Source organism: Oncorhynchus keta, chromosome 34 (assembly GCF_023373465.1).
Source record: "Oncorhynchus keta strain PuntledgeMale-10-30-2019 chromosome 34, Oket_V2, whole genome shotgun sequence".
Classification (NCBI taxonomy): domain Eukaryota; kingdom Metazoa; phylum Chordata; class Actinopteri; order Salmoniformes; family Salmonidae; genus Oncorhynchus; species Oncorhynchus keta.
The window spans coordinates 74146130-74290308 of NC_068454.1; the positions used below are offsets into that span (position 1 = coordinate 74146130).

General features: G+C 43.1%; 5 protein-coding genes and 1 pseudogene across 17 annotated transcripts; 1 reads left to right on the forward strand and 5 right to left on the reverse strand.

Annotated features, from left to right (window-relative positions):
- Positions 1-16211: 16211 nt before the first annotated feature.
- On the reverse strand, positions 16212-20471 carry LOC118367866 (gastrula zinc finger protein XlCGF57.1-like). Of its 3 annotated transcripts, XM_035751570.2 has the most exons (4): positions 20175-20471; positions 19039-19398; positions 18891-18960; positions 16212-18495 (listed from the first exon to the last, which is right to left on the reverse strand). In XM_035751570.2, the coding sequence occupies exons 2-4, from the start codon at positions 19342-19344 to the stop codon at positions 17072-17074; spliced, it is 1800 nt and encodes a 599-aa protein (XP_035607463.2). In that variant the 5' UTR covers positions 19345-19398; positions 20175-20471; the 3' UTR covers positions 16212-17071. The 3 variants fall into 3 exon arrangements, with proteins under 3 accessions (XP_035607463.2, XP_035607462.2, XP_035607460.2); XM_035751569.2 differs by having other exon boundaries at positions 18891-19398; positions 20296-20467; XM_035751567.2 differs by having other exon boundaries at positions 18891-19398; positions 20175-20464.
- A 2636-nt stretch (positions 20472-23107) lies between these two features.
- Positions 23108-38670, reverse strand: LOC118367865 (zinc finger MYM-type protein 1-like). Of its 2 annotated transcripts, none has more exons than XM_035751565.2 (3): positions 38386-38670; positions 23816-26478; positions 23108-23674 (listed from the first exon to the last, which is right to left on the reverse strand). In XM_035751565.2, the coding sequence occupies exons 2-3, from the start codon at positions 26390-26392 to the stop codon at positions 23672-23674; spliced, it is 2580 nt and encodes an 859-aa protein (XP_035607458.1). In that variant the 5' UTR covers positions 26393-26478; positions 38386-38670; the 3' UTR covers positions 23108-23671. The 2 variants fall into 2 exon arrangements, with proteins under 2 accessions (XP_035607458.1, XP_035607459.1); XM_035751566.1 differs by lacking the exon at positions 38386-38670 and adding an exon at positions 38165-38320.
- A 527-nt stretch (positions 38671-39197) lies between these two features.
- Positions 39198-46313, reverse strand: LOC118367867 (gastrula zinc finger protein XlCGF57.1-like). Of its 6 annotated transcripts, none has more exons than XM_035751576.2 (4): positions 46196-46313; positions 41276-41655; positions 41093-41168; positions 39198-40886 (listed from the first exon to the last, which is right to left on the reverse strand). In XM_035751576.2, exons 2-4 carry the CDS (start codon positions 41621-41623, stop codon positions 39502-39504), a joined length of 1809 nt encoding a protein of 602 aa, XP_035607469.1. In that variant the 5' UTR covers positions 41624-41655; positions 46196-46313; the 3' UTR covers positions 39198-39501. The 6 variants fall into 6 exon arrangements, with proteins under 6 accessions (XP_035607469.1, XP_035607464.1, XP_035607467.1 ...); XM_035751571.2 differs by lacking the exon at positions 46196-46313 and adding an exon at positions 43334-43576; XM_035751574.2 differs by lacking the exon at positions 46196-46313 and adding an exon at positions 43256-43367.
- A 2147-nt stretch (positions 46314-48460) lies between these two features.
- On the reverse strand, positions 48461-60981 carry LOC118367868 (zinc finger protein 850-like). Its single transcript, XM_052492664.1, has 7 exons — positions 60612-60981; positions 60146-60452; positions 59958-60042; positions 57491-58920; positions 50431-50751; positions 50248-50323; positions 48461-49989 (listed from the first exon to the last, which is right to left on the reverse strand). Exons 2-7 carry the CDS (start codon positions 60437-60439, stop codon positions 48605-48607), a joined length of 3591 nt encoding a protein of 1196 aa, XP_052348624.1. The 5' UTR covers positions 60440-60452; positions 60612-60981; the 3' UTR covers positions 48461-48604.
- A 1509-nt stretch (positions 60982-62490) lies between these two features.
- On the forward strand, positions 62491-64907 carry LOC118367667 (zinc finger protein 709-like; annotated as a pseudogene).
- Positions 64908-66764: 1857 nt separating this feature from the next.
- Positions 66765-107225, reverse strand: LOC118367668 (multiple epidermal growth factor-like domains protein 8). 5 transcript variants are annotated; one of them, XM_052494751.1, is made up of 44 exons: positions 106309-107225; positions 104007-104102; positions 96509-96695; positions 96157-96320; positions 95681-95890; positions 95132-95312; positions 94614-94702; positions 93432-93645; positions 90534-90717; positions 90121-90266; positions 89836-89946; positions 89534-89697; positions 89050-89151; positions 88756-88903; positions 87943-88106; positions 86723-86926; positions 86395-86598; positions 85990-86235; positions 85757-85875; positions 85496-85627; positions 85132-85329; positions 84654-84893; positions 84304-84488; positions 81922-82135; positions 81411-81654; positions 81161-81293; positions 80782-81032; positions 80506-80616; positions 79112-79230; positions 78706-78943; positions 78357-78528; positions 77916-78079; positions 77553-77688; positions 77226-77457; positions 76924-77050; positions 76631-76847; positions 76291-76505; positions 75949-76144; positions 75518-75686; positions 74186-74378; positions 73808-73978; positions 73331-73461; positions 69629-69761; positions 66765-69436 (listed from the first exon to the last, which is right to left on the reverse strand). In XM_052494751.1, the coding sequence occupies exons 1-44, from the start codon at positions 106507-106509 to the stop codon at positions 67940-67942; spliced, it is 8952 nt and encodes a 2983-aa protein (XP_052350711.1). In that variant the 5' UTR covers positions 106510-107225; the 3' UTR covers positions 66765-67939. The 5 variants fall into 5 exon arrangements, with proteins under 5 accessions (XP_052350711.1, XP_052350712.1, XP_052350714.1 ...); XM_052494752.1 differs by having other exon boundaries at positions 89546-89697; positions 106309-107223; XM_052494754.1 differs by lacking the exon at positions 106309-107225 and having other exon boundaries at positions 96509-96757.
- Between the last annotated feature and the right edge of the window lie 36954 nt (positions 107226-144179).

Sequence of the window (144179 nt, forward strand, 5' to 3'; positions counted from 1 at the left end):
CCACTCCCCGGCCTTGGGTTTGGTTCGTCACCGCCACGGACAAACAACGTTTCCCGGGGAAAGCCCTTGATCGTTTCATCAAACAGTGTGCGCCGTCGACTTCTCTCTCATTCTAACATGGAGGAGGGGGCACCGCCATCAAGCAAATGATCTATAAACAGCGCAGGCCAATAGTCAAATTGGTAATGAGATACTTTATTTAAACCTCAGAAGCATGCGCTGAAAACTAAAATAAACAAAATAAGTGGGAGAGGATTTTGCATATGGCTATTGTTGATTTATGGATGGATGTATGGAAAGTTTCTTCTCTCCCTCTGAAGACAGACGTGATAAGGGAAGGGGGGTAGGCTATAATGTCTCAGCAGCTAACAATGATCTTAATGGGAGTCTACGTTTGTCATCATTGTATCATTAATAAAGGCACGCCAATTTAACGACACTTCAACCAAAGAGAATGGGGAGAGCTAATACGGAGGCGTATACATCAATCGTTTTGCATATATTTAGTCGGAAGGGTACAGAAAATGATACGCACAGACGAGTAAACTCAATCGGATGAAGATAAAAACGGTGTCACTGGCTCTTATTGCAAAGCAATATACAACACAAGACACTCTCACAAGCACTCAAACTCAAACAGAGAGAAGGATAAGGAGAGAGAAGGGGGAGAGAGAGTGAGAGACCCACACAGTGGCACCTCTCACCCCCAACCCTCCATCCTTCCTCTATCTCTCGCTCTCTCTCTCCTCTCTTTCCCTGTAAAAAAACGGCAAGCAGCCGCGACTCGCAGGGCCGCACATAGCTGATCAATATTCGATTTAGTTGCTAATTTAGGGCCTTTCTATACCTGTCATCCCGTGATGTATGAGTCCTAACCCGAGGTCGCCGCGGAAAAGAAGAAGGAAAAATAAGAAGAAGAAAAAATCAAACACCAGTCAACTTTTCACTTAACAATAGAGCGACTTGAATATTATTTATGGGCGAAAGGCTCACTTTATGGGTGAATTGCTCCTATAGCTGGCGGAATGATGAAGCGCCTTGTAAGTACATGCCACACAGGCATTGACACAGGCGTAAACAGACACACAGGGGACAAAACATGTAAACATGTGAAAACATGCTGTTTTGTATAACGCGTGCAAAGAAAGGAAGCATTGGCATCAGCACACATCAATTGAGTATCGATACACGGGATAACCTACTACCTATGAGGTCACAGCTTGTGTTTTTTTTTATGTAAAGGGGATTTAGCTAGTACAACATCAGTGATGACATTTGGCCATTGTAAGTAAGTACATTATAACGTAATATAACATATGGATTGAAAACAATCCTTATGGACTTTTACTGTTAGAGAGTTACATCCAGAGATAGATGATGTGCTTTCCTGAGAAGACACACACACACACACACACACACACACACACACACACACACACACACACACACACACACACACACACACACACACACACACACACACACACACACACACATCACAATCCTTGCTTTATTTTTTATCAGTTAATGTCTTACCGATCGATCACTGTTCTAAGGATGTTATCAATAATTTCAAAGCTTGATTAACTTCAACGTTTCCACAACAATTCTCTACGTTTATACTCTCTCGAATTTTTAATTAACGCTTGCTTAATTAGTTCGAGATCGTTTAGGAGTAAGACGCTTTATTTTAGGGGGAGGGGTGAAAATGAACACAGAAATCTCGGCTGATAAATTGATATATTATCAGGAAATGTTGCAGGAATTTCTTGGCGGAACGAATCATAAACAGACATCCATCAAAATAAGGCAGCTGGAGATAAAATATTATTCTTTAGCAATATTATTTTATTATTTCATGCCTTTACAACCGTTTAAATGTTTTAGACTGGAATAATGAGGATACAGTCATAATGTAGTTTTAGTACCGCCTCTTCACAAATGCCAATTAAATTGCCTATTGCTAAATATTCTATCAAAAGGGCACAATAAACAAAGACAGACCAACAGGACACTATTTATCTCCCGAAGCCAAACAAATAATTTCAAACATCAGTAGGTATGTTATTGGGCAAGTATAGAGCACCTTTGATATGAAAGTACTGACTTTGTCTGTGGTGCAGTAGAGTCCCATTCCTCCCGCTCATTGGATCTGTAAAGATAATCAAACATGATGCATCGACAATTTTAGATACAATTGCCACTTCCGTTGTTTTAGGGTCAGTGGAATGAGTCAAAGGTCACAGGGGTCAAGGTCTGGGTGATGTGCTGAAGGTAACCTATATTCCAGACAAAGAGGAAAGCTCTAACTCTGTATTAGTTTGGCATCAGACCTAAGACCTAATGGTGAATAAATTAATGCATGTTCTAATGCAATGCTAGTTCATAGAAGGCATTTCATTAGTATAATCACTTGAAGGATCAATGAGCTGGCATTAGCAACACTACTGTTGGCCAACCATCTCCTAAGAGATCTGTGGTGACTTTGTCACCTGCAGAATACCTCGTGTTAACATTTCAGAACCATGGACAGCTATTATAGCTGTGTTCAGTTTCCATCCTTCAGCACTACAGGGCAATGGACTGGGACCATCAGCCATATTAGAATTTTTTCCCTTTAGAATTGTAAATAGTCGGCACCACCTAAGGGCTCTCTGAGACTTCTGGACAGACCAATGGATAAATAACACACTATGATTAAACATGAGGTGAATAAAGTATACTAATTTATGTCAGTTGTTGTAGGTCCCTTATTAGAAGCCTAGGAAGCATTGACCGTGAGTCACTGGCTTTAGACTGCGATTTCAAATTATTCACACACATTCAATCATACAACACAAATGTGATTCTCTTTTACAGTATAGAAACAAACCATGATAGTGGATGGAGAATGGATCAACTTGACCTGTTTATAGCTCCCTCAGCTCAGTCCTATAGGATCCAGTTGTTTGGTGGAAGTGTGAGTGTGATTTCCCCAGACCCTGCTCTCCAGAGACGCCCCGCTCCCCTGCCATCTCTCTGAGCCCGGCTGGTTAAATGGACAGGTCATTCATTCCCTGCTGCCTTTCAATCTCCCCTCCCTAGATGGGCCCTCACTGCCTTAAAGGCCACATTTCCCTGCCCATTATCTACAAGTCACAGGGAATATCTCAGAGCACTGCAGAATGATAACCCAATCAACACCATTGTAATCATCATAACCCAATCAACACAGTCGGAATCATCATAACCCAATCAGCATCTCTATACCAACACCAGTGAGCTACAGATGTAGGATCTTAATTTGAGACAGTTTGCTACTGCAGGAAAATAATCCTGCACCAACAGGAAATGTGAATTATTATGTGGATTAGAATTAATGGACATTTGACATATTTTTCATGAGGGGAAATCAAGTCTGAAATTTCTAAGTGAAATTTACTAACTTCAGAAGCCTTTTTGAACCTCAAATAAATTACAAGTTTTAAATGTCCTGCAACAGGGTGATCAAATTAAGATCCTACATCTGTAGAGGCATCATCTAAGTGAGTCAAATGAAATGGGTGCCACCTCCAAGAGCCTACATGACAGGCCATAGAGCTGTGTGCTGGGAATGAGAGATGATCAGAGTGTGCATTAAGACTTGTCTGTGTTGATGACGGTGGTCCTGATTGGGCCGGTTAACAGTGTTATTAATAATCCTATGATCTATGAGCTTGTCTGATGTCAGTCAGCCATTAGAGACTTGCCTCTATGTTCTCCACACCTCGTTTCCTTTACGTCGGTGTCGGCAACGGCCAAGAGGCCCGTTCACATAATTGTGCGTTAATAGGCAAAGAGTGGTGGGGGTGAGGAGAGGGGGAGGAGGGGGAGAGAGGGAAAGAAGGGTTTAAAAGGCAGGGTCATTATTTACAGGGATGATTAGGTGCCTTGACTGACCCATGCCATGCAGCTCACTCACCGGAGTGAAATGATGGACAGATAGACGGACCAGAGATAAAGAGATAGAGAGAGAGCGGGAGGAATTAGAGACTTAGTAAAAGAACACGCTTGTGAAACAGGGAGACTGCAGACAGATAGGGAGGCCAAAAGAGAACAGAAGAAAATATGAAGAGAGTAGACAGAAACAAAAAGAGTGAGAGGAAAATAGAACAAGGTAGGGGTGCTCTGACAGGATGTCTAGTGGGCAGAGCAGTAGCCTACAGGGTAGGGGTGCTATGTCTAGGAGGATGTCTAGGAGGCAGAGCGGTAGCCTACAGACAGAGTCAAGTGAAGAGGACATTTTAAAAGGCCTAATCGGAGCGGAATGAGCCATGAGAGGAGGGAGGAACTAACGAACACTGACTAGCAGGTCTCCCCTGACCTCTCTCTAACTCCCTCTCTCCCACCTCTACCCCCCCCCCCCCTTCATTTCCTCACTTCCTTCCTCCCCGTCCGTCCTCCACTCTTTCCCTTCCATCTACAAACAAAGTTGCCCAGTGTTGACTGGACTCTGGAGGCTTCAACAGGACGGCGGGGGAGAGGGAAAGAAGGGGAGAGAGAGAAAGAGAATGAGAGAAAGAGGGGGAGGAGATTGAAGCAATTCTAATTTAAATAAACCCTTCGGCAGACTGAAACTGGCAGCAAGCTTCCCCTCCACGCGCCAGTGAAAGAAAGAGGAAAAGGGAAAAGAGGGAGGGCAAAAGGAAAGGAGAGATAGATAGATGGATATAGAGATGTCTCCATGTTGGTTTGGTTATCCGCATGGGAGAGCTAGGGGCGGGGGACGGGGGTCGAAGGGAATAGGCTAAAGTGGTAAAAGATAGGAAGGTATATAGAGGGGAAAGAGACGGGACAGGTAGAAATAATGGGTCCCAAAGAGAAAGGAAAACAGAGAAGATACAGGAAGTAAAGAGGTAGGGGGAAGAGAAGAGGAGAGAGCTGGGAAAAGTTAGGCATTAAGGAGAGAACTCACTGTGTGTGCATGTGTGCGTGAGAGAGCTGGGAAAAGTTAGGCGTTAAGGAGAGAACTCACTGTGTGTGCGTGAGAGAGAGAGATTGGGAAATAAGGGACAACGGCATGAGGTCATCCATTGGGAGACCTCAAATCCTGCTCCCTGTTTCAACCACACACACATTCAAACAGGGTCTCTCAGTGGTGGGCAGATCAGTCTAATTTAATCAAAAGTGGGCTTAAGTTTTTTGGCTTGTTCCCAGGACATAATGCTAGTCAGTCAGATTGTCTCCCCCTGCCCCAGCACAGCAGTGGCCCTACCTCTCTATCTCTCACTGGGCCACATATCAACCACCTGGAAGGATGGTTCAGTACAGCAACTAGGCTGAACTATCATTAAAGTCTCACTTTTGAATGCCTGAGAGTAAGGACTGTTGGACAGTGATATCCTAAGGATTTATTTGTTCATGAAAAGTTTGTGGTTCGGAAAAAAACAGTCTGTTCAGTCATAAACAGTAATAAAAGAAAAACAGATGGAAAGAAGGCAAATGCCTTTCAGCCTCACAGACATACAGTATATATTAAAACTATTCATGTAGTCTGTAGAAACCCAGAACTAAAGCATCCTGTTACCCTGTATTACATGAAGTATAGACTATCACCGAGCTCCATAAGAGGCACCAATTGAAGAAACAGGTCCTACGACATGCATGTAGACAAAAATGACAAGATACGATTACACAGTCCCGGAATAAAGGAGCATGTGCACATAGCGAGACACGCGAGTCTGTTAGTGTATATGCAAGGTATGTGGAGAGAGAGATCACCCCCCCCCCTTTCTTCAAACACACACACACCGAGAACTGGCTTTGGCTTCGGCGGCGCTGGAGTGGAGCGGAGACGAGGGGAGAACCATAAATCTTCATATAGCGGCTGTTTTGATTAATGCAGCCGAGTCGAGCTAGGGGGCTGGACCTATCCCATTACGGCCTAATGGAAGATGGAGCGGCGCTGTCTCCACCACTAGGCCCCTGTCATTTGTTCCACTTTGCAGTCCATTTGGCCGAGAGACTACAAGCCACTCCATCAAAAATATTTTCAGAGTTAATTTCCGCCCGCTTAATTCGCCTTGATTCGGATTGCGTATCGAATGGCAGGATCGATTTTCGCCTCGCGTCTAAATTAAATAAAAGAGGGGGGTATACTTTAAGTCTGCGTTTTCTTGCTTTTCTCTTTTCCATTTCATTCTTCCACCCATTTTTCCAACCATCCTTTACTGTTAGTTCCCCTCATTCCCCCCCCATGCATCTCATTTCCCACCTCTCTCTTAGATTTTGATATGTTTGGGGAGGAGGAGGAGAAGGAGGGAGAGTGGGCACAGATTCTTGGGTGTAGTTACAGATGAAGGCAGACCTATTGAAAGACAAGTAGTTTAGGTTGATAGATTTATGGATTTGTCATAAATTATAAACGGACACAAATAAAGACACTCGTTTTGGGTAGCCTATGGGGTTAGTAGCATGATCCCACACTGAGAGTCGCATCATGAAATGGGTTGATCTTCGGTTAAATGTAGGCAGGTAGCTTATTATTAATAATACATAATAGCATAATGCAAAAAAGAAAAATACAAACAGATACAATTTTAGGCAAATGATAGGCGAATAGTAGCCTAACCAAGACAAAAACAATGTGGGAAATGTGTAAAGAGAATGGATGGAACAGGATGGTGGGGTATATTAGGGGCATCGGCGTATTGAAGAGGCGAAAATAATAGGGGGAAAAGTACAAAAAAATAAATGAAAAAAGGTAAAGAGCGCAGTGACAAATTGGTCGAGTGTGTCGCGAATTCCCTTTCAGATTTAAAGCTGCGTGTAGCCTATCGTCATATCTTTCCAGAGTAATTTATTTTCTCATTTCTCCTTCAGTCTCTCTCCCTCAGTCTCTCTCTCAGCCCCCACACAGGCTCCAGTCACGTGCGATTGAGGAGGGGGAAAAGTCAATACAAGTCTCCAGCGACTACTGTTTCCCCCCCATCGGCCTCGAGCGTATCTAGCACTCTCTCCCCGGCTTCGCCTTTTATTTGTTTATTCGTAAAAGTTTATCTTTGTTTCTCCTTGTTTCCTTCCCGTCCTCTTTCTCTCTTCTGTCTCTCAACCTTTCCCTTTCCATCACATTGCTTCATTTATTCTCCTCAGCAGTCAACATTTAGATATTGATTTGATTCTTCCTCCTTCAACTGTTCACACTGAAATGAATGATTAGCCTAAATCCCTCTCTGAGTCCAGAGGGGAAGTTCTTTCGAAATATGAACACAGGCATAGACATACATGGGGGTCACAGTTGATAAGGCCTCTGCTTAGCCCACCCTGAGGGGGTAAGACATGTCCGGATAGGAGGACTGATGACCAATGTCTCTACTAGTGATATGACCAGCGCACTCAACCCATCCCCATATCTGTGTCTCTATTTCAGACCCCACATCTGTTATTGTATGATCTTTAAGAAAAACTGCCTGAGCACAGAATAATGAAATCAAAACACAACACACACAGTCAACAACCCTCTGGTAAGAAACACACCGTGTCAATATTAATCATACTGACAGAAAGTCGAAATATGGCATCTGCCACACGCCATCTTCCCTCTCTCCTGTATTTCTTTGTGGAGGAAGGAGAGATGGAGGGAAAGGCAGAGAGGGGGAGGTTTGGGGTGAGAGAGGAACGGGAAGGTGCTTTCAATGGAGGAGTTGGAGGGTCAGGGGAGAAGAGGGGAATTTGAAAGTGAAGGTATATGAGGTATAGGCCTAATGATGTATACATGGTCTAGTTGCCTTGGTAATGTTTAATGTGCTAGTTTGAGTTACAGTGGGGAGAACAAGTATTTGATACACTGCTGATTTTGCAGACTTTCCTACTTACAAAGCATGTAGAGGTCTGTAATTTTTATCATAGGTACACTTCAACTGTGAGAGACGGAATCTAAAACAAAAATCCAGTTTATCACATTGTATGATTTTTAAGTAATTAATTTGCATTTTATTGCATGACATAAGTATTTGATCACCTACCAACCAGTAAGAATTCCGGCTCTCACAGACCTGTTAGTTTTTCTTTAAGAAGCCCTCCTGTTCTCCACTCATTACCTGTATTAACTGCACCTGTTTGAACTCATTACTTGTATAAAAGACACCTGTCCACACACTCAATCAAACAGACTCCAACCTCTCCACAATGGCCAGGACCAGAGAGGTGTGTAAGGACATCAGGGATAAAATTGTAGACCTGCACAAGGCTGAGAAGGCAACAACTGTTGATGCAATTATTAGAAAATGGAAGAAGTTCAAGATGACGGTCAATCACCCCTGGTCTGGGGCTCCATGCAAGATCTCACCTCGTGGGGCATCAATGATCATGAGGAAGGTAAGGGATCAGCCCAGAACTACATGGCAGGACCTGGTCAATGACCTGAAGAGAGCTGGGACCACAGTCTCAAAGAAAACCATTAGTAACCCACTACGCCGTCATGAATTAAAATCCTGCAGCACACGCAAGGTCCCCCTGCTCAAGCCAGCGCATGTCCAGGCCCGTCTGAAGTTTGCCAATGACCATCTGGATGATCCAGAGGAGGAATGGGAGAAGGTCATGTGGTCTGATGAGACAAAAATTGAGCTTTTTGGTCTAAACTCCACTCGCCGTGTTTGGAGGAAGAAGAACCCCAAGAACACCATCCCAACCGTGAAGCATGGAGGTGGAAACATCCTTATTTGGGGATGCGTTTCTGCAAAGGGGACAGGACAACTGCATCATATTAAGGGGAGGATGGATGGGGCCATGTATCGCGAGATCTTGGCCAACAACCTCCTTCCCTCAGTAAGAGAATTGAAGATGGGTCGTGGCTGGGTCTTCCAGCATGACAACGACCCGAAACACAAAGCCAGGGCAACTAAGGAGTGGCTCCGTAAGAAGCATCTCAAGGTGCTGGAGTGGCCTAGCCAGTCTCCAGACCTGAACCCAATAGAAAATCTTTGGAGGGAGCTGAAAGTCCGTATTGCCCAGCGACAGCCCCGAAACCTGAAGGATCTGGAGAAGGTTTGTATGGAGGAGTGGGTCAAAATCCCTGCTGCAGTGTGTGCAAACCTGGTCAAGAACTACAGAAAACGTATGATCTCTGTAATTGCAAACAAAGGTTTCTGTACCAAATATTAAGTTCTGCTTTTCTGATGTATCAAACACTTATGTCATGCAATAAAGTGCTAATTAATGACTTAAAAATCATACAATGTGATTTTCTGGATTTTTTAAAACCTGCAAAATCGGCAGTGTATCAAATACTTGTTCTCCCCACTGTAATTCAGTAGGAAAGGCCTCAACATAATGCTAATGGCATCCAAACTAGGGTTAATAGGTGTAAAAAGCATAGAAGGAAAATAACCACAACGCAGTAAATACATGTTTTGTATGGTTGATGTGGAAATCCCTTACAAGACACTTCCCTTTAAGAAATGAAGTGATTGAAGGCCAAGGTCTGAGGTTCAACAAGTCTCTAAAATTGAGATCCGAAGCCTGTCTGTCTTCAGAGTTAGAATGACATCAGGATCTACACATTGTCAGGAATTACACTTGTCAGAGCTCAAACAATATAGAACACATTCTCTGTCCCTCTACATTTCATCAGTCTTCCTGTTTCCCATGCTGCCCCAAATACATCCACTATCCTCTATTTATCCCTCAACCCTCTCGCCCTCTCCCATCTGCCTCTTCCAACTTCCCCTCTCCCTTTCTCCCTTCTTCTTTGGCTATACGGTGGTCACTTCTGTTGCCGCTCCTCCTTGCTCCTTTCCTCTACCCTCCTTTCTGCCCCTCTCTGTCCCCCTCCTCCCTCTCCCCTGTGATGAATGAGTCTGTCTGCTGGGTGCAGTTCATATTTACTGAGCAGGGGAGCGCACACTGTCAGTCTCTCTCAACATCCACATTTCTATCCCTCCCTACACAGACAGAGGGAGCAAAAGGTTACATGGGGATGGAAGAGGAGGGAGGCCACGGTCAGAGAGCCCGACAGCAGCGGCCGCGACAGATGCTAGCTGGATGGTACAGCTGGACAAGCCCATAATCAAGCAAAGAGAAAGTGGTTAGCAGTTCCTGTTAGCGATAGCCCTGGAAGTCCTCACTACATACAATACATGTCCTGACTAGGAAAACCTCTGGAACCATATAGGCTATATAACTAAGGCCCTGAGTTTTTCTAGGTCAGATCTTCAAAACACAGGCCCTATCTATAGGCCTACATGCCAGTGTGTGAAACAAATAATTGGCAGAAATGGTCTAGGACAGAGGTTGTTGTACTTTTTCAGCCTGCCCAGCAAACCAAAACTGTTTCTGTGAAAGTTCCCAGAACATTCGTTAGGTCGTGGCAAATGTTCTTATAACATAAAAACGGTCCAGTCGTGCTGATGACTATAGAATGTTTGTATAAAACATTCACCTGATGTTGCAAAAAATATTCCTAAAACACATTTAATCTGTTCTTTAAAAGGTTCCCAGAATGTTTCATTAGGTCTATAGAAACAGTCTGGTGAGAACATTATGGTGATATCACAAAATATATGTTCTCAAAATACAAAAACTGTCCAGTTGTGTGGTTGATTCTACCAGTTGTGTGGTTGATTCTACCAGTTGTGTGGTTGATTCTACCAGTTGTGTGGTTGATTCTACCAGTTGTGTGGTTGATTCTACCAGTTGTATGGTTGATTCTACCAGTTGTGTGGTTGATTCTACCAGTTGTGTGGTTGATTCTACCAGTTGTATGGTTGATTCTACCACTTGTGTGGATGATTCTACCACTTGTGTGGGTGATTCTACCAGTTGTGTGTTTGAATCTTTTATGGTGCAAAAAACATTCACCTGATGTTACCAGAATATTCCCAGAACACATTACATCTGTTCTTTAAAAGTTCCCATAATAATGTTTTGGGTAATAAAAAATAAAAAAAAACATTTTGTTATCATCTTAACATTAGATAAAACCATAACTTGAACTTCATGGGAATGTTCTGGGACCTAAATGAGAAATTCAGTGTTTTCCATGGGCCCAAGCTCATAATAACATGCCCCTTAAAAAGTGGGGCCTTTTTTGCAATTTTATAACAATTTTCAGCAATTCTACTAATTTTGCCATGGGATGGAGTGAAATCTTCTCAGTTTTAAAGGTAGACTCAGAGATATGACGTAGATGCAGAAAGTAAACAGCATTGTGGTCTGTGTGCCCTCGATGCCCAGATGGTATTCAGCCTTGATTACTTCAACTTTAGATAAACTGGCTAGATTAATTTACCATGTAAAAATTGTTCGATGACATGACTAATTGAGTGACTGTCAGTGATTGACATAACAAGACGAAAATTGCTGAGGCACAACCAAATTTCAAAATGAAACCTTGTGTACTATTCTAACTCTCAACCCAGAGGGAGTTCCTAATAAATGTAAAAATATATAGGCTATATATATATATATTTTACTCTGACATGTCGCGATCCACCATTAACATATCAGTGGTCCACTTTGGGTCGCGACCCCACTTACATACCCACGTTGTTCACCAGCCTCCTCATAGCACTCTTTACCAAACAATTGAGTTGTTTTTTTCCTTCTTCTTTTGTGTAAACCAATAGTTTTAGGCGTCTTTGGACTTGTGAGAGAGTGAAGCGAAATAACTATTACCAGCTGCAGCCTATACCAAAGCCCCCCCAAAATACCCAGTTTCATCTACGCCTACACACCAGCGCGTCTCTCCAGAGTCTAACGGGATGTTTTGACCCGTATTCTGACCCCTTCATGAATGAGAGGAGTGGATGCGGACCTGGTGGAGCCCAAAGGGACGGGCCGAGAGCGGCTCCAAAAGCCCCCATAGAGCCACCCTCTCTTCCCACACACTGACCTCCAGGGCCAATGAGAGCCAAAACCACAGTACCACGACGACACCGGTGACACCGAAGCACCAACACGTACAATGTGTTCCTCTGCCAAATTGACAAAAATATAGACAGTAAATACGAGGAAAATTGGATACCTCAAATTACATCACCGAAAGAAAATCCCCCCCAACTGGACTTTTATAGGATCCAATATGAGGTAATTCAATTTTCAGACTGCAACCTAAAAGACTACCAACTGTCTGTCAGGGGGACAGATTGAAAATGCTTTTGCCGTTTGTCTTTGGGATGTCGAAGGCTAAATAAATGTTTGGTTTCATGTTTCGATTTGTTGATGATTTGCAGTAGTATCCGCAATACTACCATCTATATTGTACTGATGAAATATAATGTCATTGCAGAGTCAGACATTCATAGAGTATACTGGAGCACCATAAATACAATGTATTTGAGGCTGGAGAAAGATAATGGATGGAAAATAAGAGCCATAGAGAGAAAACATATATTATTGAAGGGAGGGAAGAGATGCATCATGCCATAATTATGTGAATATTATAGAAAATAGGACAGAATGTAGGAGAGAGAGGTTTGTCATTGGACACAATGACTGGTTCCAAAATAGGAAACACAAAAGCATTGGCTGTGTTGTCTCTCTCTACAGGTTCTAAAAGTAGTTTTAGACGGGAGAAAACTGTGCTAAATAAAAGGGGTGTATTCCACTTGTGGCATGTAACACTGATCAACATTATAGATACAAGAATACATGTAACACTGATCAACACTATAGATACAAGAATACATGTAACACTGATCAACACTATAGATACAAGAATGCATGTAACACTGATCAACATTATAGATACAAGAATACATGTAACACTGATCAACACTATAGATACAAGAATGCATGTAACACTGATCAACATTATAGATACAAGAATACATGTAACACTGATCAACATTATAGATACAAGAATACATGTAACACTGATCAACACTATAGATACAAGAATGCATGTAACACTGATCAACATTATAGATACAAGAATACATGTAACACTGATCAACACTATAGATACAAGAATACATGTAACACTGATCAACACTATAGATACAAGAATACATGTAACACTGATCAACATTATAGATACAAGAATACATGTAACACTGATCAACACTATAGATACAAGAATACATGTAACACTGATCAACACTATAGATACAAGAATACATGTAACACTGATCAACACTATAGATACAAGAATACATGTAACACTGATCAACTTTATATATACAAGAATACATGTAACACTGATCAACACTATAGATACAAGAATGCATGTAACACTGATCAACATTATAGACACAAGAATACATGTAACACTGATCAACATTATAGATACAAGAATACATGTAACACTGATCAACATTATAGATACAAGAATGCATGTAACACTGCTCAACACTATAGATACAAGAATACATGTAACACTGATCAACACTATAGATACAAGAATACATGTAACACTGATCAACATTATAGATACAAGAATACATGTAACACTGATCAACATTATAGATACAAGAATGCATGTAACACTGATCAACATTATAGACACAAGAATAAATGTAACACTGATCAACATTATAGATACAAGAATACATGTAACACTGATCAACATTATAGATACAAGAATACATGTAACACTGATCAACACTATAGATACAAGAATACATGTAACACTGATCAACACTATAGATACAAGAATACATGTAACACTGATAAACTTTATAGATACAATAATACATGTAACACTGATCAACTTTATAGATACAAGAATACATGTAACACTGATCAACATTATAGATACAAGAATACATGTAACGCTGATCAACATTATAGATACAAGAATACATGTAACACTGATCAACACTATAGATACAAGAATACATGTAACACTGATCAACACTATAGATACAAGAATACATGTAACACTGATCAACACTATAGATACAAGAATACATGTAACACTGATCAACACTATAGATACAAGAATACATGTAACACTGATCAACACTATAGATACAAGAATACATGTAACACTGATCAACTTTATAGATACAAGAATACATGTAACACTGATCAACACTATAGATACAAGAATACATGTAACACTGATCAACACTATAGATACAAGAATACATGTAACACTGATCAACATTATAGATACAAGAATACATGTAACACTGATCAACACTATAGATACAAGAATACACAACACTGCTCAACACTATAGATACAAGAATACATGTAACACTGATCAACATTATAGATACAAGAATACATGTAACACTGATCAACATTATAGACACAAGAATACATGTAACACTGATCAACCTTATAGATCAAATAATACATTATCAAATGGAATAGAGACCTTCTGATTCGGACATTCTGTGCTTATCTGAAACAATGTGCTAAGTCTGTTTACTGCCGTCTCTAGCTTGTGCCATTTAACAGCACTCAAGCTCTTCCTCCTGCCTGCCCCTAACTCAGAGGAGGAGAGATTCCCTCCTGTATTCCCTGGCTGAAGCATCCATCGACAGCTAGCGGTTTCCCCCTGCTGCCCCGAGAAAGGAACTGCTTGTCAATTAGGACCCTTCAGTGACAATTCACGGGTGAACTCATCTGCATTAAGGCAGTTCTGGATTTCAAACTATGACACATCCGGCCATTACAGTACTAACCATAACAGAGACACACACTCACTCAACATATCTTCACACTAACACCTTTATCTGTGAAGCAGGATGCATTCTCTGCTGCCGCCCTGTGTGTGTACTCTGTTTTATTCCCCCACCACAACTCCTGATCATATTTGTCCATCTTCCTGCCAAACCAATGGAACATTCTAAATATGTCTGCTGCACAATCCATCTCAATTTTCTAAATCTATTAACTTTCTTTGTGTGGCCTGCCTCCCCTAACGCCCGATCTTTAAAAACCGTGGTTGTTCAACAATTATGATAACTGCAACAGGGGAATTAGAAGATCCAGCCCATTTATCTCCCGGCTCCTCCTCTGCACAGACATGACGAGGCTAAATGAAAAATGGACACGGTGTAAAACATATTGATTCCAGCTTTAAACAAAGGTACACTCAATATTATTTAGCTCTAAATACATCTATGCCCGAGTGGTAGTTAAAGCTATGTCCTCTTAATTACAGACGTAAAAATAATAGAGCAATTCCCTTTGAATTGACACAGACAAGCTTGTTTGGGACCCTAGTCCAAGTGATGCATATTCAGGCTGTAAATTAATATGCGAGTAAGGTTCCCAGGTGATGACTGTCTGGCTTACTTTAGGATACTATTAGGGACAAACGTGTTTGTGGTCCTCAATGACCTGAGGAGTGGATTTAACACAAGTTCAAACGATGCAAGTGATTTCAAGAATGCACAGCAGCAAATAGCTTAGTGCCTTTGAACGGGGTATGGTAGTAGGTGCCAGGCGCACCGGTTTGTGTCAACAACTACAACGCTGCTGGGATTTTCTCACTCAACAGTTTCCTGTATGTATCAATAATGGTCCACCACCCAAAGGACATCAAGCCTACAACTGTGGGAAGCATTGGAATCAACATGGCCAGCATCCCTGTGGAACGCTTTCGACACCTTGTAGAGTCCATGCCCTGAGGAGAAGCTGTTCTGAGGGCAAAAGGGGGTGCAACTCAATATTAGTGTATATCAGCAGAAAGGAAGAGGCGAAGCAAGAGGGTTCACTCTCACAAAAATCTGTCCAAAATAAGCCAATGCATTTCTATGGGCTTAAGCTACCGTCCCGTGGGCTACCTTCCCGCCTTTGGGAAACTACTCCGGGCTGAGACATGAGCATCTCATCATCATATACAGATCTTTCACTTAAATCTATGGTTGTCTAGCAATGACCAACAACCAATTTGACAGAGCTGAGGCAAATGTTGCACAATCACAGGTGTGGAAAGCTCTTTGAGACTTACCCAGAAAGACTCACAGTTGCAATACTGACTTAGGGGTGTGAATACTTATGTAAATGAGATATTCCTGTATTTAATTTTCAATACGTTTGCAAAAAGTTCTAAAATCATATTTCACTTTGTCACTACGGGGTATTGTGTGTACATGAGTGAGATTTTTAAAATATTTTTTAAATCAATGTTGAATTCAGGCCTTAACACAAAATGTGGAATAAGTCAAGGGGTATGAATACTTTCTGAAGGCACTGTACGTGCTATATTAATTCCTAGCATCTATTAGGCTTACATTGTACAGAAATGGTAAGCTTCAAAACAAAACACATCTACATAATAAAATAATATATCAATATACCATTTTTTGAAATAATTTATTGCATTGTGCACGGTTTGGTTAAACAGCCTTAACATTGTTCATATGTATTAGTCAATGTAATGACTTAGTAGATATCAAGTCATTGACACATTCTTATAATAACAGTTGCCTAATCATTTAGAATAAATACAATGTAATTAATCAGTTATAACACTATTTATCAGACAGCAAGATAACACTACTATTTATCACACACACCAAGACAACACTATCAGTTAAAGTAGGTTATAGGTTCAGTACATAGGCTGTATAAAGAGTATTTGTTTCATGTATGTACTGCAGAGACCCAATCTGCTCACCTTCATAAGAAAAAAAATGTCATCATACATTCAGTAAAATAGTGTCAAAACTTTAGATATAGTACAAAACAGAGATAATTCACTCAAAATAGTAACTGACGTCTACCTTACTTTATTGCGCTATAATCACATCTTGACGTTTTGATGAATCATCTACACCTAACGCCATGGTAATTGGGAAAGTATATACATTTGTATTTTGTCGTGAACTATCCTTTAAATGTCCAGAAAACAAATCTGAAACTGCATGCAAACTAAACTCTGCCCAACATCTAGCTGTATCTAGTGGAGTGTCAATGTCTGGAGCTCTTGGACCTTTGAATTGATGCTTCCTACAGCTTGTTTGTCCGCTGTAATAGTCAGCCAAATACCCCCCTCCCCCACCACCTCAGTGTTCTGGTGAAATATGGCTGCCCCCCCCAGGTAAGGGCGACACATTGGGAATAGTGGAAAGGGTGAGTTACCCCCATAAAGCAATGAGTTTGAGAAATGCACGACAGTGCATATATATATATATAGGCAAATCATTATCATCAATCAGCGACACTGAGCCAGGTGAACAGAGAGGTGGTGGGTGCGAGCGAAGGTCCGGAGGCAGCGGGGGCAGGAGTATGGTCTCTCCCCAGTGTGGGTCCTCATGTGAGTTTTAAGGTGGCCGACCAAGCGGAAACTCTTGTCACACTGCTGGCAGGGAAAGGGACGTGAGCCATTGTGGATCCTCATGTGTTTGCCCAGATCCCCTGAAGAGGTATAACAGCCGTGGCAGACAGAACATTCATAGGGCTTCTCTCCAGTGTGGGTGCGTATGTGTTTTGTGAGATCTCCAGACTGAGCAAAGCTCTTGCTGCACTCCGAACAGACATATGGTCTCTCACCTGTGTGAGTGCGCTGGTGGTTCTTCAGATGTTCCAGTCGAATGAACTGCTTGCTGCACACTGTGCAGTGGTAAGGCCTCTCGCCGGTGTGTGAGCGCATGTGTGTCTTCAACGCCCCAATGTCTATCACCTTCAGGCCACACTCCCCACACTGGTGGCCTTTCTCATTGTTGTGGATCTTTAGGTGAAGCCTCAGGTTTCTCTTGATAGAGAAGTCTTTACCACACTCTGTGCAGTGAAAGGGTTTCTCCCCTGTGTGAGAGCGTAGGTGAATGGTCAGACTAGACTTGTATCCAAACTGCCGGTCACAGTGGGAGCAGGAGTACTGCTTTTTGCCAGAATGAGTGGTCATGTGACTCCTGAGACCCTTCATACGGGCAAAATCCTTCCCGCATTCCTGGCATTTGAATGCCTTGACTCCAGAGTGTATCAGCAGGTGTTTGCGTAAACTGCCGCTCTCAGAAAATCTTTTGCCACACTCCTTGCAGGCATAAGGCTTCTCTCCGGTGTGAATGCGCATGTGAATGTTCAGGCTCTGTGGACTACAGAGGATCTTGCCACACTCTGAGCAATGGAAGCCGACATCCAGACAAACCACAGGCTTAATGTCCTGAGGTTCAGTGCCCTCTGGTTCGTGACACTGGTGAGGTCCCAGTCCCCAACAATTCTTGAAGCTCTTCCCACAATCGGCACAACTGAGGTGTCCATTGGTGCTGACAACAGCCATTTTGTGTGAAAGCTCACAGTGGTTTTGCAGACTGCCCAGGTACCTGAATCTGCGGGCACACTGTGGGCAGGTGTAGAGTTTCACCGAAACCCTGTGGGGACGGGCAGGTTTCCGGGGAGTGGCAGAAGGGTGGATCTGGAGGGTGTGGATGCTAAGCAGCCGTGGGGTTTGGAACATGAGGCTACAGTGGAGGCAGCTGTGTGTTGGGACCGTCTCTGTTCCACTGCTCTTTGAAAAACTGTTTCTCAACATGGCCAGATACTCTTTCTGGTGGTTCCACTTGATGTGCTTCTCCAGGAAGGAATGGTCGGTGAAGGAGATGGTGCAGTATGTGCAAGGAAAGAACTGAGGAGAAGAGACTGAGGGAGAGTGGTAGAAGCAAGGAAAAAGACAAAGGGAGAATACTAGATGGTTATAACAAGAGTATTTTTGACCTGACTCTTTTTATTGTTATTATTGCTATTGACTGATGCACTGCATAGTTGAGGGCGCTAGCGCATTTCACTGCACCTTTTATACCTGCTGTAAACTGTGTATGTGACGAATAAAATGTGATTTGATTTACAGAAGAGAGACATGAAAACTAAAATAAAGAATATAATTTAAAAAGTAAACGAGAGTAGTCCTATATTTTCATGATGAATCTTAAATTCAAACTCGATATCAAATAGCCATTTAGCCTAGTCAGTCAATATCAAATATTCAAGCAAATTTTAAGATTGCACAGACTTTAAAGATGGGTGTGTATGCATACCTCTGTTGCAGTCTGTATCCCTCCTGTCTTCGGTGTCCTCATCTGTGTTTTCTTCACCCACATTCTCCTCCTTCATGAAACACACTTGAGTTTCTCTCTTAACCACCACCTTATGTATTTCAGTATCAGAATCATACTCCGCTTTTACCTCTACTGTTCCTTGGCTAATGTAAACGGAATCTGTTTCAGTCTTGGTTATGACGGTTCCAGAATCCTTGTGGAGTGCTCTAGAATCGAAGCAATGACTCTGTACTTCAAAGTCTGCTGGTTCCTCTTTAATTTGGATGGAGTTGGAAGTTACCCCTTTAGTGTTGGGAGAGGGAGCTTGGCTAATGTCTGGTTCTTCTATTTTGCAGTTAACATCATCTGACTGTGTTTCACACTCCGTTTTGATGGGGTCTCGATGGTGGTTAGACCTGATTTTGTGTTGTTTTTTCGCAGATTTGTTCTTCATCTTGTTGACTAGTGTGTCTCTGCTAAGGTCAACACCTTCCCATTACCTTACATTCTGTGGAGAAAAGACCAGGTTTGATTGAACATCACCCGTATTATTATTATTTGCCTACCTCCTCATGCCTTTTGCACACAATGTATATAGACTCTCTTTTTTTTCCTACTGTGTTATTGACTTGTTAATCGTTTACTCCATGTGTAACTCTGTGTTGTTGTCTGTTCACACTGCTATACTTTATCTTGGCCAGGTCGCAGTTTCAAATGAGAACTTGTTCTCAACTAGCCTACCTGGTTAAATAAAGGTGAAATAAAATAAAATTACAGAGAGCTACCAGGTATCATAATAACCCATCCAACATGTAAAAAGTAAGAAACCCAAATTCTGCATTAGCTATGCTGAAGTCTGGTTTAGTAACACTCTCAATAGCCTACTACTTCATAGCCCTTCATTGGGGAGGCAGGGTAGCCTAGTGGTTAGAACGTTGGACTAGTAACCGGAAGGTTGCAAGTTTAAACCCCCGAGCTGACAAGGTACAAAGCTGTCGTTCTGCCCCTGAACAGAGTTAACCCACTGTTCCTAGGCCGTCATTGAAAATAATAATTTGTTCTTAACTGACTTGCCTGGTTAAATAAAAAATTACACCGCATTATCATCATTACCACGGTCAAATGGATAGCATGCAGTGTAACTTTTGGCTACAACCGAACTAGCTATATTTTTACGCCGTAGTTGGGTAACCTTTATACGCTTGCATAGTTGTAGCAAGATAGCCTAGCGTGTCTTTTAGCTAACGTTACCAGGAAATGCTACTTTGTAAGATTGTCACCCACCAAATGTAGCTATCTTGATTATGAAGACAACCACGAGAGTAAAAAGTTGTGTTTCTCGTATAAATGCTCACGGGAAAAAAAAGCAAGCTAGCAAAGTTTTGAAAATAGCTTTGCTAGCTACCTTATTTCTGATTGTTGTCATCTGAAACAGAGACGGAAGAGGAAGCGAGACATCCCACTCCCTAATTATTCTGGTTCATCTACAGTCAATGAACCAAGCAGACCAGACCAAACTGCTAATGCATTGGAGAGCCACCACGTTAAGCAGACCGGAACTGAACATTTTTATTTCAATGATCACCGGCCTGAGTGGGACATCTTTATTTATCCACCATCTTTGACCGGAAAGACGCTGCATTTCCTGGATTGTTAATGTCACGAAACCTGACCAATCAGGCAAAGGTCCCTGGGTCATGTGCAAAGATGAAGCGACTGATTCATTCTCGCCAAAAAGTATCTGCCATAGAGAACGATAGAGACCTCTAGTGGCCAACAGGCTGAATTAGCATGGCCAGCACAATTGAGGGATTCCACCATTTTAATGTAGACAACTGGGTGGGATTTACAACTTCATTGGCTGATCACTCCTGGAGACCCTGTTGCAGTCATGTCCAACCAGGCCATCAGGAGGGATCAGCCAATTGTGAAGAAGAAAATTGACCACCTCAAAATGGAGATTACCGCAATGTCGCTGCCCATGCTGTCACAGACACTATAATCACAGATAGAGCAATGAGACAGATATTTTACTGGATGTAAACGTGAAGCATCCGGTTGGCGTTTCTACGCACTACAAAATATGGTGAAGAGATGAAGACCAGTGGCCAGCAGTAGGAGAAGATGGAGCGAGATGGATATTGTCCAACATTCTGCAAATGTTCTAATCAATGAAACATTTTATCTCCATACAGTTTTCTGTTTCCAAAACTAGAATCTGTAACAGTGGACTGCATTTTGTAGACTTGACCCTATGCCAAAGTTTTACAAAAATTGTGTTGTTTAGGAGTGCAAGGGCAAATTGAGTTATTACACACGCACACTTCACAAGGTAGGCGTTCCCTAATGGAAATATGCCAATAAATGCTAGAACGTGCCAATAGGATCTTACTAGCTCGCGCTTAGCTCTGCCCACCTCCTTGCTTGTTCTGCCCACTATGATGAATTTGCTCCCATTGGAAACGACAGGCTCTGGTCTATCTTGGGTTAGTTATAAAAAAACATTTGCTGTAATAGCACATATACAAAGATGAGTCTTCTATCTATCTCTATGTTATCAGCACAGAAATGAAACAGTTAAAAGTACACTACATGACCAAATGTATGTGGACATCTGCTCATCAAACATCTCATTCCAAAATCATGGGCATTAATATGGAGTTGGTTCCCCTTTTGCTGCTATAAGAGCAACATCTAGTGGAATGCCTTCCCACTCTTCTGGTGCCTTCCCACTCCCTAGATGTTGAAACATTGCTGCAGGGACTTGCTTCCATTCAGCCACAAGAGCATTAGTGAGGTCGGCACTGATGTTGGGCGATTAGGCCTGGCTCGCAGTTGGCGTTCCAATTCATCCCAAAGGTCTTCAATGGGGTTGAGGTCAGGACTCTGTGCAGGCAAGTCACGTTCTTCCACACCGATCTCAACAAATAACTTTTGTTTGGACCTTGCTTTGTGCACAGGGGCATTTTCATGCTAAAAAAGGAAAGGGCCTTCCCCAAACTGTTGCCACGAAGTTGGAAGCACACAATCGTCTAGAATGTCATTGTATGCAGTAGCATTAAGCTTTCCCTTCACTGGAACTAGAGGGCCTAGCACAAACAATGAAAAACAGCCCTAGGCCATTATTCCTCCTCCACCAAACCTTAAAGTTGGCACCATGCATTCGGGCAGGTAGCGTTCTCTTGGCATCCACCAAAACCAGATTCGTTGATCGGACTGCCAGCGTGATTCATCACTCCAGTGAACGCATATCCACTGCTTCAGAGTCCAATGGCGGCAAGCTTTACACCACTCCAGGCTGTTAGGCTATGGAAACCCATTTCATGAAGCTCCCGACAGTTATTGTGCCGAGGTTGCTTCCAGAGGCAGTTTGTAACTCAGTAATGAGTGTTGCAACAGAGGATAGGCGATTTTTACACACTACGTGCTTCAGCACTCATGTTCTGTGAGCTTGTGTGGCCTATCACTTTGCGGTTGCTCCTAGACATTTCCACTTCACAATAACAGCACTTAGTTGACTGGGGCAACTCTAGCAGGACAGAAATTTGACAAACTGACTTGTTGGAAAGGTGACATTCTATGATGGTGCCACATTGAAAGTCACTGAGCTCTTCAGTTTGGGCCATTGTACTACCAATGTTTCTCTATTAAGATTGCATGGCTGTGTGCTCGATATTTATACACCTGTCAGCAACGGGTGTGGCTGAAATAGTCAAATCCACTAATTTGAAGGGGTGACCACATACTTTTGGTGTATCTTTTAGTATCAGTTGCACCCTTCTCATTTTATAGCTTTATCAAAGCAGTACTTACTGTAATAGTGTTGTCAAAGATTAAATGTGTCCATTGAATTAGCAAGATGACGGTTATTGTAACCAATATCTAAACTACAGCGGAGGCTGGTGGGAGGAGCTATTGGAGGACGTGCTCATTGTAATGGCTGGACTGGAGAAAATAGCATAGGAACCCTAATCTAATTGGTAGAGACCATCACTGTCAAGATGTGGGAATGACAATGTGGCCTTCATGCTTGGCCCAATCATCTTCAATAGAATGAATGTGTTTGATTATTAGCAACTGAGACATGGTGCAATATCAAAACCAGTGCAGGCCATTGATGGCATATGGATTGACACAAATCAGTTATGACAGGCTGTTTAAGTGATTACTGTATAATTGATTTTAAAGTCATGTCTAATGTGCAATTACCAAACGTGTCCTCTTTCACATACTTTATTCACAGCAATCATTGTCACTTTTGTCATCCCCTGGCAGTAAGTCAGGCATATACAACCATCATCTGTGCATCACTTTTCCCTTGTTAATCAACTACAAAAATGTTATAACTGCCTTAATTTTGCTGGACTCCAGGAAGAGTAGCTAATGGGGATCCATAATAACTATAAAATACAACACAACACAAAATCAAGAACCATGCTCAACTCAACAGTTCAAATAAGTATTTGGGTGCAGGGTCCAAAAGGCATATAAACTAGAAAAGGAAAATAGGCATTCAGCAAAATAGTTTACGTTTGAATGTTCTTTAGTAGCAGCAGCAGCAGTCAGTTTGTTTGATATCTTTCGATGACATTGACAGCTTTAGTCAACGCAGACTGCAGTGCATGAGAAGGGTTGAGGTCTCCAGAGGAAGAATGAGAGGATGTGGACATGTGCACATGCTTACAAACAGGAGCTATACGCTGCTTTTAATACATTACTGGCATCACGGGATCTTTTACTCCATCTCAGTAGTTCAGGGAGTTTCCACCATCCGGTCTCAATCACTGTTGGAAGCAAACCAATTCAAAACACAGTTGGGCCAAAAAAAAAAAAAACTATTTACAGAAATATACAATCTATTACACATATGGATGCAATAAAAAAAAGAGCACAATTTAAAAAAAAAAAGTTTAAATTAATGTTACCTTGAATATAAAGTCCATTCTTCTCATAGTCTGGTTGGCAAACTGGTCAATGACCCTCTCATACCAGTGAGGATTCTTCTGCAATGATTTAAGAATTCTCCTTTCTATGGATAGGATTGCCAGGTTCTTGAGTCGCTCTTGTCCCATAGTGTTCTTTGTGTAGCTTTTCAGCCTCTTCAGACGAGAGAATCTGCTCTCCACGCCCGCTGACGTTGCCCCTATAGTTGCAACTAGGCACATGAGCCGGTACACCTCAGGCATCACTTCATTCAATCCACACCCCTTGAAATGCAAGATTCTGTCACACAGTTTCCGACTGTTCCCTTGAAGCTCCTCACCACAGTAGAACACTTGCAGCTCATTTTTCAGTTTTTCCATGTTAAAAAAACATCCATAGCTCTGGGACAGGCTTTCCATTGCATTTGCAGGGAATTCACTCCGGAATGACTCAAATTTCTCATCATCTAACAACTCCATGTATCTCCTGCTGTCCAGGCTTTGGAACCTCTGTGCTATTTGTGTCTTGATGTTGTCATGGATTGAATCATACAGAGATTTGTACGTCTGCAGTACATCCTGAGTGCCCTGCCTCCGCTTCCTTCTGTGCATCAACTCTGGATCATCTGTCATGTTCGAAGCCTTCTGATATATAGCACTAAATTCTTCTTCAGATTTGTGCTCCTCTATCTTGAGTAAAAGATTCTCAATCCTCCTCTTACAAAATTCTACATCCATGGCATTCTGTTGCACACTGTCAAAAACCACATCGGTGCAAGCAAATATATATTCAAAGGTGAGAAGTAAAAAAATAAAATGAAAATCTTCCAGCTGTGTCTTGAACCCATTTGCATCGAAAATCGTGTCATCATCCATGTTAGGATGCTCTGTGATACTTGTGAATGTGTCCAACAGATGCTCAAAGTTTTTTGCCACCGTGTTAACGGCTCTGGACGTGAAATTCCAATGTGTTGGTGTGTTTTTTGGCAAACTTGCACAAGCGGCCTTTTCTAGCAGCATTCTATTGGTGGACTTACAAAAAAAAGTTGCGAAGCCACCCAGTGTGGCAAAGAAAACCTTGGTCTTGGGCATAGACTTCACGCTCTGGCTTAATACGGAGTTGAGGGGATGTGCATAGCAATGCACAAAGGTGGCGCTCGGAGCTACAGCTCTTACTTTTGCTTGCAGACCATTTAAATCAGAAGCCATTACAGCAGCGCCATCATATGTTTGAGCGACTAGTTTCTCCACAAAGTTAAACTCTGACATCTCCGAATTCACTAGATCAAACACAGACTGTGCATCTCGCCCAGCTGACACATCAAAGTAGCCCAAGAAACGCTCCTGGACACATCCCCGATCATCCACATATCTGACAATGACAGACAACTGCGAATGGTCTGTAGTTTCATCCATTTGCCATGAGAAAAATGGAGCAGCGTCAACCTCGCTTTTAATCTCACTTCTAATTGATGATGCGATAGCAGTTATCAAGTCATTCTGAATAGTTCTTGACATTCCAGTGAACACAGTTGAAGATTCCATATGCTGAGCAAGTAAAGCATCATACCGCGCGATTACCTCTGCCAATTCCCTGAAGTTGCCTTTGTTAGCGGAACTTTCCGTCTCATCGTGCCCCCTAAAAGCCAACTCTTGCATGCCTAAGAATGCAATGCTATCAATGAGGCGTTTGAGAACATCCCTGTTTCTTCTGACCTTTTCGTTGTGTTGCGCAGCTTGAATACGCAGGCCTTCATTGAGTGAGTGATTGGTACAATGACTCGGCTGTCCCAAAAGCTTGAGTTTCGCGTAGGAGTTGAGATGCTCCCGGCTTTCGTCATGCCGTTTAGCTGAACGGTCAATGTTCTTCAGGTCACTGAACCCCCCTTTAGCCCAAGGCTCAAACGTTCCAAAGAGCAGACAAGGCCAGCAATACAAGCGGCTTGATGAAAGACTACCTGTTAGCCATTGATACTTTTTATACCAGTTGGTATTGAACGCCCTCCTCACTTTGTCATCCTTCCTTATGTACTTGATTTCAGGCAGAGGTCGACCCTCTGTTTTAATTCGCACCTTTTCTGTGGACTCCAAAGAATGAAACGGGGTCTTCAACAAAAAATCCACAATGTTGTCAGAATTCGCAACCTGGCAGATGTGGACAAGTAGCTGCTGTGGTGTGTGGAACATGCAACTGCAGTGGGGGCAGCTGTGTGAGGGGGCGTACACTTTAGTTTCCGTCTTAACCCCTCTGATTTCAGAATCATGCTCAGTCTTAATTTCTGTCGTTCCCTGGCTAATGTAAACAGAATCTGTTTCAGTCTTGGTTTTGATGGTTCCAGAATCCTGGTGGAGTGCTCTAGAATCCAAGTGGCAATTTGATCTAATTCCGTTATGTTCCTCACTTGTTTCATGCACGTCAAAGTCTGTTTCCTCCTCTTTGATTTGGATGATGTTGAAAGTAAACCCATTACTGCTGAGAGAGTGGGCTTGGCCAATGTCTGAATCTTCTCTACTGGAGTCAACATCATCTGACTGTGTTTCACAATCCGTTTTGATGTGGTCACGATGACTTCTAGTCATCTTGGTTTTATTGAGTTGCTTTTTCCCAGGTTTGATCTTAATCTTGTCGATTGGTTATTGTCTACACCTTCCTCTTCATTTGCATTCTGTGGAAAAAAAGACTTGATTTGAATAAACATCACCCTTGCAGAGACACCAGGTTAGGAATCAGCATGACAATCATCTTATCCAACACCACAAAGTAAAACAAACAGGCTGGTACATACTAAGGAGAGCATTTGGTTACAACATGCATTTTTACATAGCTAATCCATGGGTGAATAAATAGCTAGCAACGTTACTCTTTAGTCGATGGACCTTACATGTTGTTTAAAGGGTGAATTGGCTCTGGAATTCAAAAAACAGTCAAATACTCATAAATGTGAATTGATTCTTAAATTGCAGTACGGTTCTAGAAACATAAATCCCTCTACTTTCATCTCACATCAAAATAATTTCACAAATGCAAAATATACACTTACTGTAAGCTAATTAGCACAGGCTGTCTTTCATAAACAAGCGCTGTAACATGGAAATAAGGCCGTGTGGGGAACCCTAACCCTATAAAAAGGTGTGTATCAATTTAATCTGTTTTTAAAAAATTATTTCTCGCCAATATGAAAGATAAGGTCCTTATGCTTCCAAAACCGTACCGCAAGTGATGCGTGTCAAAATGTTCAGGCCGAGCGTCACTGCTCTTAACAAAAACTACACAAGACACTTTAGTCAAATGACTATTTTTGTGTAATGCAGAGTCATATAAAGTGCATTCAGAAGGTACTCACACTCCTTTACCTATGCCACATTTTGTTGTGTTACAGACTACATTTTTTATTGATTGAATTGAGATTGTGTCAATCTACACACACTACCCCATAATGTCAAAGTGGATTTTGTTTTGTAGATTTAAATTATTAATTTAAAAAAAGCTGAAATGTCTTGAGTCAATAAATATTCAACCCCTTTTGTTATTGCAAGCCTAAATAAGTTTAAGAGTGAAAATATGCTTAACAAATCACATAAGTTGCATGGACTCATTCCGTGTTCAATAATAGTAGTTAACATGATTTTTGAATAACTACTCCATCTCTGTACCCCACACATACAGTTGCCTGTAAGGTCCCTCAATCGAGTAATGAATTTCAAGCATAGATTCAACCACAACGACCAGCAAGGTTTTCCAATGCCTCGCAAAGAAGGGCACCAATTGGTAGGCGTAAAAAAAATATTTAAAAAAAAGCAGATGCTGAATATCCCTTTGAGCATGGTGAAGTTATTAATTAGGCTTTGGAAGGTGTATCAATACAAAGATTCAGGCGTCCTTTCAAACTCAGTTGCCAGAGAGGAAGGAAGCTGCTCAGGGATTTCACCATGAGGCCAATGACTTTAAAACAGCTGCTGAGTTTAATGGATGGATCAACAACATTGTGGTTACTCCACAATACTAACCTAAATGACAGAGTGAAAGGAATGAAGCCTGTACAGATTAAAAATATTCCAAAACATGCACCCTGTTTGCAAGTAATACTTAAGTAATACTGCAAAAAATATGACAAAGAAATATACTTTTTGTCCTGAATAGAAAGCATTATAAACTCAGCAAAAAAAGGAACATCCTTTTTTCAGGACCCTGTCTTTCAAAGATAATTCGTAAAAATCCAAATAAATTCACAGATCTTCATTGTAAAGGTTTCAAACACTGATTCCCATGCTTTTTCAATTAACCATAAACAATTAATGAACATGCACCTGTGGAACGGTCGTTAAGACACTAACAGCTTACAGACGGTAGGCAATTAAGGTCACAGTTATGAAATCTTAGGACACTAAAGAGGCCTTTCTACTGACTCTGATAAACACCAAAGAAAAGATGCCCAGGGTCCCTGCTCATCTGCGTGAACGTGCCTTAGGCATTCTGCAAGGAGGCATGAGGACTGCAGATGTTGCCAGGGCAATAAATTGCCATGTCCGTACTGTGAGACGCCTAAGACAGCGCAACAGGGAGACAGGACGGGCAGCTGAACGTCCTCGCAGTGGCAGACCACGTATAACAACACCTGCACAGGATTCGTACATCCGAACATCACACCTGGGGGACAGATACAGGATGGCAACAACAACTGCCCGAGTTACACCATGAACACACAATCCCTCCATCAGTGCTCAGATTGTCCACAATAGCCTGAGATGGACTGAGGGCTTGTAGGCCTGTTGTAAGGCAGGTCCTCACCAGACCTGTCCTCACCAGACATCACCGGCAACAATGTTGCCGATGGGCACAAACCCACCGTCACTGGACCAGACAGGACTGGAAAAATGTGCTCTTCACTGACGAGTCACGGTTTTGTCTCACCAGGGGTGATGGTCGGATTTGCATTTATCGTCAAAGGAATGAGCGTTACGCTGAGGCCTGTACTCTGGAGCGGGATCGATTTGGAGGTGGAGGGTCCGTCATGGTGTGTCACAACATGAGCTTGTTGTCATTGCAGGCAATCTCAATGCTGTGCGTTACAGGGAAGAAATCCTCCTCCCTCATGTGGTACCCTTCCCGCAGGCTCATCCTAATTTGACCCTCCAGCATGACAATGCCACCAGCCACACTGCTCGTTCTGTGCGTGATTTCCTGCAAGACATGAATGTCAGCGTTCTGCCATGGCCAGCGAAGAGCCCAGATCTCAATCCCATTGAGCACTTCTGGGACCTATTGGATTGGAGAGTGAGGCCTAGGGCCATTCCCCCCAGAAATGTCAGGGAACTTGCAGGTGCCTTGGTGGAAGAGTGGGGTAACATCTCACAGCAAGAACTGGCAAATTTGGTGCAGTCCATGAGGAGATGCACTGCAGTACTTAATGCAGTTGGTGTCCACACCAGATACTAACTTACTTTTGATTTTGACCCGCCACTTTGTTCAGGGACACATTATTCAATTTCTGTTAGTCACATGTCTGTGGCACATGTTCAGTTTATGTCTCAGTTGTTGAAACTTATGTTCATACAAATATTTACACATGTTAAGTTCGCTGAAATAAACACAGTTGACAGTGAGAGGACGTTTTTTTTCTCCTGAGTTTATGTTTGGGACATATCCAACGTCGCTGAGTACCACTCCTCATATTTTCAAGCATGGTGGTGGCTGCTCATGTTATGGGCATGCTTGTCATCTGCAAGGAGTAGGGAGTTTTTGGGGGATTATAAACATAATACAGCTATAAGCACAGGCAAAATCCTAGAGGAGAACCTGGTTCAGACTGCTTTCTAACAGACATTAGGAGCCAAATGTATCTTTCAGCGGGACAATAACCTAAAACACAAGGCCTAATCTACACTAGAGTTTCCTACCAAAACGACATTGAATGTTCCAGAGTGGCCTAGTTAGTTTTGAAAATCTATGGCAAGTCTTGAAAATGGCTGTCTAACAATGATAACCAATCAACATGACAGAGTTTGAAAACCTTTAAGAATAATGGCAAAATATTGTACAATCCAGGTATGCAAAGCTCTCAGAGACTTACAAAAATGACTCTGTAATCACAGCCAAAGGTGCTTCTACAAACTATTTACTCAGGGAAGTGAATATTTATGTAAATTATATTTCTGGTGTTAATTTTCAATACATTTACAAACATTTCGAAAAACACTTTCACTTTGTCATTCTAAGGTATTGTGTGTAGATGGGTGAGGGAAAAAAATGATTTAATCCATTTTGAATTCAGGCTGTACCACAATAAATGTGGAATAAGTTAAGGGGTATGAATACTTTCTGAAGGCACTCTTTGTGTGCGTGTGTGTGTATATATATATATATATATATATATATATATATATATATAGCTTAGATGGAATGGAACTGAACTGAGAGTCATGGTCAAGGGCAAGCAAGATACAGTTGAAGTCGGAAGTTTACATACACTTAGGTTGGAGTCATTAAATCTTGTTTTTCAACCACTCCACAAATTTCTTGTGGTAAACTATAGATTTGGCAAGTCGTTAAGGACATCTACTTTGTGCATGACACAAGTAATTTTTCAAACAATTGTTTACAGACAGATCATTTCACTTATAATTCACTGTATCACAATTCCAGTGGGTCAGAAGTTTACATACACTGAGTTGACTGTGCCTTTAAACAACTTGGAAAATTCCAGAAAATTATGTAATGGCTTTAGAAGCTCCTGAAAGGTTCATTGACATCATTTCAGTATTTCATTTGATGTATTTCAAGGCCTACCATCAAACTCAGTGCCTCTTTGCTTGACATCATGGGAAAATCAAAAGAAATCAGCCAAGACCTCAGAAAAAAATGGTGGACCTCCACAAGTCTGGTTCATCCTTGGGAGCAATTTCCAAACGCCTGAAGGCACTACGTTCATCTGAACAAACAATAGTACGCAAGTATAAACACCATGGGACCACGCAGTCGTTATACCGCTCAGGAAGGAGACGCGTTCTGTCAAAAACTGTAATATCCTATGTTTGTAAATAACAGCTGGTGCACAAAATCTAAGGAAGTATCTAGATTTTTCTCACCTGAAGTAGAGTATATTGTGATAAATTGCAGGCCACACTAGTTGCCTAGAGAGTTTTCAGCTCTACTCTTCATGGCTGTTTATTTACCACCACAGACGGATGCTGGCACTAAGAACGCACTCAGTCAGCTGTATAAGGAAATAAGCAAACAGGAAACTGCTCACCCAGAGGTGGTGCTCCTGGTGGCTGGGGACTTTAATGCAGGGAAACAAATCAGTTCTACCAAATTTCTATCATCATGTTAAAAGGTGCACCCAGAGGGGAAAGAATTCTAGCTCACCTGTACGCCACACACAGAGACGCGTACAAAGCTCTCCCTCGCCCTCCATTTGGTAAATCCGACCACAACTCTATCCTCCTAATTCCTGCTTACAAGCAGAAATTAAAGCAGGAAGCACCAGTGACTTGGTCTATTAAAAAATTGTCAGACGAAGCAGATGCTAAACTACAGGACTGTTTTGCTATCACAGAATGGAATATGTTCCGGGATTCTTCCAATGGCATTGAGGAGTACACCACATCAGTCACTGGCTTTATCAATAAGTCAATCGAGAACGTCGTCCCCACAGTGACTGTACGTATAGTGAAGGAAAAAAGTATTTGATCCCCTGCTGACTTTGTACGTTTGCCCACTGACAAAGAAATTATCAGTCTATAATTTTAATTGTAGGTTTATTTGAACAGTGAGAGACAGAATAACAAAACAATCCAGAAAAACACGTCAAAAATGTTAAAAACTGATTTGCATTTTAATGGAGGGAAATAAGTAGTGGGGCAAAAAAGTATTTAGTCAGTCACCAATTGTGCAAGTTCTCCCACTTAAAAATATGAGGCCTGTAATTTTCATCATAGGTACACTTCAACTATGACAGACAAAATAAGAAAAGCAAATCCAGAAAATCACATTGTAGGATTTTTTATGAATTTATTTGCAAATTATGGTGGAAAATAAGTATTTGGTCAATAACAAAAGTTTCTTAATACTTTGTTATATACTCTTTGTTGGCAATGACAGAGATCAAATGTTTTCTGTAAGTCTTCAGGGTTTTCACACACTGTTGCTGGTATTTTGGCCCATTCCTCCATGCAGATCTCCTCTAGAGCAGTGATGTTTTGGGGCTGTTGCTGGGCAACACGGACTTTCAACTCCCTCCAAAGATTTTCTATGGGGTTGAGATCTGGAGACTGGCTAGGCCACTCCAGGACCTTGAAATGCTTCTTACGAAGCCACTCCTTCGTTGCCCGGGCGGTGCGTTTGGGATCGTTGTCATGCTGAAAGACCCAGCCACGTTTCATCTTCAATGCCCTTGCTGATGGAAGGAGGTTTCACTCAAAATCTCACTACATAGCCCCATTCATTCTTTCCTTTACACGGATCAGTCGTCCTGGTCCCTTTTCAAAAAAACAGCCCCAAAGCATGGTTTCCACCCCCATGCTTCACAGTAGGTATGGTGTTCTTTGAATTCAACTCAGAATTCTTTGTCCTCCAAACACGACAAGCTGAGTTTTTACCAAAAGGTTCTATTTTGGTTTCATCTGACCATATTACATTCTCCCAATCTTCTTCTGGATCATCCAAATGCTCTCTAGCAAACATCAGACGGGCCTGGACATGTACTGGCTTAAGCAGGGGGACACGTCTGGCACTGCAGGATTTGAGTCCCTGGCGGCGTAGTGTGTTACTGATGGTAGGCTTTGTTTCTTTGGTCCCAGCTCTCTGCAGGTCATTCACTAGGTCCCCCCGTGTGGTTCTGGGATTTTTTCTCACCGTTCTTGTGATCATTTTGACCCCACGGGGTGAGATCTTGCGTGGAGCCCCAGGCCGAGGGAGATTATCAGTGGTCTTGTATGTCTTCCATTTCCTAATAATTGCTCCCACAGTTGATTTCTTCAAACCAAGCTGCTTACCTATTGCAGATTCAGTCTTCCCAGCCTGGTGCAGGTCTACAATTTTGTTTCTGGTGTCTTTTGACAGCTCTTTGGTCTTGGCCATAGTGGAGTTTGGAGAGTGACTGTTTGAGGTTGTGGACAGGTGTCTTTTATACTGATAACAAGTTCAAACAGGTGCCATTAATACAGGTAACGAGTGGAGGACAGAGGAGCCTCTTAAAGAAGAAGTTACAGGTCTGTGAGAGCCAGAAATCTTGCTTGTTTGTAGATGACCAAATACTTATTTTCCACCATAATTTGCAAATAAATTCATTAAAATCATACAATGTGATTTTCTGGATTTTTTCTCATTTTGTCTGTCATAGTTGAAGTGTACCTATGATGACAATTACAGGCCTCTCATATTTTTAAGTGGGAGAACTTGCACAATTGGTGGCTGACTAAATACTTTTTGCCCCACTGTATTTGACCCCTCTGCAGAACCTGACTTAGTACTTGGAGGCAAAACCCTTGTTGGCAATCACAGAAGTCAGACGTTTCTTTTAGTTGGCCACCAGGTTTGCACACATCTCAGGAGGGATCTTCTCCAAGTCATTAAGGTTTCGAGGCTGACGTTTGGCAACTCGAACCTTCAGCTCCCTCCACAGATTTTCTACGGGATTAAGGTCTGGAGACTGGCTAGGCCACACTAGGACCTTAATGTGCTTCTTCTTGAGCCACTCCTTTGTTGCCTTGGCCATGTGTTTTGGGTCATTGTCATGCTGGAATACCCATCCACGACCCATTTTCAATGCTCTGGCTGAGGGAAGGAGGTTCTCACCCAAGATTTGACGGTACATGGCCCCGTCCATCATCCCTTTGATGCGGTGAAGTTGTCCTGTTCCTTTAGCAGAAAAACACCCCCAAATCATAATGTTTCCACCTCAATGTTTGACGGTGGGGATGGTGTTCTTGGGCACATAGGCAGCATTCCACCTCCTCCAAACACAGAGAGTTGAGGCCAAAGAGCTCCATTTTGGTCTCATCTGACCACAACACTTTCACCCAGTTGTCTTCTGAATCATTCAGATGTTCATTGGCAAACTTCAGACGGGCATGTATATGTGCTTTCTTGAGCAGGGTGACCTTGGGGGCTTTGCAGGATATCAGTCCTTCACGGCGTAGTGTGTAACCAATTGTTTTCTTGGTGACTATGGTCACAGCTGCCTTGAGATCATTGACAAGATCCTCCCGTGTAGTTCTGGGCTGATTCCTTACCGTTCTCATGATCATTGCAACTCCACGGGGTGAGATCTTGCATATGGAGCCCCAGGCCGAGGGAGATTGACAGTTCTTTTGTGTTTCTTCCATTTGCGAACAATCGCACCAACTGTTCTCACCTTCTCACCAAGCTGCTTGGTGATGGTCTTGTAGCCCATTCCAGACTTGTGTAGGTCTACAATCTTGTCCCTGACATCATTGGAGAGCGCTTTGGTCTTGACCATGGTGGAGAATTTGGAATCTGATTGATTGCTTCTGTGGACAGGTGTCAGTGGGCAAACGTACAAAATCAGCAGGGGATCAAATACTTTCGCCCCCCTCACTGTACATACCCCAACCAGAAGCAATGGATAACAGGCAACATTCGCACTGAGCTAAAGGGTAGAGCTGCCGCTTTCAAGGTGCGGGACTTTAACCTGGAAGCTTACAAGAAATCCTACTATGCCCTGCGACAAACCATCAAACAGGCAAATCATCAATACAGGGCTAAGATTGAATCGTACTACACCGGCTCCAACGCTCATCTTGTGTGGCAGGGCTTGCAAACTATTACATACTACAAAAGGGAAGTACAGACGCGAGCTAACCAGTGACACGAGCCTACCAGACGAGCTAAATCACTTCTTGTTTCAAGGCAAGCAACACTGAGGCATGCATGAGAGCATCAGCTGTTCCTGACAACTGTGTGACCACGCTCTCCGGAGCCGACGTGAGTAAGACCTTTAAACAGGTCAACATACACAAGGCTGCGGGGCCAGACGGATTACCAGGACGTGTGCTCCGTGCATGTGTTGACCAACTGGCAGGTGTCTTCACTTACATTTTCAACATGTCCCTGATTGGGTCTGTAATACCAACATGTTTCAAGCAGACCACCATAGTCCATGTGCCCAAGAACACAAAGGCAACCTGCCTAAATGACTACAAACCCGTAGCACTCACATCCGTAGCCATGGAGTGCTTTGAAAGGTTGGTAATGGCTCACACCAACACCATTATCCCAGAAACCCTAGACCCACTCCAATTTGCATACCGCCCAAACAGATCCACAGATGATGCTCTCTATTGCACTCCACACTGCCCTTTCCCACCAGGACAAAAGGAACACTTATGTGAGAATGCTATTCATTGACTACAGCTCAGCATTCAACACCATAGTACCCTCAAAGCTCATCACTAAACTAAGGATCTCGGGACTAAACACCTCCCTCTGCAACTGGATCCTGGACTTCCTGACGGGCCACCCCCAGGTGGTGAGGGTAGGTAGCAACACATCTGCCATGCTGATCCTCAAAACTGGAGCTCCCCAGGGGTGCGTGCTCAGTCCCCTCCTGTACTCCCTGTTCACCCACGATTGCGTGGCCAGGCATGACTCCAACACCATCATTAAGTTTGCAGATGACACAACAGTAGTAGGCCTGATCACAGACAACGACGAGACAGCCTATAGGGAGGTCAGAGACCTGGCCGGTGGTGCCAGAATAACAACCTATCCCTCAACGTAACCAAGACTAAGGAGATGATTGTGGACTACAGGAAGAGGAGGACCGAGCATGCCCCCATTCTCATCGACGGGGCTGTAGTGGAGCAGGTTGAGAGCTTCAAGTTCCTTGGTGTCCACATCAACAACAAACAAGAATGGTCCAAACACACCAAGACAGTCGTGAAGGGGGCACGACAATGTCTATTCCCCCTCGGGAAACTACAAATATTTGGCATGGGTCCTGAGATCCTCAAAAGGTTCTACAGCTGCAACATCGAGAGTTGATTCACTGCCTGGTACGGCAAATGCTCGGTCTCTGACAGCAAGGCACTACAGAGGGTAGTGCGTACGGCCCAGTACATCACTGGGGCTAAGCTGCCTGCCATCTAGGACCTCTACACCAGGGGGTGTCAGAGGAAGGCCCTAGAAATTGTCAAACACCCCAGACACCCCAGTCATATACAGTCTGTTCTCTCTACTACTACATGGCAAGCTGTACTGGAGTACCAAGTCTAGGACAAAAGGAATTCTCAAACGTTTTTACCCCCAAGCCTTAAGACTCCTGAACAGTTAATCAAATGGCTACCCGGACTACTTGCATTGTGTGCCCCCCAACCTCTCTTTTACACTGCTGCTACTCTCTGTTTATCATATATGCATAGTCACTTTAACTATACATTCATGTACATACTACCTCAATTGGGCTGACCAACCACTGCTCCCGCACATTGGCTAACTGGGCTATCTGCATTGTGTCCCGCCACCCACCCCTCTTTTACGCTACTGCTACTCTCTGTTCATCATATATGCATAGTCACTTTAACCATATCTATATGTATATACTATCTCAATCAGCCTGACTAACCAGTGTCTGTATATAGCCTCGCTACTGTATATAGCCTGTCTTTTTACTGTTGTTTTATTTCTTTACTTACCCATTGTTCACCTAATACCTTTTTTTGCACTGTTGGTTAGAGCCGCCTGTAAGTAAGCATTTCACTGTAAGGTCTAACACCTGTTGTATTCAGTGCACATGACAAATAAACTTTGATTTGAAGATGCTGGAGGAAACAGGTACAAAAGTATCTATATCCACAGTAAAATGAGTCCAATATCGACATAACCTGAAAGGCTGCTCAGCAAGGAAGGAGCCAATGCTCCAAAACCGCCATAAAAAAAGCCAGACTACGGATTGCAACTGCACATGGGGACAAAGATTACACTGGAGAAATGTCCTCTGGTCTGATGTAACAAAAATAGAACTGTTTGGCAATAATGGGGGTGCTTTGCTGCAGTAGGAACTAGTGCACTTCACAAAAGAGATGGCATCATGAGGGAGGAAAATTGTGTGGATATATTGAAGCAACATCTCAAGAGATCAGTCAGGAAGTTAAAGCTTGGTCGCAAATGGGTCTTCCAAATGGACAAGCATACTTCCAAAGTTGTGGCAAAATGGCTTAAGGACAACAAAGTCAAGGTATTGGAGTGGCCATCACAAAGCCCTGACCTCAATCCTATTGAAAATCTGTGGGCAGAACTGAAAAAGCGTGTGCGAGCAAGGAGACCTACAAACCTGACTCGGTTACACCAGCTCTGTCAGGAGGAATGGGACAAAATTCACCCAACTTATTGTGGGAAGCTTGTGGAAGGCTACCCGAAAAGTTTGACCAAAGTTAAACAATGTAAAGGCAATGCTACCAAATACTAACTGAGTGTATATAAACTTCTGACCCACTGGGAATGTGATGAAAGAAAAGAAAGCTGAAAGAAATAATTTGCTCTACTATTATTCTGACATTTCACATTCTTAAAATAAAGTGGTGATCATAACTGACCTATGACAGGGATTTTTACTAGGATTAAATGTCAGGAATTGTGAAAAACTGAGTTTAAATGTATTTGGCTTACAAGGTGTATGTAAACTTCTGACTTCAACTGTAGATACTACAGAGTAAACAAAATACTAGGCTGGTGGAAACACAATTCTGCCTTAGTAAACAGACTTATGGTTTTGTTTTCGACATACCTTAATTGCACAACATTATCATCACAGTACAAGTCATAATACCCATAAAACCTAGCAGTCAAACAAGGAAATGGTTCCAATTGTTTTTCCACCATACATTTTTCCCCATTGGGGATTTTAGAAAATTCATATATAGGCTTTGTTTCATGTAGTTTAACCCTGGCGTGACGTTTTGATAACAATGTGAATCTCTCTTGGACAAGGTGACTTTTACCAATATATTTACCCCCTCCAAAATTAAATGTGTAGTCTTGCATATCTACTTGGACTAATTAGCCATTTTTGGATCTGATAGTAAATAGAGCTGAATATATTGATAAAGGTCACATTGTCCAAAAGAGATTTACATAGTTATCAAAACGTCATGCCAGGGTAAGCTTCCACGAAACACAGCCCTTATTTGAAGTGTTTATTCAATTCCCTATGGGAAAAAATGTATGGTGGAAAAACGATTTGAACCATTTCCCAGTTTGACCGCTAGGTTCTATTGGTGTGAGGACACATTGACATACTACTATCAAAGACAGTAGCACCGAGTTTCTGTACCGTCGCAAATCATAGGTTTAACATGCAGAGGAGAGCATTTGAAAACATCATACATTTTTACCATATAATTGGGAGGTTAGTTAAGTTAGCTAGGTTGCATATCTTTCTGGGTCAGACATGGACTCTCTTCGCCTGGCTAACGTTAGCTAGCAAGATTAGCTCGATTGTAGACCATGTAAGCGACTTTACTACTCTTGACGACTAAATATCACCCACCAAATACTGATTGTAAAGATATTAACCATGAGAGGAACAAGTTTGTTTCTCGTAAAAAATACTCACGAATAGAAAATAAAGTTTCGCTACTCCGGAAGAATTATGCGTTTCCTTACAGAGGAAGAGGCGAAGCGAGAGGCTTTACTCTCATTCAAATCTATCCGCGAGATGTTTTGTTGTATGGAGTTCTATGAGTGTCGAATTCCGTGATGATTTTTTTAATCAAATATAAGTTTCGTAATGTTTAGGTTGTTACAAATGTACGGATATAAGTGGTTGCACGTGGCATTGCGGCAGCTCGGAGAAAAACGGCTTTGTACTGCCTGTTGTGCCCAAGTTTATCTGCCCCGATTGGCTAGAATGGTCCCGCCTGTCTTCCTTCATTGAGGGGGGACATGTATTTCCATTGCTTGAGCGGTCACTTGACTATCTTGTCAACATAATAGACAAGCTTAGCTTTTCTGCAGTTAAAACGTAATCGGTACCTGACCAATCAAACAATGGCCCCTCGATTATATGCAAAAACAAATAGAGGCTGTTGATTGGTGTGTATTCTTAAATAAATATTAATTTTCGCCAAAAGTATCAGTTTTGTATCAGCAATTTTTTGTCGCTATGCCAGCTCTGGACTCTAATCTTATTAATCAAGGACGAATTGTGGTCATTGTAATAGCAAGAAGATAGTTATTGTAAGGTTAAAGCACCTGTTGTAAAGAAGATGGAGCATACCCTTTCATTTACTGTCCTGATTCTCCATAGGCAGACAGGTTGACTCACACACTAACAACGTTGCCCTAGGTCTGGGATTTCAGAAACAAATAGACTAAATTGGTGAATCAATCCTCTTCAAAAGCTTTCAAATTGTAATATGAAATGTACAACTTACTGTAATATCAAAACCAGCCAGTGCAGGCCAATGATGGTTTACCAATAGAAAACTGGGAGACTGAAATGTATGTGATATGACTCTCTTATTTCAGCTCAAAGAAAACATACAAAAAACACCAGAACCACACAACAGGCATGGCATCTTTCACAGATTATAGCGGCCTTTATTGACATTACCATTTATTGTTATTAACACAACAAAGTCGGGCACAAAACCATCTTCTGTACATCACTGTTCTTTATGAAATAACTACAACAGTAAAAGAGTTGACTGTATATAAATAATCTAATCATTCAGCAACATCTAGGCAGGTGACCAGATAGGTGGTGGGTGCGAGCAAAAGTACGATGGCAGCGGGGGCAGGAGTATGGTCTCTCACCAGTGTGGGTCCTCATGTGAGTTTTAAGGTGACCGACCATGCGGAAGCTTTTGTTACACTCCTGGCAGTGATATGGCCGTGAGTTATTGTGGATCCTCATGTGTTTGCCCAGATCCCCTGAAGAGGTATAGCAGCCTTGGCAGACAGAACATTCATACGGCTTCTCTCCAGTGTGGGTGCGTATGTGTTTTGTGAGATCTCCAGACTGAGTGAAGCTTTTGCTGCACTCAGTACAGGTGTATGGTTTCTCACCTGTGTGAGTGCGCTGGTGGTTCTTCAGGTGTGCGTGTCGGAAAAATGTCTTGTCACACACTGTGCAATGGAAAGGCCTCTCCCCAGTGTGTGTGCGCTGGTGGGTTTTCAACGCTGCACTGTTTATGAACTTCAGCCCACAAACCCCACAATGGTAGTTCCTTTCATTGTTGTGGATCTTCAGATGTGTCTTCAGATAACCGTTGTCCGCAAAGTCTTTACCACACACAGTACATTTGAAAGGTCTCTCCCCTGAGTGTGTGCGCAGGTGAAGCTTCAAAGAATAACTGTATGCAAACCGCCTATCACATTTGGGGCAGGATAAAGGCTTCTCGCCAGAGTGAACGGTCATGTGAACTCGGAGGTGCCACATCCGGGCAAAATCCTTTCCGCAGTCTTGGCATTTGAATGGCTTGACCCCTGAGTGTATCATCATGTGTTTGCAATGACTGCTGGCTTCTGAGAAGCTCTTGCCACACTCCTTGCAGACGTAGGGCTTCTCGCCGGTGTGTGTGCGCATGTGAATGCGCAGATTCTGAGGACTAGAGCAGCTTTTGCCACACTCTGAGCATGGCATGCCAATGTTCAGACAGACAGGGCCATCCTCAGGCTTAGTGTCCTCAGGTTTGTGACACTGGTGAGGCCCCAGTCCCCAGCAATTCCTGAAGCTCTTTCCACAGTCAGCACAACTGAGGTATCCATCGATGAAAGTAACAGCCATTTTGTGCCAAACCTTGCAGTGAGTATGCAGTCTGGCTATGTACTGGAAGCTGCGTTCACAATAGGGGCAGGGGTGGAGTTTCCTTAGCGGGGCAGAGGGGTGGGCCTGACAGATGTGGACGTGTAGCTGTCGTGGGGTATGGAACATGCAGCTACAGTGGGGACAGCTGTGTGTTGGGGCATACACAGTTTTACTTGTTGAGACATAACTTTTGAACAAAGCCAGGTACTGCTTCTGGTGTTTGGTCTTTATGTGGTTCTCCAGGAAGTAACAGTCAGTGAAGGAGATGGTGCAGTGTGGACAAGGAAAAAATTGAGGAGAAGAGCCTGAGGGAGAGGGACAGAGCAGTGGAAAGAAGGTAGAAAGAGAAAGATGAGAGGGAACAGAACATAGTTATGATTTCCTACATTTCCTCATTCAACAAAAAAATGCTTGAGTAAATGAATGTTCAAATGATGTTCAAGTAATCCCATCATCCATTTCAAATGCAGCGTTGAGGATGGACTGGATGTATGAACTATGCCCTACCTACCTCCATCTGTCTCGTCTGGGTTTTCCTCCTTCACCAAACACACTTTAGTGTCTCGCAGAAGAGTCTTAACCACCACCTTATGGATTAGAAAGACGAAGAAACCACAGTATGCATGAAGCAAAAGTCTAAATACTAGTGTCTAGTTACTGTCACATGTTGGGAAAGACCACTAACTCTTCTTACATTAGACAATCTTGTTAGCGTCACCACAGGATTCCATGATATCTTGCTACATCCGGTCATTGGATTGGATGTATTTTGATGTTTGATGTGCTTCTTCTGGAAGGAAGGAACAGAACGGTTTGGGTCCTCTCCCATTCCCTGCTGCTCAAAGTCTGTTGGTTCCTCTTTGATTTGGATGGAGCTGATACAAACCCCTTTAGTAATGTAGGGTGATTGGCTAATGTCTGGTTCTTCTCTATTGCAGTCAACATCATCTGACTGTGTTCCACACTCTGTTTTGATGGGGTCTGGATGGTGTTTAGTCCGCTTGGTTTTATTGTGTTGCTTTTCCCCAGGTGTGCTCTTCATCTTGTTGACTAGAGTGCTTCTTCGTTTGAATTCTGTGGGGAAAAGAGCAGGTTTTATTGAACATCACCCTTAGAGCTATACCAAGCAGTGATCATATTAATAAACCATGCAACATTATAAGCCACAGGAAGGCCAAAAAGATAATCAAGGACAAGAACCACCCGAGCCACTGCCTTTTCACCCCGCTATCATCCAGAAGGCGAGGTCAGTACAGGTGTATCAAAGCTGGGATCGAGACTGAAAAACAGCTTCCATCTCAAGGCCATCAGACTGTTAAACAGCCATCACTAGCACAGAGAGGCTGCTGCCTATATACAGACTTGAAATCATTGGCCACTTTAATAAATGGAACACTAGTCACTTTAATAATGCCACTTTAACAATGTTTACATATCTTGCATTACTCATCTCACATCTATTGCATCTTAGCCTATGCCTTTCTGACATTGCTCATCCATATTTGTATACATTCTTATTCCATTCCTTTAGTTAGATGTGTGGGTATTAGGCTTTTGTTTTGTAATTGTTAGATATTAGTTGTTAGATTTCGCTACACTAGCAATAACATATGCTAACCATGTGTATATGACCAATCCAATTTGATTTGACCAATCATCGGGTAATTGAAGAAACCACAGGTCTGCATGAACAATAAATGTAACTGCATACGTTTCTAACAGTCAACCTACCAGTAATAATTGGCCTATAGACGGGTTGGTTGTTTAGCAACAAAACCGACGCGCACACAACTAGGGCAAAACAAACCGGGGTGTCTTAAATTGTTGATAAAATGTAAACTATATTTCGTCTCCAATGTCTATTGAATACATAAATACATTTGCTGCAAAATGAGAACCTGTCTCTCAAATACATCGTTACAGTTGTTGGTTAGCTAGCTAGCGGAATTGAGCCATTATAGCATAGATGACGTGGCAACAGTTAAAACACCTCAAAAAACGACATTCTATCAAGAAACGAATAAAACGATATGAAACTATTCCCCACACGGCAGCTTCTAGTCATTGTTAGCTAGTTGGACATCCAGAATCAAAACAAGGAGTTCTGCCCCATTGAAGCATCGTTTTCGTGACGTTGTCAGCTAACCCTTCAATTTGACATTAGCATTCATGTTGCTCCCAACCCGCTCAAGACATAAGCATAGCTCGTTATAGGATTATATTACAGGCAGCAAACTCTACTTACTGTTGCAACCAACTAGCTAGCTATTGTTTTGAGCTGCTAGTAGCCTAGTCTTTGTAAATGAGCACAACATAGCAAAGGCCAATTACTTTGTATCTTGAAATTCTCAATGATAGAATGGCACACAGCTTCGCTCCCTTTGCCAACGTCATAAAACGCTGCACTTTCTGGTCTATGTCCGCAACGTTCCACCACAGATAGAACAAGGTCGTCACTAGTTACAACAGCCACAAAGTCATAAACCCGCCTTTTTGTACATTCTACCTCATTTAGCAGACACTAATATACCGTAGTGAATGCATACATTTTTGTACCGTTCCCCCGTGGGAATCGAATGCACAACAAGCGCCATGCTCTACCAACTGAGCCACACGGAACCTATTTCTACAATTTCTCAAAAATGTGGGTTTAAACCTTAACCACACTGCTAACCTTATGTCGAAACCAATTTTGATTGTGTGGCTTTGGTAACTAGTGGAAACCATTTGAACAAGGTACCAGATGTTTTACCGGATGTATAAATCTGAAGCATCCGGTAGGAATTCCCACTTCACAACGTATATGATGAGAAGAAGCCCAGTGGTCTAGCCTGGCCACTGAAGTATAATAAGAATGAGCCTGATGACTTGCACCAAATTCTTCCGCTGCTCTGTCGTTCGCTACATACTTTAGTCCGAGACTCCCATAATTGAGGGTGTTTGTTGTGAAGAGGGGCACGAGTATCAAAGACAACAACATATTTTCAAACCACCGCTTTACCCAGGGAGAAAGCCTGCCACCTCTCATTGAAACATAGACAGCGTTAAAATCACTAGATTGCGATAGCGCTGACGTCATCCACCTATTCATATGGAAAACTCCCAATGGCGAATTTGAAGATGTAGTGAGATGGATTTTGGAACATTATGCTAATGTTCTCATTGACGAAACGTTTGATCTCAATACAGTTTTCTGTTCCCAAAACTAAAATCTGTTACGAACAGAGTGGACACATTTTAGTTGATTTGACCCTTTCCCAAAGTAAAAAAAATAAAAAAGTTGTTTAGAAGGAGTGGAAGGGCGAATTGGGTTGCTGGAGTGTTTATAGACATGTTCAATCTCTCCCTATCGTAGCCTGCTGTCCCCACTTGCTTCAATATGTTCACCATTGTTCCTGCACCCAAGAAAGCAAAGGTAACTGAACTAAATGACTATCACCCGTAGAACTCACTTCTGTCATCATGAAGTGCTTTGAGAGGCTAGTTAAGGATCATATCACCTCTACCTTACCTGACATCCTAGACCGACTTCAATTTGCTTACTGCCCCAATAGAGCCACAGAGGATGCAATTGCCATCGCACTGAATACTGCCCTATCCCATTTGGACAAGATGAATACCTACGGCAGAATGCTGTTCATTGTCTATAGCTCAGCCTTCAACACAATGGTACCGTCCAAGCTCATCATTAACGCTTGGGGCCCTGGGTCTGAACACCGCCCTGTGCAAATGGGATGTGGAACTTCCTGACAGGCCAGGTGGTGAATGTAGGAAACAACACCTCCACTTCGCTGATTACCAACACAGGGGTCCCACAAGGGTGCGTGCTCAGCCCTCTCCTGTACTCCCTGTTCACCTATGACTGCGTGGCTACGCACGCCTCCAACTCAATCATCAAGTTTGCATACGACACAAACGTAGTAGGCCTGATTACCAACAATGACGAGACAGCCTACAGGGAGGAGGCGAGGGTCCTGGTGGAGTGGTTCCAGGAAAATAACCTCTCCCTCAAAGGAGAGGAAACAGCAGAGGGAGTGTAACAGTATAACTTTAGACCGTCCCCTCGCCCATACCCGGGAGCCTCTGCACACATTAACAACAGTCACCCACGAAGCATCGTTACCCATCGCTCCACAAAAGCCGCGGCCCTTGCAGAGCAAGGGGAACCACTACTTCAAGGTCTCAGAGCAAGTGACATCACCGATTGAAACGCTATTTAGTGCTCACCACCACTAACCGTTTCACTCACCCCCCTTTTGACCTCCTCCTTTTCCGCAGCAACCAGTGATCCGGTGTACCAAAGCTAGGGCAGAGAGGCTGAAAAACAGCTTCTATCTCAAGGCCATCAGACTGTTAAAAAGCCATCACTAGCCAGCTACCACCCGGCTACTCAACCCTGCACCTTCGAGGCTGCAGCCCTATATACATAGATATGGAATCACTGGCCACTTTAATAATAGAACACTAATTTAAATCAAATTTTATTAGTCGCATGCGCCGAATATAACATGTGTAGGTAGACTTGTAGACCTTACCGTGAAATGCTTACTAGTCACTTTAATAATGTTTACTCATCTCATCTGTTTACTCATGTACATACTGTATTCTATTCTACTATATTTTGTATTTTTGCCACTCCAACATTGCTTGTGTTAAATATTTATATATTTTTTAATTCCATTCTTTTACTTTTAGATTTGTGTATTGTTGTGAATTGTTAGATGTTACTGCACTGTTGGAGCTAGGAACACAAGTATTTCGCAACTATAACATCTGTTAAATATATGTTTGTATGCACACCCGCACAGAGTAGGCGGTCCCTAACGGAAAAAATGCAAATACTTGCTAGAACGGCCAATAGGATCTCACTAGCTTGTGCTTGGCTATGCTCACGTCCTTGCTTGTTCTGCCCACTATGACTTATTTGTTCCCATTGGAAATGACAGGCTGTGGTCTATCTTGGGTTAGTTATAAAAATCTTCGATATTGCTAAAGATCCATGCTATCCAGGTTCATTGGGACATCCCAACTCTGACTTTACCCCATTGAAGTTGAAATGTAAAATGGTTAATTAAGGAAAGGGTTAGGTAAGGGTTATGGTTAAGGTTAAGGTAGGGGAAGGGTAGGGTAGGGGTTAAGGTTACAGTTAGCGTTAGGGCAGGGACGTCCCAAGGATCATAAGTAGAACTACCCATTTCTGAATGGGGCAGAATCAAGGGGCCACGGAGATGCACCGTTTCGACTGCTCCTAGAGATTTGCTTCGGTACTACAGTTTAACTGACGCTCGGCCCAGAAATAACATTTCGAAACATGACCACATCGAGAAGTCAGATTTGAAAATTCCTAATAAGACACTTTAGTCATAGCCTTTGTGCACAAAACATACATTTAATTATTCAAATAATTGTTGTTGAGGCCGATTATTTTATAATCACCCACAGACGAAATATTAAAATTGTATATTCATCCAATGTCTGCCATGTTTAGGGATGACGTACGATGTCGTCACTGCTCCCTGTGCACACTGAACGCTAATGCGCTATGTGATGTTGGTTCATATAAACCAAATATAGACGGTCCATGAATCAGCGTATGGGAATGTGAGTAGATTACCTTGAAAACATCAGGCGGAAATCTTGGACACCGTCTCCAGTTATCATTATACCCAAAGATTATAGACAATTATAGACAAGATATACATATCTCTTCGCCCGAACGATGGGAGTCGATGTCCACAAATCAGCACAGCGGGCTGTCTAGCTCCCGCCTATACTTTCTTTTGAATGGTGAATGCATCTCATAATTGTAATCCTTTTTGAATATTCGACGAGGGTTGTTTACGTCAACCACCCGTATTTAACTGAGAGATGCTACGCTACAAGCCTCATAACAAGAATATGCATAGCCATCTTTTTACTAGGATGTAAGGTTTCCTACTTATATCAGTACACTTTTAAACACTTCAGCATTACACGACTTCTATTCGATCAAATAAATATCACGTAGCAAATAAGCCATTCATTTTTATGTTGATCAATTTCAACACTCTCATTGACCTCCATACAAAAACTCAGTTTTACGAGGGTATGTTTGGCGGGGTGAGTGAAGGAGACTTTGTTGCGAAATAGGAAGCCGATTCTAGATTTAATTTTGGATTGGAGATGTTTAATGTGAGTCTGGAAGGAGAGTTTACAGTCTAGCCAGACACCTAGGTATTTGTAGTTGTCCACATATTCTAAGTCAGAACCGTCCAGAGTAGTGATGCTAGTCGGGCGGGCGGGTGTGGGCAGCGAACGGTTGCAAAGCATGCATTTGGTTTTACTAGCATTTAAGAGCAGTTGGAGGCCATGGAAGGATTGTTCTATGACATTGCAGCTCGTTTGGAGGTTAGTTAACAGTGTCCAAAGAAGGGCCAGATACATACAGAATGGTGTCATCTGCGTAGAGGTGGATCAGGGAATCACCCGCAGCAAGACCGACATCGTGGATAAATACAGAGAAAAGAGTCGCCCCGAGAATTTAACCCTGTGGTACCCCATAGAGACTGCCGGAGGTCCAGACAACAGGCCCTCCAATTTGACACGCTGAACTCTGTCTGAGAAGTAGTTGGTGAACCAGGCGAGGCAGTCATACGGTGATTGACAGAGGTGAAAGCCTTGGCCAGGTCGATGAAGACGGCTGCACAGTACTGTCGTTTATCGATGGCGCGTTATGATATCGTTTAGTTCCTTGAGCATGGCTGAGGTGCATCTGTGACCAGCTCGAAAACCGGATTGCACAGCAGAGAAGGTGGAATTCAAAATGGTCAGTGATCTGTTTATTAACTTGGCTTTCGAAAACTTTAGAAAGGCAGGGCAGGATGGATACAGGTCTATAACAGTTTGGGTCCAGGGTGTCACCCCCTTTGAAGAGGGGGATGACTGCGGCAGCTTTCCAATCTTTAGGGATCTCGGGAGATACGAAAGAGAGCTTGAACTGACTGGTAATAGGGGTTGCAACAATGGCGGTGGATACTTTTAGAAAGGGAGGGTCCAGATTGTCTAGCCCAGCTGATTTGTACGGGTCCAGGATTTGCAGCTCTTTCAGAACATCTGCTATCTGGATTTGGGTGAAGGAGAAGCTGGGAAGGCTTGGGAAAGTAACTGGGGGGGGCTGTTGGGTTAGCCAGGAGGAAAGTGTAGCCAACCGTAGAGAAATGCTTATTGAAATTCTCGATTATCGTGGATTCATCGGTGGTGACAGTGTTACCTAGTCTCTGTGCAATGGGCAGCTGGGAGGAGGGGCTCTTATCTCCATGGACTTTAGTGTCCCAAAACTTTTTGGAGTTTGAGCTACAGGATGCAAATTTCCTTGATCACCTTTTTCAAAAGGAGGCAAGGAGAGGATGGAAGAGTTAGCTAACCAATTGAGAATGCCCCTATGTCCTCATTTGACTATCAAAATGTGGGAATGATAGTGTAGCCTACAAACCAATTTATGCTTGATCTGCATATGTGGTCAGAGGCTTTGTATGGCGGGTGTGAGCCTCCGGAGGCATGCAGAGGCCAAATCAAGCTCCGTACCACATCGCTGTGCTCCTCTCACATTTTGTAACAATGTGGAGGGCTCTTTATAGCTCAGCATTGACATGATTGGTTGACAGTAGGTGGGGGTAGAAGGTCCTGTATAAACACAAACCTACTTACTTAAAAAGTTTGTTTCCTCTGACTACTGTGGCGGCTGCATCTCAGTAAATGCTATACTGCAATCTATAGTACATGCTATACTGCACTGGCTGCAACCCATACTGGGAGACTGAAATGTATGTTGTATGACTCTCTTATTGGCTACGCACACCTCCAACTCAATCAAGTTGGCATACACAAAAACACCAGAAACTACAGAACAGAATAGCCTTTATTGTCATTAACATTTATTAGCATTACCAGGTCAGTCGGGCACAAAATCATCTTCTGTACCCCACTGTTCCCTTATTAAATAACTACAATAAGAGTAAAAAAGTTGATTTATATATTTCATCATTCAGCGACATCTAGGCAGGTGACCGGAGAGGTGGTGGGTGCGAGAAAAGGTGCGATGGCAGCGGGGGCAGGAGTATGGTCTCTCCCCAGTGTGGGTCCTCATGTGAATTTTAAGGTGGTTGGCCAAGCGGAATCTCTTGTCACACTCTTGGCAGGGATATGGCCGTGAGTTATTGTGGATCCTCATGTGTCTGGTCAGATCAGCAGAACAGATAAACCGTCGGTGGCATTCAGAACATTCAAATGGCCTCTCCCCAGTGTGGATGCGCTTGTGTTTAGCCAGATCTCCAGACTGAGTGAAGCTTTTACCGCACTCGGTACAGGTGTATGGTTTCTCACCTGTGTGAGTGCGCTGGTGGTTCTTCAGGTGTTCATGTCGAAAAAATGTCTTGTCACACACTGTGCAATGGAAAGGCCTCTCCCCAGTGTGTGTGCGCTGGTGGGTTTTCAATGCTGCACTGTTTATGAACTTCAGCCCACAAACCCCACAATGGTAGTTCTTTTCATTGTTGTGGATCTTCAGATGCAACTTCAGATAATTTCTGTAAGCAAAGTCTTTACCACAAACAGTACATTTGAAAGGTCTCTCCCCTGAGTGTGTGCGCAGGTGAAGATTCAGACAGTCCTTGTATGCAAACCGCTTGTCACATTTGGAGCAGGAGAAAGACTTCTCGCCAGAGTGAATAGTCATGTGAACTCGGAGTCGCCCCATCCGGGCAAAACCCTTTCCACAATCCTGGCATTTGAATGGCTTGACCCCCGAGTGTATCATCATGTGTTTGCGGTAACTGCTGTCTTCTGAGAAGCTCTTGCCACACTCCTTACAGACGTAGGGCTTCTCGCCGGTGTGTGTGCGCATGTGAATGCGCAGATTCCGAGGACTAGAGCAGCTTTTGCCACACTCTGAGCATGGCATGCCAATGTTCATATAGACAGGGCCATCCTCAGGCTTAGTGTCCCCAGGTTTGTGACACTGGTGAGGCCCCAGTCCCCAGGAATTCTTGAAGCTCTTTCCACAGTCAGCGCAACTGAGGTACCCATTGATGAAAGCGACAGCCATTTTATGCCAAACCTTACAGTGAGTATGCAGTCTGGCTATGTACTGGAAGCTCCGGGCACAATAAGGGCAGGGGTGGAGTTTCCTTAGCGGGGCGGAGGGGTGGGCCTGACGGGTGTGGACGTGTAGCTGCCGTGGGGTATGGAACATGCAGCTACAGTGGGGACAGCTGTGTGTGGGGGCGTACACGGTTTTACTCTTTGAGACGTGGCTTTTCAGCATGGCCAGGTACTGCTTCGGGTGTTTGGTCTTGATGTGATTCTCCAGGAAGTAACAGTCAGTGAAGGAGACGGTGCAGTGTGGACAAGGAAAGAACTGAGAAGTAGAGACTGAGGGAGAGGGACAGAGCAGTGGAAGGATGGTAGAATGAGTGAGAACAGAGCGATGGGAGGAGAGAGGAAACAGAACATAGTTGTGATTTCCTACATTTCCTCATTCAACAATAACATGCTTGAGTAAATATCTTTGCTGAAAATTCATTTCAAAGTTTGGTAAATTAATGTTCAAATGATGTTCAAGTAATCCCATCATCCATTTCAAATGCAGCGTTGAGGATGGACTGGATGTATGAACTATGCCCTACCTACCTCCATCTGTCTCGTCTGGGTTTTCCTCCTTCACCAAACACACTTTAGTGTCTCGCAGAAGAGTCTTAACCACCACCTTATGGATTAGAAAGACGAAGAAACCACAGTATGCATGAAGCAAAAGTCTAAATACTAGTGTCTAGTTACTGTCACATGTTGGGAAAGACCACTAACTCTTCTTACATTAGACAATCTTGTTAGCGTCACCACAGGATTCCATGATATCTTGCTACATCCGGTCATTGGATTGGATGTATTTTGATGTTTGATGTGCTTCTTCTGGAAGGAAGGACCAGAACGGTTTGGTTCCTCTCCCATTCCCTGCTGCTCAAAGTCTGTTGGTTCCTCTTTGATTAGGATGGAGCTGTTACAAACACCTTTAGTAATGTAGGGTGATTGGCTAATGTCTATTTCTTCTCTATTGCAGTCAACATCATCTGACTGTGTCCCACACTCTGTTTTGATGGGGTCTTGATGGTGTTTAGACATCTTAGTTTTGTTGTTTTACCCAGGTTTGCTCTTCATCATGCTGGAGTGCTTCTTCATTTGAATTCTGTGGGGAACAGACCAAGTTTTATTGAGCATCATCCCTTAGACAGCAATATCAGGCAGGGATCATACTAATATATCGAACCAGGGTCTGTAGTAACGCCTATAGCTCTGAGATGCAGTACCTTAGTTTAGGGATCTCAAATGGTGCAGCAGTCTAACTAGCTAATGTCTTGAGCTGCTAGTATTAGTATTTTATTAGGATCCCCATTAGCTACTGCTAAAGCAGCAGCTACTCCTACATAACATTAATAGATAGGTACAGAACAACATACATTTTAAATTAGAATACACACTTTTATACAATTATGCCTTGGCATTCCATGCATAATGTAGTCATTACAACGGCAATACTGCGGCAATTAATGTCCCATATAGTGCCATCCTTTGCTCTACCGTTAAAAAAAAGCCGATTAATGCATGATCCGAAAATGTGGTCAGAGGCTCTATATGGATGGTTTAAAGCAGGGGTGTCAAAGTCAAATGGACGGAGGGCCAAATAAAAAATTTAGCTACAAGCCGAGGGCCGGACTGTTCGAATGTTCATTGAAAAATGTTTAAATGACGCATATAGTCTAGTGAACCTAATTGAACCTACTGAAAACCTAACAAATATATTCCAATATGATCAGATAAATAAAGCAATATTTTCTTATGGCTCTGTCAGTAATCTTTAATTTTCAACAGACACAAAAGACAAATTTCCTTTATATAAAAATCCCCATAACATGAACATTAAATGAAAGAAACCGGTATTCAAGGCACCATCAGTAGCCTATATTTTCTATTTTAGCAAAAGTGGGCTAAATTTACTTCAAAGAAAAAAACAATAATAGCAATTTTCTATCATCCACTCAACTGAAATATTTTTTAAATATAATTGGATTGAAATACAATAAAATAAAGTGCAAAAATCTATTAATCAAAAACAACACTTTGTTTAAGGAGAAGTAACATGCAGTGAAAACAAATATTAAACTTTAACTTTTAAACTTGAACTGAGTAAAAACTCTAAATATGTGATTGCACAGTAATGTTCACTTGTTTGAGGTTGAGGGTGATACTTGGTGGTGTCCCATCTTTTCCACAAGTTCATCAATGTTCGGGGTAAGGCTCTGAGCTGAGGAAATCCTCAGAATTGAGTGGAGGTGTTCAGCAGTAAGTCGACTTCTGTGTGATGTTTTGTTCAAGTTCATCAAAGAAAACAGTTGTTCACACAGGTATGTGCTGCCAAACATAGACAACGTTTGAGCAGCCTGGATGCGCAGCTGGGGCATTGTGTCGGGGAGGAAACGGGCGAACTCCGCAGCACCCACTGCCGCATATTTTGCCCTCAGTGCATCATTGCATTGGAGGTCAATCAACTCCATTTGGAGGTTTGGTGGTGAGCTTTCCACGTCAACAGCAAATGGGTTACCGAGCAGTTCCAACCTGCTTTTTGTGCTTCAAAGTCAGCAAATCGGCGTCGAAAGTCAGCGGCAAGCATACCTATTTTATCAGCCAACTGTGCGCTCGGGAACGCACTGGTAGAGAGCTTCTCTTTCATGGTCTGGCAGCTGGGAAAGTGGCTCAAATTTTCTTTCCGCATCTCGTCTCCCACAGAGTCAGTTTGGTTTTAAATGCCTTCACTGTACTGTACATATCAGAGATGACACGATCCCGACCCTGCAGCTGCAAGTTCATTGCATTCAGATGACTCGTAATGTCACACAGAAAAGCCATTTCACACAGAAACATTTCGTCTCGGAGTTGTGTTGTGTCTTTCCCTTTGCTGTCCAAGAACAGACAAATCTCCTCACGAAGCTCGAAACATCTTTGAAGCACCTTTCCCTGGCTTAGCCATCGCACCTCTGTGTGATAAGGCAAATCACCATGCTCCGTTTCTAACTCCGTCAGAAATGCCTTGAACTGGCGGTGATTCAAACCTTTGGCTCTGATAAAGTTAACTGTGCGCGTGATGATGCTCATTACATGCTCCATTTTCAAGGCTTCCTGGTGTATGATACAATGATAAGCTGTCAGCTCACCTGTCGCGTTTTCCTCTTGCATCTTTTCCCGTATCTTCGCCACCAGTCCGCTCCTGTGTCCACACATCGCAGGTGCTCCGTCGGTTGTCAAACCCACGAGTTTTTCCCAAGGCAGCTCCATCTCATTTACACATCTTGACACCTCTTCATACAAATCATGCCCCGTAGTTGTGCCATGCATAGGACGTAAAGCCAAAAACTCCTCTGTCACGCTTAGGCTGGAGTCCACTCCGCGGATGAAAATTGACAACTGGGCAATGTCAGAAATGTCGGTGCTCTCATCCACAGCCAAGGAATATGCAATGAAATCTTTTCCCTTTTTCACAAGCTGCTCTTTTAGATTGATGGACAACTGGTCTACTCTCTCGGCAATGGTGTTTCTGCTCAGACTCACATTTAAAAAGAGTTGCCTTTTTTCTGGGCAAACTTCGTCACAAACTTTAATCATGCAGTTTTTGATGAAATCCCCCTCCGTAAATGGCCGGGCTGATTTAGCGATCTCTTCTGCCAAAATAAAACTGGCCTTGACAGCAGCCTGGCCTTGTGATTTGGCTTTTTGAACAGAGCCTGTCGAGATTTGAGGCCTCGTTTTAATTCCTCTGCCTTTTGTAGCCTTTGTTCCATGTCCATATTCTTGTTTTTGTCCGCGTGTTTCGTTTCATAATGTCGTCTCAGATTATACTCTTTCAGTACCGCCACACTTTCTCCACACAGAAGACACACAGGTTTTCCAGCTACCTCCGTGAACAAATACTCCGACTCCCACCTTGTTTGAAACCCCGGTTCTCAGTGTCCACCTTCCGTTTTGCCATTTTTGATGGGTATCTGAAAGTTAATTTTACTGTGATGCTGACAACTGCTGTGCCAATAAATATTGAAATGAAGCAGCCTACTGCTCGGTGCGTCACCGTTGCATTGTGGGAAATGTAGTATTGGTGCGTGTAAAAGATCTGCGGGCTGCCGGCTTGCTGCGGTCTGCGGGCCGGTTCTAATAATAAATCAAGATCATCCCAGGGGCCGTAAAAAACCTTCTCGCGGGCCGGATGTGGCCCGCGGGCCTTGACTCTGACATATGTGGTTTAAAGCAATCCCGGAGCCTCTGGTGGCATGCAGAGGCCAAATTGAGCTCCATACAGCACCGCCGTGCGCCTTCCAAATGTTGTAACAATGTGGAGGGCTCCATATAACTCCTTCGCATTGACATGGTTGGGTGACGGTAGGTGGGGATGGGAGGTCCTGTATAAACACAAACTCATTCCTTGACAACAGATCTGCGCTGCTCCGCAAAGCGCAATAAGTATACATGCCCTGACTTCTGCAGAGGCGTATCGTCGTAAATGCTGAACGGCCAAAGCAAACATCAGATTGACCACGTAACGCCTTTAAACAGGTCCTGATATGCTAATCTAGCAGCATCCTCATGATATAATAATCTCACAGTAGAAGTGGTTTTGTAAACACCAGAGAATCTCAGAACATCAGGGGTGTAATCATGTCCAACCACGAGTTTCTATTGGACAAATTCAGATAAGTTCCTCCCCGTTTCGTTCCTTTTGCTTCCGTTAAAGAAACGTTTTGCAACAGCATCAGAGTAATAAATAGCCCCTGGAACCGTCCTGTCCTTGATTCTTCCGTTTACATCTATTCTATGTCATCCATAGATGCTACTGAATGCAAGTGCAACCAGATAGGAAGAGGCAAAGCGAGAGCGTGTCTCTGCCCAAAATCTCTCCACGTTAAGCAGATCATTATTTATGTGAGGAGTTTTTGTATGGGGTCGGGGCAATGAGTGTCGAATATAGTCAAGATAAAAAGGAAATTATATTTTTATACGTGTGGCTTATTTGATATAAGTTCGGTAATGCTTAGGTTGTTACGAGTATACTGATATAAGTGTGATGCACTGACATCCAGGCAGGTTTAAGAAAAAACACTTTATACAAGAGTTGTCCCTGTTGAAATTCGAGACTGTTTTACAGGCGGCGGACGTCAACACCCCTCATAGAATATTCAAAAACGAGACGTATCCACCTATCTAAAGAAAGGAATATGGGGGAGCCCGCCGTTATGCTCTGTAGACAACGAATCCCCATTGTTAGGGTAGAGACAAGCATCTCGTATATCCAGTATCTTTGGTGCAACACACGAACACGAAAATGAATAATCATATGGAGTTTCACCTTAGTAGTTAACGAGTAGTCTCGTTTTTGTTGATGAGAATAATACAGCAAAGGCTAACGTATTATTGTATATCTCGTAAATGCTCAATGATAGAAGGGCCAACACAGCCTCGCCTACCTTCGTCGACGCCATAAAAACGCTGCACATCCTAGTTTATGTCCTTAAAGTGCCTACTACACGTGGCCTTGACCAATCAGGTAATGGCTCCTCGACATGCAACGATTTGGAGGCGGTTCATTGGTGTGGATTCTTAAAGAAATATTCCTCAAAATAAATTATATCGGAAATGTGTTATGTTTATGATAATAAAAAGTTATTTTATTGCAATAATAACAGGCCTCTTCTGTCAAAATGTGGGAACGATACTGTACCACCAACTAAATGTTGCTTTGCCTGGAGTACCCTTGAAGTATACCATAATGTACATTTTACCAGTAGGCCTATAGTCTCATGAGTCTTCTCAAGTACCCCCAGGGGTCCTAGGCTTGTAACCTTATTTGGGAACCAATACTGTACAGGATAAGGGAATATCAACACCACTACAAGCCAATGATGGTTCTTAGCTTATGGACTGGTCCAAATCAGTTAATGACAGGATGGGTGGTTCTCTGTTCAAGTGGTAACCCTGTTAACCCAATTTAACTGAATTGACATTACTCTGGGAGTGATGTGGATTTACGTTAAAGGTAGACTCAACGATATGACATGCACAAAGTAAACAACATAGCAGGTCAATTTCCACAAGAACTAAGTGCATTGAAGTGCGAGGCTAAATCTCTCTGCGGTTTTGGTCCTGGTGCTATCACGCTGTAATAGTATGAAGTGACCCATGCACATAGCGTAGATCAGAGGAGGCTGGTGGGAGGAGCTATTGGAGGCCAGAATCATTGTAATGGCTGGAATGGAACAGTATAAAACAAAAACATGGAAACCACATTTGACTCTGTTCCATTCCAGACATTCCAACGAGCCTATCCTCCTATAGCTCCTCCCACCAGCCTCCACTGGCACAGATACCACGTGAGAGCAGTCTTGCATCTCCCTCATCGCATTATCTGTGGTGCTGCTCGTGGCAACTTCATTTTACGGAGTCTACCTTTAAGCACAAAACAGATGTGGCAGTTTGTGAAATATGGCATCTTTATTGTCAGTCATCACCAGGAGTCGACATACAAATCTCGTGTATATCATTTAAAAAGCGAAGAAATTAAGAAAAGAATACAGAAAAAGTACAAAACATAGTTCATTAAGCAATGTAACTATAACCTAATGACGATCCGTTATAACATTAGAATTTCACAGTGGCAGAGTCATCTCCAAGTGATACCTATTTTTATTTATTTGTTATTTTACCTTTATTTAACTAGGCAAGTCAGTTAAGAACAAATTCTTATTTTCAATGACGGCCTAGGAACAGTGGGTTAACTGCCTGTTCAGGGGCAGAATGACAGATTTGTACCTTGTCAGCTCGGGGGTTTGAACTTGCAACCTTCCGATACTCTAACCACTAGGCTACCCTGCCGCCCGTATGAATACAATGCGTTTCATTATATATGGTGTTAAATAAAAAAGGCAAATCATGATCATTTACAACATTAGGCAGGTGTTTCTAGAGATTTGGTTTGTGAGTGAAGCTGGAGAAGCAAGGGGGAAGGGGTATGATCTCTCCCCCATGTGTCATCTAAAGTGTTTCAGTTCATAGAAGCTTTTCCCACATTCTTGGCAGAAGTATGGCTTCATAAGTTTAGGACTGCAATATTACAACCAGTGCAGGCCAATGATGGCTAATGGACTGAAACAAATCATGTGTTCCAACTGTTCAAGTGGTCTTTATGTAATTACATTTCATTTTTCTTTTTTTAACTAGGCAAGTCAGTTAAGAACAAGTTTTTTATTTACACTGATGGCCTACACCGGCCTATCCCAGACGACGCTGGGCCAATTGTGCACTGCCCTATGGGACTCCCGATCACAGCCGGTTGTGATACAGCCTGGATTCGAACCAGGTGTCTATAGTGACACCTCCAGCACTGAGATGCAGTGCCTTAGACCGCTGCGCCACTCGGGAGCCCCATGAATCTAATGTCATGTTTATAACAATACTAGGGGTGTGTCCTTTACATAAATGCTCCTCTTCTTCCAAATCAAGGTATACACCACAAACACAAAGGAAAATAAACATCCCATCATCTTTTCGAAACATCATCACCTACTAATTACGAGGACAATCAGTCAAACAATCTTCTGTACATCACTGTCCCTTCAGTACATATTTAAAAAAATATCAAATACAGGTTAAAAACAGACAAAAACGTAACTAACAATCTAATGTATATGAACATATTGGAGTATTGCTAAAGACATTGTGGAATCATAGGTCGATTCTGTGATATGGAGTTACCATACACAGTAGGGGTACAGTTCGCATCTGTTGTCCAGCATCGATCACTGAAGGGAACGACCCCCCCATTCATAGGTTTAACTCATTTAAGTTGAGGACATCTAGACAGGTGATTGGAAAGGTTGCTCTTGCGAGCAAAACAAAAAAAGCAGTGGGGGCAGGAATACGGTTTCCCATTGTGGATTTTCATGTGGACTTTTACATGACTCTGTTCATAAAAGCTCTTCCCACACTCTTGGCAGGAGAATGGCTTTACATCACGGTGAGTGTGGGTCCTCATGTGCAGGGTCAGAGAACCTGAACAGATAAAACGGCTGTGGCATTCAGAACATTCAAATGGCCTCTCCCCAGTGTGGTGGCGCTTGTGTTTAGCCAGATCTCCAGACTGAGTGAAGCTTTTACCGCACTCGGTACAGGTGTATGGTTTCTCACCTGTGTGAGTGAGATGATGGTTCTTCAGGTGTGAGAGTCTAAAAAACTTCTTGTCGCACACTGTGCAGTGGTAGGGCCTCTCCCCGGTGTGTGAGCGCATGTGTAACTTCAACAACCCAAGCCTTATGAACTTCCGCCCACAAACCCCACAATGGTAGTTTTTCTGGTTGTTGTGGATATTCAGGTGTGTTTTCAGATAACATTTGTCAGCAAAGTCTTTACCACACACAGTACATTTGAAAGGTCTCTCCCCTGAGTGTGTGCGCAGGTGAAGCTCCAGACTACCCCTGTATGCATACCGCTTGTCGCAATGGGAGCAGGAGAACTTTCTCTCACCAGAGTGAACAGTCATGTGATTCCTGAGAAGATTTGCCTGGGCGAAAGCCTTCCCACAATCCTGGCATTTGAATTCTTTGAACCCCTTGTGTATCAGCAGGTGTTTGCCTAAACTGCTACTATTCGAGAATCTTTTGCCGCACTCCTTGCATTCATAAGGCTTCTCTCCAGTGTGGATGCGCATGTGAGTGTTCAGGCTTGTAGGAGTAGTGAGGATCTTGCCACACTCGGAGCAATGGAAGCCGACTTCCAGACATATCACAGGCTTGGTGTCCTTAGGTTTAGTGCCCTCTGGTTCGTGACACCGGTGAGGCCCCAGTCCCCAACAATTCTCAAAGCTCTTCCCACACTCCGCGCAACTGAGGTGTCCATCGATGCGAACAACGGCCATTTTGTGCAAATTCTTGCAGTGCTTCAGCAGGGTGCCCAGGTAAGGGAATCTGCGGGCACACTGCGGGCAGGGGTGGAGTTTCCCCGGAACCCTGCGGGGAGGGGCAGGTTTCTGGGGACGGGCAGAGGGGTGGGCCTGGCGGGTATGAATGTCTAGCTGTCGTGGTGTATGGAACATGCAGCTACAGTGGGGACAGCTGTGTGTTGGGCCATACACTCTTTTACTCTTTGAGACTTGGCTTTTCAACATGGCCAGGTACTGCTTCTGGTGTTTGTTCTTGATGTGATTCTCTAGGAAGTAACAGTCAGTAAAGGAGATGGTGCAGTGTGGACAAGGAAAGAACTGAGGAGAAGAGACTGAGGGAGTACAGAGATGGGTGGAAGGAAGGAAGGTAAAGAAGAAGGGGTAAGACGGGATAAGACGAGAGAAAGGGGACAGAAATGTTATTTTCTGAAATCCTTGCTGACATTTAATTCACCCACTTAATCCTGTGAGACCCAAGGATTTTTGCAACACTTGTTTTCTACATAATCACTACATAGAGACTAGAACACAACAAATGCTTCATCCAGATACATCTGGGTAGTGCTGAGCGATTAACTGAAATGTTGGTTATTTAATTAAAAAAAAAAAACTAAATTACCGACGTCGGTTCAATTATTAAAATTAAATTTATTTTTATGCGAGCTCAATGCACAGTTTCTCTAGAGATTAATCAGATCAGATCAAACTCTGCAATGTAGTATGGAGTTGTAGTTTCCAAATAGTTTTGCAAAGAAAACATAGTAATTCACTACAATGACCATAATCAATTGCGTGCCTACTTGTCCGGTCCGTTTCTTTTACGCCTGCTATGTAAAAGAGACATTCGAATGCACGATCGAGAGCAGTTGCTTCGAGAGGTATCTTTACCTGAAAATACATGATCTAAGTGATTGATAGTTGGTAATCATTCAGTCATAAAAGTATGCCTCATTGAACTACTAAAACAGTGATTTTGTCAGAAAACAAGACAGCAGCTCTATAGAGATGAAATGACTTGGAATGTAATAATAAAGTCATAAGTGTAATACACAAATATTTTAAGTAAAGTAATGGGAATAAACTATGGTTAATAAGTGATAAGCAGTAATGGGCATCAAATTAACTTCATTAATTGTTATATTCCATGTGACAGCATTCAACCCACATAATGCATGGTGCATTTAAGGTTTTAAAAACTGATCCAAACTGAAAACCATGAACCTCTTATTATTTTAATTGAAACCGAACAAACCTCAAAAAGCACTAATCACTCAGCACTATATCTGGGTCACAGGAGATTAACTATGTAGTATTTGAGGGTTAAACTGCAGTATTGGGAGTAGACTGATGTATGAACACTATATCCTACCTCCCTTGTCTTCATCCCTCCTGGCATCTGTCTCCTCCTTCACCAAACACACTTTAGTATCTCTCCGAAGAGTCTTAACCACCACCTTATGAATTATATTGATGAGAAAACAGCACGCATTAACCAACAATCTATATACTCGACTAGTTATTAACTGTCACATGTTTGGAAAGACTAACTCTTCTGACCTTAGACAATCTTGTTAACAGCACTAGAGGACTCCATGATATCTGACTACCAATGGTCGTTTGGTTGGATGTAGTTTGTTGTTGCTTGACATGCTTCTTCAGCAAGGAAAGTTTGGAACGGTCACCGTCCCCAATTTCCTTCTGCTCAAAGTTTCTTGGTTCCCGTTTTACTTGTATGGAGTTCAAAGTAACCCCATTCGTTTTGGAATGTGTAGTCCTCTTGGTTATGTTAACTTTCTCCAGGTTTGTTCTCCATCTAGTTGATTTGAGTACCTCAGCCTGGTTAACATCCATCTTTCTTTGAATTCTGTGGGCAAAAGACCAAGCTGACTTAACTCGAGAGCTAGACCAGGCCATCACACATCCAACACAAAAAATGTAACATTAGGCTACATTATCAAATGTTCGGAACTAGCTAACAGGACTACTTATAAACAAACCAACAGCGGCGATCTATTGACATTACCATAATGTTGCGGGTTGCTACCATGTCAGAACGTGCATTTTATGCCACTAGCCTCTTTGCTAATGATGTAGCAAGTTAGCTACTAGTCTGCACCGTAGACCTGTGTCTGCACTAAATTGACTTGTGCTAGCGCTAGGTAGCTAGCTAATAATGATCTTTGTTGATGAGAACAGAGCGAGCTAAAATAGCAAACCACCACCTGCAATTCAACGCTATAAACTGGCAAGCAAGAACGCTAACGTTAGACAACTTTTAACCCGTCTCACCCAACAATTACCAAATTCACCAGGAACAGTTTTTATTTCTCGTTAATCTTCACGGATAAAACAGCATGGATTTCGTACTGGCCGAGATTAAAACCAGAAAACAATTTACTTTAGCCGGGACAACTGGCCAATCAGGTAATAGCCAAAGATTAAGAGGCTGTTGATTGGGTGTGTATCCTTAAAGGAATATTCCCGTGGAATCATGTACATAATAAATGGTAGTCAAAACGTAGGAATGATACTACCATAGATATACAATATAGATAGATATAGAGTTTATATACATACTCACTGGACAGTTATCTCCATCTATTCATTCAAAGACTCAATCATGGACACCTTACTGACAGTTGTGGCTGATTCGCGTGATGTATTACCTTCTTTTTATATATATATATATATTGTATTTCACCTTTATTTAACCAGGTAGGCCAGTTGAGAACAAGTTCTCATTTACAACTGTGACCTGGCCAAGATAAAGCAAAGCAGGGTGACACAAACAACACAGAGTTACACATTGGTTGAACAAAGAGACAGTCAATAACACAATAGAAAAATCTATATACAGTGTGTTCTTTCCCTTTGTGCTATTGTCTGTGCCCAATAATATTTATATCATGTTTTGTGCTGCTACCATGCTATGTTGTTGTCTTAGGCCTCTCATTATGTGGTGTTGTCTCTCTTGTCCCGATATGTGTTTTGTCCTATATTTTAATCCCAGCCCCCATCCCAGCAGGAGGCCTTTTGGTAGGCCATCATTATAAATAGACGAGCTCGCTATTTACAAACAAACCACCAGCAATATCAGTGATCTATTCCCAACATGATCATAATGTTGCGGGTTGCTACCATGTCAGAAAGCGCCTTTTATGGCACTGGCCTCTTTGTTAATGCTGTAACAAACTAGCTACTAGTCTGCACCGTAGACCCATGTCTGCACTATATTGCTCCCGAGTGGTGCAGCGGTCTAATGCACTGCATCTCAGTGCTAGATGTGTCACTACAGACATCCTGGTTTGAATCCAGGCTGTATCACAACCGGCCGTGATTGGGAGTTTCATACGGCTGCGCACAATTGGCACAGCGTGGTCTGGGTTTGGCTTGTGTAGGCCTTCATTGTAAATAATAATTTGTTCTTAACTTGCCAAGTTAAATAAAAAAAACGCAATATATACAGTGCATTCGTAAACTATTCAGGCCGGTTTCCACATTTTATGTTTACAGTCCTATTCTAAAATGTATTGAATCGTTTTTCCCCCTCAATCTACGTAGACACAATACCCCATAATGACAAAGCGTAAACAGGTTTTTAGACGTTTTTGTAAATGTATTACAAATAAAAAACTGAAATATCACATTTACACTAGTATTAGTATTCAGACCCTTTGCTACGAGACTCAAAATTGAGCTTAGGTGCATTGATCGTCCTTGAGATGTTTCTGCAACTTAATTGGAGTTCACCTGTGGCAAACTCAACTGATTGAACATGATTTGGAAAGGTCAGTACAGGTGCGTCAAAGCTGGGACTGAAAGACTGAAAAATAGCTTATACCTTCAGGCCATCAGACTGTTAAACAGCCATCACTAACACAGAGACGCTGCTGCCTACAAACAGACTTGAAATCATTGGCCAATCGAACAAATGGATCACTAGTCACTAAAATAATGCCACTTTAATAATGTTTACATATCTGTCACTAATCATCCCAGATGTATATACTGTATTTTATACTATCTATTGCATCTCGTCTATGCCGGTCGGTCATGGCCCATCCATATATTTATATGTACATATTCTTATTCCATCCCTTTACTTAGATGTGTGTGTATTAGGTAGTTGTTGTGGAATTGTTAGATCACTTGTTAAATATTTTTGCACTGTCGGAACTAGAAGCACAAGCATTTCGTGCCACTTTATTGCTTACATAGCATGTGTCTGTGACCAATAAAACGTAATTTAATGTATATAAGGTCCCACAGTTGACAGTGCATGTCAGAGCAAAAACCAAGTCATGATGTTAAAGGAATTGTCCGTAGAGCTCTAAGACAGGATTTGGTCAAGGCACAGATCTGGGGAATGGTACCAAAAAAAATGTCTGCAGCAACCCTAAGCACGCAGCCAAGCTAACGCAGGAGTGACTTCAGAAAATGTCCTTGAGTGACCCAGCAGAAGCCTGGACTTGAACCCGATCGAACATCTCTGGAGACCTAAAAATAGCTATGCAATGATGCTTCCCAACCAACCTGACACAGTTTGAGAGGATCTGCAGAGAAGAATGGGAGAAACTCCCCCGATACAGGTGTACCAAGCTTGTAGCATCATACCCAAGAAGACTCAAGGCTGTAATCGCTGCCAAAGGTGCTTCAACAAAGTACTGAGTAAAGGGTCTGAATACTAACGTAAATATAATTTCATATTTTCAACTCTAAAAACCTTTTTTTGCTTTGTCGTTAAGGGGTATTGTGTTTAAATTGAGGAAAAATAATTTAATCCATTTTAGAATAAGGCTGTAACATAACAATGTGGAAAAAGTGAAGGAGTCTGAATACTTTCCCGAATGCACAGTATATACACACACAAACATACAGAGAGAGAAATAATACTATATGCTTGTCAGCCATGTTCAAATGTTTGGTAATGGAATAAATCACAACCAGTGCAGGGTTCCCGAGTGGCACAGCATCTCAGTGCTACAGGCGCCACTACAGACCCTGGTTCGATCCCGGGCTGTATCACAACCAGCCGTGAGCAGGAATCCCATAGGGTGGCGCACAATTGGCCAGCGTCGTCCGGATGAGGCCGTCAATGTAAATAAAAACTTGTTCTGAACTGACGTCCCTAGTTAAATAAAGGTTTAATAAACAAAGAAAACGGCCAATGACGGCGTATGGACTGAAACAAATCATGTGGTCTCTAACTAATTAACTTAGATAAATATGTTTATAACAATACTAGGTAAGTAGGATTAGTGTTTTCTAATGTTCCTAGTATTGTGACAAGATCATTAAGATTGTTAATGCATACTTGTAGTTTCTGTATCTTTATAATCCATAAGGTGGTGGTTAAGACACTTCTGAGAGACATTAAAGTGTGTTTGGTGAAAGAGGAGACGAATGTCAGGAGGGATGAAGACAACCATGGAGGCAGGACATACTGTTTAACATACTCGTCTACTCCCAACAGTAGTGTAAATGGGTGATGGTTACTGGAACATTCATATTAATATCGGCAAGGACTATTGATTGAGGAAATTACATTTATCATTATGATCTCCCCTTTTCCCTCCTCTTATCATACCAATCTCTTCTATCCCTCACTCTCAGGTAATTCTCCTCAGTTCTTTCCTTGTCCACACTGCACCATCTGCTTTACTGACTGTTACTTCCTGGAGAACCACATCAAGAACAAACACCAGAAGCAGCACCTGGCCATGTTGAAAAGCCAAGTCTCAAAGAGTAAAAGAGTGTACGGCCCCACACACAGCTGTCCCCACTGTAGCTACATGTTCCATACACCACGACAGCTAGACATTCATACCCGCCAGGCCCACCCCTCTGCCCGTCCCCAGAAACCTGCCACTCCCCGGAGAACTGGCCGTCCCCACAGGGTTCAGGAGAAATTCCACACCTGCCCACAGTGTTCCCGCAGATTCAAGTACCTGGGCAGCCTGCTGAAGCACTACAAGAGTTTGCACATGTCCATTGTTCGCACCGATGGACACCAGTTGCGCGGACTGTGAGAAGAGCTTTGAGAATTTCTGGAGCCTGGGGCCTCACCGGTGTCATGAACCAGAGGGTTCTAGACCTAAGGACACTAAACAGGTTAATCTGTCTGGAAGTCAGCTTCCAATGCTTAGATTGTGGCAAGATCCTCACTACTCTTACAAGCCTGAACACTCACATGCGCATCCACACTGGTGAGAAACCTTATGTCTGCAAGGAGTGCGGCAAACGCTTCTCAGATACCAGCGCTTGCCGTTATCACTTGTTAATACACAATGGGGTCAAGCCATTCAAATGCCAGGACTGAGGGAAGGATTTCAAACAGAAGTCGCTCCTCAGGAAGCACATGACTGTTCACTCTTGTGAGAGGAAGTATTTCTGCTTCTAATGCCACAGGCAGTTTTCCTGAAGTCTGAATCTTCACCTGTGCACACACTCAGGGGAGAGACCTTTCATATGTACTGTCTGTGGTAAAGACTTTGCTGACAAATGTTATCTGAAGACGCATCTGAAGATCCACAACAACCAGAAAACTACCATTGTGGGGTTTGTGGGCAGAAGTTCATGAGGATTGGGGTGCTGAACATACACCTGCGCTCACACACCGGTTGCACAGTGTGTGACAAGCAATTTGCCGGACTCGACCTCCTGAAGAACCACCAGCGCACTCACACAGGTGAGAAACCATACACCTGTACCGAGTGCGGTAAAAGCTTCACTCAGTCTGGGGATCTGGCTTAACAAGCGCCACCACACTGGGGAGAGGCCATTTGAATGTTCTGAATGCCACAAACGCTTTATCTGCTCTGCTTCTCTGACCCTGCACATGAGGATCCACACTCACCGAAAATCCACAATGGGAAACGTTATTCCTGTCCCCTCTGCTTTATCAGCTTTGCTCGCAAGTCCAACCTCTCCAAATACCTGCTTAGATGTCATAAACCTAAATGATAATGATCTATGTTTTTAACATAACACATTTTATGAAGCTGTTACTCTTATGAATTAATAGGAGTGGAGTCCGATCTCTTGTCAGGGATGGATGTGTGACCACAAATGCTAACGAAAAAGTAATGCACTATATATGAAAAATAGTGCACTATATAGGGAAAGGTAGTGCACTATATAGGGAATCATTTGGGACGTGGACCGGTGTTACCTGTGAGACGTAGTCGTGGTTATGGTATGGACAGGCATAAACTACAGACAACGAACAGAATTGCATTTTATCAATGGCAATTTGAATGCATAAGGATACCGTGACGAAATCCTGAGGCCCATTGTCGTGCCATTCATCCACCACCTTCACCTCATGTTTCCGAACAGCCCCACGACGTAAGGATTGGTACACAATTCCTTGAAGCTGAAAATGTCCCAGTTCTTCCATAGCCTGCATATGCACTACATATGTCACCAATTGAGCATGTTTGGAATGCTCTGGATCGTTGTGCACGACAGGTTGTTCCAGTTCCCGCCAAGATCCAGCAACTTCGCACAGACATTGAAGACGAGTGGGACAACATTCCACAATCAACAGCCTGATCACCTCTATATGATGTCACACTGCATGATGCAAATGGTGGTCACACCAAATACAGACTGGTTTTCTGATCTACGCCCTTACCTTTTTCTTTTGTATGTATATGTGAACAGACAATTCTGTATTCCCAGTCATGTGAAATTTATAGATTAGGGCCCAAATAATTTATTTCAAATGACTGATTTCCTAGCAGAGCTGGTTAGGCGGTTTTCAGGTTATACAGAGCGTTGGCGATTGTAACTGTGCTGCTGGAAACAATTTAATTAAATGTTTTTGCCGATGTTTACCGACACCGGCCATATTCAACGGGTGTTGAGCGTTCGTTGAGCGTTCGTAAATGCATCAGTTATTCTGTGCTCTGGCACACACACCGCTCGCCTCGCAAAATATATGTACACATACATGTTATTCAATCATTGCACCCGATAGCCAGAGCAAATTTACGACCGCCTATAGTCTTGTTGATAGATCGAATTCCCGATCTGAACAAGGCACTGTTCCTCGGCAGTCATTGCAAATACGAATTTGTTCTTAACTGACTAGTTAAATAATAAAAGAGAATATAACTAGTCTCTCAACTGTCACCTCCCTTCCACTAAAAATAAAACATGCACAAGAGGTGTGTCATCTTTCTTGCACTTTTAATATTGGCACCTACTCCTCACCAGGGCAGTGTTCCCTTAAAAAAAAAACAAGAGCAAATTAAAAATGTTTTTAAAAAAAAGTGTTGAACACGTAAACAAATACAAGACAAGCACCATGTAACCAGTCTAATAATGCTTGTGACCGGACTCAAGCGTAGCTGAAGATAGTGTTACAATTTGCCTTAATTAGGTGCAATGCTACTAAAACAAGAAAGCTGTTATTAATTACAACAACCAAGTTAAATCCTTCATTTGAAACAAAATCCATTTAAACAGATATGAAATGGTGTCAAAAGTGTTGCTTTGCTTAATATGTTCTCCATAAGCCTCACAATAGGAAACAATACACAACAGGATTGTTAGTTGTAGGCCTGGGAGTTCAAAGGCAGAAGAACCGGAGGCAGATGAGCAGAGAAACAAATACAACAACCGATAAAGAACTATGTAACAGGTCCTGTGAATGAACATGCACAAATATATACTTAGGGTTATGAGTTAATATCAGACATGTAGCTTAAAAGCCTGCCATATATTAAGTTACAATTAATTTTACTCATCATTACTACCATGATATAAACAACATTGACAACAAGCATCACTTTTGAATTTTTCCTATCATGTCAATTCAATGTTGCACATCCTAGTAGACTGTGCCTTCTGTCTCTTGTTTTTAATGGTAATGGTTTTTAATGGTGTTTGATTGTCACCTTTTGGGGTATAAAGCACATGTTGGTTCCAACGCCAGTAGTTGTCATCCCTACTTTTATTGGTCATTCCAAAAAACGACAGTGCAGCAAAAGTCTCTTGTTGTCGACTGCACTCATACCTCGATAGCGGACGCAGTCAGGATGCAACTGAATGGTTGAGCTGATATAACTGTGCAGTTGTAGTGCATTTTAGAGATAGCTGGCTTGGTCACGTGAAGCGTTTGAAATATAGCGATAAATAACGGAATAAAAGACAATCAATATTGAAACAGTGTAAATACAGGTATGATCCTATCAACTTCAACAGACTCTTATATAATTTTCTCCCGTATGGCCTTTTTCACGTTACTCCCCATCTCTCTTCTAACCTCTTAACATGTTACTACCACCCCACCACATACCCCTCTCTCTCTTACCCACTTTCTTTTTTCCTTTCTCCCCCTCTTCTCTACATAGCCATGGTGGTGAGGTGCTGATGCCCTAGCAGGCCTTTGCGCCCCCCTCCCACCCCGGGGTGTCCCCCTCCATTGCCGTGACCACAGTACTCCTGGAGATTCTGCCGTAGTGTGACCAGTGCGGACCCTAGGCAGGCGCGGTTAGGGGCCAGGATGCCCCCCGGCAGCTGGATGAGGACGGTGGCCACCCCGGCCATGCCGTCGTCCGTGGGCTCCAGGGTGATGGGCCCCACCTTGAAGGTGGAGTAGGAGAAGCCCATGAGCTGGGACAAGAAGGGGTCGGAGCGGCAGAAGTGCTGGTAGCCACTGTGGGAGGACGGGTGGTGGTGGTGCGAGGCCGTGGTGTTGGCGGTGGTGGGGACATAGTGGTGGGTGTTGAGGTAATGCAGGGGCAGGTGTTGCCCACTGTTGCCCCCTCCACCCAGGGTAAGGTGGTGGTGGACGGTGGGGCCGGAGCCTGGCTCGTGTTTGTAGGAGATGGCTCCAGCTCGCCCCCTCTGGCCAACTACAATGCCCCCCAGCTTGCCTGTACGTGCATGGGCCAGGGACACGGCATTGCCCCCCACCCCTCCGCCCCCTGTGGAGGGCAGGTAGATGAGCTGGGGCTCCTCTGGCTCCAAATAGACAGTGAGCTTGGCAAAGGGCCTGGACGCCATCTTGGTCATTTCCTGGATATGACGCCTCTGCTCTCGGCGGAAGTCCATGAACTGCTTGATCTTCCAGAGGAGGACGCAGACAGAGAGGAAGAGGAAGAAGCAGGAGAAGAAAACAGAGAAGAAGACGAACAGGTCGATGTGAGCCTGGTCTTGGCGGAGGAAGAGCAGGCCCTGGGACTCGCCCCGTCTCTCCTCGGCACCTACCCCGCGCAGGGCGATGTAGAAGCGGCTGGACTTCAGGGAGTGGACCTCATGGGGGAAGGTGATGACCACACGGTCACGGACACCTCGAACAATCAGTACCGTCTGGGGCTTCCACACCGTGATGTAGGATATGAGCCCCTCCGTCTTGGCCTCCCGTACCTCCCTGTCCGCCCCCTGGGGCTTGGCGTGGAGCTGCAGGGGGGTGTTGGGGAGCATGGGCCCAGCCAGGCTGGATGAGGAGTTGGCATAGACCTTCAAAGGTGATGGAGGCGTCTCCTTATCCCCCCCGCCCGCCCCACCTCGGGCCGCCGACTCATCCTCGATCTTGATGGCGTGGATGCCTGTGTGGCGGTCCACTTCTACGATGAAGGTGTCGTGGGAGTTGGACACGTACACCTCCACCTCCCCGAAGGTCACGTCGATGGTGACCCGGATGTCAACGTTGGTGAACTTTGGCTGGGCAGCGAAGAAGACGGTGCGTCCCTTGGGCAGATTGCGGATGGTGGGGTCGTGGAAGCAATTTGTCTGAGAGGTGGGGTCGAAGCAGCACTCATTGTCCACGTTGAACTGGCGGTAGCACTGGCGCCCGTTTACCGGTGTGCCGTTGAAGGAGTCTTTGCACTTGGCGCACTGCGTGGAGGATTCCAGAGAGGGAGAAGAAACAAGAAATACAAGTGCATGTAAGTACTGTGCTTATTGTCTGTATATGGATGTGATCTTTACAACCAGGAAAATCAAGGTATCCTTATTCAGAACTCCCCCTGCTGTATCAGTATACCTGCTTGTAAACTGTGTCTAGTGCCTGCACCATCCTATCCATACCTGTGTTCTGTAGCAGTCCTTCCTGTCGCTCTGCGGGCTGCTGAGGCAGGAAGAGGTCTCTGTGTTGTTCTGACATGGGCAGCCTGTGCCGTCATGTTCATTACACGTGTCCGCATGGCCATTACACTGACACCTGCAGGTGGGAGGAACAAAGGGCATTTCAGTTTTCTGTGGGATTCAGCCCTCCAAAGTGCTTTTTACAGAATCACACCTTCATCAAGAACACTCTTCTGAAGTGCACAGTTTGGAAATGGGCAGCGGAAGGAAAATGGCGGCGGAAGAAATGGCAGCAGTTTTACGGGCGCCCAACCAATTGTGCAATTAAGTGTTTCTTTGTGTAACTTATTTTGTACATAATGTTTCTGCCACAGTATCTTACGGCAAAAAAATAGCTTCTGGATATTAGGACAGCGATCACTCACATTGGATTAGACAAAGACAGGACATACTCCGAACACCTGACAAGGCCAACATCCCAGTTATTGGCAAGAGGAAGAGACGCAGGTACAGAGGACACAGAGCGGGGTGCCTCGTAAGGATCCGCAGAAAGCGAGTGGGAAAGCTGCCGTTAACATCAATATTACTCGCCAACGTGCAATCATTGGACAAAAAATTATACGAGGTACGATCACGAATATCCTACCAACAGGCAAGATAGAACAGCAGGGGGGTCTGTGCATATTTGTGAACAACAGCTGGTGCACAAAATCTATGGAAGTCTTTAGATTTTGCTCCACTGAAGTAGAGTATCTTATGATAAATTGCAGACCACAATATTTGCCAAGAGAGTTTTCAGCTCTACTTTTCATGGCTGTTTTATTTACCACCACAGACAGATGCTGGCACTAAGACCGCACTCAATGAGCTGTATAAGGAAATAAGCAAACAGGAAACCGCTCACCCAGAGGCGGCGCTCCTAGTGGCCAGCGACTTTAATGCAGGGAAACTTAAATCAGTTCCACCTAATTTCTATCAACATGTTAAATGTGCAACCAGAGAAAAAAAAATCTAGATCACCTGTACTCCACACACAGAGAAGCGTACAAAGCTCTCCATCGCCCTCCATTTGGTAAATCCGACCACAACTCTATCCTCCTGATTCCTGCTTACAAGCAAAAATTAAAGCAGGAAGCACCACTGACTCGGTCTATAAAAAAGTGGTCAGATGAAGCAGATGCTAAACTACAGGACTGTTTTGCTCTCACAGACTGGAACATGTTCCGGAATTCTTCCAATGGCATTGAGGAGTACACCACAGTCACTGGCTTTATCAATAAGTGCATCGAGGACGTCGTCTCCACAGTGACTGTACGTACATACCCCAACCAGAAGCCATGGATAACAGGCAACATTCGCACTGAGCTAAAGGGTAGAGCTGCCGCTTTCAAGGAGCGGGACTCTAACCCAGAAGCTTATAAGAAATCCTGCTATGTCCTCCGACGAACCATCAAACAGGCAAAGTGTCAATACAGGGCTAAGATTGAATCGTACTCCACCGGCTCTGACGCTTGTCTTGTGTGGCAGGGCTGGCAAACTATGACAGACTACAAAGGGAAGCACAGCCACGAGCTGCCCAGTGACACGAGCCTACCAGATGAGCTAAATCACTTCTATGTTTGCATTGAGGCAAGCAACACTGAGGCATGCATGACAGCATCAGCTGTTCCGGACGAATGTGTGATCACGCTCTCCGTAGATGACGTGAGTAAGACCTTTAAACAGGTCAACATACACAAGTCTGCGGGGCCAGACGGATTACCAGGACGTGTGCTCCGGGCATGTGTTGACCAACTGGCAGGTGTCTTCACTGACATTTTCAACATGTCCCTGATTGAGTCTGTAATAACAACATGTTTCATGCAGACCACCATAGTCCTTGTGCCGAAGAGCACTAAGGTAACATGCCTAAATGACTAGAGACCCGTAGCACTCAAGTCCATAGCATGAAGTGCTTTGAAAGGCTGGAAATGGCTCACATCAACACCTTTATCCCAGAAACCCTAGACCCACTCCGATTTCCATACTGCCCAAACAGATGATGCAATCTTTATTTCACTCTACACTGCCTTTTCCAACCTGGACAAAAGGAACAACTATGTGGGAATGCTATTCATTGACTATAGCTCAGCATTCAACACCATAGTGCCCTCAAAGCTCATCACTAAGCTAAGGATCCTGGGACTAAATACCTCCCTCTGCAACTGGATCCTGGACTTCCTGACAGGCCGCCCCCAGGTGGTGAGGGTAGGTAGCAACACATCTGCCATGCTGATCCTCAACACTGGAGCCCCCCAGGGGTGCGTGCTCAGTCCCCTCCTGTACTCCCTGTTCACCCACGACTGTGTGGCCAGGCACGACTCCAACACCATCATTACGTTTGCAGACAACACAACAGCGGTAGGCCTGATCACCGACAAGAGACAGCCTATGAGATCCCTATGAGACAGCCTATAGGGAGGTCAGAGACCTGGCCGGGTGGTGCCAGAATAACAACCTATCCTTCCATGTAACCAAGACTAAGGAGATGATTGTGGACTACAGGAAAAGGAAGACCGAAAAAATACTTATTTTCCACCATAATTTGCTAATTTAATTCATTAAAAATCCTACAATGTGATTTTCTGGATTTTTTTCTTCTCATTTTGTCTGTCATAGTTGAAGTGTACCTATGACGAAAATTACAGGCCTCTCTCATCTTTTTAAGTGGGAGAACTTGCACAATTGGTGGCTGACTAAATACTTTTTTGCCCCACTGTACATACTACCTCAATCAGCCCGACTAACCGGTGCCTGTATATAGACTTGCTGCTATTATAGCTTTGCTACTGTTATTTTTCACTGTTGTTTTTATTTCTTCACTTATCGATTGTCCACCTGACACCTTTTTTTACTTAGAAATTGCATTGTTGTTTAGAGCCTGTAAGTAAGCATTTCACTGTAATACCTGTTGTATTCGGTGCATGTGACAAATAAACAGATTTGATTCGGATGGGTGTGAACACCAAAATATGGCTCCATGTCCCTTTCATCCATTAAGCAGGGGTGTAAAGTACTGAAGTACTACTTAAGTATTTTTTTGTGGTATCTGTATTTTTCTTTACTATTTATATTTTTGACAACTTTTACATTCCTAAAGAAAACTTTTACACCTTACATTTTCCCCGACACTCAAAAGTACTCATTACATTTTGAATGCTTAGCAGTACACAAAAATTGTCAAATTTCACACACTAAACAGAGAACAACTCTGGTCATCCCTACTGCCTCTGATCAGCCAGACTCACTAAACAGAGAACATCTCTGGTCATCCCTACTGCCTCTGATTGGACAGACTCACTAAACACAAATGCTTTTTAAAATGATGTCAGTGTTGGAGTGTGAACCTGGCTATCCGTAAATCAAAGAAAAAAATAAAATTGTGCCACCTGGTTTGCTTAATATAAGAAATGTTAACTTATTCATACTTTTGATAATCAAGTATATTTTAGCAACTACATTTACTGTTGATACTTAAGTATATTTAAAACCAAATACTTTTACTCAAGCAGTATTTTACTGGGCGACTTTCACTTTTACTTGAGTCATTTTCTATTAAGATATCTATACTTTTACTCAAGTATGAGATTTTAGTACTTTTTCCACCACTAATTGCAAGTGAATTAGATGTGGCTAGAGGTTAATTTGAAAGGAATCACTACTCACTTGTCACAGTTCCCCTGCAATAGGAAGTAGCCGCTGAGGCAGCTCTCACACTTGTCCCCCACGCTGTTGTTCTGGCAGCTCACACAAACCGCTGAGTCCTCTGTAGGACCCTCCGACACCCACTGAACAATCTGATAAAGGAGAGGGAGTTCAACAAGAAAATTGCAGTTAAATGACATCCAAGGTGGTATACCCGTTCCTAAACAGTGAGTTTCTAGCTTGCACATAAATCTCTTTAATTACTTGTTATTTTTATTTCTTATCCGTATTTTTTTTAAACTGCATTGTTTGTTAGGGGCTCGTAAGTAAGCATTTCACTGTAAGGTCCAGACCTGTTTTATTCGGCACATGTGACTAATAAAATTTGATATGACCACAAAAGATGTTGTTGATCAGATCCAAAGTAATCCATTAATAAACTCAAAGCAAGTTGGAAAGAACATATAAATGAAGTAAAACAGACAGTGAGTCACTTACTCTGTCTGGGTCCAGAGGGTGGTCTTGGGGGTGGTCTAACGCCCTCTTGTGTTCGTCCCGGGACAGACACACTGCGCTGTTACCCCTGCAGAACTCCCGACAGGGGCGGCACGTCCCCCCGCCCACCGCCAACCCCACATACAGGGGCTTACACTTCTCACAGTGATCACCCTGGAACAGGAGAGAGAGAGCCACAAACATCCGTATATGATACACTGAATGAACTGAGAATCTGACCTGTGATCAGCACCAGTGTGTCACTAGTGTTTTGGCACTCAAGATACACACTGGGCTGTGACATGCATAATCTTACAGTTGATGTGCTGAAATACTGGGTGTGTGTGTATATATGTGCGTGTGTGTGTCTACCCCACTCACCATAGTGTTGTTTTTACACTCCAGACACTTGTCAGGCTCAGACACTCCTTTACAGTTGCTGTGTTTGTTACAACGACACTGAGACGAGCAGTTGTCCCCCACAAAGCCAAAGTGACACTGACACACTCCCGGGGACACACAGGTCCCGTTGACACAGCCCTGAGCACAGACCGGCTCACACTGGCCTGACACACTGCAGAGAGAGAGTATAGAGAAAGAGGAGAAACTTAAACAGATACTATGTATGTATGTATGTATGTATGTATGTATGTATGTATGTATGTATGTATGTATGTATGTATGTGTGTATGTGTGTGTGTGTACTGAATTTGTAGTTCTGTTTGTTTCCAAGTTTTAATGTCACATGCACAAGTACAGTGAAATGCCTTTCTTGCAAACTCAAAACCCAACAATGCAATAATCAATGTATTACTAGAAAAAAATCACGAGAAATAAGAAATATGAAATACACAAAGTAAGCAATAAGGATACTATATACAATAAATATTTAGAAAGTCTGTTCCAATACCATATTTACATGTGCAGGGATACTGGAGTGATGGAGGTAGATATGTATAGGGATAAGGTGACTGACTAGGCAAAAGGATATAAGATAAACAGAGTAGCAGCAGCTTGAATGTGAGTGAGTGGGAGGGTGTGTAGAGTCAGTATAAATGTATGTGCATTTTATGTGTGAGTTAGCAGATGATGGTGTGTGTGTGTGTGTGTTGGAGTGACAGTGTGAGTGTGTAGGGCCCTGTGAGTGTGCTTCGAGACGGTGCAAATATTGAAATAGAAGGTCAATAAAGACACAAGACAAACTCCGTCTGTGTAGCTATTCTGTTAGCTAATTATCAGGCTTATTGTTTGGGGATAGAAGCTGTTTAAGAGCCTGTTGGTGTCAGACTTGATGCATCGGTACCACTTGCTGTGCGGAAGCAGAGAGAATAGTCTATGGTTGGAGTCCAACAATTTTTCGTGCCTTCCTTCCACACCTCCTGATAAAGATGTCCTGGATGGCAGGGAGCTCAGTCCCAGTGATGTACTGGGCTGTCCGCACAACCCCTTGTAGCGCCATACGATCGAGGTCGGTGCTATTGCCATACCAAGCAGTGATGCAGCCAGTCAAGATGCTCTCAATGATACAGCTGTAGAACCTTCTCAGGATACTATGTATGTATACCAACTGAATATGTAGCTTGGTTTGCAGGACAGGTGGAGTGATAGTACTGATGATTGTGATGATGATGAGGTTGTGTGTGTATAGCTGTGGAGGTATCCAAGTGCTGCTACTTCTGCCGTTAATGATGATTGTGATGTGTGGCTTCCTACCGGCTGAGAACGTAGCCCTGCTTGCAGGTGCAGTGGTATCCCTGGGTCAGGTCATGGCAGTCCTGGGTGACGTTACAGTGGTGGTGGCCGTTGGCACACTCATCCTCCTCTGGGCAGTGGAGGAAGGACCAGCTGCGGTTTCCCTGAGGACACACTCCCTCACTCACACCTGACACACACACGGGGGAAAGTGAGGAGAAGAGGTAACTTGAAATAGTTGGTTATCGGGAGTAGAGAATATAACACTAAATGTCGGACAATAAAGTTGTATTCTATAAAGCTCATATTTTATTCTCTCTCACTGTGTACACACACACACACACACACACACACACACACACACACACACACACACACACACACGATGAGGATCTATTATTCTATCCTATAAAAGGATATTCTCAAGATCTACTTCATTCTGTTCCCCTCACCGTCGAGGCCTCCCTGCTGGCAGAGTCCAGCCCCGTTGCCCCCCTGGGCAGCACACCAGCCACACTGGGGCCAGGCGATGCATTGAGAGCACTGGGTGAGCTGAGCGCACTGGGGGGAGCAAGAGTCCCCAACAGACAGCAGACGACCACACTGACCCGCCTCACAGCGCAGAGGCACGAAGGACGGACTCACACACTGGAGGAGAGGGGGAAGGGAAGAGAGGGCAGAAATATAGTCTTGTTAATTTTTTTAAGCTACAATGCAGAAATATATTCTTTGCAAAACATTGACACAGATATGGCCCTACCCCGCCACCCACACACAGTCTGTCTCCGTCTTACCTGCTGCAGTGCCATGCTCCACACACAGTGCTGCCAGCCCCCGTCTGAGCCCCGGGAGCCCAGGCAGAGGTTGCAGGTGCTGAGGTGGTGGCAGGGGGGCGGGCAGGGCAGAGGAGGGGAGGACTCCACCTGCATGGGGGACACATTGAGCAGGGCGTAGCTGAAGCACGTCCAGTCGTAGGTGGGGTTCACACTCAGGATGCGCCTGGTCTCGCCTGGGGGAACCGCAACACAACTTGTAAGAGAGTAGTTCTCAGTTATTCCAGCCACAACTTAGTCTAGTGGTCTACCCATAGACTCCTGTCCCTAGCATTAGAAGGTGAATGGAGGTGTCTCTCACCGGTGCGTTTGAACTGGCGTGTCCACATGCACTTCCCTGAGGCGGTGCACTTGGGGCAGTCGGAGGCCTCACAGCTGGTTTCAGTACAGTTGCTGGACAGGAAGATCTCTCTCTGGTTGATCCTGCAGTCGTGTTCTGAGGTGCAGCTGACTGTACTGCTGATGCATGCTCCCTCTGGACAGTTGGTGCACCACTTACACTGCAGAGCAGACTGGGACTGACAGAGAGGGGAGGTTAGTGTGTGTGTGTACTGTCTGAGCTGATGTTTGTGTGCATTTGCGTGTGTGTATTACCTGTGAGGGGCTAGAGAAGGTCCTGGGGTGGCGTGCCAGACACTCGCTGCAGGTCTTCAGTCTGCGACACTGGTCTGGTAGACGAGGGGTGGGGGAGCAGGGAGACTGACCAATGGAACAGCCCAGTCTGAGAGAGACAGACAAAACACCATAAAGAGGGAGAGATGGGATAGTTTGTCACTCATTCTGAGATAGGGAAAGAATAAACATGATTACACAAAGTGACAACACCAAGAAACACCTCCAAAATAAAAGACAGTCACAACTTGGAAACAACATAATTCCCATAACCATAGCTTTACCTCTCAGCAGTATCAGAGGCGGCGCAGGTACCCCTGCACCAGACACAGCTGCCTGTGGTGGTGTTGCAGGCCTCGGGCGTGGGCAGCAAGGCACAGGGGTCAGAGGGAAGGGTCAGGGTGAGAAGACGCCCCAGGGTGACCCCGTTGAACCCCCCAGAGAGGAACAGCCGCCCACCCCAGCCCACCATGGCCAGAGACACTGAACGGTTAACCGGCTCGCCCACCGCCGAGTCTGAACGAGAGGAAGGATAATCTCCACATCATCATCAAACTGAGCATATACGCAGTGTTTTGGCTAGCCACATGTAGTGTCAGTCACACAGTTACCTGGCTGTATCCAGGTGTTACAGTTGATCTGGTACAGAGACACTGTGTTGCTGTAGTCCTCCACTCCTGTCCTCCCTCCCACGATCACCATGGTGTCTTTTATCAGGGCTGCAGCGTGGAAGAAACGGGACAGGGGCTGGGGAGAGAGAGGGAGAAAGTGAGAGAGGGAGAAAGAGAAAGAGGGAGAAAGTGAGAGAGGGAGAAAGAAAAAAGAATGTGTTAATATAAGAAAAATGGTTAAGATATAATGACGATGTCATCAATTAAGACCAGCCTGGGAACATGTAAAAGCTGTTTAAATACCGGTTAGTTAGTTGTGAAAGAAGCATGTTCTCGTGGTAAAGCTGCCGTGGTAGTACCTACCTTATTCCCCTGTGAGGGGACCAGTAGGGACCAGGTGAGGTTGGCATAATAGAGACTGTAGAGCTCTCCTGAGGGCTCCACTGTCTCCACGTGGAAGCGGTAGCCTCCGAACACGTACACGGCGTCTGTCTGCTTGTGGTACACAGCCGAGTGGCCATACAGACCTGAAGAGAGGACAGGACACACAGGAGTCAGTCAAGAGACAACACGGGAGGGTTAAGGGTTAATCAACAGACTGGTCAATTATGCAACATCATAAGGGACAGCAGTTTACAGTTCATGGTGTCAGAAATAACTCTTTGCTCCAACCATAATGGATGCACCTCAATCTTTATATTCTATGCCTACTTAGTGGGAGAGGTTCCACAAAAGCTGAGTAGGGACTTTCCAGATTGGCAGGTACTAAGTGAGTTAATGAGTGCAGGTGGAGGTCCTTCTGACCTGTAGGAGGTGTGCCGGTGTGGGGGGCGACGGTCCAGTTGCCAGAGAGGATGTTGAACTCCAGCAGGTGATGGTTGAAGCCGTTCTCTGGAGAGTAACCTCCGATGAGCAGCATAGAGGAGTCCCGACGCACCGTTAGAGTATGACCTGCCACCGGTGGCAGCACTGAGCTCTGTGGGGAAAGAGGACACAGACTAATTGGTTACATAGAAGTCTATAGTAAATTGAATCGTGCGGTGTAGGCTGACAGTTAACTACCAATATTTTATGTTTAGTGTTTTTTTGTTCCTATATTTTCCCAAGTAAGGCAAGATGGTGGATAACTAAAACTAAACAAACCAACTATGACCTTGTGCTGTCTCCACACCAGACTGCTGAGGTTGAGGCTCCACGTGTCCATGGCGACGCCCTTCTGCGTGACACCGCCCACCACCAGCATGAGGTTGTGAGTGGCTCCCTGGGCGTCAGAGAGAGGCTCATGACTGGCCAGGAGGGCAGAGGCGTGGTGGTAGCGGGGGCTGGGGGTGGAGCCTTCCTCCACTGAACTGGTCAGCATCTGAGTCCAGCGCCGCTCCAACACAGAGTACCTGAACCCACCAATCAACACAGAGAGGGAAGAAAGAGAGAGAAACTAACTGATATGAGTTACTTGTCATTTCAAACAATTACAACAACAAAAAAATTGCTGTTTCATAAAAGGCATCTTTAAATGAACGATAATAAAAACACAGCCATTAAAAAGTCATCCCCCCCACCTGTAGACGTTTCCCAGGATGCCCTCTGAGAGAGAGAGGCCTCCATACATCCAGAGGTTCCCCTGGGGCCCAGACACTAGAGAATGGCCCATCCGGTGGAGAAACCTGTGGGCCTGGTTCTGTGGAGGGAGGGGGAAGTTTAACCTCTTGAGTGTAGGGGGCAGTATTTTGATGTTTGGATGAAAAACATACACAAATGAAACTGCCTATTTCTCAGGCCCAGAATCTAGAATATGCAAATAATTGTCAGATTAGGATAGAAAACACTCTAAAGTTTCCAAAACTGTCAAAATATTGTCTGTGAGTATAACAGAACTGATATTGCAGACGAAAACCTGAGGAAACTCCACCTAGGAAGTGCTGTTTTTCCTGAAACCTCTAATATAGTAATAGTAATAGTAATATATGCCATTTATCAGACGCTTTTATCCAAAGCGACTTACAGTCATGTGTGCATACATTCTACGTATGGGTGGTCCCGGGGATCGAACCCACTACCCTGGCGTTACAAGCGCCATGCTCTACCAACTGAGCTACAGGGACCACACTGAGCTACAGGGACCTCTCTGATCCATTGCATGCCTTCCCTCCATTTAAATGGAAGTCAGCCAGATTCATTTTCCTATGGCTTCCACATGGTGTGAACAGTCTTTAGACATAGTTTCAGGCTTTTATTCAGAAAAATTAGCGAAAAAGATCACATCGCGTCATTGGATGGCTGTGTGCCAGCAGAGTTTTGCATGCGTGAGCAGCTTGGAGCAGACATTTTCTCTCTCACTCCTATAGAAAAAGCTACGGTCCGGTTGAAATATGATCGATTATTTATTGTAAAAACAACCTGAGGATTGATTATAAAAAACGTTTGACATGTTTCTACGAACTTTACGGATACTATTTGGAATTTGTCTGCCCCGTCGTGACCGCTCGAGCCTGTGGATTTCTGAACGTAACACGCCAACCAAATGGAGGTATTTCGGATTTTAAAATAATCTTTATGGAACAAAAATAACATTTGTGTAACTGGAAGTCAAAGGTAAGCGATTCATTTTATTGCTTTTCTGACTTTCGTGACCAATCTACTTTGGTGCTAGCTGTTTGTAATGTTTTGTCTGCTGAGAGAGATGTCCTAACATAAAAGCTTGGATAGCTTTCGCCGAAAAGCTTTTTTGAAATCTGACACGCCAGGTGGATTAACAACAAGCTAAGCTGTGTTTTGCTATATTGCACTTGTGATTTCATGAAAATTTCATATTTTTTAGTAATTTAATTTGACGCCATGCAATTCAGAGGATGTTGGAAATGATCCCGCTAAAAGGATGGGTGCGCCAAGAAGTTAACACTGTGACACTCTGTGGTGGGAGTGTTTTTATATATATGTGTGTCCTGGTTCTTACCGCTGTGAGCTGTGTGTCCAGTAGGGTTTCCCAAACTAGGCTGCTGGAGTCCAGAGGGGTGGAGCAGTCAGAGCCGCCCCAACCGTCTGCACATACACACACTCCCAGAGACTAAAACGTACACATAGAGAGAGAGGGTTAACATTAGAGACACACAAGAGACTGCAATATATAGGAACAGGATAAACAAAGAGGAAAACATCAAAACACCAACAAAACAACAATGAGCATTCAAACTGTCTTGCAGTAACAGTGCTAGTGTTTAGTCCCTCTCACCAAGTTACAAGAGCCTCGGCCCTCTGCTAGCCCACAGCCCTCGGGACAGAGGGGCCTGTCGCAGTACGGTCCCCCATACCCCTGAGTACACTGGCACAGCCCCTCGCTGCACTGTGCCCCTCCCTGGCATACGGGTGACCCATCCTCCCCCGCCTCAGAAACCTGGCGACAACGCCGCACCCAGAAGGAGGCGTTGAAACCCTGAGGGCGGTCGGACGAGACGTTGGCCTCAAAGTACACAGAAATCACACCTGGGAGAGATAAACAGAGGGATCAGAGAGGGAATCTTTCAATACTACTCATGATATTTACAGTCAGAAAATAAGTAGGAGAAAAACTTTATTTTAAAACTTTTTTAAAAACGACTAGAAGTTTTAACCTGAAGTGGCCTCCACTGTAATTGGCTGAGTCCGGGTCGTCCCACAGAACGCGCCAATCAGGTTGTGGTCCGAGTGCACCACCCCGTTGCTCAAGAAACGAGGCAGGCCATCAAACACGTAAACGTAGGAGCTCTGTGTGTGAGAGACAGAAAACACATCTCAGGCCATGGGAATGCTGGTGGCTCTGTTCACTACAGCACAATAAACATCAGTCTGTGTTGTAGGAGTTAGTGTGTACTTAGTACTCACAGTGCACTGTGTGTAGGAGTCTGGGTGCAGGGTGAGAGCCACAGGAGGGCACAGCTTGCCCGGCACACAGGGGACCAGGTTCTCAGAGACAGACAGGACCCACAGACAGTGGGAGAGTCCCCCCTTCCCCCCGACGCCCCCTCGCCACCCCAGGGAGGACGAGATGGGGAGTTCAGAGAGGGGTGACTGGTGGGACAGGATCACAGAGCGCCCCTGACACTGACGGAAACAGGTGCCATTATTCCTGAGGAAGAGAGAGTTGTATAAGTGATATGCATTAAGTGAGAGAAATTCAAACATTCAAATGTATAGTGAAGCAGGTTCTTAATTACAGAGCACATAGCAACTAGTTGCTGATGCACAGTACACATACTGTTCTATAAAACAGATCAATTACAGAATGCCTATTATTTTCCCCTTGTAATGCTGCAAAACTAATTTCCTCAAAACTAATTTCCTCACTGGGGATAATAAATCCATCCATCCAGAGTCCATTGTCTGTCCCCCTCACCTGGGGTCTCCGTAATATCCAGGCAAGCAGGATTCACAGTGTGGTCCCTGGGTGTGGTGTGTGCAGTAGCATTGGCCTGTCTGATTGTGGCAGAAGCCCAGGAGGGGGCCTCCATGGCCGTTACACTGGCAGGGCACACAGCCCCCGCCCCCGGCCAGCGCAGAACCAAAACTCCCTGGTCGACAGTGCTCACACTGGAGACCCATTGTCCAATCTGAGGAGATGGAGAACGGAGAGCACATTAACTAATTAGAGAAAGTTACAACTTTTGAAATTAATAAACTACAGTCGTGGCCAAAAGTTTTGACAATGTGAAAATTTAAATGTGTCAAAGTATGCTGCCTCAGTTTGTATGATGGCAATTGGCATATACCTCAGAATGTTATGAAGAGTGATCAGAGGAATTGCAATTAACTGCCAAGTCCCTCTTTGCCATGCAAATTAACTGAATCCCCAAAAAACATTTCCACTGCATTTCAGCCCTGCCACAAAAGGACCAGCTGACATCATGTCAGTGATTCTCTCGTTAACACAGGTGTGAGTGTTGACGAGGACAAGGCTGGAGATCACTCCGTCATGCTGATTGAGTTCGAATAACAGACTGGAAGCTTCAAAAGGAGGGTGGTGCTTGGAATCATTGTTCTTCCTCTGCCAATCATGGTTACCTGCAAGGAAACATGTGCTGTCATCATTGCTTTGCACAAAAAGGGCTTCACAGGCAAGGATATTGCTGCCAGTAAGATTGCACCTAAATCAACCATTTATCAGATCATCAAGAACTTCAAGGAGAGCGGTTCAATTGTTGTGACGAAGGCTTCAGGGCGCCCAAGAAAGTCCAGCAAGCGCCAGGACCATCTCCTAAAGTTGATTCAGCTGGGCACCACCAGTACAGAGCTTGCTCAGGAACGGCAGCAGGCAGAAGACTTTTGGAGCCACTTTTCTTCAGGAAAAACATCAGGGACAGACTTATATTCTGCAAAGGTATAGGGATTGGACTGCTGAGGGCTGGGGTGAAGTAATTTTCTCTGATGAATCCCCTTTCTTATCGTTTGGGGCATCCGGAAAAAAAGCTTGTCCGGAGAAGACAAGGTGAGCGCTACCATCAGTCCTGTGTCATGCCAACAGTAAAGCATCCTGAGACAATTCATGTGTGGGGTTGATTCTCAGCCAAGGGAGTGGGCTCACTCCCAATTTTGCCTAAAAACACAGCCATGAATAAAGAATGGTACCAAAACATCCTCTGAGAGCAACTTCTCCCAACCATCCAAGAACAGTGTGGAGACGAACAATTTCCTTTTTCCAGCATGATGGAGCACCTTGCCATAGGGCAAAATGATAACCAAGTGGCTCGGGGAACAAAACATCGATATTTTGGGTCCATGGCCACGAAACTCCCCAGGCCTTAATCCCATTGAGAACTTGTGGTCAATCCTCAAGGGGCGGATGGACAAACAAAAACCCACAAATTCTGACAAACTCCAAGCTTTGATTATGCAAGAATGGGCTGCCATCAGTCAGGATGAGGCCCAGAAGTTAATTGACAGCATGCCAGGGGTCTTGAAAAAGAAGGGTCAACACTGCAAATATTGAGTCTTTGCATCAACTTCATGTAATTGTCAATAAAAGTCTTTGACACTTATGAAATGCTTGTAATTATACTTCAGTATTTCATAGTAACATCTGATCAAAATATCTAAAGACACTGAAGCAGCAAACTTTGTGGAAATTAATATTTGTGTCATTCTCTGTTATGAATTTGATGTATAATGACTAAATGATGTATACATTTAAAGTAATGATAGGACTATATCTAAACAAATTCTACCCTGTCTCTGTATAATGATGAAGAATGTTTGTTCATAAGAAACGAGGGACTGTTAGCAGGCAAGGAACTGTGGCAGACAACTTGTGACCACTGTGAAACTTATAACAGGGAAGGAAGTCTCCCCACCTAGGGAGGGGAGAAACCTTGGGCTTGCAGTAGATTGTGTAACATGATTCCAAGCAGGATGTGATAAGCGATGTATGCGTAGGAGAAGACTTGTAAACTATATTGTCATTGTCTGAGAGGAGGGACATTTATGACGAAATGGGAGATATATAAACCAATGTACATGATGATTGGTAGAGCTCTCGTAAATAAACGTAAATAAACGTTGCTGACTATTGTAGACTCTGTCTGTTTCATTTCAACAAGAATCTTACAAATTCTTGGTAGCAGACCGAGTAGTTTAATTGAAATTCAGTTTATGAATATTGAGAACATAATTCTCTTAACATTCTCAAAACGTTTGGCCACGACTGTATATTTTGTTTTTCTGGTCATCTTGGGGTGTTGCTGTAATTTTTCCTTTTTTGGGCTGATATTTATGTTTGTCTCACCCTGGCAGTGGTCACAGATGCCTGGGGCAGTGATACAGGTGCTGTGGAAGTTACAGCCACAGTCCACGTCACACTCCACCCCGCTCAGCACCAGTGTGGCTGGGTCAGATGTCCAGCCCAGGGAACACTCACACTCGAACCGCGGGCTGCCGCTGCACTGGCCCTCACGACACTCATTATAACAACTGGAGCAGAAAGAGAGAGGTCGGATTTAGGAGAATAGAGTTATCCAGAGAACGAGACATAAAAGCTAGTGGAAGGGAAAAGGGCTTGTCATGATAGGGAGGATGAGAGGGAGGGAAAAAGAAAGAGCGACAAGGAGTGAAATGGGGAGAGAGAGAGAGGCTCACGTCTGGTTGCAGTGCAGGGTGCCGTCCCCGGTGTAGCCCCTCTCACAGTGGCACTCAAAGGAGGTGGGGGTGTTGACACAGGTGGCGAAGGGGTGGCAGCTGTGGAGGCCCAGCCTGCATTCCTCCACATCGGGACAGCTGGGGTAGGACCAGACTGGGTCCCTCTCCCCCTCCTCCATGTGCTCCAGCTCCATCTCCATCTCCATGGGCCGTGGAGGGGCCAAGGTCTGGGGCTCAGGACTAGAGGGGGAGGAGGAATAACAAGGTTCAGCATTACATCCTAATGCAGACAGGTGGTCTGGTATTGACATGGTAACTTCACAGGCAGGTCCAGTGTACGTAGGCATTAGTTACACTGGACCTGCTCAGATAATGATTTTTTCCATCACCATAGCCCGTTTTGTGGGCTTGTCCTCAGTTGAAGTCAAACCTGGGTAAGTAAGCATTTTGAAGTGTGGTAGTTTGCTGGTCATCATACCTGGTAGCCCGTACTTCATCGACAGCCACACTGCAGTTATACGCAGAGGGGTCGTCCATCCCTCCCCAGTCTCCTCGTAGACACCTGCCGATGGTGGGGTTGTTGTAGTCTCCACACCAGCCGCACTGAAACGTCTGGAGACAGTCTGTACAGGTGACCAGAGCTGAGCATTGCTTACACTGGGGCACAGAGTGAACACTGGAGTGGGGGAGAGAGGGATGGAGGGAGGATTGGGGGAAGGACGGAGAGAGAGAGAGAAAATGTTATTGAAAGTTGTTGGTACATAATAGATTCTAAATAGGAAAGAGAAATAAGATTAAACTGCTGACTACAGGAGTTCAGCTCATTGGTTCTAATGGTTTACCTGTCATACCAGTCCCTGCACTCTCCGTAGGGATACTTGGTGAGGTAGGCAGCGAAGTAGAAGCAGGCCTGGGCCGACTCACACCACGCACACTGACTGGAGTTAGACAGACACTCTCCACACGTCCTCCTCCTGTTTACAGAGGTGGGGAAGGGGGAGAGAGAGAGAGAGAGAGAGAGAGAGGTGGAGAGAGTTACATAACCTAGAAGTAATTGCCCCAAGCAACATTATATTACGATGAGCCTCACAGTGGGTACTCACTGGTTGCAGACTTTAGGGCACCCCTCTGGGTCGCGAATGGATCCATCCAGTCTTCCCCGTCGGCTGCATTGGTAGTCACCCTTCTTGCTGGAGTTGATCTGCCACTCACAGTAGTGGTCCTGTCGGCCAAAGATCATAAGAGTCAAAGGTCTATAAGATCTATAAGGGGAGTATAAAACATATAAAATGTTTTATGAAGCTAATGGCAGTGAGGTGTTCTGTATGTTAAATACCTGAGTGCAGGCGGAGCAGTCCCTGTACTCCTCACAGAGGGTGCATTGTGGCGGGGCCAGCAGCAGGTGGCGTTCCCCTCCCCCCATGTCCTCCGGGCAGGGCTCCAGGTCAGGCAGTGCACGGAACAGACAGCGGCCCAGAGATGGGCACCAGCCACAGGACTGGTCTGACAGACATGCCAAGCAAGACTGGTACCCCGAGCAAGAGCCAGAACGGTACGGCTCCAAGAACAGGAAGGAAATCTCCTACAGAGAGAAAGAAAGGAGATCCAAAAAAAAAAAAAAGAGATCGAGAGACAGTGGGAGAAACAAACATCTTCAATATTGATGTTAAGGGTATTGAGCCTCAGTATTACTGTGAAAACCTTTTGTTTATAAAATGTGTAATTGTCAGCTGGTACTCACACTTCCGCCGGGCAGAGCGGTTCTGTTCCAGGTCAGGGCCATCTCACTGGTCTGTCCAGAGCCTGAGTTGTTGAGGTATCCCTCGGCCTGGACCAGGTAGCGGTTCCCCCGGGTCAGGTTGGGAAACAGACGACCAATGTCAGGACGGGACAGCAGCTTCGTCTCCTTCTCCTGGTGAGCTGCCCAGCGACCTACCACCTCCTTCTGAGTGGAGGAGGAAGAGGGAGTGAGAGAGTTCAGTAAAACAAATTACAGGCTGGATATACTCGTATCTCTCAAAAAATGTGTAATGTAAGCGACCATCTCCCGCTCTTTCTCCCTCGCTCACCAGTTGCAGGGAGTTGGGTCCAGCAGCCATGCGGGCCTCAAAGTGTAGCCTCTGTATCCGGGCCCACATGGAAACTGTCTCGGTGGGAGGGGGTGCAGGTGGAGGGGCACCCCACAGAGGGTGGATGAAACCCCGGAACTGCAGGGTGACATCCATCTCTGTGGTGGGGCTGAGGATGATGGAGGTGCTGCGCAGGATGGACACCTGAAGGAGTGGAGGTTCAAGAGGGATTGGATGGAGGTGTTAGAACAGACAGCAAGGTACAACATGTCAGAAGTCAGCAGCATTACATTCAGTCAGACAAGACTGTGGGCTTCCCAAACTATCTTAAGCAGGGTGGGAGGAGGGTAAGTATTTAGAGGGGCTTTAGAGACACAGTATAGCTAGAAGTACAGGTAAGGTGCTACAGTGTCCTTGCAAAAGAAAGTGGGGGTACGCCATACCGGTAAAACACGGGCCTATCATAATAATTCAAACAAAATGTCAAGAAAACTGTAGGCGACTACTCCATTATTGTTCATTACCGCATGTCAGAGGCATGAAACATTTGCGAATGGACTTGAAAATAAATTGGTGGTATTAGCCTACACTCCAAAATGTGATGTGGTTCGATGAGAACACTGACATTTTGACAAGCCAGCGTTAAGTGGCCGACACCAGGACGCGAGGACGCATAAATTATTGCCTAATGATAATCGCCAAATGTCATTACACTTTTTGGTGTTTTGTGTAAAAGATGTCGCTTTCCATTCACCACTGCTTGGAGGCTGGAACTATGTTGAGAGTGGATGAATGTGCCTGGATAACCTAGTAAAAGGATCCCTTTGAAGTGATTGTTTGACAAATCAGATGAAAACATCATGACTGGTTGTGTTTGTGAGGGTATCGAACCCACGAGTCACACAGGACCACAATACTTGGCGGTAGGGTTGTCACGAGTAGTACCAGTATACTGATACTCAGAGGTATTGTGGCATGACACAAAACATGGAGCGGAGTAAATGTTCTGAGGAAACAGTCCTAATGTTGGAAACAAGCAGTCTGATGTCACCCAGAATTCAGTTTATTTTCCAAGCTATAACATACAATCTACATACAGTAGGTTTTTTAAAAGACCAAAGAGTTATGTCTGCTTTGTGTTTTCCTTTTTGCCATGGAAAATCAGTTATAGTATTGCGATGTTGGCAACGTGACAATCCTACTAGGCGGGGCCTCTGTACCTTGTCAGGCTGGGAGTCATTGCGGGGGTGCTGGAAGGTGAGCAGGTGCAGTCCCGGGACATAGTTCTCAGTGCGACAGGAAAGGAGTGAGGTGAGGAAACGGGTACGCTCCCCCCACCAGCCATACGCCCCTGAGATCTGGTCCACACGGCAAGCACTTTGATCTGCAATACCGAGAGGGAAGGGGAGCTCATCAAACAACACACACAGTACCAGACCTTAATCTTACAATACTTTTCATTTTTATTTAACTAGGCAAGTCAGTTAAGAACAAATTCTTATTTACAATGACGGCCTACCAGAAGGCAAATTGCCTCCTGCGGGGACAGGGGCTAGGATTAAAAATAAATAACAAATATAGGACAAAAGACACCACTACATAAAGAGAGACCTAAAACGACAACATAGCATGGCAGCAACACATAAAAACACAGCATGGTAGCAACACAACATGACAATATGGCAGCAGCACAAAACATGGTACAAACATTATTGGGCAAGAAGGTAGAGGCAGCAATACATCACACGAAGCAGCCACAACTGTAAGTAAGTGCGTCCATGATTGATTCTTTGAATGACGAGAAGGAAATTAAACGCAGCGAACTGAAAAGAGGAGCGACCCAGGGATGTGCTTTGGGGACCTTTAACAGAATGTGACTGGGTGTATGTGGAGGATGAGGGCTGCAGTAGATATCTAGCGGGGAGCCCCAATTCATGGTCCCTCATGTCTTTTTTCTCCTATGCATTCTCCTATGCATTCTCCTATGCAGCTTTTGATATTTGTAATTCCCCTCCTCCCTCTGTGCATCTCACCTGACACAGGTAGGCAGGACTCGTTCTGGACACACCAGCCCAAGTCACCGGGGGCACGGGGCAGGGAACCTGGAGCCCCACTGAACACCAGGCAGGACTGGCAGTCAGACAGAAAGCGGGCCAGGCCCAGGCACCCTGTGCTGCCACACTGGAGAGAGACAGTTAAACATTGCTTTTATCCATGTATCCAAGTTAGATTGTTAGAAGGTGGATGGGGAGGACAGATTGAGGAGGTGTGGGTTGAAGATGGAGAAAAAGGGATGGAAAAAGCAGAGTGTTGGATAGGTGTGTTACCGGGTTGGTGGGTTGGTACTCCCGACAGCGGCCCTCACACCAGCTGCATTCTGGGTTCTTCAGACACATGCTCTCGTCTGGTGCCTCGGCACACACAGCATCCTGACACACACAGAAACGGACAGTCAAACAAAGATACACACACCACAGCAGAGCTCTCCAACCATGTTCCTGGAGAGCTACTGTCCTGTAGGTTTTCGCTCCAACCCTAATACTAATAATTTGCTGGTTGATAAGATGAATCAGGTTAGTTACAACTGGGGTTGGTGTGAAAACCTACAGGAGGGTAGCTCTTCAGGAACAGGGTTGGAGAGCCCTGCAACACACTATACTGTGAACTACCACAAAATTGTGCACAAGAAATACAATGTTAACAAGTCCTGCGTTCAATCCCCAAAAAACATTATCACTGAAAAACATTATGCTTCAGGAGATGAGAGAATTGCAGTTTCAACCATCCTCTCCATCCCTCCCCCTTCCTTACTTCTTGACTCACCCGGTCTCCTGGGTCGCTGCTCACGAACAGTGGAACTTTGTACGCCACCAGGTCTCCACGGGCAATACCACTGTAACCCCCGGCAACCAGCAGCACCCTGCCCTCCATCACAGCAGCTACATGGGAGTACCGCCCTCTCACAGCCTCTCCTCCTGTACGAAAAGAGAGAGAGATGATTCAACATAAAGCAACATGAATATGTCTGTGTATGAGCGAGTGAGAATGTGTGTGTGTGTGTGTGTGTGTGTGTGTGTGTGTGTGTGTGTGTGTGTGTGTGTGTAGGGACTCACTGTGTTGGAGGCTCGACCCAGCTGACACCCACTGGTGACACCCCAGGTGGTAGAAGAAGATTTCCTCATCATAACACTTCTCCTCCTGGTAGTGGATGTGCACATTTCCCCCTGAGAGAGAGTGAGCAAGTGAGTGAGTGAAAGAGAATAGGGAGAATAAGAGCAATATTAGAGGGAAAAGGGTCTGGACAGCAAACAATTGTATGAATCCATTCAAGAGGTCTCCATCCCTATCCTATATTCTCTGTGATCACCATCTCCATCTCTACCATACGTCCCCCTCACCATAGACCACCATGTAGTTTCCGATGACGGTGGCTGAGTGGAAGGCTCTCTCCCTGGGGCCTGTGGCTGGGAAACGGGAACGGAAAGAGGTCCAGAACCTCCGGTCCACGTGGAATACATCTGTGGAGTTCACACGTACACTGAACCTGAGGGGGAGAGAGAGGCAGGAAGGAGGCAGATTATTTGATACAATAGAAACAGTCCAACGTTAACACAGACACCTGCTGAGACACAAATAGATACCAACACTACTGGGAATCCCACGGACACTGACACTTGGAGAAGCCAAGAACCTGTTCTTGCATTACCAAATAGCATCAAACACACGACACAGTGTACCCCCAGTGTGTACTTCAACGTTGATAATAAACACACATCACCATCAGCCCCACAATCCCCTCCTCCAACTGTACCTGGCAGTGGTAGGCCTGTGGCCCCCGTAGACCAGCAGGGCCCGGGACGGGGGGTGGAACACCATGGAGTGGCCTGCTGTGGCAGGGGGCTTCCCCCCAGTGGGCTGCACCGCTTCCCACACCCCAGACCCCCGCAGACCAAACCGATACAGAGATGACGAGAACATATCCTCTTCCGTACGACCTGCAGAGGGGAGAGGAGAGAAAGATTACAAGAGCACGTATTCACAACAGATAGGCACAATCTTAGGATAGAGTGAAGTATTGAGACAGTGACACATTTGTTGTTGTTTGGGAGCAGTACTCCAGCACTTTGGAATTCAAATGATACAATGGGCTACGAGGTTAAAGTACAGACTGACAGCTTTAATGAGGGTATTTTAATCCATATTGGGTGAACTGTTTAGATAGAACAGCACTTTTTGTACATAATTCCATTTTGTACATAATTCCATTGTGTGTATTAAATACGTCAAAAGTTTAGTATATGGTCCAATATTCCTAGTACACATTGATTACATCGAGCTTGTGGCTTTATAAACTTGTTGGATGCATTTGCTGTTTGTGTCGGTTTTGTTTCAGATTGTGCATCCAAATTAAATTAATGGTAAATAATGTAGTGTCATTTTGGAGTTACCTTTATTGTAAATAAGAATATAATGTTTCTTTAAAAAACTTCTACATGAACATGGATGCTACCATGATAACTCATAGTCCTGAATGAATCGCAAATTAGCTGTTGCAAAAGCAGGATCTACTCTTCCGGGCGTCAACACAAAACACGACATACAGTGCATTCGGAAAGTATTCAGAACCCCTGACTTTTTCCTAATTTTGTTCCGTTACAACCTTATTCTAAAACTGATTAAATAGTCCCCCCTCATCGATCTACACACAATACCCCATAATGAAAAAGCCAAAACAGGTTTTTATGAAGGTTTGCAAATCTATTCAAAAAAAAAATTCTGAAATATTACATTTACATAAGTATTCAGACCCTTTCCTCAGTGCTTTGTTGAAACACCTTTGGCAGGGATTACAGTCTTGAGTCTTCTTGGGTATGACGCTACAAGCTTGCCACACCTGTATTTGGGGAGTTTCTCTCATTCTTCTCTGCAGATCCTCTCACGCTCTGTCAGGTTGAATGGGGAGCGTCACTGCACAGCTATTTTCAGGTCTGTCCAGAGACTTTTGATTGGGTTCAAGTCCAGGCTCTCGCTGGACCACTCAAGGACATTCAGAGACTTGTTCCGAAGCCACTCCTGTGTTACCGTGGCTGCGTGCTTAGGGTCGTTGTCCTGCTGGAAGGTGAACCTTTGCCCCAGTCTGAGGTCCTGAGCGCTCTGGAGCAGGTTTTCATCCAGGATATCTTTGTACTTTTCTCTGTTCATCTTTCCCTCGATCCTGACTATTCTCCCAGTCACTGCCACTGAAAAACATCCCCACAGAATGATGCTGCCACCACCATGCTTCACCATTGGGATGGTGCCAGGTTTCTTATAGACGTGACACTTGGCATTCAGGCCAGAGAATCTTGCTTCTCATGGTCTGAGAGTCTTTAGGTGCCTAGGCAAACTCCAAGCGGGCTGTCATGTGCCTTTTACTGAGGAATGTATTTTCTCCACAGAGGAACTCGGGAGCTCTGTCAGAGTGACCATCGGGTTCTTGGTCACTTCCCTGACCAAGGCCCTTCTCCCCCGATTGCTCAGGTTGGCCAGCTCTAGGAAGAGTATTGGTGATGCCCAACTTCTTCCATTTAAGAATGATGGAGGCCACTGTGTTCTTGGGTATCTTCAATGCTGTTTAGATTTTTTGGTACCCTTCCCCAGATCTGTGCCTCGGCACAATCCTGTCTTGGAGCTCTACGGACAATTCCTTCGACCTCGTGGCTTGGTTTTTGCTCTGACATGGACTGTCAAATGTGGGACCTTATATAGACAGAAAATACATGTTTTTTTTAGTTTAACTAGGCAAGACATTTTAAAACAAACTCTTATTTACAATGACGGCCTACACCAGCCAAACCTGGACAACGCTGGGCCAATTGTGCGCCGCCCTATGGGACTCCCAAACGCGGCCGGTTGTGTTACAGCCTGGATTCGAACCAGGGTGTCTGTAGTGACGCCTCTAGCACTGAGATGTAGTGCCTTAGACCGCCGCGCCACTCGGGAGCCCGAATCATGTCCAATCAATTGAATGTACCACAGGTGGACTCCAATCAAGTTGTAGAAACATCTCAAGGATGATCAATGAAAACAGGATGCAGCTGAGCTCAATTTAGAGTCTAATAGCAAAAGGTCTGAATACTTATGTAAAGTTGTAAAGTGTTTTTAATAGATTAGCAAAAAATTCTCAAAACCTGTTTTCACTTTGTCATTACGGGGTGTGTAGATTGATGAGGAACATTATTTATTGAATCAATTTTACAATAAGGCTGTAACATAACAAAATGTGGAAAAAGTCAAGGGGTCTGAATACTTTCCGAATGCACTGTATATTATCTCTCTGATTACAATGAAGAGCAAGACGTGGCACTCTGTTCTGGGCCAGCTGCAGTTTAACTAGGTCTTCCTTTGCAGCACTTGACCACATGACTGGACACTAATTAAGAGAAGACAAAACTAGAGCCTGCACGACTTGCTTTTTGGAATCTGAAATCTAACAGTACAGCGTAAAATAGAAAGTTAGACGCAAATATCATAACCCCAAGACATGCTAACATCTTACCATTACAATAACAGGGGAGGTTAGCATTTACTCTAACTTTCTCACTCATCATTATTCACGATTAATTCAGGATTTTCCGTAATCATTGTAGCATCCACATTAATGGAGAAGTGTTTAGAAACATATTTTACAAATTCAGTGAACAACATTGTATTTCAATAAGTTATTTACCTCCAAATATGTAGAGATAGTTGTCCACTACAGCTGCTGCATGGTTGGCCACCCTCGGTGCCCCGGGCGAATGGGATTGGCCGAGCTGCTGCCAGTCATCCTGGATTGGGCGGTACATCCAGACGTCACTGGCTAAAGCGCCGCTCGCGAGCTCTCCTCCGAAGATAACCATGTTCCCCTTCCACTCTACTGCCGTGTGGGAGTGACGAGCCGCCTGACAGAGGGAGAGGGGAAAGAAAGAAGGGAGAGAGGAAGAGAGGGGTGATGAGAAGAGAGATGGCAGTTGGGATAGGGTGAGCAGGAGGAAGGGAAGGATGAGCGGAAGTGGGAACAAGAAAAAAGAGAAAAGGGAGGGGTGAAAGTGAAGCAGTAAGATAGGGAGTGTTGTAGAAATTAGTTAACAGGAGAGGGAGAGAAAGAGAGATTTTTAGGAGCATTGGTTTAGTCCAATGAGTCCCATTGCATCGCCGATGCATTTTGAACTAACCCCTTTTAGTCTGTGTGATTAATGGGGGCGAAGCTAGAGTGGTATTTGTGAGACAAGGTGTAACCCGAAGGGGCCTGGGGCCGGGTCTTTTATACAAAAAAACCCTGTAGAGTCCGAATGGTTTGGGCTACAAATTATTAAAAGATGAGAGTCACATGAACAAGCACATGTAACATGTTTTGCTCTATTACGCTCACAAGCTACAAGAGAGTTGTTAAAACAGAAGGGGTTATTCAACATAGAAGATCATAGTGAATCCCAGGACATAGTGTCTATAATACTGTAATAAGTTCACATACTGTAGTTGCTGTCACAAACTCCAAACAGTTGTCACTGACAATTTCTGTACTTACAGCATTCATATAAATTCATTTATCAGGTTTTTGCTTTGGCTGACCTTATTTGTTTATGGACATTTGTCAATAAAACACATGAAAGTAACTGTTTATGTCAAATTGTTTTGTGTTCAACTTGTAGCCCTGGTTGTCTTGAAAAGAAAATGGTAAAACACTTTATTGTAAGGCTAAATAGAAGGGCTGGACATGTAGTTTCATGAAAGTCAGATAAATGAAAAGCCGATTTTTGCTGGGATCTTGAATAAAATATCAAAGCATAAGATAAACACAGGAAAGAATAACTAAAGAGAACAGTCTTTGACATATTTTATTAAGATGGCATTTCTGGCATGCACTTACTGGGGAGTGTCCATAAGATCTGTTCTCCCATTGGTTCAAGCTGAAGTTGTATTTAACCAGGTCCCCCAAAGCTCGGTTCAAGTCAAACCCTGAAATATCAAACAGCCCCAACCATACAGAACCAGTTAACCAATTACATCATGACATACATTGAATGCCACAATGATTACTATGCAGAGCCAGTTGTCTAACAGCAATAATGTCAAGGTCTTCTGTGAAGCCATGTGCTCGACTCATCTAAACTGGGATAATGTTAACCAAGCCCACCAATACTCCTGACTGGGTCGATATCGGGTCTAGTTAGACAATGAATCAGCACATAAAGTGAAAACAAAACAAACCTAACACTCTGACTTGCAACACCCTGCTAACTAACAACCCTAACTAACAACACCTGAATTAGAATGGTATACATTATTGGTATACCATGGGCATATATAATACATGTTTTTATGTCAAATGGGATCCACCACTATATAAAAAAATTAACAAACAGTTGTTCAAGTGTTCCATCTCACCTCCAAACAGGTACATGGCTCCAGTGGAGGACAGGTATACCCCAGCAGAACCGGTCCGGGGTGGCATGTAGGGGTCGGCCCCACTCACCTGCCACCACTGCCCTGCCCCACTGTCATCACGGAGACCCAGCTGACAGCTCTGGCCCAGGAAGTCTGAGCTGCAGAGACAACGCTCTCCTCTCTGAGAGGAAGAGAAAGGAGAAAGAGAGAAGGAGAAAGTTTGAGAGAAATCAGCAATCAACGATATTACAACATGTGAAGGAAAGGAGGGTCATTCAACCCTTATTTATGTTCCTGCACTGGTTTCCCCTTATGTGATTGAACTCAAACGTATACCCTGCTTAATAATTAACTTCTTAGGCAGTCTTGTACATAGGTTCCCTCAACTAGCTGTCTCCAGCATCTCAGTTGGCTGTCCCCTTTCAATCCACGACTAACTCATCCAACCTTTGTTTTATTGCACTGTAATAAACCAATACGTTGTCTGTATGTTGCCAAAAAGACTGCAGTTTCCAATATGGATAATAAAATCTCCCTTCCCCTTCTTACCTTGTCACAGGTGCCATGCAGGATGCAGGCCTGGGGACATAGAGGGGTGCTGCAGTCGGCTCCTCCCCAGCCCAGATGGCACTGGCACAGGGACGAGGCCGTATCACAGCGCCCGTGACCTCCGCAGGCCCCAGGGCACACAGAGAACGAGTAGGTGGCATTGAAGCCCAGGAGGTTGTAGTTGGCATCACTGAAGAGGTGGAGCAGCATCTGGAGGGAGGAGAGAAAGGATATGAAGGGGGCAATGGACAACTGGATTACATTTTTTCCATGATATTGTAATCGATTCAGCCCAACGAGTCAGAAAAGTCAAATTTGTGCTGAAATCAAATTGAGGCCATGGAAACCTGTCAATAAATCCATCCATTTAATGCTGGTATGAAGTTTCCCCACCCAAATGCCCAGCAGTCTGAGGTTGATATCTGACATCTCAGAACATGTCTAGTTCCGCCTTCCATAGATAATGATGCGGTTACCTTGCCAGACTTGGCTTCTATGGGCTGCGGCAGGGTGTTGCCACTCAGACTGGCCAGTAGAGGGTTCTGGTAGGAGTCTCCATCGTAGACGAACAGGTAATCATACGTGCATTCGGTCTCCATGAAGGTAAAGTTTAGGACGATACGGTAATTGCTGCTGGGGGCTTGGAGAGAATACAGGTAAGAAACATCAGTCTGATATAATTTAGAGTACACTTAATTTGCTCGACACAGGATTTTCCTTGGCATATCTTGAGACCCATGTATTCACATCAAACTGACAATCAACTATGACAACTAATCTATCAACACACACTGTCCTCACAGCACTTCCTACCACTGTCTCACTCACCTTTGACGAGCCACTCGCAGTTCCCGTTTACAGAGTAGTTCCCTGGCCCGTCTGTGACGTACCCTGGGGGGCCCCTGAGCACCTGTCTGTGGCCCTTACAGTCTCCTGCCCAACACCCAGGGGCTACAGCCACCAGCAGCAACCCCAGCAGGGGGACATGGAGGAGGGAGGCCATCCTCTCCCCCACCTGGAATAGATGGAGGTGAAGAAGATGGGGTTGTCCGATTACCTCGCTAACAAGCCGGGAACCTAGAAATGGTTCAAACAAGCAATGCAACTTCAGTGAGATGGACTACATATGCAAAAAAATATTTTACAAAGAAGTTGCATTTCAATATAGGCAAAACTAGAGCATATTTCATCCTAGATGTCACATCAGTGCTGCATTCTGGTTACAGCACCATATTTACACAGTCAAAAATCTAAAACTCCACAAGATAGGCATTAGGCAATAACTTCCAATCAAACTAAATACATACATATTACAGTAACATTCATAAGTAACCAAACAGGGTAAAAAAAATGTGCTGGCAGGCAGAGAACATATTATTTAATTTATGTCGATGGCAGAGTGACAACTTAAGGAATGTGCTTTTCATATGAGCCTAGTGTTATTACTGTTCCAATTATTTCTGTCTCTAAGAAAGGTAAATTAATGATTCACATTTTGTAAAGTCACAACAGTCAGAGCCAGAGGTGATGTTGTAAACTGACAACATTGTAGAAGATTCTGTCAATATGATAGAATCTCATTCATTTGAATTTCAGACATGTACAAATTGTTTCTATTTACACTTCTCAAAACATTAAGACGTTTTCAATATAGATATTCAGAGCTAATCATCATCGCAGTTGTTCTGTCTATGGGTGCTGCTCGGTTTCTGGTTTACTGATTAGCAAACATCTCAATTGAACCACGTTTAGCAAATAATTTTTAAGAAAAATAAACGTATATAACTTATAGGTAAATGCCCGGAAACCGTGAGCGAGTAGTTAGCTAACGTTACTAGTAGCTAGCCAACGTTACTAGTAGCTAGCCAGTATCAAAACAATGCTAACTTTCCGCAGACAAATCATAACTAGCTAGCTAACGTTAACGGTTATTGCTAAGGCTAGCTAACGTAATATCATTAGTTGGCTAACGTAAACATAATAGCTAAATACAAAAGTTGTATGTTGCTAGTATCTAGTTAGTTATAACCAGCTAGCAAGCGAGTATTGAACGTTAACAGCAAATTCCGCTACGCTAACGGTAGCTATCTTGAAAGAGATAACGTTACCTAGTTAAATAAATACCACACTAGCAGAGGACCGTTAGCTTAGCCTTCCCATGCATTCGTAATACTCACCAGATCCCGTGTCTCCGTCCCTATGATATTCTACATTGTCAGTGAGTTATGAGCGACACAAGGCAAAACTGATTGTGAGATAGCTAACGTTAGCCAGCAGTGGCTACCAAAGAGGGTCGTCGGACTCCAGCACTGGACTCCAGTCCCCGCCGTCCTGAATCCCAGACCACCCTCCGCAGGGGCTCGCGCTTACTGGACTGCTGCTAGCCAGTTAGCGAGCAAGCTATTTCCAGATGCAAAAGCGCAGCCATCTATTCAATGGTGTTTAGCTAAATCATAATACTAATGAAATATATCTGTCGCAGCTTCAGACACATCTTCATAAATTTGCCTAAGCACACTAGCCAGCGTGAAATGTTACTTAATGTTTGTTGTTTTTGTACATGGCAGCCTCCCACACAAAATGCTCATCTTCTTTCTCTAAAGGTTTATGGCAGACTTCCTCTGTACAGGGTATTGAAACAAAAAAATATTTCATTGTATTCACTGCTTCTTATTTTTTTAGGTTTTATTGCAGACCACACCTATTAGTGTATTGCCGCCACCTAGTGTATGGGGGTGTTGAAACAAAACACATTCCGTTGCGGGAAAATGGGAGTGGGGACCGATATCATGCAAAATACCAAAAAAACATCCCAGTCACAGATTTCCTCTCTGTTTGCGCTGTGCAGTCGATAACCAATGCAATAAACGCTACAAAGTCCACCTTCTTAAAAAACCTCTACGGATCAGTGTCTGCCCAGCGGGACGGTTGAGCTAACTAGGCTAATGTGATTGTCATGAGGTTGTAAGAAACAAAAACAATTCCCAGGACATAGACATATCTGATATGGACAGAACGTTTAAAATCTTCTATTTTTTTATTATTAATTTTACCCCTTTTTTCCTCCCCAATTTCGTGGTATCCAATTGTTGTAGTAGCTACTATCTTGTCTCATCGCTACAACTCCCGTACGGGCTCCGGAGAGACGAAGGTTGAAAGTCATGCGTCCTCCGATACACAACCCAACCGTACTGCTTCTTAACACAGTGCTCATCCAACCCGGAAGCCAGCTGCACCAATGTGTCGGAGGGTACACGGTGCACCTGGCAACCTTGGTTACCACGCTGCTTGATTCGGTTGTGGTGGGTGATCCTATAACGAAATTCGTCTTTCTCTGACGAGGAGTATGACAGATCGGACCAATGTGCAGCGTGGTAAGTGTTCGTAATTTTTAATGAAAAGACACTGAACACGAAAATACACAATAACAACGTGAAAGACAGAACCGAAAACGAAACAGTTCTGTATGGTGAAGACACAGAAATCAATCACCCACAACTAAAATGGGGAAAACAGGCTACCTAAGTATGATTCTCAATCAGAGAAAACGATCGACAGCTGCCTCTGATTGAGATCCATACCAGGCCAAACACAGAAATACAACATAGAAAAAATAACATAGACTACTTACCCCAACTCACGCCCTGACCAAACTAACACAAAGACAAAATAAAGGAACTAAGGTCAGAACGTGACACATACATACACACAGTGCATTCGGAATGTGTTCAGACCCCACATTTTGTTTCGTTATAGCCTTATTCTATAATAAATTAGATTTTGGTACCAAAATATTTCTGCAGCATTGAAGGTCCCCAAGAACACATTGGCCTCTATCATTCTGTTAGGTTCTTATTTTTCAGAGTAAATAATCCAGACACTAGAGAAACTTTAACCAAGTTTAATTCTTCCCAAAGGTTTTGTACAGCTGTAATCAGACTGCAAAACATTTCTCTCCATTGGTTATATACATCCTACTTAAGACACGCCCTTTCTCCAATCCTTAGTTTATGCCCAAGAGAAAGAAGGTAACCAGATACTAACTCTGATTACTCCCTTAAGGGGAACTGACCTCACCCCTCACCTCCTGACCTGAACCCCTCCTTCACCTAATCTACAGATATCCATCCGTCTTCCCTATATCAACACATCGTTCTCCTCTCCTCCATCAAACACATTCCAAAGCCTTCTGGCTTTTTACAGAGAACCCTTAACTTCTGACACAAAACCCATTCTCTTTCACTCTTCCTACTCAAGGCATCTTCTTCTCTATCATTTATTTAATATCTCAATGTTTAAAGTTTAGCCAGTTCCAACAATTCTTAAATGGAAGAATTTTGGAACCAGCAAGACTCATCCTAGAGCTGGCCACCCGGCCAAACTGAGCAATCGGGGGAGAAGGGCCTTGGTCAGGGAGGTGAACAAGAACCCAATGGTCAGTCTGACAAAGCTCCAGAGTTGGGAGAACCTTACAGAAGGACAACCATCTGGGCAGCACTCCACCAATCAGGCCTTTATGGTAGAGTGGGCAGACGGAAGCCACTCCTCAGTAAAAGGCACACGATAGCCTGCTTGAAGTTGGCCAAAAGGCACCTAAAGGACTCTTAAACCATGAGAAACAACATTCTCTGGTCTGATGAAACTAAGATTGAAGTCTTTGGCCTGAATGCCAAGCATCCCATCTGGAGAAAACCTGGCACCATCCCTACGGTGAAGCATGGTGGTGGCAGCATCATTCTAAGGGGATGTTTTTCAGCAGAAGGGACTGGGCGACTACTCAGGTACTACTCAGATCCTTCATGAAAACCTGCTCCAGAGCGCTCAGGACCTCAGACTGGGGTTGAAGGTTCACTTTCCAACAGCACACAACCAAGACAACACAGGAGTGGCTTCGGGACAAGTCTCAATGTCCTTGAGTGGCCCAGCCAGAGCCCGGACTTGAACCCGATCGAACATCTCTGGAGAGACCTGAACATAGCTGTGCAGCGACGGCTCCCCATCCAACCTGCCAGGGCTTGGGAGGATCTGCAGAGAAGAATGGGAGAAACTCCCCAAATACAAGCTTGTAGCGTCATACGAAAGGAGACTCGAGGCTGAAATCGCTGCCAAAGGTGCTTCAACAAAGTACTGACTAAAGGGTCTGAATACTTATGTAAATGTCATAGTTTTTTAAATTTTTAATACATTTTTCAAAAATTTCCACAGACCTGTTTTTTCTTTGTCATTATGGGGTATTGTGTGTAGATTGGGGGGGGGGATGATTTAATCAAGTTTGGAATAAGGCTGTAACGTAACTAATTGTGGAAAAAGGGGTCTGGATACTTTCCAAATGCACTGTATATTATTATTATACACTGCTCCAAAAAATAAAGGGATCACTAAAATAACACATCCTAGATCTGAATGAATGAAATATTCTTATTAAATACTTTTTTCTTTACATAGTTGAATGTGCTGACAACAAAATCACACAAAAATGATCAATGGAAATCAAATTGATCAACCCATGGAGGTCTGGATTTGGAGTCACACTCAAAATTAAAGTGGAAACCCACACTACAGGCTGATCCAACTTTGATGTAATGTCCTTAAAACAAGTCAAAATTAGGCTCAGTAGTGAGTGTGGCCTCCACGTGCCTGTATGACCTCCCTACAACGCCTGGGAATGCTCCTGATGAGGTGGTGGATGGTCTCCTGAGGCATCTCCTCCCAGACCTGAACTAAAGCATCCGCCAACTCCTGGACAGTCTGTGGTGCAATGTGGCGTTGGTGGATGGAGCGAGACATGATGTCCCAGATGTGCTCAATTGGATTCAGGTCTGGGGAACGGGCGGGCCAGTCCATAGCATCAATGCCTTCCTCTAGCAGGAACTGCTAACACACTCCAGCCACATGAGGTCTAGCATTGTCTTGCATTAGGAGGAACCCAGGGCCAACCGCACCAGCATATGATCTCACAAGGGGTCTGAGGATCTCATCTCGCTACCGAATGGCAGTCATGCTACCTCTGGCGAGCACATGGAGAGCTGTGCGGCCCCCCAAAGAAATGCCACCGCACACCATGACTGACCCACCGCCAAACCGGTCATGCTGGAGGATGGTGCAGGCAGCAGAACGTTCTCCACGGCGTCTCCAGACTCTGTCACATGTGCTCAGTGTGAACCTGCTTTCATCTGTGAAGAGCACAGGGCGCCAGTGGCGAATTTGCCAATCTTGGTGTTCTCTGGCAAATGCCAAACGTCCTGCACGGTGTTGGGCTGTAAGCACAACCCCCACCTGTGGACGTCGGGCCCTCATGCCACCCTCATGGAGTCTGTTTCTGACCGTTTGAGCAGACACATGCACATTTGTGGCCTGCTGGAGGTCATTTTGTAGGGCTCTGGCAGTGCTCCTCCTGCTCCTCCTTGCACAAAGGCGGAGGTAGCGGTCCTGCTGCTGGGTTGTTGCCCTCCTATGGCCTCCTCCACGTCTCCTGATGTACTGGCCTGTCTCCTGGTAGCGCCTCCATGCTCTGGCCACTACGCTGACAGACACAGCAAACCTTCTTGCCACAGCTCGCATTGATGTGCCATCCTGGATGAGCTGTACTACCTGAGCCACTTGTGTGGGTTGTAGACTCTGTCTCATGCTACCACTGGAGTGAAAGCACAGCCAGCATTCAAAAGTGACCAAAACATCAGCTAGGAAGAAAAGGAACTGAGAAGTGGCCTGTGGTCACCACCTGCAGAACCACTCCTTTATTGGGGGTGTCTTGCTAATTGCCTATTATTTCCACCTGATGTCTATTCCATTTGTACAACAGCATGTGACATTTATTGTCAGTCAGTGTTGCTTCCTAAGTGGACAATTTGATTTCACAGAAGTGTGATTGACTTGGAGTTACATTGTGTTGTTTAAGTGTTCCCTTTATTTTTTTGAGCAGTGTATATATTTTTCACACAAACACACTACATTGACACTCCCACACATTCACTACATATGCACACACACAGACCGACAACACACACACTTTTACACAAATTTACTGTTGCTGCTCTGTTCTTTATTTTACTCTTATTATCTATCCTGATGCCCAGTCACTTTACCCTGCCTTCATGTACATATCGTCCTCAAATACTTCGTACCCGTGCACATTGATCTGCTACTCTGTATATATTTATTCCTTGTTTAACCATTTTATTTTGATTTTTAAACTCTGCATTGTTGGGTAGGGCTGGTAAGCAAGCATTTCACAGTAAAGTATACACCAGTTGTATTCGGCGCATGTGACATAACATTTGATTATTTTTTTTCACATAATTCCATACCGATACATAATTAAATCAGCAAAAATATCAATAAATCTCAGAACGCAGCAAATTTTGACAGAAAATACGTTCTTACCCCCGGATCACCTCTAGTCCTAGAAAATATTTATGTATAAATCGCTCAGCAATGTAAACATACCAGTTAAAGAAAATCAGTGTCAAAAAAATCCCTCATGTAATAAATGCCTGCATACTGTACATCCTATGGAAAGCGTATGAAAACTGCTATGGCACATTTTCAAAGATGATTGTGACCATACAAAAAGCCTTGATCCAAACCTCAACGCAAACCTATAGCCACAGTAAAACTACTAGAATACAACCACACCAGCCTGACAGCTGAAACAGTGGAATGCCCCATCTATTCAAGTGCACATATTAGGCTACCTTCTGACCATAACATGTGACTTCTATCCAAGCGAGTACTACTACTGCCCATCGGCTATTGAACCAGACACTTAGCAAGCTGGCAGCCTCCTCTACACACAGCACCTGACGGAGCCTCTCAAACTCTGCCTTGATCTGCTTCTCTGCCTGCTCTGTCTGGATCTGGGTATGAGAGAGGTTGGAGGAAGAGTGACATTTTGTAATGATACTGACATACCTCTCGTCATTCATATCTCACACAACATTACTCATCTATAGGCTGGAATTATAGTTTCCTTTGGAGGCTTTCCTTGTCAGGACTCCAGGCCCTAGGTTTGATCTAAAGTCAACTATTTTATTATTTCCAATTATTTCTGGTGGCTCAAGGAATATCAGTCTGTCCCTACTCATAACCAGTCAAACAGGTTGGTTCACATATCTCATTACAGAACAATGATGAACATCAAACTGTTGGGCTCTGGATAGGCTACACACATCTGGATAGAACTAGTGAGGGCATCAAGAGCTCTAACAAATCCCATTATCTTACACAAAACCGTCACCACGATCTGTCCACATGACATTAGTCATGGTCATTGATATGCCCTACAGTGTAGATGTAGGCAGGTCAAGCAGATACAGTATTATAGTACCTTCATGAAATCAACTGTGTTAGAGTATTTATTTTTCATTCTCTTGAAGGTCTCCACTTTCTCCTCCAATATGTTGACTTTAATGGTCAGTTCTTCCTGTAATAGAACACATAAAAGGCAATTAATATGCATAATAGTGATCTAGTGACTACCAGATAATAAAACATTTAAAAACATACAGCAACTTATTTGCAGTATTGTTTCAGGTCCTAAGCTATTGGGTGATGACTAAGGGCAATAAAGGGCAATAAAGCCTTGTTCACACTGCAGGCCTTAATGCTCAAATCTGTTTAGGAATACTGACTGTCCAAACAGCAAGTTACAAATGACCAAATCATGTGTGTTCAGACAGCAGTCATTAGCTGACTAGCTGACTATGCTAGTTGTCATAGTAACGGTGGGTGTGTCCACAATGGTGATGGCTGATTGGTGGTTGTGCTGTGGTTCCTTTCACTCAGATGTTATGTAGCAAGCTAAGGTATTGTTGTAAGCACTAACTTGGGGAGGGAGAGCAATGGTGGAACCAGAAGCAATGCTTGATTCTGTTGGTGCGAGTGAAGATAGATATTTCAGTATTCCAATCATTTCATCTAAGAACGGAGCTGAAAAAAGGGCAAAAGTTTTAAAATCAAGATAAACCTCGGTATGATACTGCCTCACTTGTTGTTGGACTGCGATTCATGAGCAAGGATGTTTTTTGGGGGAAACCGTTTGTGGTCACAAAGATGGCAAAGGATGCATTGGAAGAAGTGGAGTCAGTCAGAGTGACCAGGAGTGGTATGATGTTGATTTCATGTGTGTCAAAAGAACAAAAGGATAATGCACAAATTATCGACACATTTAGTGGAATGCTAGGATTATCGGAGTAAGTCACCAATAAAAGGTGTCATATCTGGCGTCTCTATGGATATTGAGGCGTCATGGTTTAAGATTAACATGCCAGGAACAGTTGATTCACGTCGCTTAACCCGCACAGTGAATGGAAAGGAGTAAATAATTTGGGTTATTGATGTTCGATGAAGAATTTCTCCCAACCCATGTAAAGCTGGGATATATGAGATATGTGGTGCGAGTTTATGTACAAAAGCAACTTCAATGTCTTAAAATGTAAAAAGTTTGGCCATGTGTCAAGTGTTTGCAAACGGAATATCATTGTTGAAGAGTCTGAGGATGCACAATGTTGCCATTGTGATGGGAATCACATTCCAGAGTTCCCCGAGTGCCCTGTTAGGATGGAGGAGGTTGAAGTAGGAAGGATCAGGGTTGTTGAGAAGGTCTCTTATGCAGTCAGTGAAAATTGTTGACGCAGCGAGTAGAGACGATGAAGCTATGGCAGTGTATGCCCAACAGTCTGGATGTCAGTCAGTTGAAAGATCCTGAAACACTAATCGTGGAGAATGTTGATTTTTGTTGCGTTCATTGCGCAGGTGATTAATTGTACAGGACAAAGAAAAACATTTTAAAAAAGAAACTGGAAATCATTGTGAAAGCAGCTAAGGTTCTTAGAACTCCAGGATTTCACATCTGAAACATTTCAGGGAATGTCTGAAATTCTTCCCACTCTCAGGCCCCAGAACCGGTGTAGGGATCTGAGTACATTTGACTAAGTGAATGAGTACATTGACTTTTTTTATTTTTAGAATAATATGAGTGTTTAATTTTGTATTATAATTAACGTTCTTTTATTTCAGTTCTACCCCACCCAGTAGGTGGTGACAATACACCTTTTGGATGTAGTCCGCCAAAAACATCTTGAAGAAAAAGGCCTGCCATGGACGTTTAGTTGCTTTGAATGTTCAAAATCAGTGTAAGAACACTTTAAGCCTCAAAGTATAACATGATCCAACTTTTTGGCTAGCCACAGCAGTTCAGACAAGTCGCAAGGCCAGAAATCAGATTTGTATATCTGACTTCAAACCACCTATAAAGTGCAAAAGCGGTGAGGGAGGAGTGCCCTTCTCAACTGAACAGTAATCTGCAGCGCTTGGTCATGTCAACAAGGCAGCATGGTGCATCGTTCAGTTCAGAAACATACAGTTTTAATTGGGAAGGCAGAAAAATGTTTGTTTTTTTAAATTAAAAGCAATCACTTTGCATGTCAAAACACTGCCTTATATCAATACTCCGCATGCTTAACCTGCCACTTTTGTTTTGAGCCGATTTCGCCGTCGGCAAAAGCGGGGAATCTGGCTCAAGCCAGGGAGTCAAACCGGTTCCAGAACGAATGCAACCACTTTTCACCAGAACAAACTCCTCTCACCTGGGAAACCCGGCCCAGATAATCTAATCTCCTCAATCTCACCTGACACAACCGCGTCCCCTCGTTGAGCGGCAGCAGCTCGTGAGCCCGATGTAGAGGGACACAGTCGACGCACACGGGCTCCTCGTCCTTTACGCAGTAAAGTTGAAACGCCAAACGATGCAGGTTACAAAGAGGCACGTTATTGATTGCGTTCGGTCCCCGCCAACGCTTCTCCTTCTGAAACGACTCTGTCGCATCCATCAGCGCCCGGTTGGATATTGGTTGGTCTCCGTCACAGCTCTTCCTGCACACGGGACAGTTCTGCCCCGGCCCCTTCCAGCATTTCTCCAAACAGTCCTTGCAGAAGCTGTGGCTGCAAGAAAGAAGAACGGGCCCCCGACTGGACAGGTCAGGTCCTCCTGAAGGAGGGATGGAACCTCTGACATCTCCTCATCCCAACCACATTCAGCCATGGTGTCGCTGTCGAATCTGGAGGCCCCTTCAGAAAACGCGTCAAGTTTTTACTTTCGCTTTCTTCAAAATTCTCCTTTTTATACGCTGACAGTTGTCCAGAGACACTCTTCCTTTCTGGTTGACGGTTTACCTGTATTCTTTCTAGATTTGTTGACCCCAACACAAAACTTTAGTTTGTAAACAGGTCAAATGTGCTTTTGTAGAGCCGTTGACTGCAGTTTCGATTGTAACCTGCCTTCCTTCCTCAATTAAGTGTGTGTGTATGGCGCGCAACCTTCTTCTGAGGTTAACGGCGGTTGGTATCCAATTTGTTGCATTACCGCAACCTACCAGACTGGAGTACAATTCCCTTATACTTTGCTTGAAAAATGTAACAAATAAATACCCTACCACACGACACTCACTAATATGGTACACAACCAAAAACTGCCGTTTCCAATGGGAGGCAAGTGAGCCGAGTATGTCGAGATGAGTTTTTCAAAGTCGCGTTTATTGGTCTGTCAGATGGCTTAGTAACGTCAATAAAATAGATCGTCATCATATTTAAATTAGGTTTAAAATGAGATGCAGACCTTGGACTGGAGGTGATTTGGAGACGTCAACGCTTGTTTTAATGTAGCGAACGTTAAGTAATCCTTCTCACCCCCCTTTAAGATTTAGATGCACTATCGTAAAGTGACTGTTCTACTGGATGTCATAAGGTGAATGCACCAATTTGTAAGTCGCTCTGGATAAAAGCGTCTGCTAAATGACTTAAATGTAATGTAAATGTAAGTAAAGATTCGTTGTTGAGACTTTTATAACGCCACCGAGATAGAAAAGTAAGTTATAAATATATAGTTTAATGTTATACATATAAAATATATATTAAAACGTTTTGTAGTGGGCATTAACTGTTTGGCTAGCTATTTTCCGTTAAAACATGCTGAGGAACAGTAACGGTAAGTTATCTAAATCAATAACGTTAAATTAGCTGGGCTCCGCACATGCAAGAAACTGACGACTAGTTAACAGTTGTCATTTTGCGAATCAATACTGGAGACTATTGGTAAAATATAATTGAGTGAGGTTATTAATAGCTAACCGGTTACTCTTCTCTTAAAACATTTTATAATTTCACATGGGCAAGAAGAGAGAAATAACATTACTAGCTCGCGCGATATATACACTATTATATATTTCTCAGCTAACACTGTAGCGCCATAAATCCGATTATGCACGTGTCAGAAATAGAGTAATGTGGGATTCTGTGTTTTACATTATAGCCATTATATGATTAAATATTATCTGATGTTGGCTGTGTGAAGTATATGCCTTTGTGCACTTGAGCATCATCATGAGATTAGACAACTGCTTGCTACATCTACTTGCCTGTTTGTGTGTGTGACAAGAACTGAGCAACATGCTGAGACTGCTGCATGTTGCAAAACTGTAGATAACAGCCCAGCAGATGCTTTGTCCTTGTGTTTGTATGTGACCATATTGAGCACATGGTGTGACTTGCTGTATCTTACTAAGTTGTGGTTAATTAGGTATAGGGAGGGGTGGTCATCATGAGGTTTACTGAGATGGAAAAATACTGAACAACACAATACCAGGAACTGAGCAACTGTTATAACTAGGGGGTGATACCAGAACAGTGAGAATCTATACATCGACAGAGGGTGGACTCCAAGAAGCGGGGACCAGCCTGAGCGCCTGCGATAGGCTGAGCAAGTCTAAACTACGCTCAGCCTCTACTGTGATATGCCAACAGACGGGTTGGAACTATGTCTATCACAGCTGTTTTCTTACGTCCTGTCAGTTCCCTGTTCTGCCCTGCGTGGTATTAAAGTGAGCCTGTATATAGGAAAGTTGCATTTGCCATTTATTGCTTAGTTAATAAAAATACATAGAGTACAATCAGTGACTCAGTGTTTTAACTTGTTCTGATACCAGATTCGAATTGACGCAACCCTAACAGTAACTAGCTAATCGTTTCAGGACCGCACATCAGAGAGAACAGGACGTTATTTGTTTACTCCAGGTAGGCTGGGACACATTACATTTTTAACGCTTTTTTTCCTGATAAGTAGTTCATTGCATCCGCCGTAGAGCCCAGTTTCATAATATTACCATCTGTCTCAACTACTTGCGGTAGTTTTGTAGTAATTTTTTTACCCTGCCAGCTCCTATTAGTTCTATTGTGCACCAACTCGCCTTCTGAAAGTTTTATTCCCTGTCTATTGTTACACGTCACAATGCCTGCTTCGCTATTGTTGGCAATCAGACATGACCACATTAAATACATAGGCTTACCTCAAGTAAATGTATTATTAACAATAAGCTAACTGTTCTCCTGGGTACACGTTGTTGTGACCTTGTCCTATTTGCAAGATGTTGCCGATCTAAACAGTCGTAAGACATTTTTTTAATTAAGAAATTACTTCATTTAAAAAAATAACTTTTGTTTCTAAATAGCTGCTGAGTATTTTGATATGCGTCAGTCTGTTAGTGGGCATCGAATGGAACGAATGCTGCGCAGGTTCAGAATAGCAAAATCGAATGGATAGGTCTAGCTCATTGATTTGTAGATCTGACGCAGTTGGCCACCTCAGATTATGAGCCTAGCAAGTGTCACTAATGAGTTATGTAGTACCCACAGAAGGCTAGAGGGCTATACATTTATTCCGTTTTTTTTGCCTTAAAAACCCTAACCCTCCTAGGTATAACCTATTTTAGCCTTAACCCTAACCTTAATTCTTAGGTAGGGTAGCCTAGAACACTTTTAAACGATTTTGTAATAATGTTAGTAAATACCATTATAGTACTAAGTAGCGTCTTGATACTTTTTAAAATCAAAACCTATGCAAGCATTTAGCTATTTTTTGTTATTTGTTATTTGAGGATATATATTTTTGCAAGGCAGAACCACTTGATAAACAAGCCACATTTTATTTTTCAAATGTGGTTTGAACTGAACCTAGTAACCTATATGTGAAAGTCCAGCAATTGGCGGGGATAGGTGGTGCAGGTTTGAGACTGATCTCAGGAATTAATAGGAAAAATACCATTTATTTGTCAGCTGTTTCACTAATGCCTTTATGTGAATTAAGAACGTTTAATTGCTAAATATTTCCAATAGATGGCAGCATAAGACCACGAAGCATCAATTATAGGCTATAGCAGCAACATGATTGACATAAAATGGCATGAAACCAAAGACTATATGTCCAATAATTTTCTAAAACGCTCACTCGTTACTTTACAGTTAGCTATTTATCACGTATTAGGCATGTGTTGCTTTGGGAGAGCAAATAAATCGTGACTATGGCAGATATTGAACCCCGGCCAAATAATCACTAGAGAGGTGCGCTGAACCTCAAACCTAGTAGACATGCAGTATAAAAAGCTAGCGTTTAGCAAATTTACCTCCACATGCCCCTCGCTTGCGCGAGTAGGCAGAGTGCTCGCTGCCGCTGACAGCACGAGCTTTTGGCGGGTCTTGTTGAGTTTGCTACTTTTGCGAGAAGGCAGAGCGGGTCGATGCTGGTTGAAGAATTTGACAATGAATGTACTAGGAAAATACGTTTTTGTTGACCAGAGGTGACTGAATTAATGTTCAGGTGTATTGATAATCGTTATAGTAATGAAGTATAATTTCAAAACATGAGCATAAAACAGGTAAAAATAAACATGAATCATTATATTACCCCACAGTAATCTGTTAAATGCATTTGTAGTCCTTCCACTTGCGTTAGCAGTGTGGAAAGGAACAGAAAAAAGCGCGTGCGCAGGAGTTTTCCTGTGAGTGGAGTGGTGTTTTTTAATTAATTTTTATTAACATTAATATGCTAAACATAACAGCCAGAGGGATTCCACAAAGAAATGAGAGAAAATAAAACGAATCCACATGGTATCAATTCAAATACAGATATGTAGCGAATGCATTTTTCAAAACATTTTGGTTTGTTTAAGTTTTAATGACTAAATAGATTTCCAAATCGGATAAAAAAATTAAGAAAAGGGTATTTTCCTTCATACATTTTGATTTGTGTATGCATTTATTTATTTATGACATACTCACGTTCAATTGTGGAACCAGTGTAGTAAAATAATATGTCAAACCTAGAAATGTCAATGGTTGTATGCAATATGAGGCCAAGATATAGTTTTACATCAGTCCAGAACACTTCACTATATAAACAATGACATAATAAGTGTTCAATAGATTCAGTTTCTAGTTCACAAAAACTGCATTCATTGGTAACATCTGGTATATATTTAGAAATCAAGCTATTACACAAATAGAATCTATGGATAATCTTAAAGGAGATCTCCTTTACTTTATTGGTCACCATCAATTTGTGTGGAGTGAGCCAAGCACGGCGCCAGTTTACATCAAACGATGAAGCCCAACAAAATATTGCAGAGGGAATATGCTTCCTGTAGAAAATATCCCTTGATAAACGATTGTTGAATTTCATATCTACCTATGCCATTCATATCTCCGATTGCTTACAATCGGAGATATTCCAAAATATGCATTATTCTGAAGTAAAGTTTTTATCCCACGGTATAGCTTTAATAAGTGCCATAATCCTTGATTGAAACCTCAAAGTTGTATCTTTCCATAAATTCTCTCCTTGTAAATAGATTCTCACTAATATTAACTAATTGACTGACAAGGACAGTGTTTTTCAAGAACCATTTATGGTTAAATAACATATTGTTTCTATGTAATATCGACCCATTGTTCCATATAAAATATTTGAGGTGAAAAGTTGTGTTTATACAACAAAGCCCAGCACATTAAAGCCTGCTTGTGAAAAGCCGCCAGTTTCCCAGAAAGTTTACCCACAATATATGGACATTGTAGTAAAAAATTGACCTGTTATGGCTGCATCACTTGTTCTCAATTTCCGCCTGAATACATACCCTAATCTAACTGTCTGTAGCTCAGCCCCAGAGGCAAGGATATGCATATTCTTGGTATCATTTGAATGGAAACATTCTGAAGTTTGTGGAAATGTTAATTGAATGTAGGAGAATATAATACAGTAGATCTGGTGAAAGAAAGAGCATACGTTTTCTGTTTTTTATTGTTGTAGCATCATCTTTCACATGTACTAGAATAGCCACACCGTCAGATAGGATGCTGGAGATAATTTTGATGGATAACACGAGGGCCACTTTAGGTGTGCAAAGTTTCAGACTGATAACTTCAGGAATGGATGAATGTCATGAGCTACATGACATTTAGCATAAAGTCACCCAGGTGTCCCACACAAGTTGCCCAAATGTACCCAAGTGGCCGAATTGGTGAAATTATCTAACTATATACAACAGTGCAAATAACTATGTACAACATATCAAAAAGCAATTCTAACATACAAAAAATATATATAAAAATGTTTTCAAAAATATAATTTAAAAAACACATTTAAAAAAATCAGGGGTAGACCATTTGGAAGTCCTCTACACAATATTTTGCTGCCTGTGCCATGTTCCATAGCAGTCTCTTTCTGATGTAAAGCAGAGGCAAACTGAACAAGTGGTACAGGTGATGGGGGACTTCATGCGACACAGAACACAACAACGCCTCCATGCTGTGCCCTTTTGGCCCTGAGGCACAGTCATGCCTGCAGTAATGATCTGTGGCATATGAACACCACTGGAGGCAGGAGTAGAGGGGGCACAGGTAGAGTGGGCAGCTTGGCACCGGGGGCTCCCAGCTGGAGTCGCTATCACTGTGAAAGAAAACATTTTAAAAAATAGTTGTATTGTATGAGCCTTTTATCATCACATAAAATAAACATATGTATTGTATAGAGCAGAGGGAACAGTCACTAAGGTGAAGTGCTGTTCCATTCAACTCCGGCCATTGTTGTGGGCCAGCCCTCCCCCAACAGCACCCAATGGCTATTTCATATGGAAATAGAGAGGAGTAGCAGGCGCAGTGGCCATGTGTGTGATTGCTGTTCTACTCCATTTCATTTGAATAAAAAATGGCAAATATATATATCTGACATGGAATATATATATATATATATACAGTGGGGCAAAAAAAGTATTTAGTCAGCCACCAATTGTGCAAGTTCTCCCACTTAAAAAGATGAGAGAGGCCTGTAAATTTCATCATAGGTACACTTCAACCATGACAGACAAAATAAGAAAAGCAAATCCAGAAAATCACATTGTAGGATTTTTAATGAATTTATTTGCAAATTATGGTGGAAAATAAGTATTTGGTCAATAACCAAAGTTTACCTCAATACTTTGTTATATACCCTTTGTTGGCAATAACAGAGGTCAAACGTTTTCTGTAAGTCTTCACAAGGTTTTCATACACTGTTGGTGGTATTTTGGCCCATTCCTCCATGCAGATCTCCTCTAGAGCAGTGATGTTTTGGGGCTGTTGCTGGGCAACACAGACTTTCAACTCCCTCCAAAGATTTTCTATGGGGTTGAGATCTGGAGACTGGCTAGGCCACTCCAGGACCTTGAAATGCTTCTTACGAAGCCACTCCTTCGTTGCCCGGGCAGTGTGTTTGGGATCATTGTCATGCTGAAAGACCCAGCCACGTTTCATCTTCAATGCCCTTGCTGATGGAAGGAGGTTTTCACTCAAAATCTCACGATACATGGCCCCATTCATTCTTTCCTTTACGGATCAGTCGTCCTGGTCCCTTTGCAGAAAAACAGCCCCATAGCATGATGTTTCCACCCCCATGCTTCACCGTAGGTATGGTGTTCTTTGGATGCAACTCAGAATTCTTTGTCCTCCAAACACGACGAGTTGAGTTTTTACCAAAAACGTATATTTTGGTTTCATCTGACCATATGACATTCTCCCAATCTTCTTCTGGATCATCCAAATGCTCTCAAGCAAACTTCTGACGGGCCTGGACATGTACTGGCTTAAGCAGGGGGACACGTCTGGCACTGCAGGATTTCAGTCCCTGACGGCGTAGTGTGTTACTGATGGTAGGCTTTGTTACTTTGGTCCCAGCTCTCTGCAGGTTATTCACTAGGTCCCCCCGTGTGGTTCTGGGATTTTTGCTCACTGTTCTTGTGATCATTTTGACCCTACGGGGTGAGATCTTGTGTGGAGCCCCAGATCAAGGGAGATTATCAGTGATCTTGTATGTCTTCCATTTCCTAATAATTGCTCCCACAGTTGATTTCTTCAAACCAAGCTGCTTACCTATTGCAGATTCAGTCTTCCCAGCCTGGTGCAGGTCTACAATTTTGTTTCTGGTGTCTTTTGATAGCTCTTTGGTCTTGGCCATAGTGGAGTTTGGAGTGTGACTGTTTGAGGTTGTGGACAGGTGTCTTTTATATTGATAACAAGTTCAAACAGGTGCCATTAATACAGGTAACGAGTGGAGGACAGAGGAGCCTCTTAAAGAAGAAGTTACAGGTCTGTGAGATTCAGAAATCTTGCTTGTTTGTAGGTGACCAAATACTTATTTTCTACCATAATTAATGAATTCATTAATCATTAATAATCCTACAATGTGATGTTCTGGATTTTTTTTCTTCTAATTTTGTCCGTCATAGTTGAAGTGTACCTATGATGAAAATTACAGGCCTCTCTCATCTTTTTAAGTGGGAGAACTTGCACAATTGGTGGCTGACTAAATACTTTTTTGCCCCACTGTGTGTGTGTGTGTGTGTGTGTGTGTGTGTGTATATATATATATATATATATATATACACACACACACAAACACAAACACACAAACAATACACACAAACACAGCTTATGGGTCGTACACATACATACACACACACACTATAGCCAATATGTACTTTACACATTTCATCACACATTTCATTGCAAATTGCAAAAAATTATATTTTTGCAAAATAATATATATATTTATATTTCATAAAACGGCATTAGCACCTACCCGTCCAGAAGTGTGCAATGAAGTCATTGCTCGTTGTCTTCAAATCAGTTCACTTCGGTCAATACTCCCCGCAAAAAAAACAATCAAGTTTGGCTGTGTTGCAAACATCCAGAGGTTTGCACTGAAACCAACTATGACTAGATCAACGATTGTTTAGTGTGTGTAATTAAGTCTAATGCTCCGTAAAAAGTTGATAAGAGATGGAATTCACGACACAAACGGTTTACAAAATGTTTTGTTTTAGGCTATAAAAATTGATTTTATCAAAGAACATGGCACTTCATTTGATCACTGGGACCCTCAGGAAGAGAAATAAGAGCAAGATATCAGAATGTAAGTCATCATTTTACCTTCAGATGTGAATGTGTCAATACTGTCATGACGGAAAAGGTTTTTTGTTGTTGATCGCTCTTCTCAAACAAAAGCATGGTATTTGTTCTCTGTAATAGCTATTTTCAATCGGAAAACGTAGTTTGATTACCAAGATTCTAATATTTTGAAGGATGTAAGACACTTGCATTTTGAAGAATGTTTAATGTTACAACGTTTTTTTTAGATGTCACTCTGAAATGTCCCCCGATGTTGATCCCTATACGGGGATCGCAGCCATAAGAGGTTTTAAGCCCTCCGAACTTCTGAAAAACAAAATGTGGTTTAATATTCCAGAAATTTAGGATTTTCTATGTACCTTTTAATCCAGTTGACCTTTGATATCTGATTGAAGAGAGTGACGTCTAACACAAACCCTGTTGGTGATAACATCTCTTTTTATCTTATGTGGCTTGTTTTTCCATATGAAGTTGTACAATAGCCTATCTAAGGTACAGCAAGAGGATTTGGGAATGTCAATAGATAGCCCCTCAGGATAAAAGCACCCTTCCTTGAAGACTTAAATCCCTCCCTAACCATGAGAATAATTTTGTTTTGACAGATTCAGGTACAGGGTTCAAATTAAGATCATTCACAGCCTTAAGATTTTTGGTGATCTTTACACCGAAGTAGGTTACATTATCTTTTTCAGAGCTGTTACAACCTGCTGGATTGACAGCTCCTTTCAAAACAAACTTCTCACATTTGGAAAGATTTAATGCCAAACCTGAGATTTAGGAGAACTGCTTCACGATAACCAGTGCTAATCTAGTTTGTAACACATTTAAAAAGTGGGGTGTCATCCACCAGTAATCCACCAGTTGGGATATCTTGATCTCTCTGGCCTGGAATGTAATGCCTTCAAATGGACTTTTATGAACTAATGAGCATAGAATTTGAGATACTAACAAAAATAAAAAAGGTGAAATTGGACAACCTTGTATTCCTTTGTAAATGTTAAACCTTGAGGATGTTCCATGACAGAGTTTGATACAGCTATTGCCACCATTATACAGAGTTCTAATAGCACCAACAAAAAAACGACCAAATTTCAAATGCTTAAGACAATCAAAGATGAAATTGTGACTTACTGTATCAAATGCTTTCTGAAAATCCAAAAATAGGATAACAGGGAAGTCATACTATATATTACAATACTCAACCAAGTCTAACACCAGCCTCAGATTATTAGATATATGGTGCCCTTTCATTAAACCCTGATTGACAATCAGATCATTCAAGCAAGACTTTAACCTTTATGCAAAGATTAAGGCTATAATATTGTAGTTGTTATTTAGGAGTGTGATTGGATGCCAATTATGAATATTTAAGAGATCCTTGTGCGGTTTAGGTATAAGAGTAATAACCCCTTGCTTCAGAGAGACAGGTAGTTCTCCCTTCTTTATAGCCTCCTTAACCTCTCTGCGCATGGAACCCTGTAGCGGGATGAAATTCGACAACATACGGTGATCGCTACATAAATAGTCATATTAAACATTCATGAAAATACAAGTGTCTCATATGTTTCGAAAGCCTAGAGTCTTGCTAATCCAACTGCGTTGTCAGATTTAAAAAAGGATTTACTGCGAAAGAATACGATGCGATTATCTGAGGATAGAGCCCCATAAAAAACAACTATTTCAACCAGCACAGGCGTTTCAAAATCACAAACTGCAATAAAATAAATTGTTTACCTTTGACGATCTTCCTCTGTTTGCAATCCCAATGCTCATTGTTACACAATGAATGGTCTATTGTTTGATAAAAGCCATTTTTACAGCCTAAAACATGAAACATTTTGTGAACCTCGTGTCATGAATTCCGTCTCATTCCATTTTCGACGACACACTCGAGCACTCGAGGTAAATACACACACAGAACGTGACTTTTCCAGTCATGTTTGGTTTCATTGAAATCAATTGGTTTGTTTGTAACACAACCAAACCTGATGGGTCATTTCGTGGGACATATTGACTGAAAGAAACCGATTTGAAGACAACAAGTAATGACATCATTGTGCACCAATGATTTGCCCTCTGTTTTGTTGATTGACTGTATTTTAACCCAATGTCCACTGATCGTCTTGAAATCTAGTTGGTTAGATAGCCAATGAGCTGAGGTAAATGGCAATATGTAATGTTTATGTGTTGGAAGACCAACCCATGTAGTAAACTCCGGCGTAAAGAGGGTCATTCACCTTTGTAGTTTCATACCGGAAGGAGCAACGCATGTTGCGCACAGCGTTGTTTTGGTAAAGCGCATATTCAGCTGTTTATATCAATCAGTATGGCGACTAAGTCAGGAAAAGCTAAATCTAAGTCTAGATATACAGATGTACACACAATTTTAGAAGAAATTGATCGAGGACGATTCATTTAGCGATTCCCAAATGGAGGAATATTTTTTGAATGGAGAGGACATAGTTTTGGTCTGGTAAGTTCTTCTCATGCTAATGTCGTTGTTTGAAATTAATAATATAAAATATTATTTGTGAAATTAAATAGCCTATTTGAGGCTGTTGAGGGGAGGGCAGGCCCACAACAATGGCCAAAGTGAAATGGAGACAGTAGATACAGCTGGTCTGTTGTAATATAATAAAGACAGTAGATCTAGCTGATCTGTCATAATATAATAGAGACAGTAGATCTAGCTGAAATGTCATAATATAAACGAGACAGTAGATCTAGCAAGTCTATACTAATATATTCAACCTTATGTTCCCTGTACTCTATATATATCTGTTTACTATACCTGATGATACAGGGCTCATATGTGAAACTATTCTAACTGAACATTTTCTTTCACAGTGACACTGACTCCGAATGGGAGCCCCCACTGAAGCTGGTTCATCCAGCTCCTGCCACAAGTGGTGTTTATCTGCCCAAATGTATTTCTGCAGGCATGGATGTGCTATGGCACCTGGCATCAGCAGCATAATATTGTGTGTAGAGGACTGATGGTCTTCCAAATATTGAAAGTGTTATTTTGTAAATGTATATCATTTTTTTCTTCATGTTTTTTCTCAAAACATTATTTTTTTTTTTGGGGGTGTTAGAATACCATTATGGTATTTTGTATAACTTCACCAATTTGGCCATTTGGGTACATTTGGGCTACTTGTGTGGGACACCTGGGTCACTTCATGATAAATGTCATGTAGCACACTCATTTTGGAAGTTATCTGAAACTTTGCACAAGTACTGTTGACCTCTTCTGTTTTTCACTGAAATTGTCCCCATCAATTGTCCCCATCATCAGAATGTTTGTTTTATCTTGTTCATTTTAAAGATGATGATATAAAAATAAAAAAACCTATGTTTTTTTTCATTGTATTATCTAAACCAGATCTCCTACATTCAATTCACATTTACACAAACTTCAGAGTGTTTTCTTTCAAATGGTACCAATAATATGCATATCCTTGGTTCTGTGCCTGAGCTACAGGTTGTTAGATATGTCTTCAGGCGGAAATTGAAAAAAGTAGGGGGGTATCTCTGATGTTAAAGGTTTCAAGTAAAAATGGTGCTATTTCTTCAGAGAAGGTTTTGTAAAATTCAGAGATTAATCCATCACAACCTGGAGATGTATTTTTTAACTGAGCAACCCCATACTGGATGTCCATAATGGATCAATCTTGACAACAAGACCATCTTTACTAACCAAATTCACATTCTCTATAGAATCAAGGAAATCCTTAGAGTCACTCAAATAGTTATCTAAGGAGTAAAGATTCTCATAAAACTTAGTGGTAAAGTCTGATAACAACTCTATCCTCAGTGGTAACCCCATGACTCTTAAGTTTCCTCTTTTCCAAATTAATAAAGTATCTACTGTTCTTTTTGCCCTTTTCAAGCCATTGTTTTCTGGATCTTATGAAAGCTCCTCTAGCCTTTTCCTCATACAATGTATCTTGTTGATTATGTAAGTCATTCAATTTAGCTTTCTCATTAAGATCAATATGCTCAATATCTGTGATATCCGCAATTGTCTTAGAGTTCAGCTACCTCACATCTCCTTAAAGCAAGCCGTTTTTCATAAGTAATGCAGGCTGAGCGGATTTAAAATTTCAGCATTTCCCAATATTTCCCATATTCTGCATTAAATGTAGCTAAACTCCAGTAAACAAAAAATAGATTCTTAATCACATTTTTTAAATCATCATGCAATAACAATGAGTTATTTAATTTCCAATAACCACCAGAGTATTTCTTACCATCATTACTGCACATTCTTACAGTCGACCATATGACTTTATGATCCGACAGGACTGCAGGCAGTATTTTTACCTCTAGTGTTGGGTTCAAGACTAGAGGTTATCACCCACAAATCAATTCTTGATTGTAAAGAACGATCTCTATTACTCCATGTGTATTGTTTTTCTCCAGGGTTTTTAACTCTCCATATGTCAATTAAGTACAGCCTTTGGCCGAAATTCACCAACTTGTTCACACCAATGTTAGGCCTATGGGGAAATCTATCAGTCTCATTAGAATAAACCATATTACAATCTCCACCAACTATAATCTGACTGGATGGATATTTTCTCAGAAGACTTTGAAGAATTTCTTCAATTTACTCTAGAAGTAAGTTATTTGGAGGACTATAACAGTAGCCATATACATTACACAACACAAATAATCTGTCCATGTGGTTGATGACCGCTACTAGCAAATGTCCACTGGAGTAAATAAACATTTCCCATTGAAATTGTGTGCTAAAATTGCAACCCCAGCTGAATGATTAGTCCCACTGATTTTTCCAGTAATTATAGTCCTCTAAGCATGAATGTGTTTCTTGAACGAATACAAGATCTGCCTTGCAATCCTTACAAAAAAAATATTTTATCTTCAACAGGTTTCGTATCCCCCTGCCATTGATTGACATAAACTTCAAGTCCATATCTACAGAATAGAAAGAAAAATCCTACGCTATCTCAACTCTACCCTCTCTCTAGCGGCTGACGATAGCATCTTGCTTCTTCCCAATACGATGTGCGACATCCACAGCCTTATCCATCGGGGAAGTCACATTCTCATCCTGGTTCTCGGGGACACTGTAAAGCCGTGTAGCCCCCACCTTCTCCGGTATCGCTCTGCTTCCGATAAGCGCTCTTGCATGTCTGCGATGGTCTTCTCCTGTGCAATGCTTTTCTCGGAACTAGCAGTGTTTGCAAGTTTAAGCTATTCGATACTCTTGTATGCATGATTCAGAGAGGCCTCGAGGTCAAAGATTTGATGTTTTCGCGTATCATTTTCTACAGACCATGGGCTCTTTCGTTTATCTTTGCAGAGACAGCATCGATTATGTTGACCTGTAGTTCGCGCAAAGACATTTCTTTCTGGGGTTTTTTGGTGTGGGACTATTGACTTGATTTTCAGAATCAACCGAATGTCCAGATTCCTTAATTTCTTCTCCTGAGGAGTCAGGTGGCAGTTTTTCTCCAATGTATGAGTGCTCAGCTAGCAACTGCCTTCTCCTCCCTTTGCTCTTTCGCACATTTCTTTCTTCCATTTCTCAAAGTTTCAGATCAAATTAGCGGTCAACTAAGCGTTGTTCTCTATTGTGTTTACTATAAGCCAAGTTCTGTTAACTTTTATTAGTCTGTGAAAGTAACACCCCCTTAACATATAAACACAGACACTGGAGACACTAAAAATGTGCTTTTTTAAAATAATATATCTGGTAGTTTTCAAAAGAGCCTTTGCTTTGCTGAGCAGTTCGTTTTCTTGAGTGTGCTGCCTGCCTGCCATCAGGGGAGTAGATCTGTGAATAATGAAAAGTAAATAAATTATTGCCACGCTTTCACATAGAGGCCCAGTTTACATTTTAGTTATTTAGCAGACGCTCTTATCCAGAGCGACTAAGGTTAAGTTCCTTGCTCAAGGGTACATTGACAGATTTTTCACCTAGTCTGTTCGGGGATTCGAACTAACCACCTTCTCTCTGTTTCGTCCTAAGAACAAATTGTAGTGGTAATATGAAAAGGGATAAAACATTTGTTGTGCCGGCTAAAATGAATTCCAAGCGTAATTCCAGTCAAAATAGGCAAAACACGTATGATTAAATTAATTTGCTATGGGCTCGCGCTAGTGTTCCAGTTTAGCCAACGTTCTATTGCCGTTTTTCAGCCTTGAGTGAATTTTGACTCGTTCTGTTGTCCAGCCTATTCGAAGAGCTAGAAAATGGATGAGCACGGACGAACAACGTTTATGAATTTATGTACTCTCTATAGTACTGCCTCGTTACACCTCAAAATAGCTAGAACCAGGTGTTGGAACAAATTCTTTTTGTTGTTTTGAACATAACCAATTCCAGGCAGACATCGGAATTATTTTGAGTGACAGTGAGGACAAAGCACTGTTCCACCAACTGTTGGGCGAATTTGGCACATGGGTGGATTTATTTGGCCCTGCAATTTAATGTTTTTTTATTGTTGTACATAACAGACTGGAAAAACACCAGGAAATCAGCTCCGATTTGATTTCATTTAAGAATCTATTCATGTATTCCCATGCAAAAGAGACACCTGATCATATACAAATGTAAGCAAGGTTTGAATTATTATTTTATTCAAAAATATTTGTTCGGGCTTCCAGTCAATTTTCAGTCTACAAATGATCTGTTGTTATATTCCTTACCCCCAACCATCCGCTCAAGAAACAATTGGCACTCGGCTGAATCTAGTTGATGATCCCTGGGATAAAGGGAATGGATGACTCCTCTTTCCTCTGTTTGTTTTTGTTCTCTTCACCAGAATAGTGAGATGAGGGTGAAGTCCAGGCACCAAAAGAAAAGTACTATCCGGTGAAACACTTCCGTTTTCTCTGTGCTATGGTTTTTGGTTTGTTAACTTCACGATTTATTTTTTTAAGCTGCACTCACATTCTACACATGGTGCATTTCTTTATAATATTTTCTATGAGGGGGTAGGCATGCTCTACATGGCCTTCTAGGATGCAATCAAAGGCGCTAGATCTAAGTAAGAGGACTCTTAGTCCTTACACAATGCCAGTTTTTGCCCAGAGACTGCTACGTTTTTTTTGTCAATTACTGTATGTCCTCCATTTCTGTTATTCCAATCTATAAGGTGATGACGTACTTGGTTTTGGTGGCTTTTAGTCTTGCTAGACATGCCTACTTTGCGTTTGCTAGTTGTTTTTTGGTTATTTTGACAGCTTCTTTTCCAGGGGGTGTATTCTCTTACTAAAGTAACATCTGTATGATATTAACTTTGTGATATTTTTGTTTCAATGTATGTGCAATTAATCACTGTGGGAATCTTATTATACTATAGACCTCCTTCAATTGAATGATGACCTCCTCCTGCATGACACCTGTGCTACATGCTGCTTCCTGTATGCTTGTGAGGAAGACTCCTTCCGCTACCTCTGTCACCTGAGCCGCCTCCTGTATGCTTCTGAGGAAGCCTTCTGCCATCTGTCACCTGACAGACCACCTCCTGCAGACCACCTGAACTAAATTCAGCACCTGCTGCTTCCTCTGCTGGAGCTGGGACTACGCTCTCCTTCACTCTCTTGTTCTCTCTTTCTCACGTTAAACTCATACTTCTTCTTCCCTGTCCTCTACTTAAAAAATAGACAATTCAAGACTTTAAACCTGTTGATATAAAACAATAACGATGCACCTTTGCTTTGTGCACCTTGCTTTGTGGTTGACTTATTTTTCTACTTCGCTGTGCATCTGTTGCAGATTGAGGGGGTGGATTCATGCAATTTATTCTGGTAGGTACTGCCTTGGAGGACAGTGTCTTTCGTGAACCCTGTTGAAAGACATTTTTTACCAGAAAGTTATCATGTGACTGAAATGTATTTTTATTGACAAGGATGGGCAATAATCAGAGTAAAACACACTTCTAAGTACTCCTCGCAGAGAGCGTAACCCCCTTTCTTCAGGCCCTCAAAGGACTTCTGCAGACTGATGTCCCTACGCCTGATGTTTCTCAGCCACATCTTCCTCCTGAGTAATTACAGAAGTGTGTAAAGGTTTAATCTCACATTTTATTAAATTCAGCTGGATGTCTGTCTATGCTTAAGGTTTCCTGTTTTATAGTTAATTTAGTAGTGTAGTGGTTGCTATGCTGTGGTAGTATATTGTAGTTTATAGATAGTTTATGGTTATGTCCTCTATCCCTGTTATTCACCCTCATTTAAAATATATATATATTTAAACAGCAGCCATGTCGTTTTCTCTTTGTGAGAGGAGTGTGACAGACTCCAGAAGTCATAAGAAAGGCAGCCTTTCTTGCTACTCCTGTTACCAGTACCCAAATGAGGACCTTACATTCTTACTGATCGTGTCCTGCTATAGTTAGTAGTGTAAATAGATTCATCCCTGTAGTCTGGAGACTTCTGGGGGCTATGGTCACACTCCTCTTCAATCAAAACAGACACACACTACCTTAACAACCATACCTTAGCAACACCCCCATTATCCCATCTGTGGCACAATGTTGTTCTTTGATGAGGTTTAACAGCTGTTGGCATCCAATAAATGTTGCATTACCGCCATCTACATGACTGGAGTACATCTCCTTAATACTTTTCTTGGGGGAAGAAATAAAAAAAATACCCTGCCATCAAACACTACACTCACAAAAAAAATACCACCTACTCCACTATTTAAATCTATCTCAGGCCAACAACCTGAAAGGATGGGACACCACCACTTAACACACCCTGTAACTTTTCTGATGTCAAGTCTCGCACACCCAAATACTCTGCAGCTGCCACCACAAACTCAATTTTCAGCGACTTAAGTTCCATCCCTGCAGTACAGTTGATAACCATTGCTATACATGCTAAAATTCCAATCTTACTGAACCATACAGTACCAGTCAAAGGTTTGGACACACCTACTCATTCAAGGGTTTTTCTTTATTTTTACTATTTTCCACATTGTAAAATAGTGACGACCTAAAAACTATGAATTAACACACACAGAATCATATAGTAACCAAAAAAGTGTTAAACAAATCAAAATATATTTGAGATTCTTCAAATAGAAACCCTTTGCCTTGATGACAGCTTTGCACATTCTTGACATTCTCTCAACCAGCTTCACCTGGAATGCTTTCCCAACAGTCTTGAAGGAGCTCCCACATACGCTGAGCACTTGTTGGCTGCTTTTCCTTCACAGGTCCAACTAATCCCAAACCATCTCAATTGGGTTGAGGTTGGGTGATTGTGGAGGCCGGGTCATCTGATGCAGCACTCCATCACTCTCCTTCTTGGTCAAATAGCCTTTACACAGCCTGGAGGTGTGTTGGGTCATTGTCCTGTTGATAAAGAAATTCTAATCCCATTAATCACAAACCAGATGGGATGGCGTATTACTGCAGAATGCTGTGGTAGCCATGTTGGTTAAGTGTGCCTTGAATTATAAATAAATCACAGACAGTGTCACCAGCAAAACACCATCACACCTCCTCCTCCCTGTTCCCGGTGGGAACCACACATGCAGAGATCATCTGTTCAACTACTCTGCGTCTCACAAAGACACGGCGGTTGGAACCAAAAATCTCACATTTGGACTCATCAGACCAAAGGACAGATTTCCACAGGTCTATTGTCCATTGTTCGTGTTTCTTGGCCCAGCAAATCTCTTCTTCTTATTGGTGTTCTTTAGTAGTGGTTTCTTTGCAGCAATTCAACCATGAAGGCCCGATTTCGCGCAGACTCTGAACAAATCAAATGTTGTCACATGTGCTGAATACAGCAGGTGTAGACCTAATGGTGAAATGCTTACTTACAAGCCTTAAACCAACAACCCAGTTTTAATAAAAAATTAAAAATAATTAAAGAGCAGCAGTAAAATAACAACGAGGCTATACACAGCGGGTACCGGTACAGAGTCAATGTGCGGGGGAACCGGTTAGTCGAGGTAATTGAGGTAATATGTACATGTAAGTAGAGATAAAGTGACAATGCATAGATAATAACAGAGAGGAGTAGCAGCAGCGGGGCGGGGGGGCAATGCAAATAGTCTCAGTAGCCATTTGATTAGTTGTTCAAGAGTGTTATGGCTTGGGGGTAGAAGTTGTTAAGAAGTCTTTTGGACCTAGACTTGGCGCTCCGGTACCAGAGAAAACAGTCTATGACTAGGGTGGCTGGAGTCTTTGACAATTTTTAGGGCCTTCCTCTGACACTGCCTGGTATAGAGGTCCTGGATGGCAGGAAGCTTGACTCCAGTGATGTACTGGGCCGTTCGCACTACCCTCTGTAGTGCTGAGCAGTTACCATACCAGGCAGTGGTGCAACCAGTCAGTATTTTCTCGATGGTGCAGCTGTAGAACTTTTTGAGGATCTGAGATTCCATGCCAAATCTTTTCAATCTCCTGAGTGGTAATATGCTTTGTCATGCCCTCTTCACGACTGTCTTGGTGTGTTTGGGCCATGATCATTTGTTGGTGATGTGGATTCCAAGGAATTTGAAGCTCTCAACCTGCTCCACTACCGCCTCGTCGATGAGAATGGGGGCGTACTCAGCCCTCCTTTTCCTGTCATGCATAGCCAGGCACAGTTGATGTTGAGATGTGTCAGTTCAAGTAACAATGTGAAGCATCTATCGAACTTATTTTTTTGCAGCAGAGTGTATTCTGGGCCTTCCTTTCCTGTTGCAGTCCTCATGAGAGACAGTTTCATCATTGCGCTTGATGGTTTTTGCGACTGCACTTTGAAGAAACTTTAAAAATTCTTGAAATTCTACGGATTGACTGACCGTCATGTCTTAAAGTGATGATGGACTGTTGTTTCTCTTTGCTTAATTGAGCTATTCTTGCCATAATATGGACTTGGTCTTTTACCAAATTGTGCTATCTTCTGTATACTACCTCTACCTAGTTGCAACACAACTGATTGTCTCAAACGCATTAAGAAGGAAATAAATTCCACAAATTAACTATTAACAAGACACACCTGTTAATTGAAATGCATTCCAAGTGACTACATCATGAAGCTGGTTGAGAGAATGCCAAGAGTGTGCAAAGCTGTCATCAAGACAAAGTGTGGCTACTTTGAAGAATCTCAAATATTAAATATATTTTGATTTGCTTAACTTTTTTGTTTAATAAATTATTCCATATGTGTTATTTCATAGTTTTGATGTCTTCACTATTATTCTTCAATGTAGAAAATAGTTTAAAAAATAAAGAAAACCCCTTGAATGAGTAGGTATGTCCAAACTTTTTACTGGTACTGTATGTCACTTCTTGCCCTATCGTTCTGTACTGGTACAGATCTACTACTCACACCACTCCTCTCAGGATCCACCCCCCTTGACCCATCTTCCTCTACTTCACTGCCTCAGCATATGACAACTTCTGCACTCCTCTAACCCTGGAAACCTCAACCTGCCTCTCTCACACGGGCCATTTCTCATCCCCAGCTCCATGGGCACCCTTACAATTAACATATACCACTACATTTCCTACACATTCCTTTGTCTCATGCCCTTCTGTGCACTTCTCACACCTAGGAACCTCCCTCCTACACACTGCGGCCACATGCCCATAAGCTTGACACCTGTAACAACAAAATGTATTCAGCACAAAAGCTTGTACAGGATAACCACAAAAGCTCATACAGGATAACCACAAAAGCTCGTACAGGATAACTTATATATCCTAGCATCACTTTGTCAGACAAAGACTCAACATCAAAACTCAAAAGAACAGACAATGACTCTTCTGCTTCACCACTCACACCACCCTGTCTGTGTCACACCAAACATTAAAGCATCAAAAACCTCAGGAATCTTCCCCTTCAGTTGGTCAACTTGTACAGTTACTGCTACCCCAGTAATCACTCCTTTCAATGACACCCTTTTCTTGAGAGCAAAACAATTAACTTTTCTTGCCCCCATTTGTTTAACGCGGAGCGCCTTCTCCATCTGACCAGCAGAAACACAAACAATTATCAAAAGACCAGTTCTGGTTACCCTTACTGATTCTACAGCACAAAACTCTGTTTTCAACCACCCTGAAACCACAAATGGATCAGCCAAAAGGCAAGGGTCCACTTTTAACAAAAACTTTACTCCTACTGTCAGACTCTCCTTTATCCTGACCCTCGGTGCAAGCGTCGGGGTTCGAGAACTTCACCACATCTAACACCTCCGATACTTCGACCTCATTTTCCTCCAAACAGGAAAATTGAGAGGTGAGAGAGGGAAGGGTGGTTTTACGAGACACATATTCAAAGTCATATCTTCAGTGCAAATGGGAAAACTCTGGGACTAAAATAGATTCAGTATTCTTTTTCTCCCAAAAAATAAGTTGGTGTGTACACCAATTTGAAAACACTAAGAAGATATTAAACAACCTTTCAACTCGGTCAAATTCAGTCCTAATATTTGTGTTGTCGTTGATACGGTTTGTTTGCTGCTCAAGCACCATAGTGAACTATAATCACAGCTCGTGTTTTGTGGTACCAGTACCTGGAACCACATCTATAAAAGAGTTTCCTTTTCACTATTAGTACATTTCAGTTCCTGTACCATGTGGAAATAGTGCACTCAGTCAAACTTGTTACATGTGTAACAACTGCCTTTTGAAACAATTACCTTTTTGATATGTTTTGAGAACCTAATATCACGGTTTTCTGTGAAACGGGAAAGATAGACGACAGGCAAGCAGGCGGCAGTGGAAAGAAAGGGGGAGGAAGAGTGGCAAGTTTAGGGTTTTAAGCGGCACAGTGGTTCAGTATGAACTAAGGGGGGGAAGAGGTTCCCTTATGACTCATCTTTGACATGAAGAATAATTGTCACGTTCTGACCTCCTTTGTTTTTGTCTTTGTTTTAGTATGGTCAGGGCGTGAGTTGGGGTGGGCAGTCTATGTTGGTTTTTGAGTTCGGCCTAGTATGGTTCTCAATCAGAGGCAGCTGTCATTTGTTGTCCCTGATTGAGAATCATACTTAGGTAGCCTGGGTTTCACTTTTGGTTTGTGGGTGTTTGTTTCCGTGTGAGTGTTTGGGCCACATGGTACTGTTTGGGTTTTGGTAAATTCACGTTGTTGTTTATTGTTTAGTGTTCTGAGTTTTAATTAAACATCATCATGAACACTTACGACGCTGCGCTTTGGTCCTCCGATCCCTCTCTTTCTCCCGACGACAACCCTTATAATAATAATGCATCAATAGGACAAAAAGCAATACAATCACACAAAATAAGTCATTATATAAAAGTAGACTAACCATGGAGAACACTAACCATGATGACAGACTAACCATGGAGAACACTAACCATGATGACAGACTAACCATGGAGAACACTAACCATGATGACAGACTAACCATGGAGAACACTAACCATGATGACAGACTAACCATGGAGAACACTAACCATGATGACAGACTAACCATGGAGAACACTAACCATGATGACAGACTAACCATGATGACAGACTAACCATGGAGAACACTAACCATGATGACAGACTAACCATGATGACAGACTAACCATGATGACAGACTAACCATGGAGAACACTAACCATGATGACAGACTAACCATGGAGAACACTAACCATGATGACAGACTAACCATGGACAACACTAACCATGATGACAGACTAACCATGGAGAACAATAACCATGATGACAGACTAACCATGGAGAACACTAACCATGATGACAGACTAACCATGGAGAACACTAACCATGATGACAGACTAACCATGGAGAACACTAACCATGATGACAGACTAACCATGGAGAACACTAACCATGATGACAGACTAACCATGGACAACACTAACCATGATGACAGACTAACAATGGAGAACACTAACCATGATGACAGACTAACCATGGAGAACACTAACCATGATGACAGACTAACCATGGAGAACACTAACCATGATGACAGACTAACCATGGAGAACACTAACCATGATGACAGACTAACCATGGAGAACACTAACCATGATGACAGACTAACCATGGACAACACTAACCATGATGACAGACTAACAAGGGAGAACACTAACCATGATGACAGACTAACCATGGAGAACACTAACCATGATGACAGACTAACCATGATGACAGACTAACCATGGAGAACACTAACCATGATGACAGACTAACCATGGAGAACACTAACCATGATGACAGACTAACCATGGAGAACACTAACCATGATGACAGACTAACCATGGAGAACACTAACCATGATGACAGACTAACCATGGAGAACACTAACCATGATGACAGACTAACCATGGAGAACACTAACCATGATGACAGACTAACCATGGAGAACACTAACCATGATGACAGACTAACCATGGAGAACACTAACCATGATGACAGACTAACCATGGAGAACACTAACCATGATGACAGACTAACCATGGAGAACACTAACCATGATGACAGACTAACCATGATGACAGACTAACCATGGAGAACACTAACCATGATGACAGACTAACCATGGAGAACACTAACCATGATGACTAACATGGAGAACACTAACCATGATGACAGACTAACCATGGAGAACACTAACCATGATGACAGACTAACCATGGAGAACACTAACCATGATGACAGACTAACCATGGAGAACACTAACCATGATGACAGACTAACCATGGAGAACACTAACCATGATGACAGACTAACCATGGAGAACACTAACCATGATGACAGACTAACCATGGAGAACACTAACCATGATGACAGACTAACCATGGAGAACACTAACCATGATGACAGACTAACCATGGAGAACACTAACCATGATGACAGACTAACCATGGACAACACTAACCATGATGACAGACTAACAAGGGAGAACACTAACCATGATGACAGACTAACCATGGAGAACACTAACCATGATGACAGACTAACCATGGAGAACACTAACCATGATGACAGACTAACCATGGAGAACACTAACCATGATGACAGACTAACCATGGAGAACACTAACCATGATGACAGACTAACCATGGAGAACACTAACCATGATGACAGACTAACCATGGAGAACACTAACCATGATGACAGACTAACCATGGAGAACGCTAACCATGATGACAGACTAACCAGGGAGAACGCTAACCATGATGACAGACTAACCATGGAGAACACTAACCATGATAACAGACTAACCATGGAGAACACTAACCATGATGACAGACTAACCATGGAGAACACTAAACATGATGACGGACTAACCATGGAGAACACTAAACATGACGACATACTAACCATGGAGAACGCTAACCATGATGACAGACTAACCAGGGAGAACGCTAACCATGATGACAGACTAACCATGGAGAACACTAACCATGATGACAGACTAACCATGGAGAACACTAACCATGATGACAGACTAACCATGGAGAACACTAACCATGATGACAGACTAACCATGGAGAACACTAACCATGATGACAGACTAACCATGGAGAACACTAACCATGATGACAGACTAACCATGATGACAGACTAACCATGGAGAACACTAACCATGATGACAGACTAACCATGATGACAGACTAACCATGGAGAACACTAACCATGATAACAGACTAACCATGGAGAACACTAACCATGATGACAGACTAACCATGGAGAACACTAAACATGATGACGGACTAACCATGGAGAACACTAAACATGACGACGTACTAACCATGGAGAACGCTAACCATGATGACAGACTAACCAGGGAGAACTCTAACCATGATGACAGACTAACCATGGAGAACACTAACCATGATGACAGACTAACCATGGAGAACACTAACCATGATGACAGACTAACCATGGAGAACACTAACCATGATGACAGACTAACCATGGAGAACACTAACCATGATGACAGACTAACCATGGAGAACACTAACCATGATGACAGACTAACCATGATGACAGACTAACCATGGAGAACACTAGAACACTAACCATGATGACAGACTAACCATGATGACAGAACTAACCATGATGACAGAACACTAACCATGATGACAGACTAACCATGGAGAACACTAACCATGATGACAGACTAACCATGGAGAACACTAACCATGATGACAGACTAACCATGGAGAACACTAACCATGATGACAGACTAACCATGGAGAACACTAACCATGATGACAGACTAACCATGGAGAACACTAACCATGATGACAGACTAACCATGGAGAACACTAACCATGATGACAGACTAACCATGACAGGAGAACACTAACCATGATGACAGACTAACCATGGAGAACACTAACCATGATGACAGACTAACCATGGAGAACACTAACCATGATGACAGACTAACCATGGAGAACACTAACCATGATGACAGACTAACCATGACAGGAGAACACTAACCATGATGACAGACTAACCATGGAGAACACTAACCATGATGACAGACTAACCATGGAGAACACTAACCATGATGACAGACTAACCATGGACAACACTAACCATGATGACAGACTAACAAGGGAGAACACTAACCATGATGACAGACTAACCATGGAGAACACTAACCATGATGACAGACTAACCATGGAGAACACTAACCATGATGACAGACTAACCATGGAGAACACTAACCATGATGACAGACTAACCATGGAGAACACTAACCATGATGACAGACTAACCATGGAGAACACTAACCATGATGACAGACTAACCATGGAGAACACTAACCATGATGACAGACTAACCATGGAGAACGCTAACCATGATGACAGACTAACCAGGGAGAACGCTAACCATGATGACAGACTAACCATGGAGAACACTAACCATGATAACAGACTAACCATGGAGAACACTAACCATGATGACAGACTAACCATGGAGAACACTAAACATGATGACAGACTAACCATGGAGAACACTAACCATGATGACAGACTAACCATGGAGAACGCTAACCATGATGACAGACTAACCAGGGAGAACGCTAACCATGATGACAGACTAACCATGGAGAACACTAACCATGATGACAGACTAACCATGGAGAACACTAACCATGATGACAGACTAACCATGGAAACACTAAACATGATGACAGACTAACCATGGAGAACACTAAACATGATGACAGACTAACCATGCAGAACACTGAACATGGTGACAGACTAACCATGGAGAACACGAACCATGATGACAGACTAACCATGGAGAACACTAAACATGATGACAGACTAACAAGGGAGAACACTAACCATGATGACAGACTAACCATGGAGAACACTAACCATGATGGCAGACTAGCCATGGAGAACACTAACAATGATGACAGACTAACCATGGAAACACTAAACATGATGACAGACTAACCATGGAGAACACTAACCATGATGACAGACTAACCATGGAGAACACTAACCATGATGACAGACTAACCATGGAGAACACTAACCATGATGACAGACTAACGATGGACAACACTAACCATGATGACAGACTAACAAGGGAGAACACTAACCATGATGACAGACTAACCATGGAGAACACTAACCATGATGACAGACTAACCATGGAGAACACTAACCATGATGACAGACTAACCATGGAGAACACTAACCATGATGACAGACTAACCATGGAGAACACTAACCATGATGACAGACTAACCATGGACAACACTAACCATGATGACAGACTAACCATGGAGAACACTAACCATGATGACAGACTAACCATGGAGAACACTAACCATGATGACAGACTAACCATGGAGAACACTAACCATGATGACAGACTAACCATGGAGAACACTAACCATGATGACAGACTAACCATGGAGAACACTAACCATGATGACAGACTAACCATGGAGAACACTAACCATGATGACAGACTAACCATGGAGAACACTAACCATGATGACAGACTAACCATGGAGAACACTAACCATGATGACAGACTAACCATGGAGAACACTAACCATGATGACAGACTAACCATGAGAGAACACTAACCATGATGACAGACTAACCATGGAGAACACTAACCATGATGACAGACTAACCATGGAGAACACTAAACATGATGACAGACTAACCATGATGGAGAACACTAACCATGATGACAGACTAACCATGGAGAACGCTAACCATGATGACAGACTAACCAGGGAGAACGCTAACCATGATGACAGACTAACCATGGAGAACACTAACCATGATGACAGACTAACCATGGAGAACACTAACCATGATGACAGACTAACCATGGAGAACACTAACCATGATGACAGACTAACCATGGAGAACACTAAACATGATGACAGACTAACCATGCAGAAACTGAACATGTGACAGAACATGGAGAACACTAACCATGATGACAGACTAACAAGGGAGAACACTAACCATGATGACAGACTAACCATGGAGAACACTAACCATGATGACAGACTAACCATGGAGAACACTAACCATGATGGCAGACTAGCCATGGAGAACACTAACGATGATGACAGACTAACCATGGAAACACTAAACATGATGACAGACTAACCATGGAGAACACTAAACATGATGACAGACTAACAATGGAGAACACTAAACATGATGACAGACTGACCGTGGAGAACACGAACCATGATGACAGACTAACCATGGAGAACACTAAACATGATGACTGACTAACCATGGAGAACACTAACCATGATGGCAGACTAACCATGGAGAACACTAAACATGACAGACTAACCATGGAGAACACTAACCATGATGACAGACTAACCATGGAGAACACTAAACATGATGACAGACTAACCAGGGAGAACACTAACCATGATGACAGACTAACCATGGAGAACACTAACCATGATGACAGACTAACCATGGAGAACACTAACCATGATGACAGACTAACCATGGAGAACACTAACCATGATGACAGACTAACCATGGAGAACACTAACCATGATGACAGACTAACCAGGGAGAACACTAACCATGATGACAGACTAACCATGGAGAACACTAACCATGATGACAGACTAACCATGGAGAACACTAACCATGATGACAGACTAACCATGGAAACACTAAACATGATGACAGACTAACCATGGAGAACACTAACCATGATGACAGACTAACCATGGAGAACACTAACCATGATGACAGACTAACCATGGAGAACACTAACCATGATGACAGACTAACCATGGAGAACACTAACCATGATGACAGACTAACCATGGAGAACACTAACCATGATGACAGACTAACCATGGAGAACACTAACCATGATGACAGACTAACCATGGAGAACACTAACCATGATGACAGACTAACCATGGAGAACACTAACCATGATGACAGACTAACCATGGAGAACACTAACCATGATGACAGACTAACCATGGAGAACACTAACCATGATGACAGACTAACCATGGAGAACACTAACCATGATGACAGACTAACCATGGAGAACACTAACCATGATGACAGACTAACCATGGAGAACACTAACCATGATGACAGACTAACCATGGAGAACACTAACCATGATGACAGACTAACCATGGAGAACACTAACCATGATGACAGACTAACCATGGAGAACACTAACCATGATGACAGACTAACCATGGAGAACACTAACCATGATGACAGACTAACCATGGAGAACGCTAACCATGATGACAGACTAACCATGGAGAACACTAACCATGATGACAGACTAACCATGGAGAACACTAACCATGATGACAGACTAACCATGGAGAACACTAAACATGATGACAGACTAACCATGGAGAACACTAAACATGATGACAGACTAACCATGGAGAACGCTAACCATGATGACAGACTAACCAGGGAGAACAGACTAACCATGATAACAGACTAACCATGGAGAACACTAACCATGATGACAGACTAGCCATGGAGAACACTAACGATGATGACAGACTAACCATGGAAACACTAAACATGATGACAGACACTAACCATGGAGAACACTAAACCATGATGACAGACTAACCATGGAGAACACTAAACATGATGACAGACTAACCATGGGAGAACACTAACCATGATGACAGACTAACCATGGAGAACACTAACCATGATGACAGACTAACCATGGAGAACACTAAACATGATGACAGACTAACCATGGAGAACACTAAACATGATGACAGGACCATGGAGAACACTAACCATGATGACAGACTAACCATGGAGAACACTAAACATGATGACAGACTAACCATGGAGAACACTAACCATGATAACAGACTAACCATGGAGAACACTAACCATGATGACAGACTAACCATGGAGAACACTAAACATGATGATGGACTAACCATGGAGAACGCTAACCATGATGACAGACTAACCATGGAGAACGCTAACCATGATGACAGACTAACCAGGGAGAACGCTAACCATGATGACAGACTAACCATGGAGAACACTAACCATGATGGCAGACTAGCCATGGAGAACACTAACGATGATGACAGACTAACCATGGAAACACTAAACATGATGACAGACTAACCATGGAGAACACTAAACATGATGACAGACTAACCATGCAGAACACTGAACATGGTGACAGACTAACCATGGAGAACACGAACCATGATGACAGACTAACCATGGAGAACACTAACCATGATGACAGACTAACGATGGAGACTAACCATGATGACAGACTAACCATGGAGAACACTAACCATGATGACAGACTAACCATGGAGGATGATGACAGACTAACCATGGAGAACACCATGATGACAGACTAACCATGGAGAACACTAACCATGATGACAGACTAACCATGGAGAACACTAAACATGATGACAGACTAACCATGGAGAACACTAAACATGATGACAGACTAACAATGGAGAACACTAAACATGATGACAGACTAACCGTGGAGAACACTAACCATGATGACAGACTAACCATGGAGAACACTAAACATGATGACAGACTAACCATGGAGAACACTAACCATGATGGCAGACTAACCATGGAGAACACTAAACATGACAGACTAACCATGGAGAACACTAACCATGATGACAGACTAACCATGGAAACACTAAACATGATGACAGACAAACCATGGAGAACACTAACCATGATGACAGACTAACCATGGAGAACACTAACCATGATGACAGACTAACCATGGAGAACACTAAACATGATGACAGACTAACCATGGAGAACACTAACCATGATGACAGACTAACCATGGAGAACGCTAACCATGATGACAGACTAACCAGGGAGAAACTAACCATGATGACAGACTAACCATGGAGAACACTAACCATGATGGCAGACTAGCCATGGAGAACACTAACGATGATGACAGACTAACCATGGAGAACACTAAACATGATGACAGACTAACCATGGAGAACACTAACCATGATGACAGACTAACCATGGAGAACACTAACCATGATGACAGACTAACCATGGAGAACACTAACCATGATGACAGACTAACCATGGAGAACACTAACCATGATGACAGACTAACCATGGAGAACACTAACCATGATGACAGACTAACCATGGAGAACACTAACCATGATGACAGACTAACCATGGAGAACACTAACCATGATGACAGACTAACCATGGAGAACACTAACCATGATGACAGACTAACCAGGGAGAACACTAACCATGATGACAGACTAACCATGGAGAACACTAACCATGATGACAGACTAACCATGGAGAACACTAACCATGATGACAGACTAACCATGGAGAACACTAACCATGATGACAGACTAACCATGGAGAACACTAACCATGATGACAGACTAACCATGGAGAACACTAACCATGATGACAGACTAACCATGGAGAACACTAACCATGATGACAGACTAACCATGGAGAACACTAACCATGATGACAGACTAACCATGGAGAACACTAACCATGATGACAGACTAACCAGGGAGAACGCTAACCATGATGACAGACTAACCATGGAGAACACTAACCATGATAACAGACTAACCATGGAGAACACTAACCATGATGACAGACTAACCATGGAGAACACTAAACATGATGACAGACTAACCATGGAGAACACTAAACATGACGACAGACTAACCATGGAGAACACTAACCATGATGACAGACTAACCAGGGAGAACACTAACCATGATGACAGACTAACCATGGAGAACACTAACCATGATGACAGACTAACCATGGAGAACACTAACCATGATGACAGACTAACCATGGAGAACACTAAACATGATGACAGACTAACCATGGAGAACACTAAACATGATGACAGACTAACCCAGAACACTAAACATGATGACAGACTAACATGGAGAACACTAACCATGATGACAGACCATGGAGAACACTAACCATGATGACAGACTAACCATGGAGAACACTAACCATGATGACAGACTAACCATGGAGAACACTAAACATGAGACAGACTAACCATGGAGAACACTAACCATGATGACAGACTAACCATGGAGAACACTAACCATGATGACAGACTAACATGGAGAACACTAACCATGATGACAGACTAACCATGGAGAACACTAACCATGATGACAGACTAACCATGGAGAACACTAACCATGATGATGGACTAACCATGGAGAACACTAACCATGATGACAGACTAACCATGGAGAACACTAACCATGATGACAGACTAACCATGGAGAACACTAACCATGATGACAGACTAACCATGGAGAACACTAACCATGACAGACTAGCCATGGAGAACACTGATGACAGACTAACCATGGAGAACACTAAACATGATGACAGACTAACCATGGAGAACACTAACCATGATGACAGACTAACCATGGAGAACACTGAACATGGTGACAGACTAACCATGGAGAACACTAACCATGATGACAGACTAACCATGGAGAACACTAACCATGATGACAGACTAACCATGGAGAACACTAACCATGATGACAGACTAACCATGGAGAACACTAACCATGATGACAGACTAACCATGGAGAACACTAACCATGATGACAGACTAACCATGGAGAACACTAACCATGATGACAGACTAACCATGGAGAACACTAACCATGATGACAGACTAACCATGGAGAACACTAACCATGATGACAGACTAACCATGGACAACACTAACCATGATGACATGGAGAACACTAACCATGATGACAGACTAACCATGGAGAACACTAACCATGATGACAGACTAACCATGGAGAACACTAACCATGATGACAGACTAACCATGGAGAACACTAACCATGATGACAGACTAACCATGGAGAACACTAACCATGATGACAGACTAACCATGAGAACACTAACCATGATGACAGACTAACCATGGAGAACACTAACCATGATGACAGACTAACCATGGAGAACACTAACCATGATGACAGACTAACCATGGAGAACGCTAACCATGATGACAGACTAACCAGGAGAACGCTAACCATGATGACAGACTAACCATGGAGAACACTAACCATGATAACAGACTAACCATGGAGAACACTAACCATGATGACAGACTAACCATGGAGAACACTAAACATGATGACGGACTAACCATGGAGAACACTAAACATGACGACAGACTAACCATGGAGAACGCTAACCATGATGACAGACTAACCAGGGAGAACGCTAACCATGATGACAGACTAACCATGGAGAACACTAACCATGATGGCAGACTAGCCATGGAGAACACTAACGATGATGACAGACTAACCATGGAAACACTAAACATGATGACAGACTAACCATGGAGAACACTAAACATGATGACAGACTAACCATGCAGAACACTGAACATGGTGACAGACTAACCATGGAGAACACGAACCATGATGACAGACTAACCATGGAGAACACTAAACATGATGACAGACTAACAAGGGAGAACACTAACCATGATGACAGACTAACCATGGAGAACACTAACCATGATGGCAGACTAGCCATGGAGAACACTAACGATGATGACAGACTAACCATGGAAACACTAAACATGATGACAGACTAACCATGGAGAACACTAAACATGATGACAGACTAACAATGGAGAACACTAAACATGATGACAGACTGATGGAGAACACGAACCATGATGACAGACTAACCATGGAGAACACTAAACATGATGACTGACTAACCATGGAGAACACTAACCATGATGGCAGACTAACCATGGAGAACACTAAACATGACAGACTAACCATGGAGAACACTAAACATGATGACAGACTAACCATGGAAACACTAAACATGATGACAGACAAACCAGGGAGAACACTAACCATGATGGCAGACTAACCATGGAGAACACTAACCATGATGACAGACTAACCATGGAGAACACTAAACATGATGACGGACTAACCATGGAGAACGCTAACCATGATGACAGACTAACCATGGAGAACGCTAACAATGATGACAGACTAACCAGGGAGAACGCTAACCATGATGACAGACTAACCATGGAGAACACTAACCATGATGGCAGACTAGCCATGGAGAACACTAACGATGATGACAGACTAACCATGGAAACACTAAACATGATGACAGACTAACCATGGAGAACACTAACCATGATGACAGACTAACCATGGAGAACACTAACCATGATGACAGACTAACCATGGAGAACACTAACCATGATGACAGACTAACCATGGAGAACACTAACCATAATGACAGACTAACCATGGAGAACACTAACCATGATGACAGACTAACCATGGAGAACACTAACCATGATGACAGACTAACCATGGAGAACACTAACCATGATGACAGACTAACCATGGACAAAACTAACCATGATGACAGACTAACAAGGGAGAACACTAACCATGATGACAGACTAACCATGGAGAACACTAACCATGATGACAGACTAACCATGGAGAACACTAACCATGATGACAGACTAACCATGGAGAACACTAACCATGATGACAGACTAACCATGGAGAACACTAACCATGATGACAGACTAACCATGGAGAACACTAACCATGATGACAGACTAACCATGGAGAACACTAACCATGATGACAGACTAACCATGGAGAACACTAACCATGATGACAGACTAACCATGGAGAACGCTAACCATGATGACAGACTAACCAGGGAGAACGCTAACCATGATGACAGACTAACCATGGAGAACACTAACCATGATAACAGACTAACCATGGAGAACACTAACCATGATGACAGACTAACCATGGAGAACACTAAACATGATGACGGACTAACCATGGAGAACAATAAACATGACGACAGACTAACCATGGAGAACGCTAACCATGATGACAGACTAACCAGGGAGAACGCTAACCATGATGACAGACTAACCATGGAGAACACTAACCATGATGGCAGACTAGCCATGGAGAACACTAACGATGATGACAGACTAACCATGGAAACACTAAACATGATGACAGACTAACCATGGAGAACACTAAACATGATGACAGACTAACCATGAGAACACTGAACATGGTGACAGACTAACCATGGAGAACACGAACCATGATGACAGACTAACCATGGAGAACACTAAACATGATGACAGACTAACAAGGGAGAACACTAAACATGATGACGGACTAGCCATGGAGAACACTAACCATGACGGCAAACTAACCATGGAGAACACTAAACATGATGACAGACTAACCATGGAGAACACTAAACATGATGACAGACTGACCGTGGAGAACACGAACCATGATGACAGACTAACCATGGAGAACACTAAACATGATGACAGACAAACCAGGGAGAACACTAACCATGATGGCAGACTAACCATGGAGAACACTAACCATGATGACAGACTAACCATGGAGAACACTAAACATGATGATGGACTAACCATGGAGAACGCTAACCATGATGACAGACTAACCATGGAGAACGCTAACCATGATGACAGACTAACCAGGGAGAACGCTAACCATGATGACAGACTAACCATGGAGAACACTAACCATGATGGCAGACTAGCCATGGAGAACACTAACGATGATGACAGACTAACCATGGAAACACTAAACATGATGACAGACTAACCATGGAGAACACTAAACATGATGACAGACTAACCATGCAGAACACTGAACATGGTGACAGACTAACCATGGAGAACACGAACCATGATGACAGACTAACCATGGAGAACACTAACCATGATGACAGACTAACGATGGACAACACTAACCATGATGACAGACTAACAAGGGAGAACACTAACCATGATGACAGACTAACCATGGAGAACACTAACCATGATGACAGACTAACCATGGAGAACACTAACCATGATGACAGACTAACCATGGAGAACACTAACCATGATGACAGACTAACCATGGACAACACTAACCATGATGACAGACTAACAAGGGAGAACACTAACCATGATGACAGACTAACCATGGAGAACACTAACCATGATGACAGACTAACCATGGAGAACACTAACCATGATGACAGACTAACCATGGAGAACACTAACCATGATGACAGACTAACCATGGAGAACACTAACCATGATGACAGACTAACCATGGAGAACACTAACCATGATGACAGACTAACCATGGAGAACACTAACCATGATGACAGACTAACCATGGAGAACACTAACCATGATGACAGACTAACCATGGAGAACGCTAACCATGATGACAGACTAACCAGGGAGAACGCTAACCATGATGACAGACTAACCATGGAGAACACTAACCATGATAACAGACTAACCATGGAGAACACTAACCATGATGACAGACTAACCATGGAGAACACTAAACATGATGACAGACTAACCATGGAGAACACTAAACATGACGACAGACTAACCATGGAGAACGCTAACCATGATGACAGACTAACCAGGGAGAACGCTAACCATGATGACAGACTAACCATGGAGAACACTAACCATGATGGCAGACTAGCCATGGAGAACACTAACGATGATGACAGACTAACCATGGAAACACTAAACATGATGACAGACTAACCATGGAGAACACTAAACATGATGACAGACTAACCATGCAGAACACTGAACATGGTGACAGACTAACCATGGAGAACACGAACCATGATGACAGACTAACCATGGAGAACACTAAACATGATGACAGACTAACCAAGGGAGAACACTAAACATGATGACGGACTAGCCATGGAGAACACTAACCATGACGGCAAACTAACCATGGAGAACACTAAACATGATGACAGACTAACCATGGAGAACACTAAACATGATGACAGACTGATGAGAACAGAACCATGATGACAGACTAACCATGGAGAACACTAAACATGATGACAGAATAACCATGGAGAACACTAACCATGATGGCAGACTAACCATGGAGAACACTAAACATGACAGACTAACCATGGAGAACACTAAACATGATGACAGACTAACCATGGAAACACTAAACATGATGACAGACAAACCAGGGAGAACACTAACCATGATGGCAGACTAACCATGGAGAACACTAACCATGATGACAGACTAACCATGGAGAACACTAACCATGATGACAGACTAACCATGGAGAACGCTAACCATGATGACAGACTAACCAGGGAGAACGCTAACCATGATGACAGACTAACCATGGAGAACACTAAACATGATGACAGACTACCAAGGGAGAACACTAAACATGATGACGGACTAGCCATGGAGAACACTAACCATGACGGCAGACTAACCATGGAGAACACTAAACATGATGACAGACTAACCGTGGAGAACACTAATCATGATGACAGACTAACCATAGAAACACTAAACATGATGACAGACTAACCATGGAGAACACTAAACATGATGACAGACTTGCAGAACCACTGAACATGGTGACAGACTAACCATGGAGAACACGAACCATGATGACAGACTAACCATGGAGAACACTAAACATGATGACAGACTACCAAGGAGAACACTAAACATGATGACGGAACCATGGAGAACACTAACCATGACGGCAGACTAACCATGGAGAACACTAAACATGATGACAGACATGGAGAACACTAATCATGATGACAGACTAACCATGGAGAACACTAAACATGATGACAGACTAACCATGGAGAACACTAAACATGATGACAGACTAACCAGGGAGAACACTAAACATGATGACGGACTAGCCATGGAGAACACTAACCATGAGAACACTAAACATGATGACAGACTAACCCATGATGACAGACTAACCATGGAGAACACTAACCATGATGACAGACTAACCATGGAGAACACTAACCATGATGACAGACTAACCATGGAGAACACTAAACAGACTAACCATGGAGATGATGACAGACTAACCATGGAAACACTAAACATGATGACAGACTAACCATGGAGAACACTAAACATGATGACAGACTAACCATGGAGAACACTAAACATGATGACAGACTAACCATGGAGAACACTAACCATGATGACAGACTAACCATGGAGAACACTAAACATGATGACAGACTAACAAGGGAGAACACTAAACATGATGACTAGCCATGGAGAACACTAACCATGACAAACTAACCATGGAGAACACTAAACATGATGACAGACTAACCATGGAGAACACTAAACATGATGACAGATGAACCATGATGACAGACTAACCATGGAGAACACTAAACATGATGACAGACAAACCAGGGAGAACACTAACCATGATGGCAGACTAACCATGGAGAACACTAACCATGATGACAGACTAACCATGGAGAACACTACACATGATGATGGACTAACCATGGAGAACACTAACCATGATGACAGACTAACCATGGAGAACGCTAACCATGATGACAGACTAACCAGGGAGAACGCTAACCATGATGACAGACTAACCATGGAGAACACTAACCATGATGGCAGACTAGCCATGGAGAACACTAACGATGATGACAGACTAACCATGGAAACACTAAACATGATGACAGACTAACCATGGAGAACACTAAACATGATGACAGACTAACCATGCAGAACACTAAACATGATGACAGACTAACAAGGGAGAACACTAAACATGATGACGGACTAGCCATGGAGAACACTA

Coding starts and splice junctions, on each gene's coding strand:
- LOC118367866 (XM_035751569.2), bottom strand. CDS start 19,344: ATGAAGAACAAATCTGCGAAAAAACAACACAAAATCAGGTCTAACCAC. Junction 18,496..18,890: donor GGATACAGACTGCAACAGAG/GTATGCATACAC, acceptor ACTCTCCCTCAG/TCTCTTCTCCTCAGTTCTTT.
- LOC118367865 (XM_035751565.2), bottom strand. CDS start 26,392: ATGACTAGAAGTCATCGTGACCACATCAAAACGGATTGTGAAACACAG.
- LOC118367867 (XM_035751571.2), bottom strand. CDS start 43,355: ATGCTTCAGATTTATACATCCG. Junction 41,169..41,275: donor CGCTAACAAGATTGTCTAAT/GTAAGAAGAGTT, acceptor CTAATCCATAAG/GTGGTGGTTAAGACTCTTCT. Junction 40,887..41,092: donor CCCAGACGAGACAGATGGAG/GTAGGTAGGGCA, acceptor CCTCTCCCTCAG/GCTCTTCTCCTCAATTTTTT.
- LOC118367868 (XM_052492664.1), bottom strand. CDS start 60,439: ATGGATGTTAACCAGGCTGAGGTACTCAAATCAACTAGATGGAGAACA. Junction 50,752..57,490: donor CTAGATGTCCTCAACTTAAA/TGAGTTAAACCT, acceptor AAACCTGGGTAA/AACAACAAAACTAAGATGTC. Junction 49,990..50,247: donor CCCAGACGAGACAGATGGAG/GTAGGTAGGGCA, acceptor CCTCTCCCTCAG/TCTCTACTTCTCAGTTCTTT.
- LOC118367668 (XM_052494751.1), bottom strand. CDS start 106,509: ATGGATGCGACAGAGTCGTTTCAGAAGGAGAAGCGTTGGCGGGGACCG. Junction 89,698..89,835: donor TGGGTCGAGCCTCCAACACA/GTGAGTCCCTAC, acceptor CTTTTCGTACAG/GAGGAGAGGCTGTGAGAGGG. Junction 78,944..79,111: donor ATCCTGGGAAACGTCTACAG/GTGGGGGGGATG, acceptor TGGTGGGTTCAG/GTACTCTGTGTTGGAGCGGC.